This window comes from Acanthochromis polyacanthus, chromosome 18 (genome assembly GCF_021347895.1).
Source record: "Acanthochromis polyacanthus isolate Apoly-LR-REF ecotype Palm Island chromosome 18, KAUST_Apoly_ChrSc, whole genome shotgun sequence".
NCBI lineage: Eukaryota > Metazoa > Chordata > Actinopteri > Pomacentridae > Acanthochromis > Acanthochromis polyacanthus.
The window spans coordinates 5,185,359-5,329,537 of record NC_067130.1 but is presented as its reverse complement, the minus strand read 5'-3'; the positions used below and the strand labels follow the sequence as shown (position 1 = coordinate 5,329,537).

Genomic DNA, 144,179 nt, shown 5'->3' with positions numbered 1-144,179 from the left:
AAAAATGGGGTTTTTCTCTGTTCGTCAAATGTAATGCTTTAATATCTGTCAGTCGATAAGAATTTATTTGATTTGTTTTGAGAGGTCCCATGAAGAAAGAGGATGATTTCGATACTCCCATGAATGGGTACTAGAACATAAAATATTTTACTTTACAGTATTTAAGGGCTACAGTGATTTCCTTTCAAGTTGTTTTTCCAGTTAATTTAAATTGTTTACTTTAATATTCTTTATTTTGTTACTTTAATTGAAAATACCAGTAGAAGGGGCGTCTACACCTTTAGATTCGTATTTGCACAACACAGTTAAAATGGAAATCAGTGCAGCAGTGGTCACAAAACGTGCTGTGTGGCATTTGTCATGGATGGGGCTGAAAGAAGACAATATATGAAAAGTGAAAACTGCAAGCAGCCTGAACAAACCGCTTTATTTATTCCATTTTGCCACTCTAAAATAATGCATACACGCAACCCAACGACATATTATTTAAAAGGAGACATTCCCGCAGGTGAAAACGGTCCGCGATGTCTAGGGGGGATGTGGTGGAAAAATGTCAGCGCTGAAATGGCTTTAATGTGTCGTGTAATCGCAACAAGTGTGAAATCAAGCGGGTTTTGATGCGCTAACTGTTGAAGTGCTCTCCACTCACACGTCAGGAGTGATATTACACTTGGCAGTCTTGTCACATTTTTCGTAAAAGCCTTTGCTGACAAAAAGGTGCTCTTGAGTTCCTTACATCCATTTCCTTTTCCCTTCCAGTGTCAGGGAGGAGGCTTCAGCCAAGCCAACCATTCAAACACAACCTGCATTGATGATGGGATGGGGATCAATTGTAAAGCAAGGAGAATTCCTTCCCTGGTTTTTGCAGACTTCCTCTTCATTTGAGCCAATCCTTTCCAAAACGCTGACAAACACTCTTCTGCCACCACGTCTTGTGTCCATGTGTAAGTTTTCACACACATTTTTGATTGTGCGCCGTTTGCAGTGTGTTCGGAGCCCAGAATCCTCTTAATCAGACTTGACACCAGACCAGAGGCCCCTTATGCTGCTCGCTAATTTCAACCTCAACGGCAACCTCTTTCCACTATCCCTCTGCCAGGCTGACAGGGGCCAGACTGGGGCTCCAATCAATAGACTCTGATGGTAAATAGCTTCCAGAGCTGTACCAGGCCTATTATTTCCCACCCAGAATCTGGGCAGACTCAGGTGAAATTGGCCAAGCTGAAAAAGCAGGATAGGGGTCATCCTGGGGCTAACTCGTTTTTTTTTTATACCCACGCTCTCGTAAACGCACAGCCTTCAAAGCAATCAACGCAACATTTACTGAGAGTCTGACAGCATAAGTGTGGTAATAACCATATGCTATCATATGTATTTGCGTTTGCAGATACACTAGGAGGAAGTGAGGGTGCTGACCTAAATAAACTTAGGATGCCAGTGAGCGTGGGTCTTAAAACACACTTCCACAGGGGATTAGGTGACTTCTGATGAGCGCTAGTTAAAATCTTGGATATCCGCCTCAAGTGTATCCACATTGTCGAGAAAATTATGTAGAGAACTCAAACCAGACATGGAGGGAAATATGTCACTTCCTGAGACTGATAACAGCGAACAAAAGAGCAAATTCACTTTAAAATGCAGTTATATTTACTATTCATGAATGATTAATTCAAATTTGCAGTATTGCCATATTATCTGGTCCAGTGAGGTTGCCATAACTCATCATCAAACACATGACCAGCTCTCCTTTGAACGTTCGCTACTGAACTTCAGTGATTCTGAAAGAGCACAGCTAAAAATGCAATAACTCAATTTGCTCTCCCACTTCTGAAGTGTCAACTTTCTTGACTTTTTACAGCATTTGCCAAAAACCCGCACTCCAAACTGATCCAGGTCCTGTATGTCTTCTTCCCTAAATCATCCTAAATCCGCTCCCTTGTCATGAAAGAATGGCGTGTTTACAGAAAGAGTGAGTGAACTTGTTCTTTAGCTGCCTGTGGGGCTCTAAATTATTTTGAACACTGACACATACAGATGGGTGTCAAATTAAAGGAAAAACCTGAACCTATGACCCCTGCAGTTAGAGGATCTGCTGGTTCTGTTTTGCTGGGGTGGAGGGGCATTTTGCTGGTGTGGCTTGGGTCCAGTTGTCCCCTCAATGGGCAGGATCACAGCAAATCAATGCAAAGTAGCGCTTAGTGATCACCTTTATCCATTTATCCGATGGTAGTGGTCTCCTCCACAATAGCAATATCGCATTCAAAGGGCACAAGGGGTCATTGAATGGTCTGATGAGTTTGAAAATGACGTAATTCATATTCTATGGTTTTTACAATCAGCAGATCTCAACATCTATGGAAAATTTTGAACCAAAGCTCTCTAACAGCATCATAAAAAATAGAATATGTTTTGGAATAATGATGATCCATCCCTCCAGTAGATTTCCAGACACTTGGAGAGGCTGTTCTGATGTCACAAGGTGTTCCAACACCTTACTAAGACTTTTTATGTTGGTTTTTCCTTCAATTTGTCAACTGTCTGTAGCAAACACCTACAATGATTCTCCCAAATGGCCCTATGATTGCAAACTGCGGCTGTTCCCTGTGCGAACACTTTACCTGTATTTTCGCTGCCTTGTCCAGCATGTTGGAGAAGATGCTGATGAAGAATTATGCTTTGTTTGTTTTACTTGGAGGTGAGAACATATTTCACGGTGTTGAGGGTCATAAGGCAAGTCAAATTCTATGTGGCGGGGAGAGGAAATGTGAGCCTTTAGGGCTCTTTAAGCGATTCCCTCACTGTCCCTCACCTTGGGGCGAGGCTGGACTTGTTTCAACACACCCAAACTGAACAAGGCCCAGAGCTATACATCGACAGGGAGGTGATTTGTGAGTGGTTGTTAGAGGCAATATGTGGTCATAAACGGAAGACGGACATGAAATTATCATAGGGCTTTTTATAGGAGATCAAACGATGCAAGTGTATGAGGGACTCAAAGATTTACACACCCACAATCACCTACTTAAGCCAAATTGTTTGGATATGAGCACTGCACCTACTCAGTAGGTCATAGCTACACAAGACTGTTGCCAAGTACAGGATGCTCCTTCTGGGTTGAACTTTACTTCTGAATAGCCCTCTTTCTTTTTGCTGATACAGAGTTCATTTCAGGGCCATGAGCCTCTTAGTGATAAACCACCGCTATCACCATACAAATAAAAAAATAAAAGAAACATCTGGGAAAGCACAGTTGGGGTTTTCCTGCTGCAGGAGTCAGAGTAGCACAAAAATACTGATTGGTTGGGCCAGAGCGAAAGAAAAAGGCACCCAGGGACTTAATAAACTGCGAATAAATGACTGTAGTGTAGTGACTGTATTGTGTGTACGTGCCGAATCCCTTGTGCCCGCTTTGGCCGTCCTCCAGTTCAACTCAGCTGAGTTCTCAGACAAGGAGGAGATAATTGCTCCAGTGATCACAGTATGAGAGAGATTTAGTGTTAGTAAGAACGAGCAAATGTCAAAACAGCCCCGATCCTTACAACCCATCAGTTGTTCCTCTTCGGCACTCAGCTGAGAGCCTTGTGGTCAGCTCATTAAGGGATTTCACACATGTGATTATATTGTATATGTATGAGTATTTTGGGGCCATGCGAGGGAATCTCTTCTGAGCGTAAAGAACTATTGCTCTCTTTGTTGCTCTCTTTCTCTCTGGCTCTCTTTCCCCGCCGTCTCTGCGCTCTGTCTCCTGCACCTCATCACCTCACAGTGTCTCACCACTGTAAGGAAAGGAAACCATGAAGAGCATCACAGCCTGATTTGTTTAACGGGCCAAGTTTGTATATGAGGTGCGTGCGTGCACATGTGGGAGACAATGAATCAGTCAAAGGGGGAAGGAGAAGCGAGATGAGACGAGATACTGTATATTTAATGGCATGGCGTATTTGACATAAGCCCTGGATGAAGAGGCAGCCCAGATGAGACTCATTGCAGACACATTGTGCACAAAAATATGTATGCGCACACTCATCCGTGGAGTGTGCTTTTCCTTGTCAGCCAAGTGGTGCTATACGCTTTGATCTTGACACAGTGGGTCAACACAAGCCCCCATCTCTCTTTCTTTTCTTACACTTTCTCTCTCCCTCGCTCTCTCTCTCTGGTTCTGTCTCCCTCCCTCCAGCCGTCTGGATGGCTGGCCCGGCAGCCTTGGGGTGTTTAGGTTCTGGAGGGATCCCAATTTCCTCTTCTAATCATGACATCATCCTGCCTCGATAGGTTAAAGATGTGGCCAGGATATTCCCCGCTTCCTTGTTCTGCAGCCTCCCATCAAATTACATACATTATACGCTGCCAGCCGCACCAACAGACTCGATTAATTTCTTGAGAGGCATCAGGAGCAGGAAACGAATGTGGGGGGAAAAAAAAAAACTCCTGCAGATGCTGTTAAAATCATATGCCTCTGCATGCTAACAAGTATTTGTGAATCTGTGTCATGGTATACATAAGTTTCAATGCAGCTCATATGCAGGTCATGAGGTAATCCAATAGTCCATCCGTTCATCAGTAGTTTGAAGATTGTGTCCCGACCTCAGACTTGATTAAAGGCTAAGGCTGATTAGAGGTGAAGAGTAGCCGAGGTCTGCCGAGCCTGTCAATAGCTGTTAGCTTCACCTCCAGCAGCTCGACTAATCACACCCAGAGGAAATCATCTTTCTCTTCTCTTCTCTTCTCTTCTCTTCTCTTCTCTTCTCTTCTCTTCTCTTCTCTTCTCTTCTCTTCTCTTCTCTTCTCTTCTCTTCTCTTCTCTTCTCTTCTCTTCCTATGTTTTGTTTCACCTCTTTGCTACAACACTTTACTGCATTAAGTGAGTAATGAGAGAAGCTCAGATTACAATCAAACTCTTCATTTTCTGCCAAGCCAACATCTGTGCTCAGCCATCAAGCCCATAATGAAGCAATGTTGCTGGAAAAATTCAGGCCAATATTAGCGCTGCCGTCAGAGGGGTAGTTCCAGCCGTAGCAAATATTCCGACTTTTTTTTTATAAATATATCTCTGTGAGAACAACAACTTGATTTATTGTAATATTAGAAGATAGCACACCATGATCACTACAGAACTGAGTGCTTCATGAGTTACACTCAGCTCAAAGTGTTTTGTGTTTAAGGCCTTTATCTGCTTATCACTGAGGAACTGTGCCCAGTGCATCTCTTTTGATAGATCATGTCTGACGAATGCATTTGTGCTTCAGCTTTGGGATCACTTATAAATAAGAGTTTATGTGCATGTTTATAATATATCAAATTTCCCATCCTTTATTGCTTTTCTGGCATATGCTCTTAAATGCCCATATCTGTTTATACTGGGGAGGCAGAAATAGCAAACAGACCCCGTCTTTTGATGAGAGGTTCAGTGGCATGAATAATTTTATTACGGCGTAGGAAACGCTGCTGGGGAAAGTGAACCCACTGCTATTCTTTGTTTGCATAAATCCCAAGGCATCTAAAGGGTAAATGTGAATTTTGCCCGGCTGAATAAAAACCACTGCTGCTCTCTTGTGTTTGTATTCCAACTTATATCCGTGTTGCAGTTTCGGCCACATGTCGGCCAATGATGTCACAGCAGGTGTCTGGCTTTGAACAGCTGATGGGGTTCGCTCCAAAACCACATCAATGAGAGTTCAAGCCGGCAGGGCGTGGCTTTCACCCTATTTGAATTCACTTGAATGGCACATCCCAAATATGTTGACCTGAATAGCTGGTTTTGTGCAGCACATAAACACAATACCACATGTACCGACAGCATTACAAACAACAGCGTTCACAGGGTTTGTCATGGTCGAAGTCCATTGCTAAAAAGGTTCTGTATGTGTCTCACAACATCGCTACCACCTGCTGCTGTCTGACTATCAGCTCATGCAGACTCATCGTCATACTTAGTACCTCATTTGCCCTTTCCGCTGCACTATGTAAACAGCACAACTCAATGGAGCACAGCCATGGAAAACACCTGTGGTGGCAGCACAGGTTTGGATGTGGCCCAGAGGCGTGAGATGCTTGAATGTCTGAACTCACTGACAGAAGCTTTGACATTTATTGAAATTTATTGTAGTTTTGCTTGTAAAAAATTCCACTAGGAATATAACTGAATATGTGTAACTGGCACTACCGGAAATGACAGGGGTGATAGGGTGAAACAGATGGAACCGCTTCTCAAGATATAGTAACTGCCCAAGGGAGCTATAATGTAAGCTTTCTTACAGTATCATTATTTTGAGTCTTCTAACTAGGAATTGAAAGAGTAGGGTTGCTTATGAATATGAACGCTACTGTTTAAAAAAAGCATTACTATGTTAAAAGAAAATAAATAATTGAGGTCACATCAGCTTTTCCTCTTTTGTAAGTGAAGTCATATTGTTCAAGTTTGCTTTGATGTTGTCCTTCTAAAGTTACTGTGGCTTAGTTAAATGAAAACACCACCCAGATCTTAAAAGAATGTAGTGGACTAATATCCAGAAGTTGACTTCTCTCCTCCTGGTTGCCTTTTGCTATTTCATTATTAATCTAAAAATGCTGGATTCAGGGGTCGTGTTTCATTTGTTAATGAAGTTAAAGACGTTCAACAATCCTTATCCCTTAACCGCAGCTGCGACCATGCAAGCATCTTGGCAGCAAATTTCCTTCCTGTATCTCAAAACCAACTTTTAATGAAATGGCTCCATCACGGCAAGCAGTTAACATTCCCATCCACCTGTTTTTGCATCCGCTAATGACCGAGGTCTCATGGGTTCAACTTAGGGAAAGGTTCATTCCATACTCCTTGTTCAGAAACCTGAGCTCTGAATTTTGCTCCACAGAGGACAGCTTTCAGCCTAAAGGAGCTGAAAATGAGCTCTTTAGATTTCAGCTTCATAAGAGGCCCTAACATCCTCACCAAGCCTAAACACTTCCACTTCTGTCTTGCATCCATCATGCCACACTATTCAGTTTCTTCCCAAAGGCCTTTAATAAACTATAGATCTTGAAAATTTAACAACATATAATGACCAAAAATGAGAAAGAGAGAATCTATCACACATGTCCTGGTAAGTGACTGATTTGCAAAGGAACTGAAGACTCTAATATGATGGCATGATGGTGTCTTTTCATCAGAGATTCATACAATACACACACGAACATCCATTGTATTCAATATTTTATGATTTCCACTTTGTTTTGTGATTTTCCCTGTTATTACTGCTTCTATTCATTTAACATTATTTTGTGTATTGTGTAGCTGTGAAAATGTTCCCATTGAATTTGGAGCAGAAACTCTTTTAAACTGTACCAATATGACACCTTTTTATTTGCATTTTGGCAATAAAGACTTTATAGCTCTTAACAGCACGCAATTTGCAAAATCACCCTGGAATTATTTTCAGGCCATCATCCATATTTTTAATCTAATTAGTTTAGCTTCATTGGTAATTACTGTGAGAGTGCTGTACTCGACATGTGATTGAAACATTTATGCTTTCGTTATCAATGTTGTTTAAATCAACACCTCTAAGATATACAACAAGCAATATTCAGCCAACCAGAGGAAACGCAATCTCCTGACAGTTATGAAGATTTCTTGAGAAAGTCTGTGTGTTTAAAGTCAGCACTGTGACGTGTTCTAGGATGGAGCAGCGCACCGAACACGGAGTGTGTTTTACATTAGAGAAAAAGAGAGTGACACTGTGCTTGAACCTGGCATGTAGTAACCTTTATGGTGGTATGAGAGGCGGTTAAAGTCAAACTCACACAGCCGTTTTTCATTCTTTTAACTTTTTCATCTTTCAGTCAAACCTGCTCTGTGGAGATTATGCTTTTCTCATGGCTGTAGAGAGGGAAATTGTTCCTTGATGCCTCAGTAACACCTCTTGGATCTACTGAAAAAGCACAGATACTGGAAAAAAACAAATTCTTATCTACCAAAAAGGCTTACCCGACATTTGTAAAGGTGCATTACACTGTCTGTTTTCTGAACACGTTTCAGCTGAACAAACATGCCTCGAGTCTGATGACCAGTTAGCATGCGTATTCACGCACTTACGAGCATATCTCCTCTTTTATTTGCAAAATGAGAAAGGTGGGAGAGGTGGGGAATTGGATTCCTCCAAGCCTGCTGTTCCTAGTCAGTACGGCTGTAGACAGCTGGGCGCCCACTACAGTTAAGATCAGAGGCCTTGATAACCTGGGCCCTGATTTATGGAGAGCAAGCGGCCTCTGCAATCACCTAATGAGGTAGAGAACGCAGAGTGTTTACATGTTTATTAGATAGCCAAAACCAGCTGGGGACACTATTTTCCACCACCTCCCTTTTTCTAGCTCTCTCTCTCTATCTTAGTATGTAGTTGAAGCAACTGTTTGGATATCTGTCTGTCTGTCTGTCTGTCTGTCTGTCTGTCTGTCTGTCTGTCTGTCTGTCTGTCTGTCTATCTGTCTGTCCGTCTATCCGTGTGTCAATAAAATACATTTGACATTTTCAGGATCACCTGACTCTCACTTAGATTTCAATATATAACGCTGGCCAAGACCAAAAGAAAAGGTCACCACATGTCAGAATTAATGGAAAACAAACACCACTTTTTATATTGTTGCCAGTAAATAGTGGTCTGTTAATGGAGATACACCCATGAGTAAATATTTGCTTTCTTCCGAGTCGGACTGCCACAGGTATTTTATGATCCCCAGCAGACCCTATTGTCTGCTTCCACAACCAAACTGCACCACATACTTTGCTGTTCTCATTATAGGAGGTCATGGAAAGTGTCCACAGTAAGGACTTGTTTACCTGAGGGGCCCTTCCTCAGCCAGGGGAGACTGCAGCTTACATGGCACTGTGGTTTTCTTGTCTTGTAACTTCGACATTTAACAGCGTAACATCCATAAACAAACAACTTATCACGCGCCTTTGTGTATTTCATTTGGTGAATTGTGTTTACGCATGCAAACTTTCTTGACTCCACAAATAGACATATTCAGTAACTAGTGTTCCCTGGAAATTAGAGCTTGTAATCCCTGCTGCTGGCTAGATTCTAAACACTAAAAGGATGAACAACTGGTGGTAAAGGCAATGGTGGGTGTTTTTTGAAAGTCATGCAAATGTATTTTATGTGTATGCACAAACCGATGACTTTTCTGTCAATAATATCCTTTAGATTATGGAAATAAATGATAACATATGTGCACACGCAAAAGTGCAAACTAACACACTTTCCCATCAGCATCTCTGGAATCCCTCAGCACCTGGGAAAAAGTCATTGCTGTCCAAAAATGTTAATGCACAACAGATCGTTTTCTCTCTCCTTAACCCTCTATTTCTGCGTTTGGCCTTGTAAAACCCCTGCAAATCAACTCCGCTTTCCATCACAGTGTTGTAATTGTTGTTTTTGTTAGAGGAACACGATTCTAAGGGATTTCATAGCTTGTCTTTCAACTAGAAATGATCTCTCCCGCTGCTCCTTGACTGTTGTTATTCGCTGCTGTGTGCTGGTGGTGAGTGTAGTGGTGTGGTGTGGCGAGCAGTTTATGTCAAATACAAAGGAGGTCCACGGGTCTGTGGACAGTCCATGAAAAATGGGCGACCTGTAAGATTACAGTGTCAACTTCCTACTGTTTAGGCTTTTGTCAAAGTGGAACATGCAATCAGCTCTTTTTCATCATTCATCCAGTTTCCTATTAAAGAGCGGAGCATAGTTAAACACACAATGGCTTTAAAATGAGTCTGCTCAAGTTTAAATGTTTATCTACTGCTGCCTGCTGCATCAAAGGCACTGTATTATTCCTGACATTCAATATTCTCACAACATTCCTGTGAGAATTGCCCTTGCTTAAGGCTGTGTTTGGTTCTGGACCTGTACCTACAGTAGTAGTCACATGTTTGGACTCAATCAAAGGTTTTTCTTTATTTTTACTGTTTTCTGTATTGTAGAACAAGGCTGAATACAATGAAACTATAAAATTACACATATAGAATTATAATAAACAAAAACGTGTAAACAAAGGAAGGGGTGTTTCATATTTTATCTCCCTTAAAGTGTCCACTGTCAGTCTCAATAACAGCTTTGTAAACTGGTTGTTTTCATTGATCCGATTTGCTTTGTCGGAAGCAAATGGGTATAATTTCTCACCTTTATACGTTTATGACCACTGGTTGTGTTGTGCAAAGGTTGTGTTGGTGTACAGTCCTGATTACAGTAGAAATCCATATTGGGACTAGAACTGCTCATCTAAGAGAGAAACAACAGTCCATTGTTTCTTTAAGATGTGACAGTCAGTATGGAAAATTTCAGAAACTTTCTTCAAGTGAATTTTTAAAAATTAAATTCTGTGATGAAACAGGGTCTCATGAGGACAAGTATGCAAAGTCAAGAATTCCCACTGCTGCAGGGAATACATTCATTAGAGTCCACACCAATGCTTCCCAGAGGTCAAGAAGCAGACAAATCTCAGCAGCTGTTCAGATGAAACTGTGCATCAGGCTTTTATTGTCAAATTGCTGCAACGATACCAGAACTGCAGTGTCCCAAGGGCCGAATGGTAAAATGTCTTCAGCATCAGGGCCCTCAGCATGTCATTTACCTGCACTTTTTGACTCCAATTGCTGCGTTTTGTTGAATTCAGCAAAGGTGAAGAAATGGCATCTGCATTTATGGTTCCTATTGGGAAGCTGTAATGACTTGGTAGTGCTTTGCTGTTGGCAGTTTATTCAGAATTCAAGGCTCACTTAAACCAGCACGGCTACCACAACACCCTGCAGTGTCACTCCATCCCATCAGGTTCACTTTAGTCAGACCATCATTTGTTTTTCAACAGGACAGTGACCCAGACCACCTCCCCAGGCTCTGTGAGGTCTATTGCACTAAGAAGGGCAGAGATGGAGCGTTGCTTCGCATGATCTGACCTCCACAATCACCTGACCTACACCCATTTCGGAATGAATTGGACTGCAGAGTGAAGAAAAAGCAGCCAACAAGTGCTCAGCATATGTGAAAATTCCTGATGGAAAAACACTTCACCTCATGAAAGCTTGCTGAAGGAACGCCAAGAGTGTGCAAAGCTGTTATGAAAGACAAAGGTGGCTACTGTGAAGAATCTAAAATGTAAGACAGTTGTGTCCAATATTTTGACTGGTACTGAGAAGTACCAGTATACAATATGAAACACACTAAAGTCTTTGTACAAGTTAATGTTGTTGTTGACAGACAAAAAATTATACGCCTTCAGGAGACTAAACCAACACCTACGCATAACAGCTGCGTTCATCTGGGCATTCAAAAATGCCTCAAACTGCAATAGACCTACATTCCTGCTGGTTTTCCATAGTTACAGTAACATGCAGACAAAGTTAGAGGAGCCTTTTCATCAAAGTCCGTTGTCTCAACTTCTATCTTCCCTCTCCTCCTTTTCTCTTAGATGCCGACCGACCGGCGCTCCAAACCAGCCCCAACCCCTACAAATCACTCATTTTTATACAATTACCTCCCGCTCCCTTCCTGCGCATGGCTGGGTGCAAGTTTCGCCCGTCTGCCTGCCATTGTGTGCTAATTTTAGGCCCATTATTTGCTGTAACAAATGTGCAATGGGCAGAGTCACTTTCACATTAATAGTTTGCACCCAGAGGGGAAGCCTTCCCCCTCATCATGGATCAAAGGTCTTCTCTATTGTATCTAACGTCCTGTTTCCCTTTTTAGCCACTGTGTGTTGTTTTTTCTCACTCTCTCAACCTGGACCAAAAGACTCAGGCACTTTAGGGCTTCAAGCTGGACACTACTGTGAGTGACAAGCATGAGGAGATGCCCTTTAACCCTGTTGGTGATTTGTGAAACGAGGAAGAAATGAGAGGAGATCAGACAGCGAAAGTTCACTCTATCCCCTAGATAAGGAGAGAAATCTGGATTCTATTGTTGTCTTGTCAGCAGAGGTGTCCGCATTTGATGAAATACCTCGTCTCTTCTCTCTGGTTCAGCCCCCGCAGAACCAGCAAATGTGAGCTCTTCATAATCTTTTAATAAACGCGCCGCATCACAATGTGAGGTTAATGTCAACTGCACTTCATTTATTGCGCAAAAGATTTCGGCCCTATATATTTAGCCTGCAACGAGTTACTGCTGTGGATGAGTGATGCAACTGTGTGTCACAGGAAGCTGTACAGTGCAGCCGACTGGGAAAAGCTTTATGTCACAGAGCAAAGCAAATTCCATGTTGCTGTGAACAACTGACCCAACACATGGCTCCTATGAATCACATGGACACGTTTGTAGAGAAGATAAAGGGCAATGAATAATCAGGGAGGGAAAAACCACCATTAGTGTCAAAGTGAAGAAATATACTTACACATAAAAGATAATCCCAGTCTGCTGCATCTTTGGTCATATTTATGTAGTTTTGGCCATCATTTTATTTTACTCGTAACTCACTAAGATGGTGGACCAGGTTTTTAAAAGGGATCAGCCAAATGTTTAGTTACCAAGTTATCAACTTACGGTCATTTGCGGCAACATTATTACTATCCAAATTCATCTGCACTAAACAAGCCCAAAGAGACAGAAATGTACATTTGTTGCAGAAGTGAATTATATTTTTCATAATGAGCCAAAAATTCTAGTGATCTGTTAACGGCATAGTCTTTCCAGTGTGTCTCTTGTCCCTCTTTTTGTTTGATGAGTGGATATTAACAGGTAAGGATATTGTACGATTGCCAAATGAATGATCTCAGGAGACCCATATTCCTATCTGGACTCATTAATATACTAGCTAATCCTCCAATAGACCCTCTCTTATACACTAAAACCATGGATGCACACGAGAAATATTACAAGAGTCTGCAAACGTTTCACACATATGGTCATCTACATTGACATACTCAATACAGCACATGGCAGAGCGGTCATGCTGTCTGATCTTGTGCTAAACAAATATCTAAGCACGAGGAGGACCGAGTGGTTTCAACGTGGCTCCGTGAGGAAGCATTTCTCTCAACCCAGATATCCTGTAATTAGGGCCACACAGAGGGTGAAAGTGATTGCTGATTGCTAAGAGGATGACCTCTTAGGTGATGGGGGATGGAAGGATGTGCAAACTGCCGCCAGTGCTGCGGCTATGGGAGTTCGTCATCCTCCATCATGTGACGTGTCCATGTTAATGCAAAATGTCCCCTGAGGGACGGGGAAGGGACTGAGCCCCGCAGACTTACAAAATCAGCAGTTTGCTCATGATACTATCCGTCAAATATTCTCCTCACAACAGTCGAGGCTGAAGATTTCACGGAATCTGTGCAGAGAGCCACAGCTAAATCTTGGCTTGTGGAAATAAAGGAAATGTACTTTATATTAAACAATAAAAACTACAGATTCATCTCATTTGTGCATATATCATGGGTGATTCTCTGCATTGAGGGTTCTGTCCATCACTATGTGTCTCTATTGCCAAGTCAGTCCACTTATTTTAAAGACAAACATTTCTGACCAGACCACCCTTTATCAAATTGGCAAAATCAGTGGATGTTTGGTATGACACTTGAGACAGGTAAAAAATTTCACTTAGAGAGAAAACATAAGTTTGAGTAAGGTCAAGAAATGATTTGTTAGTTTAGATTGTGCAACCTGCTCCCTACCAGAAACTAGAGCCAAGATTATACTTCCTCGCGGATGTTCACATGTACAGCTGCAGACTCTTAAACTCCCAACAGGTGCAGCTGTTCTTACTGTATTTGAAATGAGAATTCAGAATTTCAAGTTCCCAGATGGAAAATTTCAACTGGAACAGACCCGGAAGTGAAATTTCCTAGCGGGAAAGTTTGAAGAACCTCGTCAACTCCAATCTTAAAAATCCAAGATGGCTGCACAGCACATCAACAGTAGTAAAAGCTGTAGTTGTTTATTAGCACTTTTGTCATGTTTGTGTGTCAATATATAAGTTGCACACACAGTACTATCTAATCTTTAAAGGTGGACATGCTGCTACTTGTTTTTTATGTGAAAAATTGATTGCATTGTTATCAAGTGTCAATAGCGAACAATGGACAACCTGAAAACACAGGTTTCCTGGATGCATCCATCTTGATTTTCCAACTTATTGTACGGAACTGTGGCTTGCTCATTTGGCAAGTCATTCCCAACTCCATCTTTCAATGTAAATGGAACACAACATTGCTATGCTATTTCCTTGTACACTTATTGCACTTCGAAGACATGTTCCACATCCATACACGTTCAATAGATTAGTATCTTGGTGGTCAGTGCATAGACACTACTAAAGCACATGCACACTTGCATAGTGGCAATAAATTGGAGAGTATGTTGACATCTGCACAGAACATTGAATACACCCTCTGAGGATGAAATTTTAGTCACATGGGTTCAAGCAGACCCACGCCTATTCATTTTCTATAATCCTTTAAAATGAGTCACTCTGCTTTTAATCTAGGGTCAAAATATAGGCTAGTTACAAGTTGGTAAACCATGAGTAATGGCAGAAGGGATCACTTCTTCTGAGGAAATAAATGCTTTTGATGTGATCATTCTGTATTAATTATTCCATTTTCTACTACCGATGTTCTGCTGTTCTGCCATAATCAAACCAAACCCCTGAATTTTAACCGGTTGATTTTCAGTTTCAGCTGATTTCCCACTTTGCTGGGTAACACATATGCTTGTTCGGAAGAGAACGGACAGAATTCAACCAAAAGCAGCAAGCTAAATAGTGTAGTCAACTGGAATGCAGAGATGACTCAATTTTGCTCCTAATTTTTATATAATCTGTTATTTAAAAGCTCTCTAACATCACAAATGTCGCTGCCACGTTGGTGTCATTTTGTATTTGAGGTCGTGCATACGGCATAGCTCGTGTTTGACAACAAAAACCTAGAGTTGGAGTGTGAGGAGGCAACATAAACAAGTATCTTTAACCCTTTGATGCATAACGTGGGGCAAAAGTGACCCAAATCCAAAGGAAAATGGTATCTCCTGATGCAGTCCAGGCATAGTTTAGCCTTTCCTGTAGCATCTCCAGTGTCTGTGATTGGTTTGCTAAGTATGACAGACAATCTGACTTTATGCTGGAATGTAATACTATTAATAAGTAATCTAAGTAATCAGATTTGCTGTGTTGTATTTTGTCGTCCAGTATAAGACAGCTGTTTAATGTAGCCTGATAAAGATTTTGTAACATAAACACAACTTCTAAGACTTCTAATCTGATGTGACTACTGCATTATGGCTCTGTATCACATATTTTCCATCACTGTGAGCAGCTCCTGACTCATTTTCGTCTATTTATTTCAGAGAGAAGTACATTTTACACAGGCATGTGAGGATCTACGGTCCTTACCTATACCTCTATACCACAGAAAATGTAGATAAAGACAAAACAAGTAGCATTAAATACCTTCAATTTGTTATTTAACTATAGTTAAATCACCTGGATCTGAATTTCCTCGACACATCCCTGCACTGCATCACGTTTCTGTGCCGGACGCTGCCTCCTTCTGTAGCCTCAGTGCCAAAGTCAGCATGTCTTTCTCTGTTACCCCTCAAATGATAAGTTGTTACAGCCACACTGGGTCATGCCTGGAACGAGCGCAGACAAATTGACTTTATCCTTTTTGCAAAGTTCAAGGGTCTGACAAAGCGACAGGCACACGCGGACGGGGAGGAATATCTCTGAGCATCTGTATGTCACGGAGTCATGGGGCATGTTTAGAAAGTATAGAGCAGGGTTGAGAGGCGGTGGGGGGTTAGTGCTGTGCTGGACTGGAGCAGACTGAAGGGGGGCAGGTCATTGTGCCTTCAGGCAGGTGGGGGTGGGCTCAGGAGTTAATTGGTAGTTTGGGGTTTGATGATGAATAGTGGTGACAAGTCTGCGTGGCCAGACCCAGCGAGCCCCTGCTGCATATTCACTGTGTCGCAGGGCATCGCGGCAACTGTCACAGCTCACCAAAGCCGGGGAGATAGAAGCAGTGAAAGGGGCAGTAAGGGGAGGAAAGAGCGAGGTGGGTGGAAGGAAGAAGAAAAGGAAAACAAACACAGTGGAGACTGAGTGAAATATCTTTCTCTTTGGTTGTGCGTGGCTCAGTGCATGAGTACGCTGTCCTCTTGCCCAGCGAGAATGTGAGATATGACAGTTTCAAGCCAGCTAATAAGTGGGGGTGGGAGTCGGGGGGGGAGCTGGAGCCAGAATGAGCCTCCGTGGCAGCGTGACACGGGGGTGACTCAGTGAAGCCCTGGTCCTAATTGTGGCCCAGGGAAACTATTGTAGCCAGGGCGCAGGTCACCCTATTCCCCAGGAAGGTTACACTGGCCCTCTTAAACCTGTTGTTGCCTGGCACTCACATAAAAGTTACACCTCGTAAATATGGACAGCGAGGGAGTGTGTGAGGCAGGACAGGGTCGGTTACTTTTCTGAACCCTGCCCTTTAAACTCGCAGTCACCTTGGTCCTGCTGCCTGTTAGGTTGTTCGCTCGCAAGCCTGCGTGGCAGAACAGGAGACGAGCAGCTGCGTGTTTACCGGAGTTTAGCTGAACAGCGAAGCATTGTGTCCGCTGTATGTGAATTTCTGCTTCTCTGACTTGTTTTGTTAGGTTTTTCACTAAGAAGCAACATCCCTTTTTTTTGACCATTAGCTCTTTTTGTTGTACATATTCATAAATATTCTCTCATAAGTGTTCAGTGTTGTGTTCATTGTCAGGTAACTGTGGTTCAGATTCTTTGCCAGCGTCTAATGTTGAATTTATTTTATTCAATTCAATATATTCCATTGCTAATATGATGGTATCCAAATGGAGACGTGCAAAGTTAATCTTTATTTTTTCAGTGATTAATAGTCAATGTTTGCCTTCTTGCAACCAAAACCACGACACTTCATTAACTTTAACCAAGTGATTTCTAATTATAAATAGATAAATTAATAATTTTAACACAAACTATACCCTTTCCCCAATCATATCCAAGTTTTTAAAAAGATTTTTCAGATAAGATCAGTTAACCACATTTTATTATGCTGATTTTCTTCACACTAACACAACAGGTTAATGTAAAATGAAACAGCCAGACTTTATCAAAGCTCAGCATTCTCACCAAGTCTCTTTTTCAGTGCACACGAACAGACAGTGATGGTTAATTTCTTATTCTGGTCAGAATTTAGTCACATTCTTACAGCACTTGGCATCTTTTGTTGCTGTCACTTAGCCTCTTATTAATGTATGCATGAGGTATACATTTGTATTGTGTCACATGCAGTGGTGGAACAAATATTTTGATCCTTATCCGAAATAGAAATATCACACTACGAAAATATTCCTCTTCAAGTAAAAGCCCTGCATTCAAAATCTTAGTTAAGTGAAAATATGCATGTATCATCAGTATGTATCAACAATAGTAACTGTGTTGAAATAAATGGTTGCTGTTAGTGTTTTACTGTTGTATATGTTGCATTCTTTAATTAATTTTACAGCAGCATTAATGGATATGCTGCATTTTATGGCTGCTGATGTTTAAGTCTAAGCTCATTTTAATTACTTTATAGACTGTTTGTTCATTTAATTACAGCAATGGACCATATTCTATAAGTATCTATGGACATTATTTGTTGTATCTCTAGAAAATCAGTTCATCATGAGCTTAAACGAACAGTCTTGTCTTCATCTTTTTGCATTTCCCAGCTAATCCAAGAAGGTAATTAAATAATTTATTTGGTTTAGAAAGTAGGACATTTTCCAAACCCACAAAGGAACACTTTATCCATCAGTTTATCAAAAACCTTTAACACCATCACATTTGGAGACACGCATTCTCTTTCGGACAGGAGATTTATAGTCGGAAAAGTAGCAAGTAGCTAAAACCTTCAGGCAAATGCAGCGGAGTAAAAAGTGCAACATTTGCCTCTATGATGTAGTGGGTTATATATAAAGGGTCATAAAATCAACATACTCAAGTAAACCTACTTAGTTACATTCCACCACTGATCATGTAGAGTACATCTGTTCTAATGAGGCCTGTTTTATCATTAAGGTGATTAATTATGTCACAGGCCGTAGTTAACCCAGAGGCATCACAACCTTTGTCAGTTTGATATTATTTTTGGACATTTTTTAAAAAAAGATTTAGCCTCATTTTTCTCTTTCTCTCTCTGTATGTGTGTCTGCTCATTTTCTCCTTCTTTGGTTTCCCAGGAACCTATGTGGGAACAATAGATGTACAATTAACGTGAACCAGGCACAAGAGAGCAAGCGTTTGATGTTCCTGTTGAGTGGCCTCCTCGCTGACAGTAGGAAAGCACTGCTTGCCCGTGCTCAGGCTTCACTGTGTGTTTTCCTTCTTTCTGAAGCATATTAGCTCCTACATTATTAAAATCAGGCCATAAATAATAGCTGATTGCTAGTGCAATATGCCAGAAATAATGTTTACAAAGCCAAGGCCCTCATTATCTCCCCAAAGCCTAAAGTAGGAAGACAAGGAGCGGGAGAAAAAAGAAGCATGCTTTTAGCCTCCTGCGTGCTCACTTTTGCTCTGCTCTTCTTCACTCTCATTTCCTCGTGTTCCGCTTTCTCTTCAGAGTAGTGGGAGGAGACAGTCAGGGCGAGTTAATAGAGATTCGTCCCTCTCATTGTGACGAAAACAGAACTTTAATCTTTTCATATACTGCAGTGTTTGTGCTGTGAAACTACACTGCCAGAACACAAATGACCTTTTCTAATTGTAACATTGGCAGTGGCAGTAGGAATATTATTGTTTCTTCCCTGCATAAAATGATAAAATAATAATCAGTAGTACATTTTCTTTGATTTTATGCTGCCTCACATTGATCAGTGTGTGATGATGATGTGCTACTCAATCACCAGTTTTCCATACCGAAAATTAGAGGGTATCCCAATTTGCACTGGAGACAAGGCAAGAAAACACACAGGATACATTATAATAAACTACCAATGCTGGCCAGTCCTGCACCTCATAATTCAGGTCAAGTTCTAGCAGGCTTGTAGCGTGTGGGACTTTCATGCAGAGTTAGAGTTTTTCTACTGACCTGCAGTATGTACCATTTCAGACACAACCGTAACCGTTCCCAAACCGTAGCTACCATTAAAAGTGTTTGATATTGTAGAATCATCTGAAATTAGCATTCTTATGTGAAAACAGGATGGAATGTACAGAGAAACTGTTTTACCACAGTTGCATATTTTTAAGACTGGTGGCAGAAAACTCGTGATAATATTGTAAGTAAGCAACAGTAGCCACTGGGCCATTATACGTCCATCCATTTGTACCCCTGTAAGCTTATTTCAGGGTCATAGTTAGCTGGAGGTAATTGCAACATTTACTGAACAAGAGACAGGATACATAGGATATTTGAGGTTCACATCTATGGATTACTTTTTCCCCATTGTACTTGATTATTAAATCCATTAGTGGGAGAACACTTGCTGTAAGGTTAATCACTGAGTGAAACAGTGTACAGAACCAGACCATGAAATTCAACTAAAGTCACATCTGTCAACATCATTGTCTGTAATAGTAGTAGGAATACAAAGGCATTGAGATTAACATCAACTCCAGCAAAAGATACTTTTGCACTGGATGGGTCGAACAATTATTCACGTTTTACTAAAAAGTGTACTCCTGTTTTCATTTGGAAAGCCAAACAGCCTACCTGCACCCGACTTGTCCTCATTTTCTGTTGTCAGTCCTGTTCATGCTGGCCTCAGATGGTTGGAGGTTCTCCAGAAACATCATTGCAAAAGAGCAACACAGTAAAACAGCAAAAGGAGACCTTCATCCAGTGGAGTGGTTCAGCCAAATAAAACCCATGGACATGAGGAGTACAGCCAATTCATCTTTAAATGTGGTCATGATGAGAAAGGACATTCAATTGCATGCATGCTTTGTGATCACACAATGGGCATTCTGGGGGGAAAAAAATATTGGGGAGCTATGAATTGGTTTCGGTTGGCTGCCCTGGCAACCCAAGAAATGAGCAGTAGCATTTACATGGCAGTGGAGGCCAAGTTCATAGGACCTCTGCCATGAAAAGTTACACACGTTCATGAACACGCCTTTGTAACATTCATGTATTTTATTCAAGTCATTCTAATGAAAGATAGTGGTGATAAACACTAGCTATTTATTGTCTAATTCACAACTTTCTTTTAGTCGCAGTAATATAAAACCAGCTGCAGAAATACAGCTAAAATATCACAGAATATGTAAGAGGTGAAGGTAGAGTTTGGGCCACACAGAAAGCACAGGACCTGTGTGCAAGTGTCCACTGTTGGAGGAAGCACAAATTCAAACATACACCGTGCACACACACTGACAAATTCGTGGCAAACACACCCGCATACACTTTCACATACACAAACACACGAACAAAGGTAATGCACACACTTTCAGCACAGTGGTGGCAGGTGCTTGTTCCACATTTAGTTGAAATGCCAGTTTCTTTGATCAGTGGGGCTGCTGATGGAGTGTGGTGAGGGTCAGAGTGTGTTTTCCTACAAGATGAGGGAAGAAGACAGACAGTGTCATATAAAAGCCTGTTCCTTTGTTGGGAGAGCAGATTGGAGCGAGTGCATGGTGAAGTGTCAAGTAATGAGGAGGATGTGGGATCTTTGTAGGGACAACATTGACGAATGTGAATCAGACGCTCATGATGTCATATGCTCCACAAAAACACGCTCGACAGTTGCAATAAATGTAAAACTTCTTAGAGGAATCATAATTGTTGCCTTGACTATCTTTCCATTTTTTCCAGCAGCACTCCTATAAAAGGTCTACTAATAAAATCCGCACAGATGATTGGGTATAAAACCCAGGGCACAGAAGGTTTGCCTCCCTTTTAGGAATGAAAACAACTTGGTGAGGAATAAAGCTTTCCTTAAAATATCTACTTGGAACAAGGGAAAATTGTTAAGACAACAGGGAACTTTGTCATCCCGTTGCAATGAAAAGCTCTTGGTTAAGAGTTGGATGATTGTGGTCATGGTTTGAAGAAACCAATGTTGACTGGATGTAGAAAATGATACGTAAGGAGTCATAATTTATTCACCCACTACAGGCCGCTGTCACTTGAACACTCAACTATTACTGATTCTCTCATTTTTCTTGGGAAGACAGTTCCACCAAAGATCTACTCTTCAACGAAGAACAAAATTCTCCCCTAACCATAAACAAATGCTACGAGTTTCCTAAATATAACTATTAAAAACATTAGTCATGCTTAAGTTCCTACAAGTAGATGTAATGGGAGAATAAATTAAATACATTGAAAATCACAGTTCTAGAATTTTCAGTATAAGGTTTGGTTTTGTCGGGGAACATTTTGCAAATACGATTAAACTGCAGAGGAGTGACAAATTAAAGGAGAAAAACTCGAATGAAAGGAAAGCAAAGAAAGCAGTGGCTTCCACACAGATACATTGCATGTCAAAATTAAGCAGACAACATCCTGTCATGTTCTGTGGCAGGTGTAAAAATGCTGAGCAGGCCCAATTGACTCTGATTTTGTATCAAGATGACAGGACTTTAAATGAGCGTTCATTGTTGTGGCACAGATGGCATGAGCTTCAGTTACAGAGACTGTTCATCTGGGTAGTGTTTCAATAGAGACACTCACTGAAGGGACACCTGCATGCAGATCTATGGAAAAAATATCAGCATATAGGGTTGGAAATTGTGGTAGACAGAGCACATTTGATGACTGTCATGCTCGTGCATTAGTCATGCAGATTTCTTCAACAAGAACAGGCCATTGACAATTGCGGATACTATAGTAGGGATATTCCAATGGGGGTTTCAGTGCACAAACCCCCCATTACTAAGAAGAATGAACATTTGAAGGTTCAGTGGTGCAAAAACCATTGGAAAAACTGTAATAATCAGATGAGTCATCTTTACTGTATTCTCAACAACTGGGCCAGTGCATGCGTGGCGTTCGCTAACTTTCTAAAATGAAGCCTGCATGCTTGACCCCTTTGGTGAGGAGATGTGGTGGTTCTGTTATATTGTTTGCTGCCATGGTTTGGGTTCACATGCATCCATAAATCAATACAAAGCCGATCTATGCTATATGATAAAACATTTTTATCCGTATGGGCCACACCCATACGGATAAAAAGAAGAGTCACTTACTTGCATGATGATTATGAAAGTGGTGTAAATTCTATGATATGGCTTTCATTGTCATAGATTTCATCACAACTGGACACCTATAGGAGATTTTGGACTAGAAAGTTGAAAACCATGATCATAAAAACATTAAATGAGGGAATATCTTTTGGAGGAATGATGTTCGAGGGATTTATCTCAAACAGACCAATGCAACCGATCGCATTCCCTAAGTGACTCACTTACTTTGATACATTGAAGTAAAACTGAAATTTCATGAGACTTCGTTGTGTGCAACATAAAGGATGCTATTTATTCATTAGTACTCTTTTTCACATTCCATGTAAATATATCCCTGCAGGTTCTTCTGCATGTAGCTCTTGCAAGATTTGGAGGATTTCTGTGTTGTTGTTTTTTTTTAGATTGCAGCTGGGTGATTGTTTTCTTTTAAGCATTCACATCATAGTATTTAAATATTTATTTGTTCCAAAACTTTTGCGGTACATTCAAGATTTTGTTTTCTAATGTTCTGGAAGTGACTGAAAAATTGTCATTCTGTAGAACAGTGCTTTGGGATTTGACACTGAGGGAATATGATCAGTTGCAGAGTTACAACCACTTCCTATTTAGAGTGGCTTCTCTTTAAAACAAACCGTTACCCGATGAAGACCTAGTACGGAAACATTTTCAAAAAAATCATTTTTGAAAGTAAGATATTGTACAGAAGGCTGTTTGAAACTCTTGTATATGCCTGCTCTCCTATGCAACTGCCTCATGAAATAGATATTAGAAGTTTCTTTATCTCAAATCACAATAGAGACTTGTACAATCAGTGCTGAGGTGCACTAAAGCTGTTCTGACAGCACTTAGTGGCCCAACATCTTTACTAAGATACCCTTATGTTTCCTTTTCCTTTAGTTTATCATGTATCTGTAACTCAAAGTTGAGACTTTTCTATACACTATGCTTCTTTTTTGAGAGACAGGGCTATAAACCCAGCTCTATCCTTGGTCACCCATCCAGAAATACACTTTACAGTGCCAATCAGCGCCGACAAAGAGGAGAGGGACAACTTAAAAATATCCAAACCAAAAAAGAATGGAGGTTCACAGAAACATGTGGAGGGAGTAACTTTTTTTTTCTCTTTGCTGTTTTTTATTTCTTTTCTTCGCCTTGGTCCGTCTCTTTAAGTGTGTCCAAGGCTTTCCATTTGGCTGTCGCTTTAGATCTGCTTCTTATCTCCTAAGAACTCATCTACTCCACTTGGCAGCTAATGGAAGTGGTGTGGAGGTGTGGCACTCAGATGACATAGGGTGGCTGTGGTGACAGAATGGAGGAATACCTTGAAATGATGGCTTTCAGGACCACAAGCAAAAAAAAAAAGGGGGAAGATTGAGGTGGTGAAAAACAACAACAATATGTCTAGGTCACAGTGTAATGAAGTTGCTGAAGTCTTTGCAGAAGGATTAGAACTAGTTTGCTCATGTAAGGCCAACTTAATAAACAGGTTTGTGAAAGTGACAGTAGTACCCAAAGAGTGCTGAAAACACAACAAATGAATGAAACGAATACTATTCACGCAGCCGCTGCCAGCTGCAACGTTGCACTTGCAGGTGAGAGGGAGAGAGAATAAATCAGGAGTCAAATGCCAATACGCCATCGGCCAAATCTGTCAACCTGGTGAAACCCAAGAATAATCAGATTTGGAGACACTTCTCAGGAGCGCAAGTTGAGGGAGAAATGGAAGCTTTGGGTGATGATATGAGCCGAACAGACAGAACAAGGAGCACTTTTTCCTGGCTGACAGGCAGCTCCAAACAAGGCTGTTCTCTGAGGGGTGTGGGGGTGGTGGTGGGTGGAGGAGGGAGAGCGGGTCTAGTCCCCAGACGTGATCCCATGCAGCAGCTTGGAGGAAAAATAAAGCTCTTTGTGGAGGATTGTGGATGCGTTGTCTGATTTGTGAGTCAGATAAGGGCTGTAAAAGGGAAAGGGTGACAGATGAATTAGTCTTGGCAATTTTTGTGCTGTATTGGTGTTTGTTTGTTGTACATAAAGTCAACTGAATGTGCGTTTGCTCACGTACATAGTTGAGCTGAAGTTCGAAGAAAGTGCGTCACCCCTTAACGTTCGAAGTGTGATTCAAATAGCCCGACTAAATGACAGTTTTTCCTCACACATTGCATGGGATCATATTGACACACATGGTGGATGATGTCATAAGAAATCAGCTGTTACTTTCAGCTCCACAAACACATTGTGTAAGAGCTGCAGTCTCTGTTTGCTTGTGTCAGGATGGCGCCTGGTGAACTGTTAATCTTGTTTTTAGTTTATCATGATAAACTGATGCCACTTGAGGTCTTGTGATGAAATTTTAACCATAAATGTTGAGTTTACTGTGGTATAAAATGTTGCAAAATTTCATTTTGGGACAATATAAGAACACCAGCCAGAAAAATTTGCCTAAACTGTCATCAGTGTGACACATCGTCATGAAAAAGAGCTAGAAAAGTAAAATTCTTGTGTGTGTATGCTGTATTTTCCTGGTTATGAAGGTTCATGGTGACAAATGTGAGTATCTCGTGCAGGTATTTCTATCTCCCGGTTTCTCAGTTGGCACAGACACAGGCAGAGAGCTCTGTAAATAACAGAAACATAGCTGCCTCTCTGTCAACCTGAACATGACTCAACTCAGCTGTCATTACATTTGCACAGCGCCGGGCCGCAGCCTACACGCTGCACTTGCCATCACTTGGTCCACCGCAGACTATTTGCATACAATGACATGCATTTATCTGTAAGGCCTTAATGAAAAGTGAAACTCCTCCTCAATGGGTTATGCAACAGTTGAGGGTTTGATTCATCCATCACAGGCAGAGCTTGTCTGGACGGGAGAGTTGCTTAAAGCAGACAGACTGACTTTTACAGCGGAGTAAAAGTAACCTGTAAAGTTATGCAAATTGCCCTGTCATGTGTGCTATAATTGTCCAGCAGAAATTATATAACACAAAGAAAGGCAAGCTGACACAAAAGCATTAGTCATATACAGTATGTCTATGATTGTGTGTGTATCAGAAATCACTTTATCTTACTGTTGCCTTAAAATACTGCAAACCTGTGTTTATTTTTTTTTGTTGCTATTTTTCCTTTCACATACTTTTTTTAAAATTAAAGCACATAAAGCTTAGAAGCTGCATTAAATAATCTTAGAAAAACTGCCAAAATTGTTTTCACTTTCCAACAAAGTATTTTATTTCTAGCAAAGAGGGGACACTGCACTAATAGAAAGCCATTACAAGTTTTTTTAAAATATGAAGTCTATTCTTGACAAGTTTTAGTTTCTTCTTCACATGTTTACCTCTTCTTTTCTGTGTTCTCCTCTTTTATTTTGCTGTAGCTGAATGAAGGCTGGAAATGAGCCCGCCATCTAAAACTGCGATCATGCAAACACGCTGCCCCCACGGTGACAAAGTCAGACCGAGAGGGAAGGCTTTCAGATGATGTCAACCGGGCCAGCTGTTTGTGTGACTCCTACTGATCCATACTATTCATGAGCAGCGGTGGAAAGAGGAGGGCGGAGGACGGCGGGCTACCGTAATGTGGAAAACACCATGCATTTGCAAATAAGGGACGTCAGTTTGCTGGCCATGAATTCCCTGTCTTTCAGCCTCAAAAGTCGCAGCAGCACTTTGATGTCTGTATATTTTGTTCTGCTGTTTGGAGCTGCAATAAAATATGGCGCGCTCACGTGTGGACTGGGGAGTGTGTGTGGGTGTGTGTGCGCGCATGCCAGCCGTACAGAGCAGCAGCAGGCAGGTAGCAGGAAGCTCACAGCGTGGAGCAAAAGACTGAGAGACAGCAGGCCTGAATCCGATGAACTGAACTAACCCTCTGCCACCTAAAGTTTAATGAAGACAAGACAGCAGGCATGTATTTTTATTTCAATTTTTACGCATTTGGTTTTTACGCATAGAAACACTAACCTAAAAAGTAGCCTGTTTATGTCATAAGGTAGCGTTCAGTAGCTGCATGTGACCGAAAACGGGCCCTGTTTGCCTTAGTGAAACTTTAAACGTATTCTTCAGTGCAGTAATGGCATTTAGAGCCTTTTTTTAGTCATGATTGTAAAGCACACATTTGGCATTTTTGCTTGTTTTCTTTTGGATCTTGCAAGTTAACATGATAGGTTTTCAATTAGGGAATCTAAATCTTCACAGAATATCACCTACTTTTCCTGATTATTTCAATTAGACTGCAAAAATGTGCACTGCTAAACAGAAAGGATTTTATTCACAATAAATCAAAAGTAGAGAAAACAATAAAAGTGTTATTTCTTACTCATACAGCTTCACAAATGTTCACTTTTGCTATTAAAAATGATCCAGAAGACTGTTATTATTGAGAAAAAAATATATCTTTTGGAATTAATATTTGTAGTGTTTTTAGTTTACTATTGTACTATAAATATTTTTATTGATATTACTGCGATTTTACACTGTGTCCTGTCAAAATGTGACTGAAGCTGCCGTGCCTCCTGCGGTTCCGTAGCGCCATGCAGTGGCAGGAAAATGTGTTCAATGCGCTTTGATTTAGGTCCCCAAGCAGCCCAGGAGTGATTTATGTTCACCGAGTGTGTCTTTTTCTGAGTTTCTTGTAATTTTTAGCCACTGCAGCTCCAATCCATTCGATCCTAGGTCATACAAAATTATATTTTTTCACTTTTCTGATGGCGCATTCAGACTGTTAAGCAATGCCCGAAACAAGCGATTATCCCCCGACTTTAAAAGTCTGGATGTATTTTGTCAAAACCGAAATAAGCTTTTATTTTACTCAACTTTGATGTCAAGAGTAAAGAGGGAAAAAAACACCGTATTGGCGCAAAAAACCATTTCAGGAGGAAGACTCTAACAGCCTAATTGGGTCTATCAAGTCAAATTGATCCAATAACTTCCCCTCGTTCGGTTCAAAGAATTCCAAAAGAAAACTGTGACACTTTTTTTCTTCTTTTTTGTTTTTCTTTTCTTCGTCTAATGACCCCTGCAATTTTCTTCCACCCAGACTCATTTGCCGGCAAGAGGAGGAAATATTACATGGGACCATTTGAGGAGATGGTTTTTCTTTGAAACACTTGGTGCAGGTCGCTCCTGTGGGAAGTTTGAAAACATGTCGAGTCTAATTAGCGCTTCAGACATCACACACGAGAGTCCAGCAGTTTCTCCTGCTTCGGATTTTGGAACCAGAATAGTCTTTAAAAAATCTAAATTTCCTTGAGAAAGAACCCGATATGAACACCGAGTAATTTCTGTCTGTTTTCTATCGTAATTGTACGAGGTAGAATTTATCTTAGCGTCAGTTTTATCCTTATTTTTCCACGATTTAAAGAAGGTTTTGTTGAATTAATACGTGTTTGTGTTTGTTTAGTATCAGCGACAGTACGCTATTCATTTTGAGAGATGTATTAAAATACAAAAATCTGCCGTGAATTTCACTTTTCAAATATTGAATCAATTTATTTTAATATAGAAAGCAGAATTTAAAAAAATATATAAAGCAGAACGTTGCATAAAACATTTCATTTAGTGACTGCAATATGGTGAAAGGAGAAAGAAAAACAATGAGCAACATGCAGTGATAAACTATAAAATAAAGGAATTCACCCTTAAATATTCACTACTCTTTCTTTCTTTCTTTCTTTCTTTCTTTCTTTTCTAATTACCATTGCACAAATATGCACAAATATCCAATTTCATCAGCTTTGATTAATATTATATTAATTTAACTTTCTTTTTTTTAAAAAAAGTCTCCAGTTTTTATATAAAAATAGTTTTCCGATTGATAAAAACATATCTTCCACATTAATTCAATCCCCAAAACACACTCCTTTATAACAATTGCTGCACCATCTCTGTTGAAAATAAATAAATTAAAATCAGATTTTTTTTTTGCACTATTTTGCCTGTGATCACCACGGTGCCAAATTAAATAAGAAGGTGGGCTGTGATTATGCATGATGGCCGCTTCAATCACCCCGCATCAGCGTTGATACAAGTATCATAGCAATCATTTACCCCAGTTGCCAATTAATCACCTTCCATTAGTGTCTTCTGCCAGGCTTTCAGAAAGGATCCCAGCCTATGTTTCAGGATAAATTAGTCATCGAGCCAAACACACACGCACAAAATAATACAATGACTGACTGCCTTTTACTCCTGTGTGTCACTACCCAGCACACTTTCATTTGGTGGGGGGTTGGAACACAAAACGCAGGCATCGATTCAAATATGTTTTCCCACTATCAGGACTGGACATGTGACGGTGTCTCGGGGGATCACAAAGGTTGGTGTTGGGGGGGAAGGAGAGAAGGGGGGACTCATGTGCAACACTTTAAGAGAGGAGGGTTCTCCATCTTGCTTTGTCAGGGGGCCTGCTGACATGGGGAAACATCTGCTGCGTAGAAATAGAGACTGATGACTCGAATTATGTGCAGCAAGGGGGGCTGCCGGCTTACAGTAGATAGGGATTGAAATGGCGGAGAATATGGACACACAGCGTCCGTTCAGGATTGAGCAGAAGTGTGTGTGTGTGTGTGTGTGTGTGTGTGTGTGTGTGTGTGTGTGTGTGTGTGTGTGTGTGTGTGTGTGTGCAGATGAAGCCTCAAACAATAGTGCGGCCTGTTCACCCCGAGTGGATCCACATATGTCGAAGTGCGCCTCACCTTGCGTGCCTGAGAGAGACGACCACACCACAACACACATCGGCAAGAGCTGTTTGTTGTCTGCCTCTAATAATGAACCTGTCTGCCATTTGATCTGGCAGCTGAGAAGTCTGTCTCTGTCTACTGCATGTTCCTTGTTGTGTTGGTCCACTTGAGTGAAAATGGAATTTTTAGGGGCACGTTTCACCTCTTGGTTTACTCCGCAACAGCAGCTCGCTGATGCTTTTATGATTAGGACGACTAAATTAGAACCAGAGAAAGCAAAAGCAGGAGAAAAAAGGACAGAAAGCAGGAGAGAAACTGCTGGAAGGATCCCCTCTGAATGCTTACCTTGCTAGTATTGACACAAAGAGTCAATTATCTTTTGTTTCAAAGAGATGAATGTTGTTATTGTAGTGATAATCGACGCACACTGTTCCTTAAAAGCCCGTCACTTGTTGGGATGATCATTGCAGACCGACAGCAGATTGCGTCTAAGAATGTTTCTCCACCATAATAGTGTTGATTTACATGCAATTGTGAATCCTCCACGTGAATAACAAAAGGAAGCTGAAAAGCAGGGAAGCAGGGAACATGCGCTTATGCTCTCGGTTTCAGCCATGCTAGTAAGCTCATTTATCTTTGCATAAGAGGCAGATCTGGAGAATATGCAAGTAGAGAAAGCTAATGGATCATTATTATGTGTTCCTCACTCCCTATCTTTCTAATGACTAGAAAGGGCTTTGCAATTCTGGCTTTGATTTGGACTCTTTTCTCCGATGTGACTTAAGTGGAGTAGCTGAGCTAAGATACGATTTCCAGAAGATTGCAGTGTAAGTGCCTCTGGCAAGACGTTTTTATTTGCTTGGCACATGACTTTATCCCCCTCTCCTGCTTGGGAGACGGACAGCAAGAGAAGGAGAGAAAAACATTTGCTTTGACTGTTACTGATTTGGTTTTAAAGGATAAAAATCACTGCGAGATGAACGTCACAACAAATATTAATAGTCAAAGTAGTTTTCTTCAGTGATGCTCTGAAAGAAGGTGGTTTATATTTAGTCTGGTCTTGTCCAAGCTTGTGAATCCTCCTGTATGGAGTGCTGCTTGAGATGTGGTGGCAGGAAATAAAATGTATGACAGAAGGACGAGGTCGGGGAATATTAGCGAGCAAGGAGACTTAAAGATATTCCTACCAGAAACTGTTCATGCACATACAACACAGCAGCCCTCCATGTGAAGGGCTTCCAGAGGTCTGATGGTTTTTGTTTTAGTGTACGTTGGGATACTAAACTGGAAGTTGGAGATGTCATTCTCCTGAGCGTGTCTGATCCTGGCTCGACATTCATCCATCGCCTCTCCCACACATTCACTATGCTTTACCTCAGTCCTTGCGTCTGGCTGATTCAGTCGACTCTTTTAAAGTCAGCTGAAAACACCGCTATTCAGCCAAGCTTTTGGTTGACTGAATGGTCGGTGACTGTATTTTAGTGTCATGTTGTCATGTGTATTGATGTGTTGTTTTATATTCTTGTCATTTTGCATTCTTTTGTGAAGCACTTTGTGAGTCTTTCTGTGAAAAGTGCTGTAGATATGAAGTTTACTTACTTACTTCCTCACAAAAGCTCACTTATGGATGTCTGACAATCCACGTAAACCCCAGACACAGGACAATACCCTGAAAATCTCCACCGAACTGGTGAAAAGTTTGTGTTTTTCTGTCAAAAAAAAGACTCAGCATTCACTAAAATCTGCAGTTGGGATAGTTGCCTCTGGTGTGATTTGCTACCTTTGATTTTACCTCTAATATCTTTCTCTGTGTAGCCTCAAGAGTGTTGTAATTAATTTGGTCAAATATTCCGAGAGTTCTAAAATGAATGTTACCTTGAACCTGCATCCGCTTGTGTAGAATTATAAGCGATGTTATATGCAAATGTACAGTTCATCTGCTGACTAACAACCCTCCCTTGTGGGCATGGAAGACATTGCATGAGAGTCATGACAAAGTTTGAACACCCCCTTGCCCTTTTACTTTAAAATGTATCGATTCTGTCTTCTAAAAAGTTCCATCGCAGTTTTCGACCCTTTAAAACCGAATGTTTTTGTGTTTTTTCACTGCACACTTTAAAATCTCTGCTGCAGATCAGATATTCTGTGAACAATTCAGATATGCACTGATGACTTAGAAGTTTCTTGTAATAAATTAACATAAATGTTTCAGAAATGCATCTTAGCACAGTTGAATAAATAGTAATTTCATGCGTCACTCATAGACAAACTGTGGGACTAATAAGTATAGATCAGCAGCTGTTCACTAAATATATATCGACACACTTTGGTATTTAGTTATATAATGATTAAAAAGTATATATAGCTCAATAGGCTACAACCAGCAAAACAATACAGTCTAACAATGGGCTGTTGCAAAAGAATACACTGCAGTTGCCAGGCAACACAAATAGGAGTGTATAATTACAAGTGTTAGTCGCAGTTTTCCATTAGCAACGTTGAGATTCACTATGATCCAGTCACAGGTGTGCCGCTGCCACGTGTTTTACAGCAGCTTCAAACATGTTTCCGCCAATCATAGCCGCTGAGTGGGACCTCCTCCTAATAATTAGGTCAAAAAATGAATGAAATAATGAAACAATGAGCCTGGAGAGGCCATGTTTTACATCTCAGAGGCGTTGATAGGCCTCATCATGATGCCAAGTGGGGCTTGAAGTATCCGATGGCTTATTGGTTTCAAGAATTAGCAGAAAACACTCGTATTCCCTTTTGTGCTCAAAAAAGAAAACAAGAAAAATGTTTAGTAGATGCTGTGTGAATCAATATTTGTATTTTGTGCTGAAAATAACAGGCGATGTCATGACAAGCTGCAGCCCTGCTTTGAATGTTTGTGATGTAATGATCAACGACAAACATCTGTTACAAGCTAACAGTTATGATCGATGACTGACGACTTTGTAAAATGTGGAAAATGTGATGCCGCCAAATCGTGTGGCCAAATATGCAAAAGCCACACCGCCACACATAATCTGAGAGCTGTTTTTACCATCATTCAATTAGTCTACTGCTGCGTTAGTTTATATATTACTATTTTTTTTACAGTAGCTAATATCTGAAAGAAGACCTCCTCGCTACAAAAAGAGGATTTTGCAAAGTTCGATACTGAGTATAAGAAATTCCTCTTCAGTAGACTGAGGTACCAAACTTCTTTTTTCTGCACAACTGCAGGTAAAGTATATGGAGTGAAACACATGATGAAATCCTTTATCCTTTACATTAATTTCATTAGTGGTCACCACTAAAGTAAGATAGTGGGGAAAATTTTGCAGCATTACAGCAGCAAAGGAGACAGTGCAGACATGAAGGGAACCTCTGTAGAAATAAAAATAAACAAAATATGTACAAGTACTGTTTTTTTCCTCATGTGAATATTCAGATATTGCACATGATGTCCTGGTTTTGGAAAATAACTGTATTACACATATCAGTTGTATTACACAGAGTCTTCCATGACTAGAAATGCTAAAATAACAATAGACAGCTACCAAGAAAAGCTTTTTTTCCTCTTTTTTTATGCACAGCTACAGGTAAAATATGTGCATTGAAACAAATCCTTTGCATTTAATCAGTTTAATTTATAGTCACTACTAAGATAAGATCTGCCTGTCTGTCTGTCAGTCATGTGGAAATAACAAGATTCCACAGATCAACTGTATTCTTCTATAAGTGCAAACTGTCATATAAGAATTACTGATATTGCACAGATTTTATCCATATTGCATATTGTTCCATAATAAAAAAAGTTCCCTATCACAATGTGCAAAATCTTTCACATCTGTGTTGTTTTTTCTTTGCTTTTATCTGTCTAAAACCCCAAACATTTACAGTCCTGTTTTATGTGCACCTTTACTAATTAAAGCTCCAATTAGAGTTTTTATGAGGAGAGGTAAGCATTCCTTAAACAATTAAGGAACAATGAAGAATCTGTGAGATCTTCTCTGTTTGCAAGCACCAGCAGGGTAACAAGGGTCAAATAAACACATCGGCTAAAATGGAACTTTCATACGTATCCAGCTAATATACGACAGGAAAATTCTTAAACCTTGAGCTCATCTTGTGCACTTTAGACCGGATCTGTGTCACTGATTACGATGCAGTATTTCCGCCTCATTAATACATAAAGCACATGTTTAGCCGCATTTTTAAAAAAAGAAAGAAAGAAAAGAAGTTCAGTGATTCACAAAATACGAGCAAAATTCCACTCCTCATTCTTGGTTTTCCTCTCATGCTACATTCCCCACTCAGCCTGCCTGCATTGCTTGTGGCATCCAGTCATCAAGGGGATTAATGTCGCTCAAACTTTTATATCCGACATAAATGACAAATTGTTTTTCTCTCTGGCGTTTTGATGTGTGTGTGTGTGTGAGAGAGAGAGAGAGAGGCACAGAGACTGCTTTGAAGTCCACAGAGCTTTTATCTTTCCTCTATTTACATTGGCTAAAGTGTTAAGTGGAGTTCTCCTTTGGCTTGAAGGATGTAATACCCTGCAACGAGAGATTTACAGGAAGGGAAATTGCAAACTCTGTGTGCTCCTTTTTGGAGGCCCCTTCTAACAAAAACTATTTATGCAAATGCAAAGGCTGGAGATGGAAAGCACTGCCAGACAAAATCAGATGTTTTCTAACAGGCTGCCGTGCTGAGCTGGCAGATGTTCTGTCGCTTCAGCAGGGACCCTTTAAACAAAAGCCGTCGATGGCTCTCTGCATCGAGTGTGAGCTGTGCCAAGAGCTGAGTTTCCTTGGAGCCATCTGGAAGATGGCTGAGGAGTTGCTTGGCTGGAGCTGGCCGAGCACAGGAGCACGGGGGAAGTGAGGGCACTAATTGAAATGAATACTGATGGCCCAATAATAGAAACCGAGGTCCTCTGTTGACATTGGGGGGGAGGAATATTGATATTTGTGCATTTCCTCCCATTATTAAAATGTAGATGGATAACAGCTCAATTAGAGCAAATTTAAAATGGAAACACAATGTCTGAAGGCCAAATCACTCGATTATTGCAATTATATGCACGAACAAGGGCATTTTTCTGGAAAGACATCATCATCTGTTGAGCTTTATTATATTTTTTGTTGCTTTGCACATTAAAAAAAAATGTTTCACCCTCATTGTATTAGGCTGGAGGCAAAAATCAGTCATCAAAGCAGGTCTTAGAACTTCACATAAGTGAAATATAATGTATCAACATGTGTAGAGGTACTGGTGTTAGTGCCAACACATGTGCGTCACTTTTTCTAACCGTTTTTCCATGATGTTACATTAATGACTAGCATCATAACTACAAAAATAAACCAATTATTTAATAAAATTAGAGAGATTAAGCAAAGCTAACTAATATTTGGCTGGTGCTCTCCAAAATCTACAAAATGAGCAGTTACAGACGTTATTCAACAGTCTAGCTAACTAATATAAAAAAATAAGAAAAAATTAAATATTTACCTGGTGCCACCAAGACACAAGCAGGGGATGACTACAACTCCTGCAGAGCAAACTTATACAGCTGAAAGTGAAAGCTGATGCAGTTTTTTTTCCATAACCTGCTCATGGCAGTCTGATGTAGTCTGTAAGAAATAATGTGATAGACAGCACTTATCTGGACAACAATTTTCTTTCAAATTGTTGAAAATCAATATGTAAATTGGCACTATAAATAATAATGAAAATAATAAAATTAATAATTTAGGACGTGGATAAAATCAAAAGTTCACAGATTTAGAAATGTAAAATTCTAAAAAAAAAAAAAAAAAGAAAGAAAAGAAAGAAAAAGGATTTTCACTTCCTACCAACATTTCTACCAGAGGAACAAGTCTATACATAGCTTGAACAGTGGCGGATCTTCTGTGGGGGCTCGAGGGGGCAGTGCCCCCCCCCGTGATCTGATTGGCCACCCCTTGTGCCCCACAAAAGATACTGTGTGCTGCACATATAAGCAGTACGTCTGCAAAGTCCATGCACACACACTTTTTACTGTCCGACATGAGATAATTAGAGTTTAAAATTTTCTTCATACTTTTGTTTTGCATCTATTATTTTATTTTATTCTTATTATTGTTCTAGGTTATGCACCTTGTGGGTGAGAACAATGATTCAAAAGATGTGAGAAGACGAGTATTTTGTAGTTGAGTTTTGTAATTCTCCATTCCATTGTACAGTATACAGGGCGCTGTTGTTTCCCTTCAAAAATGCATTTCAAGCTACTTTCTGCACATTTCTGGTACTTTCTTAGAGATAGAAGTACTATTTCTTGCAAAACAAATAATGTTTACACCTATGCAGCACCTTTAGCAGCAGTGATAGTGATAAAAATCCTCTACTTTAGTAATGTGTGATGCACATAGCTCAGTGGGTAGAGTGGCCATCTCACAACTGGAGGGTTGTGGTTCAATCCCCTGGCCTGTTGTGTTCATGTTGAGGTGTCCCTGAGCAAGACACCTAACACCAAATTGCTCCTGATGAGCTGTGGTTAGTACCTTGCATGGCAGCTTCCCCCATCAGTATGTGATTTGCAATTTTGATGTACTTGTTGCTATGACAAATAAAGATCTATCTATTAAATACAGTCCTTCGCCCTCTGAAGAGAGAAAGGTTGTTTCTTCATGTAAAATTGATTTTCTTGTTGAAAATTCAATTAAGCTGCTCTATTTTAGAGGTTTAATGGAGGCAGGTCATTTTTGACCCTGAGGACAAGGGGAGTGCACAGGCTCTGAAGACAACACAAGGGTTAAAACCCAAGAACAAACCACAGTAGCACCCTAAACTAAAACTACCAGTGGGTTCTTGTTTTCCTTTCTGAACAATTCAGAGGTCCTTCTCTATCTCCCCACACATCCACCAACCACTGGAACACATCTCCAAAGTTCTGCTGAAGCTCAGATTCCCCTCAGAAGAAGTGCCACCAGATGAAGGAGCCTTTCGAGAGGCAGCTGGCATCGTGATTGGATGGTACTTTGGTCTGATCCAATCCAGCTTCAGCTCCAGAGACGGCAGGCGGAATGAAGGTATGCAGCTGAGTACAATCCAGAAAACAACAGAGGAGGAGTGAGATAATAAATCCATTTAAAAATGGTGCTACTTTGGCTCTGAACCTTTATCTACCTGTGGTTGCTCTGTCTTCTGGAGTGATTTGATTGGTTATACGTCACAAATAAAACTCCTTTAACTTAACATCTGTAAACAAAGAAACGTATCAAAAAAGTTTTCTGTTGGAGTTTGTGTTCTTCTAAGTTCAACTCCAAAATTTTAAATACTTTCATTTACTGAAAATTAATATCTCCTCCAAATGTCTCACTAATAATCATTATCAGCCTTAAAAACCCACAAAACACCCCTCTATACTCGACCACACTTAGTACAGTCCGGTTCCCCCTTCTATAAATCTGTTTGGAATCTTCCACTTCCTGTTTGTCAAAGTGGCCTTCTACATGGACGGATTTTGTTCGAGCTCATGCAACAAACATTTTGGGTAACTGCACTAATATGGATGGATGACACTGAATTAGAGTCTGTTTTAATGAGACTGAGTTCAGCTGTGTAGCTCTGTCAAAAAATAGGAAATCATTTCTCAGAATTCACCGAGAAAAGTCTGAAATGTTTGCTAGGTTAGCGTCCCACATGTTCTTTGGCTCAGCTAAAGCTAACTCTCTCCAACTTCTGGATCTCTGGAGTTGCTTGTTGTTCAAACATCTTGCTAGAGGTGCTGAAGCTCAGAAAGTCTGAGATGTTTGTTCAAAATAAGCTCATTCTCAAGTCTGATCTGAACTGTCCTCTTTTGTTTGAACTTTCCCTAAACTTAGGAGTTGATGACAGAGCAGCACATCCAGACTCAGTCTCATTTATGTAGAGATTAAACTTCAGTGTCATTCATTGATGGTAAAGTGCAGTTTTTAAGATGTTTGTAGAACATGCTCCCGACCAAACCAGTCCAGGTGGAAGACGATGTGAAGAGAAGCTCCAGAGGATGAATATCACACATTTACGTTGGAAATAAATGCCCTTTAATTAGACATTGTCATGCAAAAGTTGGATTTCTGTTTAATGATGTTCAAATCTTTGTTGAGTGTTTTGTTGATATTGGTTTCTAAATGTTTTCTGACACTCAGCCCCAAAGATTAAAACTTTCTACGGCTCACAAGCTGCAACAGTTCACACATTATCAACTATCTTTCTGACTAAACTAAGATAAAATGTGAAAAACTGCCTGATTCCTGCATCATGAATGTAAATCTTTTTGGTTTTTATGACAGTAAACTGAATATATTTGTGTTTGACATTTTATAAACCAAAACAAGAAATGAATTACTGGAGAAAACAACAGATAAATGGACAAAGAAAATGTGTTTTCCAACATATATGGCATTTTAAATTCAATTTTATTTATATAACGCCAATTACAGGTCAAATTGTCTCAAGACGCTTTATTTTTATATTTTTTGTCATATTTATTATATGACAAAGTAAGAAATGTAAACCTCTTGACTAATCCATTTTTATTTGGTTTATTAGAGACTAATCAACAAAATAACTTTCTCCACTAAAACTAATAAACATGAAGTCAAATAGAACAGTTTTAAATACTGCAGTCCTTGATCACAACGACGAAAATAAAGTTTGTCAACAAAAACTAAATCTGCTGGTGGATTCCATGAGTCCTAATAGATGATAATTAAGTCTGATACTAAAGGTTTGTGGTGCTAAAAATCTCAAAGTAAAGATATCAAGTTGAACCTCTGGATGGAGGCTGATAAAAGTTGACCTTCCTTCATTTCTCTGGAGCGGACTCCATGGATTTTAGGGATGCTGGTTAAAGACCTGCTCTTCTAGTCGTCTTCCTTCTAGTCACTGTAAAAAGTCACTCCATCCTTGTCAACTTCAACAACTCTTCATGACAACTTCTGCCTCTGACCTGGTGGAAACTCCAGAAACTCAGGAAAACTAGTCGAGACTCGGATTTTCGAAAAACTCGTCGGGTGGGGGAAGGTTTGGTGGGAGGCCGCCACCCACCTCCCCTCCTACTCTCCGCCCTGACTCCGCCTTGGCTCCACCCATGTGGTCACTTTATTAGGTACAGAAACTACGATGTCAAAGGGACAACAAGTTTAGTTCTTTTTATCTGATCTGTAGCTCAGTGAGTTAAGGATGTGCCTAATGAGCTATAGGTTGCTGGTTCAAGACCAGATTTTCCTTAAATTTTTGAAAAACTTAAGACAAAGACAAATGCTGGTGGTAGGACTTGATCCTGCTACCTTCCACTCAGTAGTCTCTCTTCTTATCCCCCTGAGCTACTTGCTCAGATAGAAATTCTTCTTTTTTGAGCATTTATCATCTATTTTTTGTTGTTTTCGAGTTTTTTTTAAACTCGAGTCTTGACTCGACCGTTTTTCTCAGGAGGTTGGACTTCAGCCTTTGTGCTGGAGGGTTGAACCCTCAGTTCCAAGACTTTCCAAAGCCTCCACACCTCCCGAGTCCTCAGGACCTGAGCTTTCACACAGTCTGAGGGCTGAAATTTTCTAAGTCCCACAGTAGATCTCTGTTAGATTGAACCTTTAGACAGTTTGAGGACTGAAATTTTCTAAGTCTCACAGTAGATTTCTGTTAGTTTGAACCTTTAGACAGTCTAAGGACTGAAATCTTCTAAGTTCCTGAGTAGTTTATTGTTAGTTTGAACCTTTCGACAGTCTAAGGACTGAAGTTTTAAATGTTTGTCAGTATTCTCTGTTAGTTTGAACTGTCTGGTTAGAAGCCTTAAAACTTGTGGCCATGAGTCTTGATTTCACATTTAGACCTATCGATCTGAGTTCTTCTCAGACCTTTACCTGTGGATTCTTTAGAAATCCTGAACAAACTTTGATTCTCTTCATTGAACAGTAAAGTTTGTGGAGATCAGAAGGTAACATTAGTTTGATCGATGCCTTCAACTACTGTAGACTTTATCTGGAAAGCAGTTTTCTGAAATGAGCTCTTAGTAAATCTGTCCACAGTCAAACCAAGAACATAGAAAGAGGAAATGTTTGAAGAAACAACTTGATGTTGTCATTTGAGACTAGAAAACACTTTAAGACCTTTATCTCTTTTTGCTCTTTTTGATCGTTTTATCGTCTCTTCTGTTTAATTTGATCTTCTAAAGTCTAACTGGTGTCTTTTCAAATGTTTTGTCTTTAGTTTGATTCTTCTTAAATGTTTAGTTTTGATCTTTTCTCACCTTTTATTCTTTTCTAATGTCTGATTTGATTTTGAAATGCTTTGTTTTTTTAATATTTAATTGTTGTTTTTTTTCAAATGTTTTATCAGCTTGTTTGAAAATTTTCCTTTTCTTTCCCAGTGTTTAATTTTTAAATTAAATCTTTGTTAAGGTTTTGCTCTTTAAATGTTTTACCACCTTTTAATGTTTAATTTTCTTTTAAGCGCTTCATTGTATTTTTTGTATAATTCCTATTTAAAGTTTTATTGTCTTTAAGATTTACTTTTCTAATTAAACATTCAAGTTTTTAAGTAAATGCTTTTTCTTTTTAAAGGTTTAATAATCTAATTAAATGTTCTGCATTTTTAAAATGTCTAATATTCTTGTTTAATTGTATTTTTAAATGTTTAATTATCTAAAATATTTTATCTTTAATGTTTAATATTGTTTGAAAAGTTTTGTTTAATTATCTAATTACATATTTTGTCTATTTAATTTAATGATAAAATTTTCTATTTAAGAGTTTTATTGTGTTAAATGTTTTTTTCTTTGATTTAATTGCTCTATTTTTAATGTAGTTTATTTCTTTATTTTTTTTCCTGTCAAGGATTCTTATTCGGAATAGTTGAGAATAATAAACCTTGAAAATGAAACAAACCCTTAAATCACAATAAAAATACTTGTGTTGTCACAATCATGAGTTAGTCAATTATTCAGTTTATCAATTCAACTTTATTTAGAACCTTTCACACAGATGACAAAACTACACAAGCAAAGAGAAAGAACTGCTAAAACTATGATTGAAACTCAAACATTTTTAAAAAAAGAAAACATGATAATAAAATCTGTTGTGTCCAGGGGATGGAGGGAGTTTATTGAAGTCTTCTTGGGCTCACACGGTAAATCATTTAAAATAGAAACTTGATATTCAGTCCAAGGAAACTGCAGAGTGACAGAAGAACCAACAATATCTCCCGTTTTCTCCTTTATGGAGTCGACTCTTCTGGTGCTTTCAGACCAAAGAACTACAGACTCTTCGCAACCTGCTCAAACTCTTGGTACAGGACCTCACCACACGGATCAAGAAGGTTTCCTTCTCATTTCTACTCTGAAGCTCATCTTCTCCTGCTCAAACTGCTGTCAAATGTTTCTGCTGCTCTAAAGTCTGGTCTCCAGAACTTCCTAAAAACTAAGTCTCTTCTGCTGCAGGTTGCTTTGTAGAACTGTTACAGAAAACCTCACTAAACCACATGGAGGGGCCTCAAGATAGTCGTCCAAATGAAACCGTACAAAAACCAAACTAGCACAACCCAAACGCTAAAGTCTCCTGCAGCCTACCAAAGAACCTCTTTAAACAGACAATCAGGACAGGAACTCTTTCCTTCTGGACAACCAACATTGGTTCACAAACAAGAATACAGAACGTGTCTGAAAAAATGTGATTTTTTCAACATGTGGTAAAAACATGCCATATGATGAAATAATGTAAAGTTGGCCATGAAAAACACTATAGAGCAGTTTTCTTTGAAAAAAAATCAGCATGAATTTTGTTCAAAAAAAGCGCCATAGTATAGTATGTCGAAAAAAATATGATTTTTTCAACATGTGGTAAAAACATGCCATATGATGAAATAATGTTAAGTAGGCCGTGAAAAACACTATAGAGCAGTTTTCTTTGAAAAAAAGAACATCATGAATTTTGTCCAGAAGAATGCCATAGTATAGTATGTCGAAAAAAATGCGCTTTTTTCAACATGTGGTAAGCATGTGACAAGCAGCCACCTGGACAGCCAATAGGAACACAGCTTACTGGAAGTCCAGAGGGCTGGCTTAGTGAAGGAAATTTAGTTAAAAGTTGAAGCGGAAAGTTAACAAAGAAAGTTGAAAACCTTCTGACACCTGAAATCGCCTGAACATGTCGAACTGATGAAATCATGTAAATAAATGTGATTTTTTAAACATGTGGTAAAAACATGCCATATGATGAAATAATGTTAAGTAGGCCATGAAAAACACTATAGAGCAGTTTTCTTTGAAAAAAAATCATCATGAATTTTGTCCAAAAAAAGCGCCATAGTATACTATGTCGAAAAAAATATGATTTTTTCAACATGTGGTAAAAACATGCCATATGATGAAATAATGTAAAGTAGGCCATGAAAAACACTATAGAGCAGTTTTCTTTGAAAAAAAATCATCATGAATTTTGTCCAAAAAAAGCGCCATAGTATACTATGTCGAAAAAAATATGATTTTTTCAACATGTGGTAAAAACATGCCATATGATGAAATAATGTTAAGTAGGCCGTGAAAAACACTATAGAGCAGTTTTCTTTGAAAAAAAAAAATCAGCATGAATTTTGTCAAAAAAAAAAAAACGCCATAGTATACTATGTGGAAAAAATATGATTTTTTCAACATGTGGTAAAAACATGCCATATGATGAAATAATGTTCAGTAGGCCATGAAAAACACTATAGAGCAGTTTTCTTTGAAAAAAAATCATCATGAATTTCGTCCAAAAAAAAGTCATAGTATATACTATGGCGAACAAAATGTGATCAACAACAACTGACATGGAACAGTCCAGGAGACTTTACGGCGATGGCCCAGCAGTGAAGTCTGATCTTTCCACAGAGGGCAGTATTTGAGACAGTCTCACTTTTGATATATCAGTGGACTAAGCTGTTTGTTCTTCACAATAACAGCTGATTCTACTTTCATCCAGTACATATTGCCAGGATGTTAGTTCTTGGGAAATCAAAGTTCCTGGAAGTCTTGATGGAAAAGCATTTTTGCAGGATCTGCCCTGAACCACCCACAGCTCTCACACAGCCCTGAACCCTCCCTGACCTGGCTGGCACATCAGGAGGTCAGACACACATGAGACCCACCACGTTGTCCATCCCCCACATGACCACTGGCTAAAGGCTGCCATGACAGACAGCAGACAGACAGCAGGGTATCCAAACGTGTGTGCCTCCCTCTTCAACCTCAGAAACATCAGCAGCGATACAAGCATCTACAAAGCGGTGTGAAGCTACAACCCACAGCTGCCTCCACTTTAGAGAAGAGAGAGGGCATGTCAAAACAGCACACGGCTCTGCCCTGCCAAAGTCACGCCTGCAAGTGAAGCACTCTCACGGGTCATCTGGAGTGACAGACTGACTGCAGCGCTGCCCCTCCATGCACCTCTGTTCTGTTTGGGTTGTTTTTGCTCCGGACTGGGATACAGAACAGTCAATTCTGTTAAGATACGCATTCACAGGAGCATTTGAATTACACTAGATACGCCAACTGTGTTCTGTGAAGTCCTTGAAGATTGCATAATGAGCAGCCATTTTGGTGAACTCTGAGGTGCACCTATCGTTCCTCTCTTATTATGAAATATTAAGCATTGTCTTCCAGCTGGTGCAACTGCGGGTCAGGCAGCAACATGGCCCTTTTGAACTCCATTAAAATCTTCCATTATGTTTCCTTGAACCCACTGATGGGTGTTTATGTGTGTTTTAGTATATCTCTACCTTAGTTATTGCAATTAAAGTAGTGGTTATCACATTGTAAAAACACAGTGGACTCTGTTGATTTCAGAAACTTAAATACATTTTCACTACATGTAAGTTTAGAGTAAAATGCTACATTATTTTACATTCTGCTTCATGCCAAAAAGCCAGAATTTTAGGGCTTTTTCCCCCGAACAACCTTGTCATCTCATGTGGTGCACTGTTGGCAGAAAAGCGACATAAAATGTAATTGACTTCTAATTGTGTTTGCACTAATGCTATGTCAAACCAGACCCTGGCCTCCTTTGTCCAGTCTGTGGGCCATTTGGCTGCAAAAAAGCACTTGGCAAGCCAGCTAACAGGTGAATGGCCATGGTCTAATAGGCCATCTGTGGAAAACACATTGCAGTCAATTAAGAGTCCACTTCCTCCAGTTGTGATGGCCATTAGACAGCCCCACCACGACAAGTGACTCTTCAGTGGCTTTTACTCTTCAGCTACCCACTCCTTTTCATTCATGGTGTCCTCGAGCTGCCCGTTCCCTCAAAGACTGACTTTTTGTCTAGTTTTGTTGTCCACTAGGCTTTTCTGGGTTCTTTTGAAATGCCGTTTTCCACTCAACGATTTTATGTGACCCTGATGGTCAAATAGAACCTCCTTCACAACCTCTTTTTCTCTCTTTCCCCTCCTACATCACACAAAAGGGGGCATAGCTCTTATCTCCATTCAAGAGGGCATCCTTTAGAACCAGTACATACATGCAATGAACTAATTTAAAAGTCCTTAGTGTTTGTTTGACAAATGCATTTACTATTTTTCATATGGAGCCCTTCACAATTCCACTAAACTGAGGCAGACCTGAAAGCATGCCTGTGGGCTCCCAAAATCTTTCAGCTCCCTGCAGTCTTCATGGTGAGTATAGTTCTGGTTTAATGTGGCACTTGTTCCTTCACGGCCATTGCATTTCCTTTGTCAGTGAATAAGTATATTTAACACTGGACACATGCCAGCTGAGACAGGTAAGGTAGGATAAAGCACTTATTTAATATGACAAAAAAAATATTTACTTTATTGCTCTTTTCTCTGTCCTTTCTGAAGGAATTTAATCAGCTTTTTATGTTTGAAGGCGGGAGCTCAACACACATTAAAAACTGAACTATCTTGTCGAACAGGAAGCGCAAAATCCGAGTGAGAGTCACTCACCTGTATCATTATTTTCATCTGCTCAGTAAACATTGTTCTTCTTCAAAGGTCAGGTATAATTTTTCCCCCACATTCAGTTTTATTCACAATGCAGGCTGCAGTGCTTATTATTAGATGTAATCTCCATGTTGAAAAATGAATGATTTATGGCTTCTGAGTGCTGTGTGATAAAAGGCTTAACCTCCTTGTCATCCAGCTGTCATCCAGAGCTATTAGGACTGTTCGTACCGCACACTTTCTTCCCACTAATTCACCTTTGAGATGTTGCTCAAACTGCAGGAACAACATTCAGCATTTATGTCTCCAAAAAAAAAAAAAAAAGATATAAATTATCATATACCTCATTGACAGTAGCAAGGGAAATTGTTACTCTACTAAATATTTGTCATCCGGCTCAAACTTCAATCTGAATCCCGTATTTAGCAAAGCACAGACAGATTTTCTAACCTTAATGCTGAAAGCTTTTAGACTTTTTATTAGCTCTGTTATGTTACTTAAGTAAAAATAAAGAATTATTATATTTTTATTGTAAAAAAAAACACATATGAATGCAAATTAAGAATGTCTAATCTGAAAGTTTAGCACAAACTATAATTCCTTTATCCCCAAATGCACTTATGTGTTAAGTGCAGTACCTCAGTATATTTATTTCCATTCTAGCAAACATTGGACCACGGGAATAAAGTGACTAAATTGGATGAAAAATATCGACCAGTCAGTGGTTCACAGTTTTTTGTATTAAAAGCAGGACACTGAATACAAAATCATTTTCAAGAGTTTTAATAATTTACTAAAAAAAAGTGTAAAAGTAACAGATCTCTCCCACTAAAGCGGATCTGTTTGATATTCAAAGTGATGACAGATGTAACAAATTTTTGCAAACTTGCCCTTGTCTGTACATTTGTGTATACTCACTTGGCAATTTAAACCTCTTGGCTGTAATTAAATGAGTTCTGCACGGTATACTGTATATCAAAAAGCTCAAAACAACGACGACGACGAAAAAAATACTTTGATATGAATTACTTGAAAATAAACCAACCAGCATGAAATGTACAGCTTGAAGAAACTCCAAAAAACACAGCTGAAAAGTGTATATACAAACATGCTCGGAATCTAACGAAGAGCAGACTGAGGGAAGCTGAGGAGACAGGCCTTTCTGATGGTTTGCTTGACATCATTTAGGAGAGCCAATGAAATAAAGCATCGTTCTTAAATATTTAATAACCTCGCAATACCATGGTCTTTTATTGCCCATTTCAAGTTTGTTTGTTTAGGAGAATAGGAACACTTTATAAATATACAGTATACTGTATCTCCTGCATCAATTTAATTTAACTCATTAAATAAAAAGGTAAAATGTTCAATATCTGTAGAAAATAAAAAGGAGCTAAAATGCATCTTCTTTGATAAATGTTCATAATGTGTCCACTTCTAAAGAGACGGCGCTGGCGACCATCCCCCTTATCATTAAGTGCCTGCTTGGAGAGGTAATATATATTTATGTATATACATATATATATATTCATTTATATATCAAATTCTATGACATGATATAATTTGTATAAATATGGCATCTTTACAATTGCATTAAAATGACAAATTTTATTTCAGATCCCAAGACAATTCATAGTCAATTGGGGGAAAAAAAGGCCTTGTTTAAGTTTCTCGTTTTTCTCGTTTTAAATATTAAAAATAAGTCTCAGTTCTTTGTAAATGTTTGCCTTACATTATAAACAACACTTCTGTCGTGACTGGTAAAACGCTTTCCATTGTGTTCATATCTACAACACTTTGGAAGATGAGGAAAAAAAGTGCCATTATCAAACACGCCCCCCCCCCCCCCCCTTTTTTTTGGGGTGGGTGGGAGGGAGGACGGTTGCCCCTCTCGGAGTAAAGGTAAAAGTTTCAGCAACCGACCGCAAAGTCCCAAGAAGCTAAACAGTGCAGTTCTATACAAAAAAATGTAAAAACATCATCGATGTAACAAAGCCGCGTCATGCCATTTTGCTGGTTGTACAGTATGGAGTTATGTGGCCCGGCACAGATGTCCCTTTAGAGAGTGTCAGAAGAACCACACAGAGCTTCCCCGTAAATGCCATCTACAGACGCTTCAAATGCCACTAAGAAATGCTGCCCATGTGGGACGTAATGCTATTCTGACGGGCGTGGTTGGATAGATACGTCCGTTTCCTTCCATGGAAGCACCAGAACGGGCACAGAACCAGTTGTTGAAGGGGTCATAACTGCGCTGGGTTTTCACGGCTGGCCGACATCATTGTTCCGAGCATTTCACTCTTCTTATTCATTACATTCCAGACATGGGATAGTCTGACTTGCCCTGTCCTTTATTTGCCACTAAATCCATGTCTACCCAAAACAACAGAAGAGCTCTGGTGCTCTCTGGTGGTCAGAAAGAGACGTAGGCACAGAAGAAAAGAAGGGAACCATCAGTCCTTCACTGGAGCTGTCCTCAAAGTCTCACACGGCTAAAGCATGTTCAGGATGGCATTGTACATCTGGATCAGTACAGCCAGGTGGACCGGCAGGCAAGACTGGCGGTCTTGGGTGGCAGGGGTGCACGTCAGCCAAGAGAGGGCATTGTACTGCTCCAATACAAACCTGTGTGTGGAAAAAACACAATAGTATCACAAATGTCTTGATTTTAGAAACATTTAAATGCATTGAATTCCACCGGTTTATCCTTTGAAAAACCCAACTTGATTTCTTTAATCACAGTAGCGTGATTCAGCGGCATTGTTTATTTTAGTATTTTACCTGAGCACATCAGAGGTGGTCTTTGAGTCTAAGGGGTGAGGGGTCCTCTTAGTCTTTTCTGACACCATCTCATCTGACTGTGCTATGGAGATGTGGTGGTGGAGAGAGGCCTGCAGTGAAGAAACACAGGGCACAGTGTAAAAGATCGAAAAGGCTTTTATGCTTCTTAGAAGTTTAACCAAAGTTTCGCTCTCCATCTTCCATCACACAAGCTTGAGATCCATTCTGACCCGTGCATGCAGTGTGTTTTGCGTACCTTGAGGAAGAGTGGACACTGGCTCTCCGCCTGAGGGCAGGAGGCCCAGAACCAGTGAGGAAGTCCGTTCGCTTGAGCAGTGGAGACGTAGTAGCCCAGAGCCAGCGGCTGCTGCTTAAGCTCCTCTGGGGGATTGTCTCTGGACAACAAGCGCTCTCCCTGGCTCTACAGATGCAGGAGAAGGCCAGAAAATAATTACACACTGTATTGTTATGGCTTGTATCATTTATTCATCCATCTACAGCCTGTGTTTCCAAGGATTTACACCAGCGACTATACAGCCATGGCCATAAGTTTGGACACAAGTATCATGACGCTTGTGAATCTTAGAAAATACCACAAAATTGTCACTTACAATACAGTACACAACTCCTGAGAACTATATTAAGTTTCATATTTAAAGAAAACATCAAAAGAGTTTGGTGTCATTTTGTTATTCTTACCAAATTCGGTTGTGAAAGTACTGCTTTTTTTTTGTTATTTTCTTCTAATATTATGTTTTGGGAACAAAGTTGTTCCAATTGTTGGAATTTATTGATAATATTATATCCCTTGTTGATTTGTTGACTAATTAAACTGGTGCTGTCAAAAAATATTAGTTATGTTCTGTAATAGACATCAAAACAGACATAGTAAGTCATGCTGTGTCCAAACTTATGGCCATGGCTGTAGCTGTCTTTTATAAGCAATATTCTATTAATCTTTAACGTTCATGGTCCTGCATGAAAAGCTTGAAAATAACACAGATTAAAGTAGTTATTGAAATTAATAATATTGCATACTTATATCATTTTAGAGGGCCGTTTCTCTCCACTGTTGCAAACATAATATGGAACAATAAAATTTAAAAAAAAGCTTGCTTAGAAAGGATCTGGATAAACCTTGGATTTGTTAGGTTTCATGTATATATTTGTTTCGTCATAACGTATGCTAAATTAAGCTAAATTAGCCGTTTTAATCTCGAGAATCAACTAAACACTGTAGGGCCTTAGCCTTAGGTAAAGTTGTATTTTCTATACGTTTTTGGTAAGATTTTGATTCGTATTATCAAAATACTCAGGCATATTCAATCTACCAACCCTTATTTTCCACTGAAGAACACTTTTTTATTGCTTTAAATGTGCTATATGAATGACTTTACTTGTCTAGATATATTAAAAGAAATCTCTTGCACATACACTGTAGTTTAGCGATTGCCACAGCAGATCTGTTTTTCATTTGTCATCCCCAGTTTAGAGTTCTTGAACACAGAACTACTTCATGTCAAATCAGGCGTTTCTAGGTTTGATTATGTAATATTTGACCATAATCTTTTACTATAGTAACATCATGCTTAAAGCTCCAACAACCCCATTTGAATGGGAAAAATACTGGTGTTAACCAACAAATGTTCCAGTGTTTTTCTTCAGTGTCAAGCTATAGAAGAACAACTAATGCATCTTCATGTTTCCATACAGGTCAGTGTAGCAGTGATGTATGCAGTACAAGCAGCTAACATGAGTTCTCCTGTACAGTCATACTTTACCTTAATTGTTCCCACAGTTTGTCAGCAAGTTGTCAGTACTATCTGAAATGTGGCGCAACATTGCTTGTCATCACGTCTGTTCTCTTGCCTTCGAGACAAATTCCTTTACATCATTTATACCTGGCAAATGTACAATTCTGTAACTAAAGGCTGCAGAGGAGGAGTTCCCATGCTTCTAAGTACGAAGTCAAACCTGACCTGAAGAGGTACCATTTTCCTTCCATCAAAATACCACTGTAATAATTAGGTACCTATAGCAGAAAAATGATTGTGGTCTATCGGTGTTCATAGCTTCTCAGTTCCGATAACGAGCTTATTGATGGGTGGAAGTGCAGCAAGTTCTGCGAGGGCATGTCAGTGTTCTCCTTTTAGTTTCAGGATGTCTTTTGTTTTGAGCCACTGTATGATTACTTCTTTCCACTGACGCCTGACTCACCCGGGTGTGCTGGAAATGCGATCCCATTCCCATCCCGGATGGAGAGCCAGGCGAGGGCACAGGAGAGGTGTTGGGGGAGGGGTGAAGGTTCCCTGTGATCAGCATCATGTCATGGCCAATGTCATTCTCCAGTTCATCAGGAAAGGGAAGATCGAACATGTCGTCTAAGGGAAGTAACAGAGAAATTTGATTTAAGGGGATTTTGAAAGCAATCTTCTAGTACAAAGATGCCACCTGTTGGTACAAAATTATATTACATTTATACAAGTTTATCTACAGTACGTCTCAAGGCACGTTACCATTATTGTCCTCTGTAGGGTAGGAGCTGGGTGCCAGCTGGGTAGTGGCAGAAGTTGGGAAGACTAGAATGTGTGTACAGGAAGCATCCTGAGGTGTGTTGAGCTGTGAAGTCTGCAGGTTTAAAGCAGTACTGCGGCCAAACACTGAGCCCATCGTCACTGCATCTGCAAACACAGGGACAGAAAAGTTGAGGTTGTGTATTTACACACTACAAATGCGTTAATGTTCATTCAAATTAACTGTAAAATTGAAATTGGTCAACACATCAACTGGAATTTACCACGACTCTTTACAATTTTGTGTGTAACATATTTGACACCATTTATCAGAGCAAGTAACTGTTAAAAACAGGAAGATGCGTCAGATTTTGCACATGTGACTTTTGGCTTTGTCTGGAAAACTACTTAACTTTAAGCTTAAAATCGCTGTTCTGCATGTTTGATCTGTCAAAAACAAACTATTCTTTGCTCCTTGCCACCAACAAGACTCTATGACTGACTCAGCTGTGGCTAATTCTGGGACTTTTTGGCTAAACTTGGTTGAACTGCAGGGTGTGCTCACACAGAGCTGATAGGACACACGTATAGAACGCAAAATAAAAATCTGAGCAGTAAAATACCTGCAGTGTCTAGAGTTCGTTCTAGTAATGGTTACACCTGTGGGCACTTGGTAAAATGTTGTACATGCTGATTCTAGGTTTATACAAATTTTGTAAAATATTGAAAGAAATTCAGTTGTTTTTTTATATTCTATGATTTTATTGATGGTTTACAGTTTTCTTTACTCCTGGCAATGGTTGTTTTCATAGATGTGCACAACTTTATATTGCAGTTAAAAATGTGCCCACAGTGGGTAAAAATGTGACAGAAGCAGAAACACAGAGGCTTGATTTAAGTCTCAATTCTATCACTGTTATGTAATTTTGAAGCAAAACAACATGACGCCTTTGCATTCCAAAACCCAGCTTTGTGAATATTACTTATAAAGACAGACATCCCCACTGTCAGTGCTATTATGTTACTGCTGTCCTCTAAGAGCCAAACTGGAAGTGGAACTTACCAGGCATGATCACAAAGGAACCCTGTGGCTCCATGGCAACCAGGCAGGCACTGAGGATGCTGGGAGAGTCAGCAGCTGAGATCCCACACATACGACAAGCCTCCCTCAGCTGGCGTCCTATTGAATGGAGGGAATGCTCCCCGAGGAGGGAGCTCCAGTCTAGATGAGAGAAGACAGAGGGTGGGAGGAGAGTGTGTGAGAGGTTGAACAAAATATATTTTAAGAAAGAGAGTTGGATAATGAATCACTTCACAGTTCATTTTATCTCTTAACAAAATTAAATACATGCACCTGTCTGTGCTCAGGATAGTAAGTAATACAAGGGCATATTAGAGAACTAGAAATAAAATATGATGGGCTAAGTGCAAAGAAGAGTTCATTAAATCTGTGCTAAATGAATGGCCCCACTTATCTGTCTTTTCTTAAAGCAAGATAACGAGTGAATAAGAAAGTGCCGTGCCACTTTTTAAAAGAATTGCAGGAGTCACAGCATCCTTTGAATAGATGATTACATGCACAGATGTTTAAGGACCGAAGGACAAGGAGCTAACGTTGTACTCAATGCACGCTCACTACTTTTGAGTTTTTCCACAAATGCACTTGGGAGAACAAAGTGATGACAAAGATCCACAGGAAGAGTACATATCATTAGAAAGTACAGGGTGTTCCAAAAAAATCTGACATCATTTGATCACCTAATAATCTGTTTAAAATATGTTTGCCCTTTTTGCTCAAAAATTTTTTTATTTTTCTGCCTTCACGAATAGACATGCCGTTTACAGCAACAGAAAAGGTGTTCTGTGTATTAAAGTAAGCCAAAACTCAGTCAAATGTGAATGTGCAATGTGAATTTGTCAGAAAATTTCATAAACAAGCGCCAACAGCAAAGCAGGTTTAGACGTGGCATTTACCAATGACGTGGACAAATTACCATCAAAGTACCATCCCCCCGGAATTTTACATTTGAAATTTGTAGAATAAAACATTTTATTTCAAAAATAAATCCTATTAAGTATAATTTCTACTGACCGTGTAGTCACTCCAATATGGACATCTCAAGTGATGTCAATTTTTTTGTTACACCCTGTTTATTTTACTCAACAAAACAGGCAAAGTTTCTTGAATATTTCTCTCACTTACCTTTCAACTCCCCATGCCCCAGTCTGCCTAATCGACCAATAACAATCCTCCACGGCAGTGAGGTCATCTGAATGATGCCAATACACCACTCCCACAGCTTCTGTAGTCCCATCTTCCTGGCCGATACTTTGGGACGCCGTGCTCTGAAGTGCCAAAAAGCAGCGAGAAAATAAAGAGATCAGATCATTATCTCAAACAAAACTGAGATTTTTACAGAAAGTAACACTTTGAAGTACAGCTCTTCACACAAACTACAATTTCTCACCTGTTGGGTACATCAATGTTGATGATGCAGGTCTCCAGGAGCTCTCCCTGCTGGTCAGTGCAGGACACCAAGATCCAGCGCTGGTCATGTGACAGGCAATATCCTACAAAGAGCACGTTGTATTTGGGAGGGAGCTCGGCCCATATCTCTCCCGGTTCTGGCTGCTTGGGACGAGTCGGACCGAGGATAAACGGTGGGGAGTACAGCTGCAGTGGGCTGGGATGCTGAAGGACACATGATACAGGAATGAGAGAGTATATAGCAGTTATTTCATATTTAAGAACATGTGAAAACTTGCTGACAATCTAACACATCTGTGAATTTGCATGCCCACCTCTGGACTCTTAAGTACCGAATTGACAGTGGACACGGGGCCAAAGCCAGTCAGGGATTTGATGTGTGTTTGCTGGGGTAGCAGACGTCTGCACTGGGAGTAACAAGAGAAAGCCAGGGAGCGAAGGTGTTGCAGGTACAAATGGCTCTCTCCACTAGCTGGCTGGAGAAGATACTGGCATGGCACCACCTAAAATAAAGACAAATGGCAGAAAGAAATGATGCTGATGATGACAAATGAGTTGTGTTTAATCATGCCAGTATAACTCAAAGTACTTTTCCTACCTGTAGCACCAGTGCAGGTCTCATTGTCTCAGGCAAAGTCTGTAGCATCTCTGTGTAGCAGCGGAGAAGTCCCAGTAGCCAAACAGTACCCGACTCTACCTCGTCGCCCTCTTCCTCCTCTCCCCCTTCATTTCTCGCTCCACTCGAGCTCAGAAAAGCATCCACAATGTAAATAACAACAGCTGGTGGGTTAGCGTGGCTGTCCATCGAGTCGGCTACAGTGGGGATGCCAATTCTGGATTGCTCGGCCAGGCTGAAAAAAAAGAGCAAAAGAAAAAAGAAGTTGCGCTAATCGTTTTGGTTCAAATGTGTGGAGCAATCTGTAGTGAGGTCATTTCTTAGTCGGCCTTACAGCTCAGGGTTTTCTGCTGGTGTGTTGGCTGGTGGTGTAGCACTAGGAGGCCCTTTAGAATCGCTGGTTCCTCCCTGGGCGGTCTCCCCTGTCTGGCCCGAGGATGCACCAGTCGGGGTCGAAGCATTTGCTGCACTGACAGCAGCTGAAGATTGTTCTCCATCAGCAGCCCAAGCTTGAGGCTGCCCAGAGGAGGCAGAGGCTGAGGAAGTGTTGTTTACTGGAGGCTGGACTTTGGGAGGCAACAGGAGACTGCTATCCAAAGGCAGGGCTGAGAGCTGGGGGCCTGGGGGAGAGAAAATTTTGTCTTATTAATATTTTGTTAACCTTTTATCAATTTCCACACTGCTAATTAACAACACAGAGATTAGATTAGATTAGATTAGATTAGTCGGTTCATTTGTCCTCACCTAGCTGCTGCCTGCAGGCATAAGCATAGAGTTTAAGCTTGCTGAGGTTATCAGTGTGCTGCTGTCCTGCCCAGGGTCCAGTCAACCACTGGTCAACATCCAGCTCCTCCAGCTTTTCTGGCTCCACTTCTTCCCCCACACGCACAAAGCCATCTCTGGACACCTTGGCCAGAGGGCGATGCTTCCCAAGGCGGCACGTCTGGAAAATTTACATTCAAATTCAGAATCTGTACAGAGTTTCAGTGTCGCTTCATCCAAATGTAACTTTGACCATGCCTCCTACCTCATAAACAGCGCTGAGCTCCTGGAAGAAGGCCCGGGCTGCAGCCAGTAGAGAGGGGCTATTAGGGCAGACCACCACATAGGCGACATCCCGCTGCCCCCCATAAGGTTCCAGCAGCAACTTCTCCCAGAAAGGCAACGCCAAGGGAGACAGTGCCAAGAAGTCCCGCTCCCGGTCATAACCCAGTAATACTGTAGGGATGGGCAGGGGCTCTGGTGACTCCTCTGAACCTGAGAAAAAAACAGATTGTGGCATTGTTATTCTGTGCATCATTTTAAAGACATTTACAGTACTTCAAGTACATTCTAAGACAGGCTCATTTGTCTGTTTACAAAGAGCGTATCGGCTCACCGTAGGAGCCTCTTCCAGCCATCTTGTGAAACTGCTGCCAGGTGAGCGGACCCTGAACGTGCTGTATGTTTTCCCAGGTCCGCCCTGTTCTCTTCTTTTGGATGGCATCCTGCAGGAAAGGCTGCAAAGACAGCAGCATACGAACCATATCCTGTGATGACAACATGCTCATATCCACCACTTTGGAGACACAGACACACACACACACACACACACACACACACACACACACAAAAGAAGGAACACATGTTAGCAAGATTCTATGTCCCGAAAACACAAATTTTTCACCAAAAATCAAATCAGATTTTTGTTCTCGTACAGCTGTAACTTAGCACAATCACACTTCTTACCATTAGTGTGAGGCCAGGAATGAAGCGCCGTACTTCTGACAACAGCTAGATCGACTTTCCCTCCTGTGGGGTTGTCCACATACTGCAGCCCCTGCTCCAAAGCGTTGTAACACTCCACACAGGCATCGCTCCCATCTGCCCACTGCTTTTCAGACATCCAGCTTTGGAGGAGTGCCCCCTTGCGGCCGTGACAGGAACAGCTGAGGGGGACATGAAGCGATGCCAGGGACGAGATAGGCTGAGAGCATTGCTCCTGCAGAACGACCATGACCGGTGGAGAGGCTGGGGCAGCATCCTGCGGACGCTTGGCCCTGGAATCCCCCATAGTCGGGTCCCGTCGGCAAAGAGCCAACCGCCTCTCAGCCGCTCTGCCTACTTCTGAAGTCCGACCGTATATATCCAGCTCGTCCTCCAGAAACAGACCTGTGCCGTGGGCCAGCCGCCTGTTCACAATGGCACTGAAGCCACACATACAGCGGTACTGGTCTTCACAAGTGGAATCTGGGATGTAAACCCCCACATCTGCTCCTTTGACATTCATATTGCAGGCACAGATGCAGCAGCTGTCAAAGTTGCGATCCTTGAAGACACTCAGGACGGAGTCTGAGAGCAGAAGGATAGCGTACAGGCTGTGGGCCTCTGGCAGGGACGGTCCTGGCCGAGCCATGGGCTCTACAGAGCTAAGAGGCAAGCTGGTGGAGGGCGTAGAGACCGGTGAGCTAAGCTCAGTACCATCCTGCTTCACTGAACCTTGCCCAGAGCTTGCAGCGTTAATGCCCCGTGGCGTACGTGGGGTCCGTGGGGTGGGCACAGAGAAGCGTGGCGTGGCAGGAGATGGGAGGATGCCAATAGTGGTACTGACAGATGCAGTGGTGGCGCTCATCTGGCCATACTCCTGGTCTGTGAGGGTGTTGACACTGGGAACGTTTCTGGAAAATCCACACATCGAAGAAAGAGAAAACAAATTGTCAGACCAACAAACAAGATTAGCCTAAGGGAGCATCTCTTAAAGGTCATGTAGCTCCTCACACCCAAACAGAGGAAAAACCTTTGACCAACTGACAGTTCCATCCTCAAAGCACTGCGCTCCTTCTAGAGAGAAACCACATGCTCCAACAAACTTTCCTCAAAAATTTTAATAAAACCATTAAAAGGCAACAGCATGATAAAGTTTTACGACTATTTGGTTGCAAAAGCACATAACAGCTGACTACTTACGTGTATCCATCCTTGGCGAAAGCGGTATTCTGGGGATGCATGACCGTAGGGAAATGCTCCATTTTGGGCATGAGGGCCCAGGAAGGGCGGTAGTAACACTGTTCAGGAATCTTAAGGGGTGGTAGACTCTGGCTGGGCAGGCAGGACAGTGGAGCAAACATGGAGGAGCTGATCTGTGGCTGGACAGAGAGGAAAATAGATGATAAGGAGGATTCTCTCAAATGTATCAATGCTACCACAAAACATCTCTCTACTAAGCATTCAATGAGTAACAAAAGACATCAGAAAGCAGGTTTAGAATGAGGTCAATCCAGAATCAGAACCACAAGGTTTTATTGCCAGGTAGGTTTAGTGTTTTAATGCAGTAAAGTGAAGTCTGAGAGATTATTATTGTTTTTGACCAACATATAGTAAACAAACTAGAAGAATCCCATCTGTTTCTGAAAGTGTAACTAATCTGCTGCACATCCTCAGACTATACAGAGCATCTGAATAAAAGACAGTAAACTAAAATCAGTAACATGTTCTTAAATTACAATGCTGCCAATCCCATCAACCCTCTGAAGGTTCTTCTTGTTTCGGGCTCATTTTTCACAGCAACTAAAAGTTCAATGGAAACAGCAAAACCATGGCCAGGAGTAAAGACAACTGCCAATTTCTTTTGAGTGGCATTAAAGCTATAAAGTCATAAATAAATAAAAACAACAGCTACATTTCTTGATTGTTTTCTTGTCTTAATGGAAACAGAATTCATAACACTTTCTAAATGCCAAATAGTCTATATTTTTCTAAAGTATGTTTCAATGCTCTGGAAAAACGGTGACTTTACATAACATTTATATTCTTCTATTTACATTTTTTATTAGTTTCTTTACTTGTCTCCTATTTGTTCTGTGTAAACAAGGCTTGCAGTTAAGCCAAAAAGTCAGAATTTTTGTTACGAGTGTAGGTTGAAGCTCAGTCACTAATGACTTTCAGCTGCACTGAGGAGTGCAAACGTTTCTGTTTTATAATCTCGTCAGTGTAATTTATATTTATCAAAACAAGTAAAATGAAGCACTTTCGATGAAATAGCATGAGTTTCAGCTTAGACTTAGAGAGATTTGTTGGCAGAATGAGGGTTAGGGATAGCAGTTAGGGAGTAATTTAGAGACCATGAAAAAGTTGAAAATCTGACAGTTGAAAATCTCTGTTCTTATTCTGATAATAGTGTAATTTTTTGCATTTTTATGGTGTTGACAGACTTCTCACGAATTTGTACTCCTAGTATTTTCTAACTTCACATGCATGCAAATCCAGTCATCAGTATGCATTTAATTTTTCTAAGGATAAATAATTTCCTGTAAGAGTCCAGCACTTTACATTGTCGTAAACATCTTTCACATTTGGAGCTCTTGTGAGTATTTCCAGCACGAAGATTGTTTAGTGAGATTAACTCAAAATAAACTGCGGTGTCTAAGTCCATTTTAATGTAATAACACGACGGTCCCTGTGGCTCACTGATGTGTGTTTAACTGGAGCTCGACCGCACAGTAGAATAAACTCTGCTTTGACGTGTTATGTTGACGCGCTGTGTTTGGCAGTTTTGACAACTCATCTATCATGACGTTACTTAGAAGCAGTTAACTGATATCAGACTGAACATTTTAGTCCTGCTTGTATGTGTTCAGACATTGAGTTGTTTAGAGCAACTTGTTTGTGTTAACAAGCAAATGCACCTCAAAGTGACTGAGTGCATTCTACTATAATTACCATTTCCCAGCTCACAAAGCCTGCAGTCAGTGCAGATGTTTGACTCGCAGCACAGAGAGCTAATTAGCAAACTAAAGGTATTAGAGAAACAATTCCAACATGTGGGAGCCTGACCAGCTGCTCAGTATCTAGCTGCCAGTCAGCTAACAAGTCCATGCATCAACTTCCTCTAAATGTCAAAATGTTTAGTGGATTTAAGCAATTTATGAAAGTATCATTCCCTTGCTTTCATGCATTTTTTTTGCTTTCTCCTTCAATGCATGTTACACAAAGTTAGACATCCTGATATATATTCTACTGTTCCTCACCTTGATGTCATCCTGCCTGGGACTGACCATCCCCTCCTCCATCTCCATCCTGTATTCAGTGAGCTGGTTGGAGGCGAATGACGGCAGGTGGTCAGCCGTTCCGCTGGGTGCAGGGGGCTCCTGACTCGGGGTGTCACGATACGTCATGATGGGAGAGAAGGCTGGGTGCTGCTCTAGAGAAGGCGGGGTGGGAAACATCCGCTGGAGATCTGCTACTGCTGAAAGGAGACAGGAACAGAGGAAGAGATAAAGGAGAGGAGGAGCAGAGTAGTTACAGATGTTTAATGGATTTCAATTATAAAGGCACATACATGTTAATTACATCACCTATACATAAAACTGCATTTAGATACCACTTGTGTATATTTCAGGGAGATTTGAGGACTAAATGCTCATCACTCACTCGATGGATATGGTACTGCAACTCTCCCTTCTTTCCCAAGAGGGCGATCTTCTGCTGACACTGGTACCTTGGTTGAGTGCTGGTTTGGATAAACAGTCTACAAAATATTCCACAAAGGATCAGGGGGTCAGTTTTATTTATTCATTATGCAATATTTTGTGCTCCATAACAGTGGAACATAACACATTATGCATAATGAGAATTACACCTGATATTGGTGTCACTGAAATGGTGCGTTCAAATTTTTAACCCTCTGAACCCTGCTATCAGATTTGAAAGGCATATAATGTTATTTGTTTGTTTTTAATCGCCCAAATTACACCATTTATGGGAACCAGAAACAGTAAAAAGTAAAAAATTATTGAATTTTCAACTTTGCAAAAGTACCTGAAATGATCCAAATCCAAGCTAAAAATTGGAACATTTCATCAATCTCAGTTTAATCAACATGCCTCATTTATTAAAAAGAATTGCCAAAAATAAAAGGTTTGATCTGGCCAGATTCTTTGAAAACAAATATTTTGCATTCCTCAGTGCAATTTAGTGTCAAAACATGTCTGACTTTTTGACTGAACTGCAGGCTGTGTCTACACAAAGCAGAGATTGGGCAAGTATGGAAACAAATTATAATCGTATATAGTAAAATATTTATACTCTACAGATTCATCATTTTATTTTTCCAGTATTGGTAACATCTGTGGGCACTTCAAAAAATGTTCTACATATTGATTTCTCTTTTTTTTTAATGAAACAATGAATCAGGAAATTCAGTTTCATGTTTTTTTTTTCTTTTCTATGACTCATGGCATTTTACCTGTGTCATACTGCACAAAAGACATTTTTTGAGCTCTGTCTACTTTTATCTATGTCTCCATTGTTACAGTAGAAGTGCAGGACTTTATACTGTTGTGAAAAAATGAGTCCACAGTGAGTAAAAACGAGACAGGGGCAAAAATGCAGTAAAATTACCTGCGGTTCAGAGGGTTAACTGAAAAATGGTTAATTTTCTAATGTGCTAATTGTAGTATGTTTGCAGGATTGGCCATGTATCTTACAGTCAACAACACATATGCAGTAATATAATATGTCTATACTGATGCCTTACCCCCAACTCTTCTTCATCTTCATCAAATATGTTGTCTAGATCAGAGATGTTAACCACTAGATCTTTCTCTCTGGTCAGAGAGGGGTTGGCTTTTGCAGCTCCGTCATCTTGACCTGATTCATCTAAAAACAACAAATCAATCAATAACGTCAGACCACTGGCTCAGAAATGCTCATGACTCTGAACCGTGAACTGCACACAGTCTGCTGCATGTGTGTGATGTCAATGCTGACGGCGGTTATGTCCTCACCTGATTTTGGAGCCGAGTTAAAAATGGACATAGCATCTTTTCCATCAGGCAGTGCACCGTTACTGGTGATTTCTTCTCCCTGGTGGATGAATTGGAACAAAAGAGAGAAAATTGTCTGTTCCAGTTTCATTCGATATCAACAAAATGAAAACACAACAGCCTGTCTTTAATGAATATGATCTGCTACATATAGCGTTTGTCCCTAACAAACATATGCAAAATACATAACTGTCATTTTCACTGAAGTTTGTACAAAAATGTCGTGTATTTTAGGCCCTTTTGTCCAAATATGTGTGTACTAATTTGTATTTATTTGTTGCATCAGATTTTTTGGCCACAAGGGGGAAACAGAAACAAATATGAATATGGAAACATGGATATGACTTGCTGATATATTACCTTGAATTTGAAATGTAAATTCGAAAAACCTGCTGATTTACACATCCAGCAGAGTCAGAGCATCGTTATTATTCATTTGATGGTCACATGGTGAATTACAGTACACCATTCACTCTCTATTAGTTCTCCACAACCTCCTCAGGGAAATTTCTGGCTGTTTAGCTGATAAATTCTGCAATATGTTTACCAGCCACTCACTCACTTTGTCTATTTGCTATTTGGTGCAGGACAGGTTGGATACAAAGGGTTTATCAGAGCTTTTTTTTTTTTTTACTTGAAAACAACTGCCTGCTGCTACAACACTGATGACAGCTGTGAAACTAAATCAAACAGCAAAGCTCCCGGCAGAAAAACAATAACACTGAACTAGAAGACAGGAGGGTAGAGGTGAGAAGAACAACATATGATTCTTAGTTAAAATAATAATGTTTTTTATAGCATTTCCCCCAATCTTAACTCATTACTGCTTTGTGTTTTTAAACTGCCTGTTGTCCTACCTTGGCCTTCTTGCTGGGCTCTCTCCCTTGACCCTTTAATCTCTTGGAAGTGGAGAAGGTGTACTCAATGTCTCCCTCCTTAAAGTCGTAGGGATCATCCCCACTCTCACGTAGCGCCTCCACACCCGGCTGCTGGAACAGACCTAAAGTGTGGATGTGGTCTCTCATCCTCTCTTCTGAGATCTTAAATCTCTTGAGAGTCTGTGTGTAGAGTCTGGAGAAGGCAAAGACACAAATGCATCAGTAGTTCATTCTTTTTCTCTTGCTTGCCATTTTTTGTGTCCTCATATTTCCAACAAAAGATGCTTTTATAGGATGTGTCACATACAGTAGCTCAAGTACTGCTTGAAAATAAATCCCTAATTTTTATTGTTTATGTTTTATATCCAGTCTGGCTCAGGAACCTTTGTCCGATATAAAAAAAATCTCTTTATTTGTATTCTACCCTTTGTCCTTGCCTTTGTAAATGCAGCTAACAGTTTGCAAAACACTGTTACTGTGCATCTCTCCTACCTCTTTAGAGGAGCTCCCTCAGTGGTTATCTCGGTCTTTACTTCCTCGAGTTTATCAGCGGGGAGGTCAGGAGGTCTGAAGTCAGTCTTATCAGTCCTGGGAGTCCTGAAGCCTCTCCACCAGCCAGCCCCATTCTCCCTCTGCCTCAGCAGAGCTGTATACACAGCGGTCTCACTGGTAATCATCCCCAGCCCTGAAGCGCCATCTGGACAAACAGGCATGTCCACGGGTCCATCCAGAACCTCCGGATCCTGTACCCGAGGATGTGGGCTGAGAGTGGGTGGAAGTGGAGACATGGGTGAATGGAGGAGGGACTCAGGGGCTTTTCTGCCATTGGAAAGGGTTTTGGAGTACTTGCAGGGTGGCAGAGCAGCCAAAGGCTCCATGGGTGGCTCCAGTGCCACAAGGCCGCCAAGCTGTGGCCCTCCTGGTGAATCCTGTTCCAGAGGCGTCTCCTGTGTGAGTGATAGACGATGATGGAAGGGAATCACAGCTGGCCTCTTGGATTGTTTGTCAGCCTTTTCTGTCTTCTCACTGGTCTTGTGTTTGGGCAGGGAGGGAGGGTACAATGATGGACCAGATGACTGAGTGGGGTTGGCACTAGTCTGGGGGTTTACGGTGGATGTGGTGGTTAGGTTCAGCTTCTGCTGTTTTAACCTGCAACAAATAAAAGATAATCTATTTAAAACTCTTTGAAGAACCTGTTTAAAAGAAAGATATCCTCTGCATTGCTATGAAATCTGGTGTTCAAACATGTTGTTATGACAAGACATTACAACAGCATTAATTATGTTACAGTTGTGAAGTGGAACTCTACAAATGTAAAGAGTCGCAACATTCAGATTTTATTGAAGACCACATGGTCTTCCTGTGCTCACTGGTCACACTGGCTGCAGGCTAAGCAGGACATTCCAGGAACCCTTCTTTCTCGACAGCAATGCTTTCCAGTTCCTCATGGGGGACCCCAAGGCGTTCCCAGTCCAGATTAGATATGCAATCCCTCCAGCAAGTTCTGGGTCTACCCTGGGGTTTCTTCCCACTTGAACAAGCCTGGAAAACCTCCAAAAGAAGACGCCCGGGAGACATCCTAATCAGATGCCCGAACCACCTGAACTGGATCCTTTTAGTGACTTTTCCCCTGAGCTCCCTCCAGAGGTCCAAACTCCTCACTCTATAAGGCTGAGCCCAACCAACCATCTCAGCCACTTCTATTCACAACCTCATCCTTTTCGTTATTACTCAGAACTCCTGACCAGAGGTGATGGTCTTGGTCATGCCACTGATCTTGTTTTAAGGTATTTGTGAGCAGGTGAGGAAGGTGTCTGGTTTGGAATCCTTACAGTCACATTTCTGCCTTTTGGTGAGGTTATGTTGGTTTCATCAAGCGTGACTTTTAGAACACAATGCAGTCAGTAATGACAGTCAGCACCTCCAAATCTTCAACCATAATAAGCTGGGATTAGAGACGCCGCTCCCTTGCGTCAAAAGCAGCCAGCTGAAGAGGTTTTCTGTGTACGACCAACTGGGAGGAGACTAAGCACTCCCGGGAGGAATTACATATCTCATCCGGCCTGGGAACACCTTGGGGTCCCCCAGGATCAGCTGAAGAGCGATGCTACAGAATAAAATCTGTAATGACCTGCTTAGCCTGCTGCTACTCTGGCCCGACCTCAGACAATGAGAAGAAAATGGAAGCATGTATAGTGTTTTGATTTTAATTTTTAAAAGTGTTTTTAAACATTCATGAGCAAAGTCTTTGTCAGAGCATCCATCAACATGAAGCTCAGGTACTTTACACATAAATACACCACTTATACTGAACAGCTTGGGCGCGGCTCGGTTGTACCTGGAGCAGCTGCAGGGCGCTCTCGCTCCCAGATCATTGAAGTCCCACGTGGTAACTCCATTTGGCACTTCCTTCCTGGGCGTCACATCAGTCGGCTGATTCGGTCTGCAGGGAATAAACAGATCCATGAGGGCGCCGCCTCAGCCGCATCACTGCACTTCAATATTAATCACAGCAAACAGAGGAAGCAAACTCCGGTTTAACTTACACATGCTGAGGCTGGTTTAGATAACACTCCCTCCAGGCTTGATGAACCACCTGACAAGTCAGTTTCTTCCCAGAATGCTTTGGGCTGATGCTGGTGATGCCCATGCTGCTGTCTGGTGTGGGAACGCTGGAAACCGAGGTCACAAAGCCGCTGTCCGCTGAAAAGAAGAAGGGTGGAAAAAATGTCAGAAGAACAGTTAGATTTGTAGCTGTTTCTAAACTTTTTACTTCTTCCATCTCCTTCCATCTTAGGAATATTTATGGGTTCATAAGAGATATTTTATGAAGTAAAAGAAACAGATTAAAATTCAGACTTAAGCTTTATATAAACGGATGAGTGTAATCTAACAAAATGCCAAGCAGCACCATCAGTTCTTATGGATTTTGCTATATTTTTGTAATTTTCTTTGTCTTTATATGAATTGAATGCTATTGTATTGGTTGCAGGTATGTTTAGAGAATGAAATGGAGTTCTTTTTATGTCAGCATTTAGCATGCATGCTACATGTTTTCTTTGAATGTTTCAGCATGTTTGAACAATTTAATGTCCTGCACGAAGATGCATATATGTGCATTTGTTACCAGAGCAGGGCTGCTCTGGTGACGTCGGCGGTGTCAGCGGCACACTGCAGTGGTTCGGCTCTTTGTTGAGGCCCTGAGCTGCAGGAACAGGTGGAGGCTGCTCCACTGGTAGGTCCCCTTGGGCGATCAGCACAAAAGCAGCTGGGTAGGTCATCCTTACTCCCCCTAACAACACAAAAAAAAGAGGATTCAGTGTTATGAAACAACAGGATGGCTGCTGCTCACATTTAGCTGCAGCATTTATTGAAACTGCCAAAAACGAGTAATTTCATCATCTTATCCAGCCTTTTATTCATAAATATTTTGCTGAAGAAAGTGATATATGTCTGAAACATTTCTGGTAACTGGCCACAAATATAGCAACGATAAATCATTTGATGTACCTGCTCCTTATCCATTAATGTAATCACACACTTTCTCACTCACTGCTCATATAAAACATAATCAAATCAAAACTCCCTTTACACTCCCTCCTTCAGTATTATTTCAGGCTTTCCTCTTAACATGTGAAAGCCACTGGTATCCAAAGGAGTTTTAATTGTAATCAGGTCAACCCAACGCTGTGGGATCAGACTGATTAGACGAAGCTGTTAGAGTAACTCCCTGGGGTTTTTACCTCAACTTCCCCATCGTTCCTTTCTGCCTGTCCTACTCTCGCCTCTCCTGCCTTCCAGTCATTTTGCCCTTTTCCACTCTCAGATGTGCTGACAGACTGTGAGGATCATTGCAGTCAAAGCACCCCATCTACTAATACCTCAGCTCAGACTGCCTGGGAGTCTACATGGAGACCAGAGGTAATCAATGCGATGTTGATCCCTCACTGTTTGCTTTAGTAGAGCAACATAGCTGCGGTTTAATGTGTTTAGTCACTGCTGTTCTCAGGCTGAAAGGATGAGTCCACAGCATAAAGCAGTAAACTCTGCTACCGGAGCTGACTTTTATTAACCTTGTACGGCACTTTATAGTCAACAAATATGTTCTGCACTCTTTTTTTTTAAATTCCTTTTTCCATACCTACGATGACCTCAACTGCCACGTGACAGTTGCGATCATAGGCTTGGCTTGCTTCTTCATTTTCCTTCTCTCCACTTCCCTCTTTCTGCTGAAGTACCATCGGGTAAAAGTAGCTCCACTCCTCCATGAGCTTCCGTGCTGCCGGGTCACTCATCTTGTAGGCCTGACCCGTGAGTGTGCCGCTCAGGCCGTATGGACTCAGTACCACTGCATAAAGGAATGACAGAAAAGAGTGGATTAAAAGATATGGACGATAAGAAAGCAAAAGCCAACACGTCAAGGAAAACCTTCAAACGTTTTATTAATTCTTCAACAGTTTATTTTTGCACAGCAAACATGCAGTAGCTGGATAGCTCATAGTTCAGATAAAGTTTATACTGTAAAAGCTTCTCTTAAATTTGGCCACCATTAATATAATATTGGCAGTATTTAGCCAATTAATAAGAGATAAGCTTTCATAATGTTAATAAAATCCAGTACTGCTGACTTTTAGTTGTGAAACATAGCTATGTGCAAAGTTGAAGTGCTTATTAATGGCACATGCTACATATGATTTAGACTTGCACTCCGCTACTGTTTGAAGGAAAATATTGTATTTTTTTCCACACAATAAAGTTAGTTTATTTATACAAAAATTATTTGTGGAAGCTATAGAAAGCAGTAAGGTAAGAAATATTGATTTTACATACAAAACACGTTTATGTGCTTAACTGTATGGATCCTTACAAACTTTTGCCACAGCTACACATACATATGTTAAGCAACTAAAAAAAGAGGTATTACTATAGATTAAACAAGAAGAACGGAAAATACTTTAATAATTAACTCAACAATGGCCAACAACAAAAGTAGACCTTTATCTATGTACTGGCACATCAGTAATTAATAAACAAGACAAAAAGTACAACAATAAATCGATTACTATTTTGAGATCAGTCTTATTGACCTGTGCAATAGAGCTTCACTGTTTTTCAAAAAATAGCAAAAACACAAAACTAAGCCACATATTTCTTAATTTTTGATAAAATATGGCCACTATAGTTTATCTAAAGACAGACTAGTAACTTTAATTTCTCTGTAAAGTGGTTTCTAGGAAGTGAAAGTGCAAGAGTTTACTACAGGGCAGAATACTTCCTCCATCACTGCTGATTTGAAAATTCAGTGTCAAGATCACACCCACATTCTAGTAAGAGCTTCATCATGGTCATTCAACAGACTCATTTCTATTGGGCAATAATCAACAGTGCTTCATTCAAGTTGCACTTCATTGACATCATAGGAAGCATACAGTACGTGATTTTTGTTTTGTTCTGTGCACAAAAGCACCAGAAAAAAAAACACAATGGGTTTGTGGTATTACCTTGCACCGGTGTGATGGAGGTCTGTGCGAGGCGGATGTGGTGTTCTGTGATGTGGTACGCAGGTTGGTGCTGGGCGATCTCCACGCTCGTGCACACGTTGCTCTCCCCGTGGAGGAAGAAGGAGAAGGAACATGATAGGTGTTCACTGGGGACAGGAGACAGCAAAGATTTAGATCATGAACCCCCAGCTAGACAGCAACAGTGCAGAAATGTGCTGTTGGTCTGTGTACAGTGAGCTGATCACTGTCTGACTGGCAATACGAGTTTGCATTGTAAAACAGATGCTGCTCTCCCTGTCTGTTTCAATTACATATAAATTCACCTACACAACTTAATTCATTTAGATTGAAATTGAGTTATAATTGCATTTAATGATGCTAAACTTCAGATTAAATAAACCCCTGCATCTGATCTATTGAAGAACAAATGCAAAACATGAGTATGTCTGGCTTTCAGGCCGCAGCATGACAGATGATGAGAGCTTTTCTCCAAACAGCAATTTGGAGAATGCAATCAGAATGTATCTCTGTAAAAGCCTTGCTGAGCTCTACCTTCATTGATCATCTTCATCAGTTCCCACATATGCTCCTTATTGCAGGTATAAATCCTCATTTGCTTATGATTGATTATAATGACTTCATGTTTACATATGCAGCAGCCTCTTTATTACACAGCCTGGGTATAGTCCATCACAGATTGTTCTTTTTTTAATCACAGAGGAGTAATTGTTGGGGCCTTATTGCAATCTATATAGCAGTGGGTGGGCTGGACATCATTAGCCACCTAGACAGCTTCACTGATGTATATTTTTAATCTATAAACCTCCTTAATACTTTGGTTTATATATATCAGACTGACAATAAAGTCAGCAGGTACTGTAATCTCCTTGTGATTACCCTGCTGCCTATGCAATATCTCCTTTGCCCTGAGGGAGCTGGACCTCCATTTGAGGCGTAATGGATCATCAAATTCAATAAAATGGCCAGTTCCATAGTCACTCATGGGCAAAAGTGAACACAGTCGTCAGGGAGCCAGACAATGTGGCTTTAACACAACGGCCCCCAGATGGCGCTAAACGCACCCAAAGAGAGGAGGAGGCCAATTCTTTTCTGCTTCACAAACATTCCTGATGCTCCCAAAGAAAACATACCCTCACAACAGCAGGTGGTTCGAACACAGGTCTGCACAATCACAGGAGGAACGGCAGAGCTAAGGGGCATACATATGCATGCACAAGGCTTCAGCAAACTGGCACACGAGCAAGTGTCGCCTTCACACCTACAGGCACTGTTCCTCTCACACACACACACACACACACAAACAGAGCACTAGTCCATCATCCCCGCAACTCACATCTCTACAACACATGAGTCAAAATGCTGTCAATGTCACTGCCCTCTAACCTTGTCCTCAGTGCATCATTCCACCATATGAAGGGCTATATATAGCTGCATGGGGGAGCTCAGGATAACAGCTGCAAGTCAAGAGTACCAGTGGAGCAAACTGCCATGCGCACGTACACAAACAGCCACAATTAACATTTAGGGATCTTTAACATCTCTATTGAATGCTTTAATTATCTGCTGGATGTGGTTCATTCTAAATAAAGTCATATGCAAACGCGGGGCTTCAGCAAGCAAGTATGCTTTGAATGTCTTTTTTTTTTAAGTGGCTGACTGACAAATTTGTTGACTGATTGATTTTCTACATTTCGTAATGTTTGTATCACTGCATGCTGCAAAACCGATTCCACGTTGGTCATTCTGGTGATAATTTCCACACTGTATGTACATATGAGCTGTGCTGATCAGGACACAAAGACGTGCCTCTCTGAACAGCCTGGGTCAAATAGGAAGGAATCACCGTTCTAAATCATTTCCACTCTCTTTGTATCTTCTCTTACACTCAGACTGTGATCCAGCAGATTTAAGGGCTGGATACTTTTGATGTTTCAGCTCAAATTATAGTGTGTTGATATTAAATCGTTCCTGTTGCTGCTGTCAATCAAGTCCACCTAATATGTAAATACAATTACAAAGCAAAGTCTCTCAAAGGCTACTGATGAAAAGGAGGTCATTTAATATCTTGGGAAGGGGCAGCATTTAGTAAATAATTAATTAACTTACAAAGCAATCAGTCACACTAATGCCTAATATGCAGCAATTTTAATAAAAGCGGTAGAGTAAGTGTGATTAGGCACGCAAATTTAGAGCAATTTCCTGAACTGATAGGTGGCAGCATTATTAATCAATAACTGATAATAATTGAACAGTATTCCATCTGCAAATGCAGCCCCATTTGAAAACAGAAACAGTATTTGCTGGTGATATTGACAGTAAATGCCCCTAGGCTGCAGGAACACTGTAAACTGTGAGACATCATAAATATGTGAGCTCTCACAGGGAGCCATTAACTGCCACAGAAGTCTTTGTCATGGTGGCCCATTGTTGGCTTAAACACCTCAATGCTCTCTGCTTGGCAACATGAAGCTGCCTGTAGTCCAAGTAACCCCCTCCTCGCGTCACGACATGAATTATCTGACACTACTGTGCTCCATCTTCTGCCTTATCTATGACTATATTTTTATTTTGTTAAATATTACCAATGAATTGATAAACTGCTAGTCATTACCATCCCTTGCTGCGATCAAGTGCAGTCACATGGAAGTCAGGGGAAAGCAGACCTACTAAAAGAGCATCAAACTGTAGGCTGACGCAGCTGGCAGATTGATGCTCCCTGTCCTTTTACAAAGGGCATTTTCCTGCACAGTAAGCGGGTGTGAGTGTGTGGACACACTGGGCTCTTTGCATCCTCTGGGGCATTTGTGCAGTTGGCAGGCATGTGTGTATGTGTGTGAAAACAGTCGACGGAGATGTGAGGCAGCTGTGTGTGCTGGGCTGTATGAGTACAGGTATTAATAAATGAAGAGGAGTGATGGCTGAGACTTGCCTAAGGGCTGACAGTACAAGAGAGAGATAGAGAGGAGAAAGAGAGAGAGAGAGAGGAGGAAGAAAGGAAAGACGGCAGGACAAGAAGATGGAGACGAAGAGAATTAAGCACATGCACAAATAAGATTGAAACAAAAAGGGGAAATAGGAGGACGGAGAGGAAATTAGGAGGACACGGAAAGAAAGATACAGTAAAAAATGAGGAGTGAGAGCAAAATGAGTGTGAGAGAAAGAGGAGGAAGTGAATAATTCAGTGCCACGCAGTGCAATTGCTGCACACATATCGATGAGATCAGAGTTTTAATGGGTGGCTACTGAGCATAATTTTATGGTGAAATCAATCAGGTAATGTAGAGCTGGAGAACACACAGACACACCACTTACTGTCTGTGTTCGTCACTTTCATTTGGCTTCACATGTTCAGTATGTGCCTATGCTTATGTGACAGAGTTAACGGCATGAATTTACATGAGTTGAGTGTATCATATGTGTGCAAATGTGAGTTGTGCATGCATAGGGTGACACAACGTGTGAACAAAGACCCACAGTTACAACGCCATGTGAGCGAGCGAGCACGCACGCTGTATGTGCCCTGCATGCATGCTTGAAAGCGACTGACAAAGAGGGAAAAGCAACTGTGTCGGGTTCTTGTGACAACATGTGTCTTTTCACCCCATCACAATGCTACTAACAGCCAGCAGCCAGCCAGCAGGGGAGCTGGTTAATGTCCGACATGCATCATGGACTTGACACACACGCATCTGTGTGTACAATCACATGCACACAAAATAACAACAGTTATCTCAGTTGTTGGGCTGCTCTCATGTCAAACCAAGTGAAAAAAAATAGATAAAGCAAGATTAAAGGAGACAGAGTACAATAAACAGTAAAACAACCTTGTGCAAGACACAAAGGGCTTCTATTTCCTCTCTCAGAGACATCTAAAGCCCATGATGTGATAACTGTGTTTAGATATCATTAACTATAGTCATATGCACTAAGCTGGCACGATAGCATTTTCCTAAAACTCTCCCAAATCTAAGGGATTAATCTTCTTAATCGGCACCTTAAATGTTCTGTGTGCCACCACAGCAGCATTATTATGAGTTATCTTTTCCCTTCTAGCTGCTTAACCCTTGCCACACAATCACATGTCCTGGAAACATAAGAGTGCAGACACTCCTCTGGTGTATGTGGACCGATGTAGAGGATGTCTACACTCTTGTAAGCTCTCGTGAGCAGCATGTATACACATGCTCCACAAGTCTTTCCACTGCACTGGCACATTGTTGAATTATGGAATTAAGTCCCTGCAAACAAATCCAGCCAAACCACCTAACGTACACAATATGCCCGGGCTTATGCAGGTGTGTGCAAACGCTGCCGCTTGTACGCTCGCCGCTATTAAAAGTAACATTAGATGGATGCAGTAAGTTTGATGTATTATTCACTGCCCCCCAGTGGGTGGCTTTAGCCAGTGTTGCTATCACAGTGTTGATGTTCAAACACCACTTATATGGAACCACAATGAAAAGGTGCCGTGCTCAAGGACACAAACCGTGCGTACTTACGCCTGAAGACAGAAAAAAATACCAGTCCCCTGAAAGTGAAATTAGATTTATTGTATTCCTGAAAAGCAGCAGAGAATGACTGTGAATACTTGTCAGTGGACTATTCCCACATAAATGCTGCCAAGTGGAAAAGCCTACATCGCAAACCTCAAGTAGAACATCAATGCTGGCTACCACAGGCTTTCACTTCATATCTGTGGTCCTAATTAAAAAAAAAAGAGAAAAAGGGTCTGGTGGAAGGTTGTTGCTGTGATGTATCACCATCCTCTCTATTGATCTCTGTGTTTTTTCTCTCTTCCTTCTCTATCTTTCTCGCATTCTCTCAGTGGTTTCTCACCTGATAATATGAGAAATAGGGGATAGTGAATCACATGTTCTCGGCTTTTTGTCTCTAGAGAGAACATGCTTCAAAGGCGAAAATGCAAATGACTCTGTAATCCAAATATTTAACAAGCGTTTGTATGATTGAAAGGATGCATCTTTTATCTTAAAAGGTGCAAAAAAATTTGACTGTAACCACGGATATAATTGTAAAAAAGATGTGATGAAATGCAGGGGGTGAACCCTTTTAACTACTGATAGAGAGAAGCACAATTATTGCTAAAGGTGTGTTAGAATTATTTTTTTGACATACATACATTATATTATGAAACCTCTTTACCATTAATTTATCCATCTACTCCTGCTGTCAATCCACAAGTATCCATCTAACAATTGGCTACTCAGCAGAGTATTTTTCTTGTCAGTCACCTTAATAATCTGTCAAAAAATCTGCTGGCCCCTAATTATACCATATCTGAGATCTTACACCTTTTATCCACTGGCAATTTTACATTTTTAACTTTATTTCCAAGATAAATTTGCTCTTTACTACTTAAGTCTGTATTTATGTAAGCCTCACAGGTCTTCAGTGTCTTTTAAATCTGCTAGAATTACGCATTCACATTATTGCAACTGGGATTTGTCGTGTTTTTAAGGACTAAGGGGGAAAGGAAAACACCAGTATGAACAAAATTAGGTCAATTGGAGGTTTTTCTATCTGCTCTTTATTTCTGTTGTTTCTTTTCTGTCTTATATGTATAAGTGAATATGGCTGAATTTAAGATATTTTTAATTCCTTCCTCTCCTGCACATATCAATTCATCATGATTTAGGTTGTGTGTACAAATAAAAACTATTTTGGCATCTGTAAATGTATCGTACAGGTATAATTAGGGATGCAGCCACAGTTTGCAACGGGGGGTGAGGAAAAAGAGGAATGTTTTTCACTTTTTTGTGTGTGTGTTTTATTTCTGGAGAATCTGTGACCTTGTGGTGTGGCCTAACACCAAATGCCTGTTGCCTAGGAGATGGCTAATATCTCAATGTCATTCGTCCCTGAGGAGAGGAAGAGGGAAGAGAAAGAGGAAGAGGAAAAAGAGAGGAGAGGAGAGGAGAGGAAAGGAGAGGCCAGGTGAGGATTTCTGAGATTTTTTTGTTTTTTGAAAAAGCAGGGGGTTTTTTTCAACAGACAATGTGGCTTGTTTCCGTTTGGTGCGCGAGGAAAGCTCTGTTACACTTTAAAATATGAACGATTATTTATGCATGAGTATATGGCCATTAGTGGAATGAAAGCAGGTGTATTAACAAACATACTGTGTGCTGCACTTGGCATGCATAGGATTGACTGAACTAATAAGAGCGACAGACTAATACATCCATTCAGCCGTCTATAGTAATGATTAATTTACGACCCCCCACCTCCTCTGATCCCCACCACGCCGCCACCACCAGAGCCAGAGCGTCCTCCACCCTGCCTCTTCCTCCTCTGTCTCTCTAACACTCTCTCACTCTCTCTCTCTCGCACGCTCCCCTCAGCGTCTGATGCAATGCGTTACCAACCCAGAGTGCTTTCCTCCCCATTCAGACACAAAGAAGAGCAGGAGTGTTGGGTTGAGAAAGAAGGGGTGGTGGGGGTGGATGAGCAGAGGAGGGGTGGTGGTGGTGGTGGTGGGCTGAGGGGTGTGTGGGGGGTGGGAGGTGGTGGCTGGTTTGGGAATCTTCTCCTTGATGTACCAATCCCCACCGTGCCCCGGGGACACGTACGAGATAAACACCAGATAAGCCCCGACAAAGGCGGCGGTGCCAAGGCGCAGGAGTTGGCACGAGTGAGGCGGCATGACACGGACTGTTAGCAGGCAAAAGCGCCCCCTGTTGGGGATAGAAAGGACACGAGGGGCGGAAGAGCAGGAGAGACAAAGGAGGTGGTTACAGCTGAGGCAGGAGGTCATTGTATGCCTAACTGAGCAATGTTTCCCTCGTGGCACGAAAACACTGATGGCCGGGGATCTGCAGGGGGCTCTTAAGGCTCACACTGTCAACTGTGGGGCAACACTGCAGTTGTTGGGAACAAGCAGAGAGTGAGCATGTGGGGGCGGGTGGGAGTGTGGGGGGGGGCAATTTAGGAACTCATGTGTGCTGGAATCAGGCAGTGGAGATGTGTGGAAAGCAAAGCCTGCAACGCTTCACTTACGCATCACGATACACGCAAAAGCAGCAGAGTGCAGGCACAGAATGTACAGACATCCATATAAGATTTGTGTTTGTTTGTGTGTGTGTGTGAGGCTTCTCTCTCTCCCACTCTCTCTCTCCCTGTCTTTCCCTTCAGGATGTTCAATAATTCACAGAAAGAACAACTCGAGATTGGCTCAGCAGGGGGCGTACCAGCTGACAACATGTTCAAACGGAGCTGTCGAAAAGAGGAATTGCATGATGTACAAAAAGTCGCGCGCACACAATCACACACACACATAAAGAACTGCACAACTGCCGGGCATAATTTCCAAAAGAGAAAATCTCAACATGTGTTTATATGTATCCGCATTCAGGGCGCAGCGTCTTCACACCTCCCTGCTTCCCACACAAAAGTTATTTAATCTCTGCTGCTTTTCCAGACTCATTCTTCTTTACCTCTATTCACTCCGCATCTCTCCTGTTTTTCCTCCTGATTTTTAATGAGCCTCTAATCATCTCCGCCTCACTCCCATCTGCTAATGTTGGAAATATTTAGTGACATTCGATTGTTTTTTTTCCCTCCAGTCTCCTCGAATTAAAGTGATAGCCTTTTCAATGTCAAACAGGATAATGTACACAACACAAGCAGACAAGGAAACACAGGTATCACAACCTCTTAAAAAAAAGAAAAGAAAAATCATCCGTGGTAATTAAAAGTGGGGTCACCTTGTGTGTCTAGTACAATGTGACAAGTTTGGCGTGCATGTGCGGAATATAAAGTGTTTGTGAGACACGCGCTCCATAGCCATGTCTACACTTACATTTACATAAGCTAATGGACAACCCATTAGAGGTTTTTGTTTGTGCAGGCAGTTGACAAATTAAATACAGAAACGACAGAAAGTGTCTTAATGTGCCAATGTGAGGTGCCAGAACAGCTCCTGTGCTCATTATGTTATGTTTTCTTCAAGATTCTGTTGGACGGATGAGCTGCTTTCTGCTAGAGGATATTACCTCATTTGCTACTTTGATGATGTTGGTGGAGAATGCGGGCAGATGAACAGTGACATAGATTATTGGTAGCGAAAGAGGCCGACAACTGATGTACATTTGGAATAAAAATTTAAAACAACACAAACTCCAATACAAGACTTCTCTGAAATGTCTTTGTTTATTTATGTAGTACATATCTTCTTTAAAAGAGATTGCAACATTCATCTGTCAGCGTTCATGTTACTCACGATGTACACAAGCAGTTATCCAATGCTTTTTATTTATTTATATTATTTCCTACTTTATAGATTAATACAGAAGATTAACACTTCTTTGTTTACAACTAAATTCCCTATGTATTCTTTCATAGTTTTCATGTCTTCAGTATTAATCTACAATGTAGAAACTAGTTATACAATAACCACTGAATGAGGTGTGTCAAAATTTTTGACATTTATTGTTAAAAAAACAGCAATTCCGCACCTTATTCTGAATACCGACCATTTTTGCACCTTTTTGGAAATACTAACATTTTTGACACCTTATATCTATTTATTCAGTGCTATGCTTTTTTTTGGGGGGGGGTTTAACTGCCTAGGGACTGTGAATGTAAATTAGCATTGCTATAATCCCGCATATTCACATCTATTGCTGTCTAAATAGGTGTTCATTTATGTGCACTGTCCCTGTCAAAAAAAAATGCATTTTTTTTTTTACCAGCAGGACATGCACAATCTATCTAGCTCTATTGCTTAAAATCACAGAGTGACTACAGAAAGAAACAGGTGGATGTATCATAGCCAAAACAGAACACTTTAAAATGTATTTAATTTATTGGGAATCTGTAAAAACCCTACGACACTAATAATCATAAAGATACTGAATATCGCATCAAATAATCAGCTGACCCCTGACTCTGTCATCTGTATTTATTATTATTCTATTCATCACCTGTATCTGCAGTATATTTTACCACGAGAGTAGATTCAACATACAAAGATGTCACAATCACATCAGGTTGCCTCACCCAGATAGCGTTTCCCAGATATATGCAGAACAAGCGACACACACCGTCTCTCGAGATGTGTCACGCCGTTTGCCTCACTGAGGGACTTCCACCTTCTCTGAACAGCCAAACTTAAGTTTGCTACAGCACATCGTAGCACACTGCACTTGTGTCAGCAACTTTCTAGAGCGAGAGCTTCCTGTGCGTCTCCTAATTTGCAGCGCATTTGAATGACAATGCAATTTGCAGGTTTCGAGTTAAAACAACCACAGAGTAAATACAAGTAAATGGGTGGTTTTTGTGTTTCTAAGTGATACATAAGAGATTTTTTTTTTTTTAAAGTGAGCCTTTTGACAGCTTAGCGCTTCGGTAAAAGCCACTTTTAAGCTTTCGAGCACCGCTATGCGAGACTTGTAAGGAATGCTGCATCCTCACCAGCAGGGAAAAAGCTGAAGTGGGCTGACTGTGAGAACTATAATGGCTGAAGCAACAAGTTGAACTGTCATCACACCCACCCCTCTTTTTACTCAGTTTCAGTCTCTCTGTCTGACTCCCACACTGCCTACACAGTTACACAGCGTGACACCCGCACACACACACACACCAACAACAATCCTCCCCCTCACCCAGGGAGAGAGAGAGAGAGAGAGGGAGCTGTGAGAGCTCAGTCATGCTCTCACCTCTCACCACCATTCACCGCTCTGGTTTTTAATAGTCTCACACCATGGACCAGCTGCTGGAACATCAAGGAGAGAAGACTCAACAAATGCTGAATCACATGAAAGCCATTCACGCTGCTGAGCCGTGTCACACTCGAACATGCACACGCATGGACACACAATTCTCATACATGAATGAGGCATAAAACATGCTAAAGAAGTCCTTTTGCAGCCTGTGAACGCGGCATGTGTGCGTGTTCGCGTCTCTACTCACCTGTTGCCCAAAGACTTTCCCTCCAGTTCGTGCGGCTTGAAGAACCATTTCCCGATCCGCACAAAGCCTTTATCCATCAGACATCTGCAGCATTGAAAAGAAGAAGGAAGAAAAGTCAGCAGGAGAGAAAGAGAGTCGTTCACGACACAACAGACATCTTCGAATGATCGGCTAAAAGCAACACCTGAGCGATGTTCTGCATTCCTGAAAAGAATCAAACAGCAATTAGTATTCTCGTGACGATCAAAGAGGTTTTGATTCATCTCACTGATGATTTTACAGACTGGAGCTTGTGCTGCAAACTGTTAATGACAGCTTCCATATTACCAATTTATGGCCTTGTTATGAATTTAACAGCTTTTATGAGAAGAAACAATTCAATGCATCTTCATATTTAGTTGGAAAAATTGATTCTGTCTCTGAAAAAATAATTTCTATCATGAGCAAAAATTGACATGAGACCTTGAAAATAAAATATTTTGCGTTGACTTTGGCTCTTTGCCTGCTAGACAGTTTTATGGTTTTATTTACTGCTATTAACCCCTCCAACAGAAAGGCATATTAGCTTTAACAAATTTCTAAAATTATTCAGAGCCTGAAATTGCAAAAACAGAAAACATCAAATTTTCAACCTTCCACAGCCCTCGACTTGGAATCCGTGACGTATGATTCCACCTGGAAAAAATGCCAAATCTGAGCTTAGTATTGTGATATTTCATCAAAATTACTATATTCAACTTGTCTCATTTACATATCTCACCAAAAATAAATGGTTGGCTCTAACCAGATTCTGTAAAAAAAGTAAAAAATAATAAAAATTGTTCCCTCCTCAGTGCAACTGTGAAACCACTTGTGACTCATCTGCAACCAACAGTCACATGGTGAAAATTCGGGGAATATTCACTGAAGTGTGTTCGTCTGCGGGCTGTGTTTACACTGAGCAGATATGAGACAAGTGGAAACAAAACAGGAAAAAAAAATGTAAACAGTCACATTTTTCCCATATTGGTAACACCTGTAGGCACATGTTGATTCCAGATTTTGTCAATTTTGGAAAATAAATAATCTAAAAAAAATGCAACTTTGATTTTTTTTTTTAAACAATTTATGGCATTATAATTTTGTTATTCTGCTCAGAAGACATTTTTTAGGTCTTTCTACTTCTAGCCCGGGCTGTGCTCTTTCCATAGAGGTACAGGTTTTTAGATTGCAGTGAAAAATGAACTCACAGAGGAAAAAATGTGACAGAAGCCAAGAAGCCGCTTAAGGCTGAGAGGGTTAAAATGCAGCAGCAGAGAGAGTCGCTCAGCTGGATGTGAAATACAACGTGAATGTAAGGCGAGATATACAGAGTTTATGACAAGTGCACAGGAAAAGTAAAGGTAATCTCCTGCTAATCTGCTTCCCCTAAAGTGGCTTGCACTTTCTACACATAGCTTTCCAAAAACTTTTCCTTTCATCACATCAAAATGTGATCATATCAAAGTTCATTTCAGTGATCATGCTCCTTGTTTGGCTATCCCGCCATCTGTGCGCCTCCCCACCTCATTTCAGACTCCTTTCACAGACAAAACAGAGCTCGCTCAGAAGTTTGACTCGTCTCTGTGTGCAGGTGCCAGTGAATTCCCCGCTGAATCCTCTGACCGGGGTCGAGGTATTACAGAATGATTTCATGGAGTCCTCCTCGCTCAGCCTGGCTCAGCTTTCCAAAGCTTCCAGTCCACGGCTCTTCCATCTTTGGTGCATTCTTACCGACGCATTTTCTTATCGGGACACGGCTGCTCATTGCATACAAGCAGTCTCTCTTAATTTTATAATAACATTAACCCTCCTGTTGTCTTCATTTACGGGCTCCAAAAAATATTGTCTCCTTGTCTGAAAAAAAATCCAAAAATTCAGCAAAAAAAATTCTACAAAACTCTAAAAATTTCCAATACCTTCAGGAAGAAAATTCCAATAATAAATTTCCCTCAGAAGTTATAATTTAAAAAAAAAAATCCCCCAAATTTGACAAGGAAATTCTTGGAAATATTTTCCAAAAAATGAGTAAAAATCTTCCCAAAGAATCCTAAAAATATCTAAAGTGATTACATATCAGTAAAACTTGTAATGTTTTCTTTAAGAACATTCACAAAAAATCAACCAAAATCCAGCGAAATTCGCTGGATTTTGGTTGATTTTTTTGTGAATGTTCTTAAAGAAACATTTGTTTAACTGTACTTTTTTCCGCCAAAAAATATTTAAAAATTTCCCAAAAATGCTGAAAATGTGGACATTAGAAGTTTCACTGTGAAAAAAATCTCTATTTCTACCGACATTTTCAAACTCTAGAATGGGTCAATTCGACCCGCAGGACAACACGAGGGTTAACAAGAAACAAAAACATTATTGGGTTGGTCACATTTTAGCCGATAGCCAGTACCTCCAATAAGCTCAGCATTATTAGGAGGCCAATTTGGACAATTTGGCATATCTTATCAGTGCTATCTCCAGCAGGGCTACTTCACTGGAGACCTTACAAGAACGTCTGTGAGGGAGTGAACAGTGTGCCATACCTGTGGAGCAATCACTGTGGGTAAATGCTGAAGCTAACGCTGAAAAGCCTCCAAATCCAGATCCTTTGATAGTTGCTAACCACTGGCTCAGAAAACACTCTTGTTGATATTAAAGTCAAACAGGATATAACTAACTTCAGCCTTGAAGTGCAGCTGGATAATGTAAAAATGTGTATGCACATCTATGCACAGAAAATATACAGGAGTAAACATGCAGTATGGATGCAATGTGGTATCATGACATGCTGCAAACACAACGCTGGCATGCTATCATCATGTACTGTGCTATCAGCATACGGCTGTCTATTAACACATCCGGCAGAAAGAAAGCAACATGTGGAGTTCTCTTCTCCTTTTAGCTCTGTCTTGGTTTCCACCAGCTCCTCGGGGAAATATCCATCTGTTTAGCTGCCTCACTGTTCATCAGCAGGTCATCAACTTTGTCTCTAGTCTATAGTGGTTGTAAGCTCTTTTTAATGAAAACAGCTGCACACATCTGGAAATGACGCTGATGGGAGCACACTTTGCGCCGCACAACCAAAAACAAGAATTAAAAGACACGGAGAGTAATAACATTCTCTGTGAGTTTGCTACTATCCGCTCACATTTTACGCCATCTGACTAATTGCTGGTATTGATTAACAGATGAAAGCAGCTTTGAAGAGAAGCACATTTGTGAGCACGTCTTCTCCAATGACAGGTGCATCTAAATATCACTGAGGTGTATTTCTCTCATCCCACCTCATCTCGGCAGGAAAAAAAAGTCACATTATTCTCACAGATATTGCAATATGAGTCACGATTTCTCTCACACTCATTTCTTTTCTTCTTTTCTGCTGAAAGAAAAAAAACACAAAAATGATGCTGTAATTTAGGCCTGAACCAAACAAGCATGCTCCCTTATGTCGGGAGAATATGATTTGTTGACTGGGGCATCGCTGCAGCAGCACAAAGCCTCATTTGTAATGATACTTTGTGACACACTTTGACTTTATCAGAAAAATTGCAGCTCCTGTGATTTGGATATTGGCCTTACTACATTTTCAAATGAACATTTTGACTAATTATTCGACCTAACTGCAGTAAACCCTTAACATCTATCCTTTTACACACTCTTTGCCATTACTTGGTATTACTTTGCCAGTTTGCCTCTTGTTCGTCTAAGATGATGATATGGTGAAAATATCTAATTACAATTTTTTGACAGATATTATGATTTTATTTGCAACGTGTTTTTTTAAAGTCCTGCTTCAGTTCAAATGTGATGGAGCATGACCACGTGAAATACTATCAAAACATGTGAAACTACGCTACAGAACAGTGTCATCTTTGGGTCAAATGCACTGTCAAACATATATCTTGAACTCTAACCTAGACATTTTATTAATAGCATTGTTTTAAATTCCAATTCTAATATGAAATGGAATCAATATTTAGCACTGCTTAGAGGACATTGATAATTTGACTAATACCGCGTGTACAATTTTGTAATTCTTCCCGTTCCAAGTCAACATATAAGAACCACAAATCACTTTATTCTTTTGTGTGTTTATCTCGGAGCAGACTGCGACTACAAGCATAATTTATATCCACGAAGAAATGAGAATAAAATCAAATCCATCCATTTTGTATTAAATCAACAGTACATCTATAAATGTAGCAACAGATGTGTCCCTTTATTAACGCAACAAACATCTGTATTGTCTGATTAGCCGATTTCTTTGAGGCTCTTCTTGCGTTGATGTTTCGACACCAAGTATTGCTCATCGTCGTTTCAGTTTATGACGCTATTATGTATATTAAGGACAAATTGAACTCCTCATAAATGCTTTATTTGTCAGCGATTCCTGTGCTAATTGTGAATAATAACAACAATAATAAAAAAGTTATTTGAATATCGCCCGCCTGTGACAGAGGTCAGCTTTATCGGCGCGACATGAAAGAGAAAGTGGAAGCGATCCCTCTAGTGTTGAAATAGTGATCTATAAAAGGAGTTAGCTTCAAGGTAATAGGAAGGTTAATTCAACCTGCCCCCTATGATGATCACTGATGCTTAACTTAATAGAGAGCAAATATGTGGTGCTTCATTTAACAGATGGCTCTGACTCAGAAAGGAGAGCTTTGGGTACTTGAGCAAGTGATTCAGCGCTCAGATTATAATTTCATTAAGGTGAGGCTCGTGAAAGAAAAACCAGAGCTGTCTGTCAGTGCAACTTCCACGTTTGCCGATTGTTAGAATGAAACTCAAAAGTCTTGTTCATTCAGAAATCACATCCATTGGTATAGTTTTGTGTCATGTAGGCAACAATTGTAATGAAATCTGTATTTATGAGCACCATGTAGCTATAAAAACATGCAGTAAATAATTTATAAGACAAGAGAAAAGGCGTTTAAGTGTTAATAATGGGCAGCATTTCTCAACAATCACAGCTTCTCCTTTGAATGTATGATATATATTTTTAATTTGTGTTATTTTTATATTGTAACTGCATGCCCAAAAGGTGTTCTAGTTGGCAAAATGCACACTTATTGCTATATACTGCTTAATAATGCAAATTATGAACCTCTATTTCTTCTATTTTGTGCATCTATGCCTGCTTTGGAACATGTTTTTCTATTTTATATTTGCGATTGCAGCTCTCACTGTGAAGTTGTTCTATAATGACGGTAGTTTTACCTTTCCAGCAGGTTGTGTATGGCCTTGAACAGGAGGGTCCTGCACTCGTAGGACAGCCCACACTCCCAAAGTCCCTCCTCAGCCACTGAAGGAAGAAGAGAAAACACATTTGTCAAGTTTATGTCATTAGATTACATCACATTACCGCTATTCTCAATAAGTAATCATATTTTCTATGACGGTAAAACATCTGCACACACCACCTCGGTTATAATAAACAACACATGGTTCAGCGTGAAGTACATGTGTTTACAGAAGGGTCTGTCAAAACACGTTGCATGTGCTGATGAGAGAATTTACACATCATATCAGGGATCGAGATGATGTCTGCGCATGTGTGCGTGTGTGTGCAGAGGCTGCTTGGCCGTACAGCTGTCACATTGGCTGCAGCGACAGTCCAGTCAAACCCCATGCAGTTGTCAGTCCCTGTTAGCCGGAGAGCGCGAGCGTGCCTGTATCTACGCAGGCTGACACACATGCTTGCGTGCTCAGGTTTTCACATGCACGCAGAGTTTTTTGCTCGCCTCTCCTTTGAAACGCCAGCGTCTGAAGACAAATGTGTTGAAATCAACTTTGCCCACGCCTCTGACATGTCAGCAGCCGATTTGCAAATGTGTCAAATATGTTGTGAACAATTCTGCTGCCTCCTGATTTCTTTAACCCCCCCGCTGCCACCACCACACCTCCTCCTCTTCCCCCCCCCCCCAAAAAAAAAAAAGTCTGGCACCAACCCCCATTACCTTCCTCCCAAAAAGAAGACGCACACTGACAAACGCACACACAGCGGCCAGTTAACAGTGTTTCTCTTTGTTCTTTGCCATATACCTGCAGGGCTGCTGGAAGAACTGGAGGATTGTGGGTGGGTGTTGTGTTTGCTTATAGGGTGGTGGCAAACAAACCAAGCATCACAGAAATACACAAGAAAAAAAAAAGAAAAAGGAATGAGAGACAGAGGCAGATCGCCTGGGGGATGGGTGGCAGAAACCCCAGTAGAGGTTTCCTCTTTCCTCCTCTTTCTCGTTTTTTTTTAATCTCCTCCCTGATTTTTTTCCTTTTTTTTTTGGTTGTGTATGCCGTTCTCCTCCTCTGTTGCTTTGTTGATATTTCCCTCCTGTTTCCCCCCCTCCCTCTTCTTCTTCTTCTTCTCCTTCTTCATACCACAGTGAATGAAATTTCCTTACTCGCCAGAATTACCCTGTAACCATGGAAACGCTGGCGGTGAGAACATGGCGCCCTGGCATTCAATTTCAACACTGGTCCCTCCCGCCCCTCACCCTCCTCCTTCTCCTCCTTCCCTCTGTTCACTTGCTTCCAACACCCCCCCACCTACACCACCTCCTCCTCTCTCCCCCCTCCCCACCCGTTTCCCCCCTCCCACCCACCCCTCATTTACTCCTGCTTCAGGGCTCAGACAGGAAGCTCGCTCTAGCCAGCTCTTCTACAGAGGAGAGAGATAGAGCGAGCACCATGAGCAGAATGCCAAGTCTCCAGAAAATCCAGCTCATTAGCTCTCACTGTCTCTATTTCTCCTTCTCTCTCTCCTGCTCTCTCTCCTGCTCTTAAAATCCACCCCCCACCCGCCTCCCCAACTTTTTTTTTCCCCTTCCCCAACTCTGCCAATCCTCTACAACCCATCTTCATTTGCTCTCCTCATGACCGACTCCACGGCAATGCTCCTGACCCCTATTACTCCAAAACTATGCCACACTGACTCCTCAGCCTTGCATCCTTTCCAGCACCTCCACCCCCGAAAAAGTCGACAAAACTGAACCACACGCACACAAACACACACCCCGGGGTGACTAAAAGGAAACGTTTCCTCATCTGCTCCCCTAATTCCTGCATGAGATTTCGTGGCGGCTAAATGAGAATGTGCAGCGTGTATAACAAATCCCAGCAGCGGCGCGGCGGCTTATACGTAGGTGCCCGAAAACACGCAATCCACATTAGACGCTCATGTTTGTAGTGTAGTTGTCAAAGAGCCAGCTCACTGCACCATATCAACACAAGGTGTGACAAATCACTGCAGCAAGAAAACAAGGTCAGGCATCGGCGCAGCATGTGCAAACAACTCCACGCAATCATTATAAATACAGAAAATGGAGTGTGAAATAAAACAATGATCTGATACATTGGAGCCGCGATATCCAAAAGGGACGTGAGAAGCATGTACGAGGGAGAAAACACCATGAAACTGTCATTTCACCAACCAGCCAGCCACCATGTTTGGAGTTTTTACTGCCTGTTAATCAAAGGAGGAACACAGATGGCCCAAGGGAGAAGTGCGCTGTAGACACTAAATGCACAGCTAAGTGCAATAGGGCTTTACAGCATCATGATCCATCATTCATCACAGCCTGAGCTACAGGGAACTGCATCATGCCTGAAAGACTTTAAAGGGACTGGATGTAATCAACCTCGGCCTCAATTAGATTAAACCGAAGGCTCATCATTTTTGGTTTTACTGAGTTACACTGATAAATAGTCGTTTTTTTTCTTTGTCTTTCTTTTTTTTTTTTTTTTTTTTTTTTTAAAGAAGCAGATCCATTTAAAAGCTATTTCCAGACAGATTTTAAGCCTCACGCTGACCCAAAAGTCATGTTGAATTAGCCAGAAAGTGAGGAAAAATTGGACAATTGATTTTGCGGAAAAAGAATCCCACTAAGTGAGTAAAAAGGTTGTCTTTTATAGGGTGATTGTTTTAATCATTTTCAATGAATCAATTAATCTTTTAATCTCTAAAATGTTGAATAGTGGAAGTAGGGCGGAAAAAAGCTCTTCCTCTAAACACACATCGACGTTGTTACGGGCTCTAATTAAAATGTCAAATTCCTCGAAAACACACAGCGAAAGTGGACAATCCAAACATAAAATACCTGAATGAACCTGCTGTAATTTATTCCAAGGCTTTACGATTCAGAGCTAATAACAATGTGAGAGTAACAACGAGAAATCATTCCATCAGAATGATTCAAGGTTGCAATTAATTAATGTTTTCTTGACCAATGACTGCTAACGATGAGTTGAAGGAGATCACTTACAATGTGGCATTTTGGCCAACCATGAAACTCAATTATTTAACACAAGAAAAGGTATTAAATTCTCACACTTTAGAAGCTTGAATCTTAAATACTAATTACCTGCATGATTAAGATAGTTGCAGCTCTAGAGTCAGTGTGAACGTGTCTACCTGCGCTCACTGTTGACGTGTGCATGTCCCTAAAGTGGCTGCACTCTGGGACACACTTCGCATGACGTCTGCGAGCATTTGTGCGTACAGCAAGGTGACGTCCTCACAAATGTATGTTTATTTCCCACAACCTTGCTTCCTCCGATCCTCGTGACACGATGCTCTTAGCCGCGCGTCGCCCCAAACACAAACAAGCAGTGATGGAACTGGGTCGCCACTACCACTCTGTCTTCATTTCCACCTCTCTTTCTCTCTTTTCCATCCTCTCTATCCAACCCTGGATTTCTGTCCCTCTTTCTTTGCCCTGTACTCATCTCCCTCTCCCTCGTTTTCTCTTCCGTCTTTAAACTCCCTCTCTTTCCCCTCCGACTGTGTTGGCCTCACACCACTAGAGGGACTGACCGCTCACCGCTACAATGCTGTGCTAACAAACACAAAGATGGTATTGATCTGAGCGGGGAGAGAAGGCGGGAGTTGAGCTGTGACAACACTCCGTCTCGCACATGATGACCCCTCTCCACACATTTCCTTCCTCTCCTCTCCCTCTCTCTCTCTCTCATTTGTTCATTTGTCTTGGATCAATAGCACCAGCAGTTCTGGCGTCCTGTGGTGTCTCTGCAGTGTGCACGCTATGAGCTCTCGCTGGGCAGTGTGTGTGTGTGTGTGGTTTCACACAAACCTCACTGCCACTTTACTAATTAGCTGCCCTGCTGCATGTCTGAGCAGAGGTTGGTCTCTGTTTGAGTGTGTGTGTGTGTGTGTGAGTGTGTGTGTGTGCATGTGCAGGCGTTCATGTGTATGAGTATGCAGTGTTTGCATATGCACGGTAACATAGCTCAGTGCGCCTATTTGCTTTTATTAATAGATGAAGAAACCTTACAAGGCTGCACAGATGGGTAGAAAGTGAAACAAAGAAATAATGGCACAAAGGGAATGAGAGATTAAGATGATAATGATGTGGCTTCAAAGTGGATGTTTTAAGCAAAGTGTTCGTCATGTTACGAAGGAGAGATGGAACAAATCTATTAGTGTAATCGTGCGTTTGTGCATCTGAAAGTGGGAAGTTCTAATGATTATTTGAATACAAGATGCGATCAAAAAGTTCCAAGACTCTGACTATGAAAATCAAAAATTACATCAATGTAAATTTTGTCATCAGCTCTGTCTAAATAAGTAGTCTTCTTGTGCAGCAAGACAGTGCTCCTAGGACTTCTGAAAGTGTGTAAATTTCCCTTAAAACCCTGCTGCACAAACAGGCCATTCATCATATCTGTAAACTCATCTGCACCTACTTATGTCATTTGCACATCTAAGCACACTCATTTGCACATTCGGTTCATTTACACATGTCTGTATCACTCTTGTATATTCTTTATATTATAATTTCTATATTCTTATTTTATTTTATGATACCTTCACTGTATACCTGGCCCTAATATTCTCTGTTGTCTTGTTGCTAACCCCCTGTAACAACAGAATTTCCCTCTACGGATTAACAAAGTCCGTCTAAGTCTCAGGCAAATTGCTATCTCTGACCAGCGCTGAATATTCTAAGCTGTGTCAAAATGGAAAGCCTTCTATCTAAAAATTCCAAGTGGGGAAGAGGAAAAAGTCACAGGAAGCCAGACCTAGAGAGTCTGGTGGGTGTGGAGTGACAATAGTGTTGTTGTGGCCAAAAAACCAGCACGCCAACACAGTTCAGGTCCCTTGTGCTGAATGTTCTCCGTCAAACTGCTCAGGACATAACAGCAGAATTCTGCTTTCATAGTCCAACCATGGAAGGATTAATCCCTGGTGCGCGGCCACACAGATGTTGAAGAAAACAACCAGCATGCTCCTGGTGCTCTGCGGACCTATTAGAACTCTTTTGGAAATTTCCACTATTATAACTGTGGTTTCTTCTCTTGATGGTAGCTGAAGATCCACCTCTCATAAAGGTTGGATCATCCTGAGCTGCTGATGGACACAGAATGTGACCAAATGATCACAGTAATGTGTGCAAAACAGCACCCGCAGCGAATAGCACCGCATTACATGGTCTCCTGACTCGTGACAGTTACTGTGCACACATATTGAATGTGTGTGATCATGATGCACTCTCCCAAAACTTTCTGATCTCACCTTGAATCACCTATATTTCAAAACATTACACGATTCACTGAGATATTTACTCTCTCACAAAATATTTTGGTAAAAGTTCATATTTTCAATTAGGCAAACTTTTAACCATAGCTCCTCATGACAGTTCCTGAAATACAATCAAAGGCTAAGACTATAAAAATATGAGGTTGGGAGAACTTCAGTATGCATATGTTCGAACCTGCAACACAGAAAACACGCACAGCCAGATGTAGAATTTAATACAAGCTCTGTAGGAGAAACTCTAGACACACACCTGTGAATGTGTTTGCCATGTAAAGCTCACACTGATTTTTTATGACACCACCTGACAGTCAAAGTGACATGAGGATAAGCAGTCTATGAACACCCTGAGGCATCAGACGTGGTCCAAAGATGCCACCAAGAAAACTAAAAGGCCATAAAAGCTGACTGCTTCAAATACGTACAACATGCCTGAGCTGAACGAACTGTTGGGATCAGCACAAACAAAACTGAGTCACTTGATCAGCACTGCTAAAAAAAAAACGTGTAGATTTCCCTTTTTTTTTTTTTAGCACTTTACTACTCTCAGCTTTAAAATGCCTCCGTTTTGTTTTGATTTTATTCGTGTATGGATCGTGACATTTGAAACCAGGGGCTCATTTACCTCTTTCAAATCTTTTTTTTTTTTTTTTTTTTTAATTTCTTGAGCAATTTACATTCTCCACGTGCACTAAGGGATATTTCAATCAGTAACAGGTGTGTTTGTGAAATGAGGCAGTTTCTAAATAGCAAACGTCCAGCAGCGCCAGGTTTTATATTTAACACTCATGTGGACATTGGAATAATAAAAGCAGCAGGGAGAAGCAAGAAGCCCAGAGGGGAGAACCTGTAGCCTTTAACCATACAGTAACAGCAGCTCACTGCCTTTCTGTTGGCTGTTAATAAGCCCTCAGTACAAAATGGAAAACAGGTACTGAACTGTACATCCTGAGTGTATTGATGTGAAGAAAGAGAAGAAAAACACTTGGCGGAATGACCAGTTTTCCAATACAGGAAGTTCTGCTACAAGCCTGGATGTTAAGAGAAATTTTCTAAGGAACTTATGGCAGCATTTTATAATAGAGCCCTTGATTGGTAATTCCATTATATTAATCAGGAATTAATAATATAGTGGCTGATTACAACTGAAATCTGTTAATGAAAATATGGTAACAGCTTAGGCTCTCCTTTCTTTAAAAAAGCCCAGTTACTACTCCATTATTCCACATACTTTTGCCTTCAGTTGAAAGTGGTCAGTATGTATTTCTTAACTGAGTGACACAGCTAAATTACCCACTAAATTTCAGATTTTAGTCTTTACTGTTGCTCAATGTATACTTCAGGAACTTCACATCTTTTCCATAAAAAAAAAAAAAAAAAAAATTGTGTTTCATTTTGTTTTCCCCCCCCCGCTGCAGCTCTAGTTTGAGGTACGGCAACCAAACATTAGCACATTAAATCTTTGTAATTCATACAGACCACAAACTCTGACTACAGAACAGAAGATTTTGATCCTTTAGGTCAGACTGGGTCCTATTTTTCACACAGATGAGCAAAGGTTTCGTAAAGAAGATGTCATATGAGGTCTTTCAAAAGAAAAACTGTCTTCTTTCTTGAGGTATTGGAGGATTCAGGTCCTCATTATCTCCGATTTAATGAACATTCATCACATCTGTGGAGTCTCACTCCCAAAGTATCTGTTGCTATCTCGATACTCACAATTGATCTCTAATTATAAAACTGAGATCTTAAACAAAAGTGAAATTAGATTAGCATAAAGCGCCGCTGATGCTGAAGCACATATCTGCAGCGGTATACTGACAAATTCAATCACTAATATGATTTTTTTTTAAAGACTTCACCTTCCAAAACCCTGCTACATGTTACAATTATATCCAGTCCTGGTTTGTGGGCAAAAACATGAATCATGCCATATGTAGGGATTAATAACAGGCTAGGTATTTCTTTCCATCTTGGACTCGCTCTCAAGTTCCATTGTTGATTACATTCAAACCACAACAGCACAGATTTTTATCCTCTGAGGTCAATCAAGGTCCCATGACTCAATAATTGCTGCCATAACCGAATATGAATGCTTCATCTGTGTTGAAAAACCGGCTCGTTTGACACCAGAGGTACCGCACACATCCACAGAGCCATCAGCCTCGCTCATTCTCCAAGAATTCAAACATCAAAGTGGCTTTTCACGTACAGCCATCTGATTTGTTCAACATGGTCCATTTTTGCTCTGCATCAATTTGACACACTATGGCTGTCTTATGTAACAGTACTGACTTTTGTGCTCTGCAACAGGAGCCAGTTCTTTGCTTGAGCCCACTCTTTCTGGTTGAAGCTGTGCAAATCGGTGGAGGAAAAAAAAAAGAAGAAAAAAAGACAAAACAGGTGTGGAGTAAAGGTAGAGAGAAAACCTTTGTGTCCGTCTGTGAAGTGCAGATTTCACTCCTGTTTTTGTCTGTTTTCAATCACGAGCCGGAGATTCGAACAAGATTAAGTTACAGGATCAGGCGAGGTCAGTTAAACAAGCAGCATCTGACATCAGTAGCATAAAGACTTGGCGTCAGACCCAACCTTTTATCCAGCGGTATGAAAATGTGCTGCATTTGTACAATCTCATATTGGCCATACTGTTTAAATTGTACATTAAGCAGTTAAGCACCGTCTGCATTCAGCCTTTACTGCCTCATTGCGAGCTTTACACATACAGTGGTAAAAATGTTTTTGACGAAGAAGTTATTATGTAATATGCTTGTTGGAACAGAAGCCTGAAATGTTGCAGTGGTTGCTGAGATGTGTGGCTGCGAGTGTAACAACGAATTTTGAAATTAAATGAAATCTAACCGGAGCCGAGACTCGTCGTCTCTGTGGCTGTTTGCTCCTACCTGTTTCCTAAGATACTGTGTGCTAGTCAGGGTGCTTTAAATATCCACCACTGAGGTAAATGTATACCATTAACTGAGAAAAACAAAGAAAAGGTTGCGTTTTTCTTTTTTCACACTCTCTCTGCACCCACCGCCTCTGTCCATGTGACAGTTACCCACACATTTGCACAACAGACTGTCTGCCATGTCTCTTAACACACCACTGGCATTGCAAAATTCACAGGGTGGTAAACAGGAAATGTTGTGGCTCTTTGAATTCAACAGACTACAAATTTTGACAACCTTTAAACTGCATGCACACTGACTTCTATTCATCAAGCCCAGTCATATTTTCATGAAATATGGACTTTTGGTGCCACATCTTTGCAGATAAAAGCAACTGGTCATGTATTAACCCTGTAAACCCCAGGCAGTTTTGTTCCCGTCACATTTTTTACTCACTGTGGGCATTTTTCATTGTGACATAAAGGTGAGTGTGGCAGCCGTCGTAGCTGCTCCAGCACCTTTACAATAAAAGTCTTGAATTTCTCCGGAAACGGCACAATTTCTACTTCTACTTCTGTAGGAAGAACTCACACACATCTTACATGTGATATGACACAGTTATGCTACCATAAATCTAAAAAAAAAAGAAAATATCTTAAGTTATTTTTCTTTTATCTACCCCAAAACGTACATAGTATAGATATTATACCATTTACATTTTTCATTTGTTTCAATACTTGTCTTCTATATGCTACGTGTAAACACTGTCTGCAGTTCAGCCTAGCACACGCAAAAAAACTCTAGAATTTTAGTCATATGATTTTCAGTCATGTGCGGAAGTGTGTAGAATTATTATGTTTTGTCACTTACGGAAGCTGGTTAAAGGAAAGGTTTGCTTTTGGCATTTAAAAAATACAATACATGTAGATTAAAGGGATTTTGAGGAAACATGATTTTATGATCGGAAGTGGTTAAAATGGCATAAATATGGTGTTTTCTTGTTAACCCTCGTGTAGTCCTTACTAGGCATGCCGCGATTTTTGAAAAACACGATTTAAATCAATTTTTTTTAATGATTCGAATCGATTTAATTAAACCATGAATCGCGATGTGGCCTCCACGCCAGCAGAGGGCGCACTTGAGCGAAACTACGTTCTCTATATGTGGCGCCGCTCCAGCTACAACAGGAAGTGGTGGAAGGAAAACGAAAAGCAATACCCACTGCTTTCTGCAGTAGCAAAAGCCTTCCTCTCCATACCAGCCACCTCTGTCTCTAGTGAAAGGGTCTTTTCAACAGCAGGGGATATCGTGAGTGCGCAGAGATCTCAGCTATTGCCTGAGAATGTAGATGTGCTGGTATTCCTTAAAAAGAACACGTAAAAAAGAAAGAAAAGGGAGAACAGGGGGGCGAGGGGGGCTAACTTGGCAAAGACTTGTTTATCTGAAAAGTTTTTATTTATTTAATGTGGGATGTTTTTCCATTCATTTTATTTTAAGAGAAAATATATTTTAAGTCATTCTTTATTTTTTTATTAGGAATTTATTTTAAATTGGTATTCAATTTTTGTTCAGACAAAAATAAATATGCCTTAGTTTGTGCCTGGCTTATCTACCTCAGGAATTAAAAAAATAAACATTCTCTAATGCAGTATTGATTTGAAAAGAATGTAAAAAAACACAAGTTTTGTTATGTTCGTATAATGTCTTAGTTTATGCCTGGCTTTAAATAGAGTTAACTTGATCAGAAATAAAGGGGAAAAATCTTGATACTGTACTGATTTATTGAAAAGAAGGCAGTAGGCCTATTGTAAAAAAAAAAAAAAAGACAGAAAAAAACTGGATTTGAGAGTTGATAAAACAGTTTCCACTTTCCAGTCATTTGCTATGCAGGTATAAAGAGGAGAAGAAAAAAACAGTATTGTTAAAAAAAAAAAAAGAAGAAGAGAACTGATACAATTTTTTTGTCATTCGCTGCTAGGTCTAATTCGTATTGTAAAGAGCATAAGAGAAAACACTACAGTATTGATAAAAAGAGAAATGATAATTAAAAAAAAATCAGTCATTTGCCTGTAAATTAATTTTGTGTTGTACATGATTCGAATCGTATCGTGAACCCTGAATCGTGATTCGAATCGTATCGTGAGTTGAGTGAATCGTGGCATGCCTAGTCCTTACCAAAAAATGTTGTTGCCTTGTCTGAAAAAGGTTCAAAAATTCAGAAAAAAATTTCCCCAAATTTATAAAAAAAATTCAAATTTTCAGGAAGAAAATTCCTGAAAAGTTTCCCTCAAAAATTTTATTTGTTTTATTTTTTTTAATAAAAAAATCCCCAAATTTGACAACGAAATTCACTGGATTTTGGTTGATTTTTTCTGAATGTTCTTAAACATTTTTTTAATTTGTTTTTTTCCACCAAAAAATTTTTAAAAATTTCCTAAAAAAATTTTGAAAACGTGGAAGTTTTCACTGTGAAAATATATATTTTTTCCCACATTTTTAAAACGGATCAATTTGACCCGAAGGACGACAGGAGGGTTAAAACATTATATGGGAGAAAATATGAAATATTGAAATTCAACAACATTATGAAACCTGCATAACATCTGTAAATATAAATCCATAACAGCTAATAAGGTAAATGCACACATGGCAGGCACTGAGACCCAGAAGGCCCAGAAAGATGGAGAGAACGAAGGGCAGCAGTGACAGCGAGGAGGAGGAGGAGGAGGCTGGAGAGAGTGAAGGGATGAGGGGGAAATCTGGAATCAATTAGGTGACTGAGCTGGAGTTGCTTGCATAGTTGTGGGGGTGAGTCAGGCAAAGAGGCAAGAGAAGGGACCAGGGTGTGAGTGTTGTGCCATGAGAGTATGTATTTCTATAAACACAGACTCACAAAAGTAAGTACAGTACATGCCAGCTCGCTAAGCCTTTGGCGACGTCTCTAATTGTCCGTGTGAGTCTTCTTTCTATCTACATGTATTGGGTCATCTCTTCCCCCCCGACGGCACTGCCTGGAACAGCGGCATCAAGTTGCAGGCACAAAAACCCCACCTCTCCTGAGCTAAGGTCAAAGTGGAGCAGAAGAACGGGCGGCTGGCACCGACCCAGGCCATGTCAACACAGCAGCTCTTGATATTCCCTTACACAACTTCCCCCTTCGTTGCTTCTTCGTGCACCAAATTCGCTGCAGTTTTCTATCACTGGCTCCGACGATGGGGGAATTTCACTTGGGGGGGGGGGGGGGGGTAGAAGAAAAACAGAATAAAGAACAAACAAGAACTTTGTGAGGATTGTGCGTGCAGCTGAGGCTTCGCCGAGCAAATGCGAATTGGCAGACATGTGCGCAGAATATATCAACTTTAAGTAATGCAGATGGTGGTTTATTCGCATGGGTTCCATTATTACTGCTACAAAGCATGTCAGCAATGACCTGGTGTGAACACCAGAAGCCTCGAGCATCTCTGCTGGCATGCAAAAGGCATACTGATGAGAAGAGGGAGAGGAGTAAATGAGAAGTGAAAACATATAAATTGTGTGTTCCTGTATGTACAACATGTCAAGACAGGGTTAGCAGGCGATAGAGAAGGAGTGACTGCTTCTCTGAGGAGTCACTCCAATGTGCAAACGCATTTTATAGACTCAAGAGGGGGGCAATCATCACGGGCATGCAGGGAAGGAAATGAATTATTGAAAACAACAAAGAACAATCACTAAATGCACAAGCCTGCACCACTATGCAAAGACGGGGAGAGCTCAAGATTTCCTCATCAAGTCAAGACAGACACGACATATCACTCACAGGCCTTTGTTCACAGTTAACTGGTAATTGGTTTCCTCCACAAACAGTATTTCTACATTCATCAGCTTTTATTTTACATTTATTTTTAATTCGGTAAACAAAATTGACACGTACGCGAGCTTTTTGATTTATTTGTCATCTCACCAGTCAGTCCAGCGCTAATTTGGAGTGATGCTGATTCCACAGCTCGTCATTAGGAAAGAGCATGTTGACAGCAGTAATTTATAATTTACAGGATATTTACTGTATTAATGTAGAGTCAGTGGCGTAATCACAGAGAATGGAGAGGATCTCGCCGGGGCTATTATGTCAACATCATGAGCAAAATGAGATTCTCTAAAATAAACCTGCTAGAAAAATGTTGTGTGTGAAGGTTTGTGCTGGAGTGGAAGGGAGCAGTTAGCGTGGAAGGGAGAGAAAGGCAAACATAGATGAGGAGAGAGACTAAAAAAGACGGCTACGACGGAGAAGGTAAAGAAATGAAAATGAGCTCTGTATGATGCTGAAAGTGAAAAGGGAGCGCTTGTGTGTGTTGGTGTTTCTGCGTGGATTGGCTTCTCGCCAACCCTGACAATCAAAAAAGAGCCAACTGTGCAGAGAAAAGCCAACAGAATTATCCCACACCCTTACGTAATTTGACAGTCACTTAGTTCATTCAACACAGCGCGCGCGCGCGCACACACACACACACACACACACACACACACACACACACACACACACACACACACACACACACACACACACACACACACACACACACACACACACACACACACACACACACACACACACACACACACACACACACACACACACACACACAAAGCAACGCCACACACAAATCTTTTGATGTCTGGGATGCTGCGGATGGATGGATGCTAAGTGCTAAGTGCCAAGTGTTCTCCCATAAGTCACTGGGAAATAAATGAATGAACGGGACGTGGTGTCTGAAACTGTTTTGCGCACACCGTCACGAGAACACATTTTGTCTCCGCGGACTCACATAATTGCAATTAGCCTTTTGCGTTTCAGCACAGAATTAAAAGTGAAAAATTGAATTGAAAGCGAATCAAAATAAAAATCTGTGAGCATCAGTTGCTCTGCTGAACCATGTTAAATGGATATTAATCAAGACGGGAATAAAAGAGCCTGTTTTCCCTCAAATCCTGGATTATTCCTTTTACTTCTATAAAGATTTTAACCTTGTATTCGTGTCTAACGTGTAGCGTCTTTCTCAACCTGTGCATTCAAATGGGCTCCAATGAGATCAATTGTATTATAATACTATATTACTAATGTGTATTTCCTCGTCATTTTGAGATTCATGGACAAACTGCGCCGTAAATAAACTGTCAAACATCTCATCTAGAATCTGCTTCAACACTGTCCCCTCACAATTGTTTGTCTGAATGCACAGGCGGCAGCAGAATCTGTTTATTTCAGCTTACATAACTGAACACAGTCAGGATGACTTGTATTTACAGGTTGCCATTTATTTAAGCAAATGTTTACAAGCAGCTCCACTGGTGGTCCGTATGATGGAATCACACGTGTGTCTTGGGTCCATTTACACCCGGATTTATGCTTTTGGGCTTTATCCAAATACGAGCATATAACCTTGGATGGATGGCGATGCCGGATATAAATAATCCATAAAGAGATTAAATGAAACACTGACTGCAGGGGTGGACAGAAGAGATTACTTGTATTTGAAAGGGGGTCGCCTAGAGTGATGAGAATTATAACCTGACTTTGCAGTTTTCCTCAGGTTTACGGAGCTATATGGGCTCTTTTTGTGAAGTGGGTGGGAATGTTGCATTGCGGGTTACAAAAATAGTTGGAGATGCCGCCTCAAGCACCCAACGCATTTCTGACAGAGTGTACTTTTAGCTTTCAGGTGTCCAAATGACAAGTTTTGATCAGTTATAAGAATCAAATAGACAGCAAGAAACCAGCAGCACTTATTAAAAATTAAACTTGAAAATATTCACCCCCAGTTTCTACTCTGTTTCTGCTCCCGTCTTGTTTCTCCTCGCTGTGGGCTCATTTTTTACTGCAGTATAAAGTCCTGCACTTCTATTAAAAAAATACAACTGTGGCTAGTATTAAAGATAACTCAAATCTCTACTGTACAGTATGACTCACTTAGAATGACATAAATCATACAAAAAACAAAAGCTGACTTTGATTTCATCATTTTTAAAAAATGGAAAAAACTGGAATCGTTATTGACAACATTTTTTAGTGTTACCATAACTTTAAAAATGTTGGCTCTATATACTACAGATGTCATCTATCTCTTTATTTACAGAGGCTGTAATTCAGCTGAAAAGTCCCAGCATTTTTGCCACATGACTCTCGGTTGCAGCTGAGTCAGTCACAGCTTCCCAATTGAGCCAAAGAAGGCCAAATTTTTGTCATAGAACCTGATTAATGCAAACAGTTTTTGGCAATTTTCTAAATGAGACAAGAAGAATAAAGAGATTTTGATTAAATATCCCTCGTTTAAGCCGAAAGTTGATTAATTTTCCTGATGGAACTGCAAGGGGACCCCTGGAAAGTTTAAAATTTGCCAATTTTTTTTCCATTTTACCAGTTTCTGGCTCTGATACATGGTGTAAACTTGGTGTTTTTTAAAGACAACATGCCTTTCAGAAGGTGAAATATCATCCAAAGGCAACCGATCTGAAACTCATTCCTCCTCTTCTTTTCAAAGTTTTTTCTTCTCCCTCTAACCAACCAACCAGTCTTCAACATCAACTTGACACTGAACGCTCCCTGGGCCTGTTCTTACTTGTCTAATCCATGCAATTAAAGGAAGCTGGACTCACTTGGAGCTCACGTTATTTTTACAGGTGGCTTCACAGACTGCATGCCACCACATCAGGGAAAGATACTGACAGACCATCAAATACAACTTGTCGTTCTAGAGGTTTGTGAGATCTGAGAGCGTCTGCAACTTAAGTGGCTTTTGTTAGCTGCCTGTAATGTCATCTGGAGTGCATGCGGTCTGTTGGACACCTTGATATTTTGAGTGTTGTTCAGGTTGAGAGAAACGATGCTTCCTTTTTACGCCCATTCATCCAGTGCACACCTGAAGATGTCAAAATAATATGTCAAGTGTCAAGCAGCTGGCTGTGCTGGGATATGCACGAGTCCGGCAAATCACAGCAGAAGAAAATAGTTCATCTTATTGTTTCGTTGGTGTGGATGGAAGCAAAATGTCATGTAAGCAAGCTCCAGAGAAAGGCAGTAAATATTTATAATGTCTCAGGCGAAGAAAATAAACTTTGACAAGCATTTTAACTGATGCATATTAAAATGAAACACCAGCAGATTAGAATATAACGGCATAATATGATTAATCACTTTAACATTTGCCAGAATGGCTGAGCTGGCCGTGTAAAAGGGACCATTTCTGTGTGTTGACCCTCATGTTAAGCCACAGACACTTGAGCACCTCATTAGAAGTGAATGGGCCTCGAGGTGGGAGGCAGGGCAGCTATTGAGAGGCTTAGCAGGACTCCACAGGGCTTCCTAACTGCCACTAGAGGGGAGACGAGGGAGAGGGGGGAGAGAGACTGACAACAGCGAGGCTCTCTCTCCCTCTCTCTCAAGGATGAGGCAGAGATGGATAGTTCTCCCCTCTCAGGCACACCGAGTGGCAGTTCATTCACGGCGGTGCCTCGGGTGTCTGTGTCGGTCCTTGTCTGGTCCTCAGAGCACTCAGAACACGAGGACACATTTTTCAGTGAAGTCTTGCAAAGTGCCGTGGCGATCAATAGTTAGTCAAAACAGCCAATCAGCAAATATGTCTGGCCTCTGACATCACCGCGTGGCTATTCATCATGCTGAATTTAATACACAGCAGCCACACATGGTTCAGATGCTGCAAGAACAACAACGTTCAAATGGCAGCCATCAGTCAACAGTAATGAGCATATCAGATAAAGTGGAATTGAATTTTGACTCAATTTTATCCATTTTTTACTTAACAGACAGTGGCGGCTGTTTGATGTAGGGCGCTGCTTCGTTGGCTTCTTTTATCCAGAAAAAAAGGGGCCACATAAACATTTTGCACCAAAATTGACTAGCAATAAGCATAACTACAGCCTGGTGGAAACAGCAGTTTTGTTACTAATACACTCTTACGCTGGTATCTTACAGGGTCAGTATATAATTGAGGGACTTTTGAAGTCGATATATCTTGCATGCATTTTTATTAAAAGTAAAGAAAAAAACTAATGTTCATCATGATCATATCTTTGCCAATTCCATAATTATTTATTACATAAAAAAATCACTTATTAATGAAAAATGAAGAGATATCCCAAAAATACCAACTAAATAACCACCCCAATTTAATAACAACCACCTTCTAATTAGCTGAACAATAATAAAATGAGCTTATTCAAAATTTCCACTTTCAACTAAGTTACCCATTACAAAAACACCTCTCAAGGAAGTGTGTTAATTCCAGATCACATGACCTGCTCCACATGATGTCATTTCCTCCTGAAGAAAAGACTGGAAGACTCCAAGGCTTTCTGACTTATTTAATATAAAGTAGTGTGTGAGTCAAATGTGCATTTATGGCATGTTAACAGGTTTACTACAATATCTTTAGAAATAAATTTCAATTTCATTCAATTGTATATATAATATTTAAAAGAATCCTTCTGTAAAACTACCATGTGGTGTTTGGTTATAGGCGGCCGTGTTGATTTTAGGCCTGAAAACAGCAAAAATGTCAACTACGTTACAAAAAGTCTCACAATTATATACTGACCCTACAGATTCCTGAGGTTTCTTTTTTAAATACACAAAAATACCCAAGGACGTTTACCAAAAAATGACTGCAAGTTTCCATGTCTACGTGTAAATATGTGCAGATGATTTTGTTTGGACAGCAACAGTCTGTTAAAATGCGTTCACACATTTATTGTAATTTCACAAATATTTTCTTTTAATTGAATAAATAAGATTACTAAATTCAAGTTTAACACTGGAAATATATTTCTAAGATTATAATTATTATATATTCAAGAAATATTTCTTGAAAGGGACGACATACTATTAGCGACAACTAAGTAACAAAACCAACTGGTTCTATAATTCTACATAAATGTGATTGTTAAAGGAGATATGTTTTGAATAAAGTTCCACAAAATTTGAATAAATGTGTTTTCATCAGTGTATAATAATAAGTATTGGCATACTGTCAAAAATAAGGTTAGAAAATATCTTTTTAAGTATGGAAATTGGAGAACAGTTGGGAATATATCTAACTGTGAGTTTTCTGACAGATGTTGCAATCCGCTAATTTGCAATTGCAAAGTTTCAAAACAATATTAATCAGGCACATGATACAGTATTGACAGTGGTACTGTCACACGTAGAGGATGGAAGGAATTTATAAAACCACTGACATGACAGTTTAAAGCGTGAGTGAGACGTGCTGCAAAAAGTGGTTACTAAACAATAACACTGAGCCTATGTGAGCCAAACCACAGAGTTCATTCCTGAACCACACAGTTTACACTGATCCATGGGTAAAAACACATGGAAGTTTCAGTTTGCTCAAAGCAAATGAAACCAAATTACAGCCTCATCATTATTTAATAGCTACATGTTATAAATAGTAATTGTAGCCTTTACGATTTCAGATTACACTGTTTTACATTGTGATTTGGATTTGAAATCAATTATTTGTTAAACCCAGATTTACACATTTATTTTTTCTTTACAGCTAAGGATTTTAATATGGAGTCAGTCTCAAGTGGCCATCCGAGGAACTGCAGTTTTGGACACATCTGTATTAGCTAAAAGGTATGTATGTATAAAGGATATACACATATACCTAGATATATTATGGGTCTGTCTGTACGTGTATATATATATATATATATATTTGTGTGTGTAAATAGGTGTATAAAAAGAGATATGAGTGTATGTTTGTATAGGTAGACAAGTATATAAGGTTGTATAAATAGATATGTGTAGATGTATATGTATAATTGTATATTTATATTTTTCCAATGCACAGAATGATAAAGTATCCGAGAAAAGACATATTGCATGCAGCTTGTAAATATTGGTGTAATGGGGGTGGGAGCTTAATAAGTTTTACTTCTCCCCACTCCATTTCGAGCTTTCTTGTTTTTTTTCTTTTTTGTGTGGTTTTTGTTTGACATGTTTATAAGGTTTGAACAAATTGTATCAAAACATCTTGGAAGAGCAGAAAAACTGCCAAAGTACTGTTCACAACATGTATGAACTTTACCTGGTATAAGCTCCAAATAAACTCATCATCATCATCATCATCATCATCACCTTTCAGACCATGAGGTTGCAGTTTGGTTTTGACAGGATTGTGAGTCAATCCTTCTAAAAAATTAAATACGAGCAGATACAGCTGATGGTCATTGTAACAGCCGTGTGGGAATTCATTTCAGAGGCTTCACCAAACAGCGTTGTTAATAACAATTGTTCTAACAGCGGACAGAAATGCACAGCAATAAAATTAGTCAAATAGCTATAAATTATTTCATTTATCATTCTGTTGACATTTCAGTAGGGTATCCCTGCTATGTATGACTAAACGCATTCCTGACAGAAAACGGAGGCTCCAAGACAGCACGTGGAGGTCTTCAGTAAACATGTAGTTCTCGTGATGGCTAATTGTTTCAGCAAACAGCTGTAGTCCCTATAGGAGAACAGCAGGCTATTGTGGAGACATTGATTGTCTGGTTACTGCAACAAAATCAGCATTTCTATGCTTGTGATAAAAACGCCAAGGGAAAAAAATCAATTTGGCCCGTTGCAGTCGCTTGATGCGGGCTGGGAGGCCTCACAAACTGCAGATACCAAAGGCAGCTGGCAGATCTTCACAAAGGAAGACGGAGGGAAACAACAATAGCATTCATTCCACTTAATCCTCCAGCATGTATTTTAAAACATAAGCATGTATAGCTTTACTTTCCAAGTCATTTTTTGCTGTTAAAAAATTCAGCTTAGCCTGTGCAGCATAATACTGATGTCCTTAAGCAAAATAAAACTAATCTTAAAGTCAGACTGAAAGCAGATTTGGAAGAGAGCGTTTGTATTTATTTACATACACAAAACATGATGTATTGGGTTTTCTTTTGCTGTTTGAACGATGACATATAGTCAGGTCAAAGAAAAGGGCTTTGCGATATGAATTATTGTTATTATAATCATTACACAGTCCTATTTCTAGACTCTGAATTGTCATGACACAAAAACATTTAACCCTCTTAACCCGCCGGTGGGTTTGCTATCTTAAAAAAAAATTACACAATTTACCAGAGAAATTGCAAAACAGGAAGAATCGCTGGAATTTTTCTTTCTAATTTTTCCTTGAGGTACCCATTTGTGATCTGCAATTCTGCCACGAAAAATGTACATGTCGCATTTAAAAATTCCCCAAACATATCAGCTTGCTTGAACCAGATTCTGTGAAAAAACTAAAAATTCTGCACTTCTCTGTATAACCGAAAAGCCACAAGTGACTCAGCTGCAACCACAAGTCTTATAACAAAACATTCAGGGACTTTTTGTCTGCATTGGAAACAAGTATGGAAACTAATTAAAAATGTAAGCAGTTATGTATCTGCAGTATGTAGAGACGTCACCATTTTTTTTTTTACAGCATTGCTAACACCTGTGGGAACAAAAATTCTGTTACATGCCGACTGTAGATTTTTCCATCTTTGTGAAATAAATATTATTTAACCCTCATGTCGTCCTGCGGGTCAAAATTGACTCGTTTTAAAGTCTGAAAATGTGGGAAAAATATATATTTTTTCAACATTTTTGGGAAATCTCTGAACATTTCTTGGTGGAAAAAAAAAGAAATGTTAAAAATGTTTCTTAAGAACATTCACATAAAAATCAACCAAAATCCAGCGAAATTCGCTGGATTTTGGTTGATTTTTATGTGATTGTTCGTAAGGAAAATATTAGAAGTTTTACTGATCTATATGTAATCACTTTAGATAATTTTAGGATTTTTTTGGAAGATTTTTACTCATTTTTTGAAAATATTTACAAGAATTTTCTTGCCAAATTTGGGTGATTTTTTAAAAAACACAAAATTTGAGGGAAACTTTGGAGGAATTATTGCAATTTTCTTCCTGAAGGTTTTGCAGATTTTCAGAAATTCGGGGAATTTTTTTGCTGAATTTTGGGATTTTTTTTTTCAGACAAGGAAACAATTTTTTTTGGTGCCTGTAAATGAGGACAAAAACATTTGAGATCCCTGTATTTCCAGTTATGGTTGTGCCGTTTCCACTGAGGTGCAGGACTTCCTATTGCAGTGAAAAATGAGCTCACAGTGAGTAAAAACCACTAGGGGTACAGAACATTAAGATAAGTATTTGCCCGTGTAGTGTAAGTTGTAGCGTTTCTCTTTCATTACCTTACTGTTATTACAGAAGACTGTCAGGGTGTTGTGTCGTGACCCGCTCTGAGCTCCTCGCTATCAGATGCTTTTAAGTTTTTATTGTAGGCAAGACTGTCAGATAAATAAAATAAATTGCTCTCGGAGTGGAAATGTGAAATGGAAGTATATCGTAGGTGCCAAGCTGTCAGCCTACGGCCGCATTAACATCAGCCCACGATCTATACGCCTGTGTCGAACATTAATCTTGCACGCATGCAGACACATCAAAAGTGGAGTCGAACAGCTCTTGTAAGTGCCACAGTCTGTTTATTGTGCTTCCAAATCATCACATAAAGGCCTGTTAAAGTTCAACAGCCTTCCTCAAGATTGAGGAACGTCTTTGCTTTTCTCAAACTTAATCAAGAGAAGCAGCTTCTTGACACAGCTGCCTTTGTAACAAGCGGCGCAGGCAACGCAGCGATGAAAAATACATAAGCAGCCTTGTTGTTTTTAGGGATTTCTATTAAGCCTATATGCCGCTAAATTGTTTGTCTTCCTGCATGCAAACAGAGAAGTCACACCGCCTCTCGTTTCCCCTCCTTCTTCCCCTCATACTTCCCTCTAACCCTCCATCTCACAGTTTGCCCCACCCCTCAACTCTGCTTCACACTTTTTCACCGTTTTACACCAATTCCCTCATGACCTCTCTACTTTCTCTTTCCACATCATATAAAACTCCTTCTTCCTGTCTGTTCTTCATTTTGTCTCTCTATCTCTTTTCCCTCTCAAAGGCACGCACACACTCATACATAAACACACACAAACATATACACACACATGCACAAAGCTCTCATTCTTTCAGTTTGTGGCTTTTCTTTCAAAACTGAAAGCTCGTGAAGGAAAGGCTCCCACCCCTTCCACCCGTGCAGCTGGGAAACTTCACCCCTGCCGTCGAGTCACTCTCTCGCTCTCACAAACACACACATTCGCGGTGTAGGGTCAGGAGGTCATGGACCACGCCCTGACAGCCCTCAAGGGGAGGAGAGAAGAAGAAGAGGAGGAGGGAAATCAGAGATTCTCCGTCCTTCCCCACAAATTTGCAGACAAGTAAACATGACTGAGGCAATTTTTTCCCTCGCTGTGCTTCGTTTCCTTGCTTCGTTTTCCCTCCTCGCTTCACATGTATCTGCCCCCTCCTTCTGTCAGGAGAAAGTCAGAGGATAAAGTTTCTCCCCCTCTACATAAGCACGTTTTTTTTCTTCTTCTTCTTCTTCTTCGCACTGTGATTTTGTAAGTAAATTTGTCCATCCTGTTCGACGCAGTCACAGCTGAAGAACAGACTGATCTCTTCTCGCAGATTTGAGATGAGAAAAGATGTGAACAGGAGGTGTGAATTGACCAATTTTCAAAAAAAGAAAAAGTGTATGTTGTTTTCGCTGGCTACACGGCCAAGAAGAAACTCAAAAAAAGAGAGAGGAAAAAAAAAAGCAGACGCATGTGCAGAACACCACACCAACTGCATATCTAACTGCCTAAAGAGAAATCGCAGATGTTCTCCTCTCCCTCCAAACAAGCCACTTCTTTTCTTCTTTTTGAAGCATGAATTCCCGTCACACACACTCCCTCCCTCACTACATGTATCTGTGCCTTGTCCTTTCTCTCCCTCTTCGTCTTCCCGCCCCTCCTCCTCCTCCTCCCTTCTTTTTCTTGCTTTTTTTTTTTTTTTTGCTATCATGGAATTGCTGCTTTCCACATGTGACTCACTTTTTCACCAGCCAATGCCAGACAGGGAAAAAAAATAAAGTCAAATGCATGCATCTTCTCTCTGCCTCTGTGAGAAGTCGCCTCTTCTCGGGAGGTGAAGCGGCAGCATTCCTTCAGGGGCCTCTTCTAAACTCCATAGGTCTCCCTCTTTCAGCGAGGTTGTTCTCCTATTGAGACATGCGTCAGCCGGCGACCTAGTTCCCGATTCAAGTAGGAAAAAAAAAAATTCGGGAAGGCTAATTATTCATTCCCTCTGTTTGAGTTTCTGCTTCTGAGAGTTGCTCCTAAGACAAACCCCGAAGATATAAAGAGAAGGAGTAGGCCTTGATTGGCAACCGTACACCCACACCTTTTATTTGCCAAGGAACTGAGCGTGCTTGCAGACATTCGCCACCCTGACATCACAGAGAGCAAACCCCGAAAAAAACAAGGGAGGAGGAAAAAAAAACATAAAGCACAACAAAGCCTGAAAAGAGGAGGAGTAGTGAGAGGAGAGAGGGGAGGCAGGGAGGGAGGGAGAGGATGGAGAGAGGAAAGAATGAACGCCAAGTAAAACTTAACATGGAAAAGGGGCTAAGGAGTCATTTTAGATCAAGGCTGGATTTAGGTTGATTTTTATCGAAGACTTTTCTCTACTAAGATTCAATAAAGGTTGGAACTTGTTCTTCACAGGAAACGGAAACATTTCAGTTCAAAAACACGTTACTGAATTTATGGAAATGGTCAGTGGTGGTGAATATATGCTTCCCAATCTATAAAAAAAATCTAAGCAGCCGGTTGCTTGTCTTACCATGAATATTTCTCTTTCAAACCACCCCATAAAAACGACCTTTTCACATTCGCAGAAGTGCCTCATACGTGCACTTTCACTGACTTTCTTTTATTCACTTCCTGCCTGTTTTATTTCACCCTAATTGACCCGTGTGGCCCTTATCTTGTTAATCTTTAACACCTTTCATCCAATTCCTATTTACCGATTTATGACTACAAGTCATAACCTTAAAGGCTCTCTAACAAAACCTGTGCGGAAAGCAATTTACCACTTTCACCCACATTATCGGGTCAGAAACGCACTCTTTCCTCTGCAGCAGCATTCGACGTGCATCCTGTGAGGATCAGTTCAACATGTTTGCACATGACTCACGCATTTTGCTGCGCATGGAAGGATCACACAAGCACAGCGCTGAGCAGAGAGAGCAACGCTGTGAACTAATGTACCGTTACCACTGACAACTTCTCCTCTTTGTTAGCTGAATAATGGTATTGTTATGATGGTTAATAACAATTAAACGACGTAGAGTTGACTGACACTGGCCTGCCACAGATGAATCAGTATCAGCATGTTACTCAAAATGAAAACTTTAGTTGATTGGGGTATTTTAGAAATCGTGTCATCACACGGTCAACCTAGTAACGACATCTTATTCAACTGAACTGCATTGTTAATTACACTGTAAAGGAAACAAATTTTCTGCCTGATTACATTTGTCTGTAATGTATCTCAATTGCGTTTCGAATCAACATATCTTTGTCACTTATTTTACAGCTTCACTGTCGCTCCCTTTCAGCCAACCAATCATACATCAGATGGGGCAGGATTTGTCACCCTGTTGACCCAGGAAATGGAGGACACTGTTCAAACATGTAGCATAAGGGTTGCATGTTAACCCCAACTATGACATTTTTCCTCACCATAACCAAGCAACCACATAACCTTAGCCAAGATTCTACCATGTAGAACTGCATGATATTTTCCTAAACCTAACCACGCCTGAATATAACCAGACAGGAAGTGAAAACCAAAAGTAAACAGTGAGAAAAAAAATGAAACTTAACTCTGACACTAATGGTTTCTTTTCCATCACAGGATGCAAGCTTTAGTCTTTTGGGTGAAAGTCCAGTTGCTGGTTTATTCCACCATCCATCCCTCCTGACTCTAAACTCACATCATGTGTCTTTCAAGCTGGGTGTCTTTTCCACCACATCACAGGTTGCAAACTGTGCTTCTTTCCCAACAAAACTAAGTTCCCTTCAAACCTACGCGAGAATGCAGTTTAGTTGTGCAGGACTGTAATTTTGTGGAGAGGTTTGTCCAGCAGAGCAGCTCTAACACCATTCACTGCAGCACATGCAGCAGAGCACGTATCACACAGCTGAGCAGAGGGTGGTGCGGAGTCAAGTGGTGTCTTCACATTAAGTAGCTGAGTAGTTTGTGAAATACATCGCTGGAAAGTTAACAAATAATGACCCCATCACTTTCCCTCCTTAATATTACTTCAGCATACACTCTATAATAATCTATATGAATATTTTGGCTTATATATCAATAGGAGAATTATTCAAAAATCTGCTTCGGGCTTAAAGAAACAGTATTGTTTGGGCACTAGATGACAGCTGACGAGAAACGGTGATAATTATACATGGCAGATCTTAAAATTTAATATTACTCTCTACAAAATAAGAGCGCACCCTTTAACCCCTTTAGCTTCAGTGTACCGCCGGCGGTACACCTACTAATTTGCATAGGAATTTCAAGAATGTCCGACGGCTGCAAACACGATTATACAAACACTATACTCCAATGGAAAGCTTAGATTCTCATGAATCCGCCGGTATAAACCACTTTCAGATGCGATTACCACAGCGGGTGAGAAAAACACATTTGTCCGACAAAAACAAATATTCATCCATCCGTTCTCTATACACGGCTTCAACGCACACAGCGCGACTCACATTTCCGGGTTTATTATTACACACACAAAAAAAGATTCCACAAAAAACGGCCATAATCCAACCTTTTACATCAGATGACACAAGCCAGTAAACTATTTTATCCAAAACATGTCCTGAAGTCGGTATAAAATCCCCGAATCGGTCATTTTCAAGGAAATGCACCTCGCGATGCACGTCCAATATTCCCTGTATTTTTCGTAATTTTTTTTATTTAAAAATAGAATATTAGCGATTTTTGTACTGAAAACGGCTGGAATTGACTGAAGCTTAAAGGGTTAACCAGTTTGAATCCCAGCCGCGATAATCAGGTAGATAAAATGGACACCATGGAGGTGCTCTTCAACAAAACTCTTGATTCGAGGACAGCCATAAGTAGAGGACTGGTGATACTGTACAGGATATAATAGTGTTTATTAGGTGGGCAGGTGTTAAATATCTGTCACTGTATTTGGAAGTTTCTATAAATTGCACGTCTACTTGACAGTTCTGCCAAAAAAAAAATGACAAAAGCAACAAAACAACAGCAAACTAGAGAATAATTCGATATATTGGTGCAGCTTGACATAAACACTGCAGGGAAACACAACACAATCCACCTACCAGCTGAAGTGTTTGCTCATTCCATACAAAAACTGCAAATTTGAAATTTGTGGATGTATGTTGTGGGACTATTTCATCGCATATACCTCCCACCAAACCACTAATTGTTGTTTTTACGCTTCAGTGATTGCGTTTCCTAAAATATCAAACTCTTTCTTTAATTAGACAGACTTTAAATTTTAATTGAAGAGGATACGAATGTGTGAATATCTGTCCTGAATGAATTAATTTATCTTATCTGATGTAGTTCCAGCAGACGGTAAACTGGTTTGCACTCAGAGTAAAAAATAGTCCTTTGAAGCTCACATTTGCTTTCCTCTTTTCTTCTTTTGTAATGCAGGAGAAAAACAAGCGCAAATGTTTTGACTGATGCAGACTCGGTGACTGTCAAAGTCCATCTCTCTTAAACATGTGAGCAGTGTCAGGTGCGTATAATTAGAACAAATAAAAGCACCAGCACTTATCTGGTGTAGGCATAACACTTTCTCAATAAGATAGTACTTGAAATGCTCCTTGTGTCAGGAATTCATTCTGCTCCTGCACACACTGGAAAGTGCCCTCAATAAAACTATGAGCTTGCTCTACGTGTAAAATGCAAATCCAGAGGAGTCAGGCGGAGCCGCGGAATAAACAGGAAATTATGTACGGCGCTCTAATAACTGAGCATTCTCGCCAGCAGATCCATAACGGTAATAACCTCAATCTAACCTGTATTTCTGAAGCAGGTGGCAAGTGGTGAAGAGGGTTTGTCTCCACAGGCCAGATTATGAGTTCACAGCCAGACGTGGACAGATGGAGGCAGAGGTTAGCCCTCCCTCCTGTGCTCTGCTACACACACATACATTTGGCAAGCATTTTTTCACAGGACAATTACCTTGCGACCTCTGCCTGCCCACACACACATTCACACACACACAGAGACACACACACACTCTCTTGGCCAATTACGGACACACTAAAGGAATGATAACAGTCGCAGTCGAGCCGCACACAACCTGTCATGGTGTGTACATACACACTCCACAGCCCCTCTGGCTCCACAAAATATGGCAACCAGCTCGGTTTCTGAAGGGCACAGCACACAGCTGCAGCTTTCGAGCACAGCAGACAGGCGGACGATCAGACTCTCCCTACACATTTGGCAGAGACTTTTTCGTTTCACCTTGTTTAAACCCAGCGCCTGAAGTAATGTCCAATTCACACTCTCCCTTTCTGTTCTGTTAATTCCATTATCTCTTGATTATTTTCTCATAAGCAATGCCGCTGTAATCCACTTGTTGGTCGCATATCTTTGTTGCACCAGCCAACCACTGAGCCGATAATGGATATGCACAACCAGGGTTCTTAAATTCACTGCTACTGTATCTCGCCGGTAACTGCGGAAATGTGTTGAACGATGCTGAAAGACATGTGGAAGTAAGATAATGAGGAAATATGCTTTACAGGTGACTGATTTGTTAGTCAATTCTGCAAATAAACATTTGATGTATGGTGTAAAATTATCTCCCTAGCGCCTTGTATCCCTGTGCTGTTTAGTTTGCAGTCTTTAAGATAATTTTTGAATTAAATATGCACATAATTTCCTTGAGACAGTGTGGGTAAGACTCTCGTCTCTGGAACAACATTCACCCCCAGCTAGGATTGATTCCAGTCAGAATCTTTTTCTGCTGGATTTCCCCTACTTTGTATTCCTCTCAGCTTTACTACAGTTTCAAGACAGAAAAAGGGAAAACTCATGGTGGTGGAAGTCTTACCCTTGGTAAAAAGAAAAATACATATAGATATTAGGTGGATTCATTTCCAGAGGGAGCCGTAAAACAAGGGAATTACAAATATTTTAAATGGAGCTGATTGGGATGCACATGATGAATATTTCAGCTCGCTCAGATGGAATAATTCTGTCCATGCAGCATAGATTAAATCGCTAACACCTGCCACGCACGGTTAAGTGAATAGCCCTCTAACTCTTCCTCGTGCTCCTGCATTCACCTTGACCACATGCTGCTTTGGTGGCACACAGGAGCACCGCCTATGGTGTTATCAAAGTCGTCAGCCTTTAGTTTTGCGCTGTAGAGCAACTCCTAACTAGATAGCGCTACACCCACACCCTCTTCAGCAATCAATCCCATTACAGCATTCTTGTCCAATTGTTAATTGAGCACGTTTGTGGGCTGACAAACCAAACTGACATTTCCATTTTAGAGATCAAGCTGATGCTTTTTGTACGCGGCAACGCGCGAGTGCAACAGCAGAATAATTTGAAATTCATAAATCACCAACCCACTGTTAGGGCTGCAAGGTTCAGCGGCTGCACAGCACATGGAACGCTTATTGCTGAGTTCTTATTTAGAAGAGGGGGCTTCAGCAGATTAAATGACAGCTATGTTGGAGATTGTTAACACGTTTTTGGTGCTGTCGGAATGGAAAACAATTAAAAAAGTATGACAAAATCTCGCCACAAACTGAGAAACATTTTGGAACACGTTAGCGTCTAAGCATTACGAGCGCATATTTCACCTGCTCCGACACTGAACAGGCCTTCGGTTTTGACAATATACAGTATGAATCTTGGACAAGGCAATGGGTATTTTAAGAGGTATAATAAAACACAAGGAGAGAGACAGAGAGAGAGAGAGAGATGTGACTCAGATGTAAGTTTTGAAGTTGTGACGGAGGAGGGGTAATGACTCATCCAACTCAGGCGGGAAAGTCGTTCCACCACAGGAAAGAAAGGAGACTGCAAGGCCACTGCCGGCAAAAAGGGATAAATAATTAGACAATTGTAGCAGAACAGAGAGCAAGGTGTCTAGGGCATGACCTGACAGCATAAGTTTTGTTTTTAAAGTCAGTATGTGCAGCCATGGCCATAAATTTAGGGACAGCGAGGACAGCTCTGACCGCAGCTCTACAGAGGAGACGAAGAAGAAGGTTGGCGGAACATGATGGTGGAAGATTTGGGAGACGTGCCAGGTTGAGATCATTGCTGTGATGTGGGTCTCACAGGCTGGAACAGATGAACAGCGTTCAGCTGAGATGAAACTTTACTAGACTCCATGTGTCATATATTCTGCTGTCAGAGGAGGGAGCGTAAAGGTGGAGAGCTGCTGGTCTCTGAACAGCAGGAAAAGCCATACGGTGTGAACACGGACAAAAACTGACGGCCTGACAAGAGATGAATAATGTTGTGTCTCGGTGCCTCAAAACCTCACATTGAAAGCGTGACGAGAAACACACTTTGATTACGTCACTTTTTGTGGTGCAAAAAAATTTATCAAGATGGAGAGTTTTGCTGAAAGCACATCCAGTACTACATCCAGCCATGACCAATATTTAGTTGCATTTAGGATCTAGTTTTTGGTTCTTACTAGAGTTACCAACATCACATCAGATGTAACACAAGCCGGCAAATTTGATTGACTGTTCACTAATCGCCATCAATTGCTGCTAACATTCGACGCTAAAAGACAAAGTCTACATTTTGACATTCTAACATTAAACACACCCAACGCAGACAATCTCATTAGCTGCAGTAGATTTTATTTTATCCACAATTATATGTGATGAATGACACATGAGGTGGGAATGAGCCTTTAGTCTAAAAAGAGAAGAGCAGGAGGCCCAGAAGTGAACCCTGGGGAACCCCTCTGTCTAAAATCCAACCATGAAGTTAAATGAAATAGTATGCCAATCACACGGTACAAGATTACACTGTCAAACAGAGATAAAAGACACATATTCACTGGAAACCACAAAGCAAGTCGTGAGAAAATCCAGGCAGTCCAATGAAACCTCAGAATTCCCTGTAATGTTCTTGCATCATTTTGTACTTTGTAATGTGACATTGACTTGACTCCTTAGAAATAAAGCAAAACAAGTAACAGTAAAACTGACTTTTTTCACAGTAAAAACAGTTTCACTCAAGTACATTGTTAGAATATTCATGTTCATTCATACAGTTTCCATCCATTTTGTGTGTTACACTACAAATTATCCACAAAAGCCTTCTTGACATATTCATGCAGCATATACAAGCTCATCCTATTGAAGTGTTTTTGGGGCTTTCCGGAAAATATCTGCTGTATCTATATGATTTACTGGCAATTTCATCGACTCCATTCGTCATTTCTGCATTGTGCTATGTGTTCTGGCAGTAAAACTGTTACCACCATGTCATCACATTCCCACTCAGAGGAGCAGATTAACTACAGATTATGTACGAGCTGAAATGTCGCCCATATGTCCCTTTGTGTGCATCCGACTATTTTGCTACAAAAGCAGTAAATTACGTCCTTACTTTACTGGCTAAGTGGTTTATTATTTGAAATGACTGTGCCTGTCTTTGGTGGGTGAGTTGTGGCTGCTGACTGTGCCGCTGTATGCAGCCAGCTGTGACTAAAGCCATGTTTACACCGGACGCAACTCAGACACATTTTTTTAGCCATTCGTCTCTCCGAACAGATACACCTTCATTTAAAGCAGCGCCGCGGCTCTTTACAGGTTCATGCTCCGTCGCCTTCACACACACACACCACGCTGACCCAAAGCATCTGTTTAACACTTGATTACACGCTTAAATGTGTCATTTAAAACCTGCCTACCGACGAGACCTTTTAGCCATTTTAATTGGTCTTTTCTCACAGTGGATATTTAGACATGTCATAGCAGGACAAGCGCAGGTCTAACTAATCACGTTAATGACGGCTGCATTCCATTTAGGTGCATGGATGCCAGAGCTCTGCTATAAGACCTGTGGGCTCACTGGCTTACCGAGGCTTACATGGCAAAGGAACAAAGCCGTCAATAATGCTTCTGTTTGAACAAATATAATTATGTATTAAGAAGCCAATAAACCTGATAGATAACTCTTTGATTTAAATGTGGTTTCAGTATAGTTGATACTATCAATAATTAATCAAGGCATTATTTATATCGTGTTAGTAGGTCCAGGGACATTCATTCTTCCTGTTTAACCCCTCGTGTCGTCCTGTGGGTCAAAACTGACCCGGTTTAAAGTTTGAAAATGTGGAGAAAAAAAAAATATTTTCACCGTAAACTTCTGATGGCCACATTTTCAAAAATTTTGAGAAATCTTGAACACTTTTGGCAAAAAAAAAAAGAAATGTTAAAAATGTTTCTTAAGAACATTCACATAAAAATCAATCAAAATACAGTGAAATTCAGTGGATTTTGGTTGTTTTTTTTGTGAATGTTCCTAAAGAAAATATTAGCTGTTTTACTGATATATATGCAAGCACTTCAGACATTTTTAGGATTTTTTTTTAAATTTTACACATTTTTTTGAAAATATTTACAAGAATTTTCTTGTCAAATTTGGGGGATTTTTAAAAAATAAAACTTTAAAGGGAACTTTCTTCCTGAAGGTTTTGCAAATTGTCAGAAATTTGGGGAATTTTTTTGCTGAATTTTTGCAATTTTTTTCAGAAAAAGAAACAATATTTTTTGCTGACCATAAATCAGGACAACAGGAGGGTAAAATGGCTAAAGATCAGTTTTTTTATATACACTACCAGTCAGAAGTTTGGACACACCTTCTGATTTAATGTTTGTTCTTTATTTTCATGACTATTTACATTGTAGATTCTCACTGAAGGCATCAAAACTATGAATGAACACATTTGGAATTATGTCGCAAACATGTTCACAGCCTGCAGTTCGACCCAAAACGCTCACATTTTTTCTATCAAGTGACTGTTTTCCACAGATGAATCACTAATGGTTTCACAGTTGTGTCAAGGAGGGCATCATTTTTTTGTTTTGTTTGCAGTATTAGGTTTGTGTAAACATTCCGCATTGAACATCACCTCTGATATGTTCAAAGACCATATGAAAGTTGAAAATTGAAGTATTCTTTTGTTTCTATAGTTTCTGTCTCTGATAAATGGGGTCATTTTGGCAGTTTTTCTAATTAGAAACTAGAACACATTTAACTCATCTGTAAATTTATTGCGCTGGTGATTTTTTTATTCATAAAAATTTAAAAGCCTACAATTAATATGATCTTTTTTAGGTTCACTGAGAAATGTTCTAACTGGGAGAGACCCACCACTTAAAAAACCCTGAGCGGAAAACCATGGAAGAATTACGTAACATCAAGGATGAAGGTTGTATGACACTTCTCCCACCCCTTCCCAAAAAAGCCAATTGTTTCTTTTATAACTAAAACGGGAAACATCGGAAGGGGTGTTACCAAGATGGCTGCCAAACGGACAGACTTGCCTGTAAGGACGCTGGCTTACTGTACTTTGTAAACACTCATATAATTGCTGTCAATCAAGTTAGGCAACATTTCTACTTCTACAAAAGAGAAGTGTGTATTTGTGTGTAGATGTTGTGATGACACTTCACCACACAGCCTTCTTTGTGTCTCCGCATGTGCATGTAAATCTGCTGGATGGTAGGTGATGCTTCTGTTGGATAATCACAACGTCCAGATTGCGTGTTCAGTCACCACATTGAACCCTTGCGTGCGTCTCGTGTGCACGCGTGTGTGTCGGTACATGACAGCCTGCGTATGCGCTCCTGTGCGCGAGCGCGTTTGTGTGTGTGTGTACATTCATATTTATGACTCTGTGTCCAAAATATGTCACTCTCTCTCCGGCTGTGCTGGCAACATGCTGATGACTCAGCCCATTCAACACATTAATCCTGTTTTCTCGCAAACTGTACTCGGCCCACACTGCGCTTTAATATGCTGCATACATTACAGGAGCGATGCCATCTGATTTTAAGAACGAGAGTCACCATGAGTTGAGCCTGATGCCTTAATGCCTGTCATTGAAGCAAAGACAATATCAGAGAGTGCTGCAGCACAGCGAGGAGGAGGAGGAGGGAGGATCATAGCCGCACATGCTGCTGGCACTTTCTCAAAGCCATGATTAATTTAGATGTAACCACCGGTGAAAAATTCAACAGTTAGCCAAAAATAATCAGTAGATTTTTGTGTCAGACATTAAAACAAATGCACTTAACGCTCCTGTTGTCCTCATTTATGGACACCAAAAAATACTGTTTCCTTGTCTGAAAACAATCCAAAATTTCAGCAAAAAAAATTCCGGATATTTCTGAAAATTTGCAAAATCTTCAGGAAGAAAATTCCAAAACTTCCTTCAAATTTTCCCTTAAAAGTTTTATTTTTAAAAAATGCCCCAAATGTAGCAAGAAAATTCTTGAAAATATTTTTTAAAAATTTGTAAAAATCTTTCCAAAAATTCCTAAAAATAGCTAAAGTGATTACATATATCAGTAAAACTTCTAAAATTTTCATTAACATTCACACAAAAAATCAACCAAATCCAGCGAAATTCACTGGATTTTTTTGTAAATGTTCTTAAGAAACATTTTTTAACATTTCCGTTTTTCCTACCAAAAAATGTTCAAAAATTTTCCAAAAATGTTGAAAATGTGGCCATCAGAAGTTTCACTGTGAATATATATTTTTTTTCCACATTTTCAAACTTTAAAACAATTTGACCCGCAGGATGACACAAAGGTGAAGGAAATCAGTCAACTCTGCAAAATCTAACCATCAAAACTTGCCATTGGACAGTGTGAAATCTGCAATTCAGCTACAACAGAAGAGGTCAGATATGAGCCTCTTCTGGTCAGCAGCAGCCATGCCACAAACAATAGCAGTGGCTGAAACGCTTATCTTCCTTTCCTGTCTGTGTCAACCTGCCTGCGTTTGCCTGAGTAATAGCCAACCAAATATATCATCATCTGTGATGTTTTCATTCTCCAGTAGCGCTGATAGCCTTTAGTGCGTTACCTAATTGCACCTGATTTAAACAATATCTCCAAATTTGAATGACACATCGCTCTGATTGTTACACTTTGATTAAGTGGCTCGCTAAGTGTCCTCTTAAAGGCTGCAGTGTGTATCCATTCTGAACTGCTTTTGTGTGTTAGACAATGTACTTCATCATCTGGAAAAAAAAAAAACACCACGCTGACGAGCAAAGAATACTAAAGACAAAGAAATTGAAGACTCTGGACAGCTTTTACAGGGTAATATTTTGCGCTATCTTTTAAAATAGTGATGCAGAATGGTTAATAAATAAAGTCCCTCTGGACCGGACTAACCTTTCTATTGACAATAATCCTGGATTAATCACAGGATATGCCTTTGCCACGGAAAATGATGGTCAAGTTACTTATGCTAGAATATCTGATGTATCATTTCCAGAAAATGACAAAAAAAAAAAAAAAAGAATCTCTACATTTCTAGTTCCCAGATTCAGCTCTGATCGCTCTGTAACCTCTGTCCGAGCCGAGGATTCCTCTCAGTTTAAAAGGTCTCACCATGAACAAGTCACACATTCATATTGTTTACATTCTCCTCAAAGCTGCCAACAGGATACACTGAAAAATAGTGTAAATACGATTAGGCTCTATTTCTCCTGCATTATTTCACTTAAAAATGTAAACACCGGTTTAACGAGACGAGCTTCCTGCGATGATGTAATTGTTGAACCAAACTCCCCGTCCTGTTTCCAGTCAACCCTCACCGCATATTTTGCACTATTAAGGGGGTGAAGCAGCAGTTAAAGCAGCTCTTTTTCTTTTATGAATGTAAAATCGTACAGTCTGTCTTTTTTAACTCGTTGTGTAAGGAGTGTTAAGCAACATCCTCTTCGTAACCAGCGAACGCATCTTCTGAAAATTCACACAGGCAGATAACGCTCCTGAGCTGACCAGCCAGCTAATTTAAAACATGTCAATCCCTGCTGCTTTAATGTTTGTTGTATGACTCAAAAACATAAATAATCTGCTGAATATTCATGATATGACAGCTGTAGCTGGTCCATCAAATGTGTATCAAACTGAAAATCATTTCTGAATGGATACGTGTTTTCAGCATGAAATAAAAAGACGCCATTCGTTACACGGATCTGGTGTGTATTAGCAGAAACAGGCGATGAATTGTCACAACTGGCTTCTCGGTATATCAACCCCAACAACCTTCTGACTTCAACAATAAAAAGCAGCTTCTCACAAACTGTACTGTACTCTCTAAAATAGGACTGAGAGCAGCGAAGCTCTGACTGTGCATGCCTATTCGCTGTTCTTTTTCTGGGTTCATCACTTAGGTCAGATTAAAATAACTATCAGATAAAACAGCTGGATTGTTGTGTTTCTGAAAACAATTATGAAAAGAATTCTCTAACTCTTCCTTTAGCATCAACATGGAGCTGGCAGTTCTGGTTTTACACCTTGTCCACATTAATACTGATAATTTTCTAAAAGCAACATTTTCCTCCTTTTGAGCCTTTCAAATGTCATTTAAGGTTATTTAAACTGAAGATTTTCAAAATCCCTTCTTTGTGTGTATCTGTACAACCCTGTTTTCACAAAATGATACAAGAAAACTTCATTCACTGGTACATTTCAGGGAAACGTATTTTCTGCTGGTTGTTTCTGGCATGTCACATCAACATCTCTTTTATTTATCTTACTGTTGCGCTCTCACTCCATTTCAGCCAACCAATCATGTGTTAGATGGAACGTGTCACCCTGGAAAATGGAGTAAAAGCTTTAAACGTGGAGTCAAAGTGTTGCATTTTAACCCAAACCATGTTATTCTCCTCAACCTAATCATGTGCTTTAGGTGCCTGAAGTTACCAAGCTTCTAATGTGCACTTATCGTTGTGAAAGTGTCAACCGAAGAGTGATATTCCCCTAAATCTCACCGTGTAGTTTTGGTGTCACAACCAAACCAAAGAGCCAGTTCAAACCGACAGTAAACAACAAGGGCATGAGTTGAAGTCCCGTGTTCTCCCCTTCTTCCTCATTGCTCAGACTTTGAGTCTTTCTTTCAAACTGGAAGCCTTTTTGGCTTTCTTACAACGTCATACAGTGAGAAAATATCTCTAAATAAAATTCAGTTTCTTTCAAAACCTAAATAAGAACGAAGTTTATTTGTATAGGGACTTCATTTTGTGGGTTGATCTGTTGTCTTTGTGTAATGAACGTGTGTCTGCAGCAACAACTACTGCAGATTTACACCAGTTCCTTTACATTTGATTAGCACCAGCAGTTACAGGTTTACAACTTCACATGGCTGCACTGCTTCAACAGAAACGCCTGTTTGCTGTGGCCAATATTATCTGGTTCACAGCATCTGTGGTTTTAAGCTTGTAGGGGTGACGAAATGAAAGTCTTCTCTATTTGATGTATTGTTGATGTAGACCAGCCCGGCATGCGTGGTAGTCGTGTTCATGTTCTTGTAGGTACAAGAGATAATTTGAAAAACGACAGTAATTCATTTACATAGATTTCTTCTTTCTAAATGTAGGGATAAAATATCTGTCTAGAAAAATGTCCATATTAGCAAGTACAAGGCCTGAGTCACAACAACTATTGGATGGATTCTAATAAAAAGTGATACAGACGTTAATGGTACCCATTAGCTTTTATCTAGTGATGTTCTCTTTGGCTTATGGCTAAATATCTAAAAAAAACCTTTGCCATCAGCCTCTTTTGGTCATTTAATTTAGTGCCAAACACTAATCTAAAATGCTACATATGCCATGACTAATACCGTCATTGTGAACATATTTAAAGCCTGATGTTGGCATTTAACTCAAAGCAACATGTATGTAGACTCCTGAAGTCCTGTTTTAAATAAAATGCAGTCTGACTCCAACACTATGTACAATGTGGTGAGTTTACTATGGCAGGTATTTAGGGGACTTTTTGATGTCAATGCTGGAAATTTTCAACCGTCTTACAGTGAATGGGCAAGATATTTGCCTCTCTCCTGTAGTTATTTAGAATCTCTGTTCCAATAGCACATGAAGCGATCCGTTTTCCCTTTTTATATTCTGTTGTAGCCTATATCTGCTTTTATATGCTGTATCTAAAGCTAGGGTTGCTCTTGATGTGTTCAGAACAACAATTCAGCACATCACGCATCACATCAATAGATATTTTATGTCATGGCCCGGTCAGCGGAGGAACAAAGAGAGCGAAGAACAGAAGGAGAACTGAGGAAGAAATCACACGAAGAACAGACAGGTGAAGGAGACGAGAGAAAGTCGAGGCGGGACGCGGGAGATAGAGTGAAAAAAAGCTGCAGGAGAGAGAAGCCTGGCATCAAAGATTTCCACAATGAATAAAAATTAAGGTGTGTAGCTTTTTAAGACTCAGTAAAACACTGATATTCCCCGTGTTACAACCGATTCTAATTTGGAAGAAATCCAGCTTCACTAATTAACAATTATCAACTCCTTTTCACACCCCAAGTGCTATTTTCAGTGCTTAATAGGAATTGTACAGGGAGACCGGTGAGATTTTTCAAGAGAAGTAACGGAGTCTTATCATCATAATTGTATGCAGAAAGTGTTTGTGTGTGTGTGTGCGTGTAGGTGTGTGTGTCCGTACATCTGTTGTGTTGTAGAATAATCCTCCTCAAAAGTCCCTCCGCACTAACAAGCTCTCCATAACTGGCCAGTATGAGAAAAATTAGTGGAAATACTGACGCCAAAAGACCAGCAGCCTTTGGCTTCACAGACGGGGGTGTTGCACTTTAAACCCAACCATTTTCACTTCAATTAAAATTTTACAGAAACTGTCCAGTTCAGGGAAAATGACAAGCAAATGGCACTAAATACAATTAAAACGGTGTCCATTTTCAAATGAAGGCACTGCGAGGTCGTGCTAACTAATGAGAGGGTTATGGAGACTGCAGCTAGTATAGCTAAATGTTATTGTTAAAAAAAAATATCCTTTATGTAATTCAACAGCAAGTATTTGATGGACACAGCCTCTCAAATGTGAAAATCTCCTGCCTTTCCTTATTTTATTATTATAGCAAACTGTGTTAGACATCTGTTAACATCACTCAGGACTCATGGAGTTTGCTGTGATGGCCATTGCTCACAGTTTTTCCTTTTTTACAAGCCAATGATTAACAGCAGATTACCTTACCATGAAATCAATGATTGGTAAGAAGCCATAAAGGGGACAGATAAGAAATCCAAACAGCAGAAGATGCAATAAAATAGCCTGAACCAACATGTTCAGCCACTATTTTTTTTTCTTTTTATACCTGTCTACTTCCAAAAAATGCTGTTTCTTGTGTTAAATGTATTAAACTGAGGCATGAATACACATATGTGATAAGTATTCATTTGCAGAGTATATCTAATGGAGGAATTGCAAGAAAAATCTTGGACTGGTAATTGCAATAGAAATCAATAGCCGTAAAACGTAATTAAATAGACTAAGATTATTGTCAAGTTTATTGGGCCTCAGTGTGCTACTCCAAGAGAGTTATAATCAATGTTTTTAGGCTGCCATTAGCTTCTAGTAAATTGGTGAGGTAATGCTAAAATTCTGCTCAGCTACATGCTTATTTTACGGCTTGGCAGAATGACGTTTTCGCTCCGAAAGCTTAATTGCTGCCACGGCTCTCGCCAGATTGCGTCGGTGTGTTTTTGTGATCGTTACTGGCCTCCATAGATCTTTCAAAAATCAATGAGTGCTAAAAAAAAAATGTTTTCAGAAAGACCTCATGATATCAGAGTGCAGTTTGTACGTTGGCGGTTTAGGAGAGGCAACGCATGTTAGCAATTAAAATGTACAACATATTCTGTTACACATATTTGTGCAGAGTAAAGGATTCTTCTTCCCAGCAGCAGCAAGAGCATCTGTCAAATACCTACTGCAGCGTCTGAAAGCCCTTTTCACATCAAGTCAGCTTTAATAGGCAACTGAAGACTGAAATTCTCACTAGTGCTTCAACCTCTCCATCCAATATTCCTGTTTCCCCCCCCCCCCCCCTTCCTGACTGTTGTTCTGCTAAACCAAACCCAATATAATCCCTCTCCTGTTTCCTCTTCTCCCTGTCTTCCCGAGGCTTAGTCGATACGTTAGACTTCCACGCACGTGCGCGGCGAGATAATGCAAATGTTTCTATAAATAGGGACAATAGTGCTGACAGTAGCACTCTCTCAAAGTGAGATATCGCGGTGTAATTTTCAACCACACACATTTACATGCAGTAAATACCGGCGAGAAAAACCTACTCCATCGCCATGTGCTTCATCATAGTGATAGTCCTGAAGCAGCACATAAACACTTGAGTTGCAAAGCAAACACATTTCAGATATGCGCTACATGAGGGTCAAAAATAGGACCGCTCCACACAAAACAGATCAATGTGCCCTACACATCTTAAACAAACAGCACTCCGCTCAAATGTGCAGCCGACTAAACAGCTTGAATCTACATAATGCTGCTCACCAGCACAGCTCATGTATAAGGCATTACGCTGCACTGTAAAACTCACATTTATCTGCCACTTGTGCACCTCAGATTCAAGCTGTACATCTACGAGCGCATCTCCAACGCAAATCTCTCCAATTCTCAGTCAGTTTTTCATAAAATCCACTAAAACCACAAGATGACTGCAATAATTCCTCAGTCTATATAATCCAAAGCAACATAATAAAACGCAACCATAAAACGACACAGTCTGTGCAAGCCTCTAACCCAAACTTTCAGAGCAAAGACCGATGGGATGAAAAAATAATTGAGACGGATAGAACGGAGGAGCGGGCCTCATCCTTCATCTCTTTCATCGTCTTTCTCTCTTTCTCACCTTCCAGCTCGTGATGAATGACATCAGAGAGGTTGGGCTCTTCACCCCACCAGAAGATCCACAGCTCCTTGGCGTCGGGCTTGATTTTGCGGCGCCATACGCACAGCAGGTTGGCCTGCACGCAGCGCATGAAGCTGCGCAGAACCGGGTCGTCCTGAGCCGGGGCTGAGATCACAGGCCCGTACTCACCGCCGCCGCGGAAGCTGTAGCAACGCCATTTAATGCCCGTCAACTCGGCCTGGAAGAGGAGAGGAAAACACTGATTAAAGCATTGCAGCAGCAGCAGACAGCCCATTAAACAGGCTTAAAATTAGCACTTGTTCAGCATTGTTATTATGTGTAGTGAGTAATAAAGCCATCCCACTATGTGTTCAGTCCAAACATGGCTATAAATGCAGAGTAAACGCTGAAAAAATGGGTTGATTCACAGCAGAAATTTAACCTACAATCGCTTAACGGCTTGAGTCATTTTTCAAGCACCAAATACTCTCTAGTTGTAGCTTCACCAAGGCAGGGATGGGCTATTTGAAACAAGACACAATCCTGAAATCTGACAAACTGAGATTTCCATTTAAGACCAAACAATTAATTAAATGAAATGAACTGATTGGAAAAATGGCAGATCACTTCACTTTAACGTAGACACTGAAAAATAGTGTGGCAAACACTCTCAGCAGATCCTGATCAGACCACCGCTGCAGCATTGATTTTGGAAAATAAAATAAAAATCTATCTGACATGGAGAAAATGAAATAAAACAACCACCATGCATAAAGTCCATTATGTGATTGCGGCGCTAAGCATGGTTTTCACAGCGCAAACAGATATTGGGTTTCACATGAAAGAGCACATCAGACAATGCTGATTTAATCAATAACTGCACAGACGCGGTCCAATTATGATATATTTTCACCGGCTTCCTGTTTACACAGCTATGATCTTTGTGTAAATGTTTAAGTTCATTTAATGTCTCCCTGTTGTGCTGTTACAATCGCATTTAAACGACACCTTCACTGGCTGCTGCAGCCGTTGTAAAGACGGAATAAAGTGTGTAACTGTTGCAGACAGGGGAGCTGGAGAGTGACAGCAAGACATAAAGGACGGCCTTGAGAGAACTACATGAATGAACTACTACAGGAGAGACAGTATTGAAATACAGAGCGAGCCAAAAGTGAGAGAGACATGAGAGGAGGAAATAACGTCTGGGTGAATGTCTGGAGTCCAGCCCAGCGACCGGCTTCTTCTCCATTTAATCTAATGATTTGGTTGTGAACAGTTGAATATTTAGCGACGAGCCGTTGAAAGAGCGAAACTTCCAGAGCCAGAAAAACCTAAATTTTTGGAACTGGGAAGAAAAAAAAAACACACGAGTGACCCGACGGTGCTCATGTGTGCTTTGGAAACTTTTTGATGTTTGTTTGTGTCTTTGTGTTTGCATTTGTGCTTGAATGAGCCGAGAGCACAACGGCATTGTTGAACAGGACAGAGATTTGGCAGGCAGGGGGGAAATCTCTCAGTGTGCTGCGCTGCCCTCCTTCTCCTCCCCTGTGTTCACCCAGCTGTGAGGATCATGTTTGGCACACTGGCCCAGGCGCCAAGCCATCCAAGACCGACTGCGAGGAGGAAAATACTGACCCATTTTAACACAGGGACAGGTAGAAAGAGCAGCTCAAAGCAAATTAAAGCCTGCAGTGTTTTTGAGTGGATGAAGAAAAGGAGGCTCCACTGCTTTGATGGCTGCAGAGAGAAGCACAGAGGAGGCTCGATACTGGGTGCAAATGTATTATGGAGGAAACGGATCTGATATTCAGCATTTTCCAGATTTGAGAGGAATAATTTTTAAATGTGCTCCTTTGGCTCTCATGCAGCTCCCTCTCTCTACCTGTAGCCACTTCACCGTGGTCTCCAGCTGTTTGATTGGTTACATGTCGCGAGTAATAGCCGATCAACTCAGAAGAACGAATGTTCAAAAGTTCTCTTTCAAGCGTCTCAGCCAGAGGCATGTTATCTTTACAAAATGACCAAAAAATTAGACCTTTTGCTAGCACCAGAAACTGTAAAAAGGGAGAGACTGGTTGGATTTTGAAGCTTCCAATAGTCTTTGAACCTTGGAACTGAACTACATATAAGCTTGACATTGTGAGATTTGTTTTTTAAAACATTATTTTACAGATCTTGTTTAAAAATGTTCAAAAAATAAAAGGTTTGTTCTGCACTCCTTGAGACAACTTTGAAGCTACTAGTGACTCAGCTGTGACCGAAAGTGATGTGACTCAAATTTAGGGACTTTTCAGCTAAACAACACTGAACTGCAGGCTGCATATATCTATAGCATGTAGAGTCACTACTTTTAATTTGTATTGTTTTTTATACTTGAGTCACTATGTTTAAGGTACTGGTGTGCACACAGTAATCAAAGGAATTCATAGTTTTTCCCTCTTATAATAATTAATGCCAACTGTGTCCTACTACATAGAAGACATTTTTCAGTTTCTATCTACTTCTAGTCATAGTTGAGCTGTTTCCACAGAGGCGAAAGGAGCAAAAAATGTGCAGAAACTGCTTGGGATTCACAGTCTTATTCTAAATTTTGGCCCTAAGCTTTTCAGTTTTACTATAAATGCAAATCAGTTCCAATATTAGCTATCTGTCTCCTTGGTTACTAATAATCAGTACCATGATTCTGATGGGAAAAATATTTCGGTCAATATCTTGTGTCATGCATGTGTCCAAATCTGAACATAGAATGAAGCCAGAATCATGACTGTGTTTGTCTACGTACTCAAAGGATATGCTCCAATCAACATATCAAATTACCGTTTGCCACAGATTTGTTCACAGCACACACGGCGGCGTCTTAAAAGTAAGCGTACACAGAGGTACGCACATGACATCCACGAACATCCTAACTGCAGAATGCACCCATAATTACAAGCGTGTCCCTCCTGTAATGACAGTGTGTGTAATGGAAGATATAAACATTGGCGCTGTGATAAGCCAAGCCCCTAAAATTAGCCATGACAAGGTCAAGGATGCTGTTTGTCCCAAAGCAAAGAGGAAGACATCTGCTTGCACTGCCTCGTCACTCCCAGTCAATGTCAAAAGTTCCTCCACTGTTTGGCACAGCTGTCTGCCGCGACTGAATCAGGAGCGAAGATGAGGAGAAGCAAAATGTCAGAAAATATATTCAGTTGTTTTGTAAAGCGAAACATGCTCTCTAGTGAACTCATTGTTGAATGGTTCCCCTCCAGACAGAAAATACTCAGGTTCCAACCTGAGTCTGATATGATTTTTTCCACAGAAAAGGCTCAATGATCCGTTGATGTCTAAAGCTGGTGCTTATGCACAGTGGTGTTTTCATCTAAATGCTAGCATAAGCGTGCTATCAAGGAAGTGTGTACAAAATTTCACAGCAATCCAGCTGATAGCTGCTGAGATATTTCAGGGAGTAAAATTAGAATCTCTCTTTTCACCCTCATTGTGCAGATGTTTTTAGTTTAATCTAATCAACTAAAATGTCTCCTTATAGTTTTTGCGAGTCTAAAATTTGCACATCACATACGCTGCCACTCAAAAGTTGGGGTCACCCAGGCAATTCCATGTTTTCCATGAAATCTCAGACTCAGTTATTCATGTGCTAACACAATTGCGCAAGGGTTTTTTTAATCATTAATTAGCCTTTTAACATCATTAGCTAACACAATGTAGCATTAGAACACAGGAGTGATGGTTGCTGGAAATGTTCCTCTGTACCCCTATGGAGATATTCCATTAAAAATCAGCTAGAAGAGTCACTTACCACATTAACAATGTCTAGACTGTATTTCTGATTGTTATCTTCATTGAAAAAAAGCACTTTTATTTCATGAAGTGGCCAAATGAGGACATTTCTAAATGACCCCAAACTTTTGAACGGCAGTGTAAGTAGCAAACTGGACCATGACTGGCTTTAAAACTACTTGTGACTTCACAGAATGTATCTCTCACATTTAAAATGAGCACAGAGAAACTTTCAATGGACAAATGTGAAACCAGCCTTCTAGTATAAATTTTCTTCTGCACAGTGCAGGAAAACATGAAATAACAATAAGCAAAACCCATTTTTGAGACGAGGGCAGGCTTCAAGGCAAAATCTCTCCACTTTATAAGTGCAAAAATGCGGCTTACGCTGTAATTTCTCAGATAATTTGTATTTTCTGGTGAAATAAGTGGCCAGAGGCTGCACAAACACAGGTGCTGCGTATTTTGCTGGCCATGTGGAAAGCACTAACCCAACACCCTGCTGAACTCCTGTGGAGGATTAGCTGTGGCACAGTTGCAGGAAGAAGAACAGAGCTGCAGTTACATGCTCGCAGGCAGATCCAAACACATGCCTGCACACAAACACTGGCACGCACGCACAGCGCACACAGCAGCTGCGATGATGTGCAGACCAGAAGTGCTCAAAAACATTGACATGCATCAGGAGGCAGACATATTTTCCGGCTGATGTCCAGTTATTTTTCTGCGGTGACAGCTATGATCTGCCCGTCTCTCTGTGTTTGTTTGTTTTAGCGGGTTTCTGTTCTGTATGTGCACATACATCTATGCGACTGTGGGCTTTTATTGCACTGCATGTGGGCATGTGTATCAGCCAGGGCTACACTTTCACTTTCTGTATGATTTCTTGCAACACTCCACCTTCGCTATCAGACCTTAGAAGTCAGCGATAGCAGCGCTAACAATCATCCAATTCTCATCGTCGTGTGAATAAATTACCACTTGTAACACATAGGAGAAAACCTGTCAAGCATGTGAATTTAGCTGATATCACAACTGAGTCTGCAGACAAAGTGAAAGCAGAGCTATTATCTCTGGAAGTTCAGTGACAAAGCAGTGCTGTGAACAAAATCCTCTTATGCAAATAAAAGCAACCTTTACTGATTTATGCTATAATTCCAACACTGGTAGCTTTTAAAGGAAACAGGGTAGCGTTGCTGGAATGCAGATTCAATCTTAGATTAGATTGATCAATCTCATGATGAATTAGAACAGTGCCATGGCGGTAAAAGCAGTATTTTAGGTGCTAAATGAGGCGATCTTGCAAAAAAATATGTTTCAATGACAAGGATCTGCCAATTTACTGTCGAAAAAAATAACTTGACAGAAGCCTCCTGATGTGGTAATTATGGTTTGTCTGGTTGTACTGTCAGTCTGTCTGTACGTTCGTCAAGATGTGGAAACGCGCAGATATGCAAAGCAGCGAAGTCCTCGTCATCCTTCAGAGTGCAAAACAGCAAATCAGAGATTATTCTAGGCAGCAGTCTCTGTCTCGTTTAAACACAAGCACAGAGGTAAAAAGGGAAAGGGGTCAAGGGAAAGAAAGATGCAGGATTTTGTTCCACTGTCAATAAAACCGGCGCTGCTCCAAGCCCCTTGTTCTGTAGGTTGGCTGGTTCAATTTCTGATTGAGTGCAGGACCAAAAACAAGAGCTTTCCCTTCAATTGCTAAGACGGACCAAAGCTTTGACCTTACTCTCACCTCTATTATCTTTCCCGTCCTCACTCTCCCTCTCATCTCTCAGCGCTCTCTCTCACTGTCACGGATGCCTTTTGAATACACCCAGGAGTCTCTCACGCTCTCTTTATGTCTTTTTTGTGCCGTAAACAGAGAAAAGACAACAACTAACCATATGTTTCCAGAATATTTTTACGATACTCTATTGGTAGTATTTCATTGAAATCCCACTCTTTAGCCTGTCTTTTTTATTGATTCTCTGTTCTTCTGCACGCTTTTGTGTGTTAGAAAAGTGGTTTCTAATAGGAATCTGAACTTTAAAGTAGAGAGTTTAAAAAGCATTTCCTGAAAATAAAGTGAACTGAGCCCAGGCTTGGAAAACATAATCCATATCTCAACTAGAGGTCAACCTCAGTGCAGCAGGCATGTGCTTGTAATCAGAAGAGAAACATGGAAGTCAGTACTTTAATCTTTGGCATACATTGCTCAAACAGAGCTGTGAAAACCGTGTGACTTAGAGAAGAGGCCACTATTTGCAGAGATTGAAAATGTTTGTCAAACTGGAGGTATTTTTCAAAGCTGGAACATGCATACAGTTTATACAGCATATTGTTTCGAGCCCAGCAGCTTCACAATGACGAGGAAACTTGAACAGAGAAGCTGAGAGGGAAACACTCTTGACATGCATTTTTCAGGAATGCCTCTGCAGTCTGAAAATATTTTTGCTCCTCTTGTTTTTCTGTCAAAAACTGGTGCGACCTTTTGAATGGACCTCCTGAACTTCCCAACATGCAGCTAAATGTATGTTTGGTTAGTACTTCCAACGTAGGAAAACACACACACACAAGACAGAGAGAGGCTTGACCTGGACTCTGCAGAACACTTCCTTTCACTCTCATGACAAATGGCTGTTAATATAAGAATAGAGCGCATAAAGTTAACTACCAGCACGTCATTAAAAATGCATGCACTTGCAGAAAAAGTTAAAAACTATATTTACTCTGCTGAGCTTTACTAGATATATTTTTCTGAGAAGAAAGCAGCTAATGTGATCATTTACATCTAAGAAGGACAGGTGAATAATGCTCCATCACAGCTGACAGAAAGCATATAGAAATATGCTGTCTAAGAGGGATGCCACTTCTTCAAGACTCTCACAACAGTGTAAGAGCCTCACAATCTGATCGTCTGACAAAGAAGACACTTAAAGCAATTGAGGGACATCTTGTATCAGCAGTTTTACTTACTCTGGCACATGCAAAACACTCACTCTGTCAGAGTGGCATAGCTTTCTCATCAACGTCAAATCTGTTTAGGCACTTGACAAGCTGCCAATATTTGGGGTGTGTTCAGATCTCTTGTGATGCCTCTGAGTCTTTAGATAAGTTTATCTGACACACACAACCGCATCCGTCTCTCTTTGATTCAATGTCAAAGGACAGTGGAAATGGAATTATTTCTAACAGACGTTTCATTCTTTTGAGAAATCAAACAATATTTTTAAACTGTTTACGTTTTAAGTTTTTTTCCACCAGTACACAGTGAATATATTTACACGCTCTGTAATTCCTAATCTAATCATTTTCATTGTTAGAGTGTCCACCATTGCCGCAATTCAAACTATTTACTTTATCAGCCTCACTGTTTACTGTCCATTATGTCTCATATCAGAGAAAGTTCGCAGGAAATTTTATAATGAAGTAAGATGTTGTCACTGATTTTAGCATTGATTGCGATCCTGTCTCAAAAAATCATTTACATAACAGGAAACTAGTCATTTTAAGCTTTGTTGACAGCTGGTCGGTTAATAGTGGAGCTAAAAACCGAGATAACTCCTTTTACAGTGCACTGCTGTTGTGTGAAAAACTACCTGCAGGATTTACAAAGGAAAATCAAATCGCAGCTGCCTGTGGCATGATGAAAAAGGCGAAATATTGACTGTTTATTAAAACTTGATTTAGTTTAGCTGTATTTCAAACAGACACAGCAGTCGCTCTTCTATTGTGTTTCTGACAAAGTAGCTGCTCAGTGACTGTTCGCAGCCGTATTAAACCACACGGGCTGTTACCACAGTAACTACAATGGCACATACACACAAAAAGAGACTAAAATATTACAGCTTTAATGGCACAATTTTACTCAAACGCATTAGAGCAGGCACGCTAAAGCGCTAAAATGAAAACTCAAGAGTGGAAAATAAATATGAACAAAGACGGTGTAAGCTGGGTGGCTGTGATACTAAGTCAACACTGAGAAGTCACCAGTTAGAGGAGCCAGTGGCAGAAATCAGAACAGCCAACGACTCCCCCTTCATCAATTAACCCGCTGAAATCAAATTAACCCACAAGGAGTCGTACTCCCCTCTGGCATTTTACAACACAAATGAAGAGCGATGCACATTACTGCACTTGTGAGGGAGCGAGAGCGACACAAAAGCACCAAACAGGTGAAGAAAGCGGGCCTCTGGGGCTGCAGACACTAAACAGATGCCTTTCCTCTGCCTTCTGCCACCACCTTTACAAGTCCCTACAAAACAAGGGACCGTCATTTGATCTGTGTTCTGCTCCAGCATCCAGCCCTGGGAGGTGAGCAAGCCAAGCGACCTAATTAGAGCAGCGAGCGTCCCCAGGGCTGAGTGACGGATAGACCTGCCAATCACGCCACGGAAAGCCTCCATCAAGCCGTGGCTTCTCACCTGACACAAAGGAAAGCAGGAGGTAGGAGGAACAAAAGTGGAAGACCAATAAGGACAGCGAAACATTGTGTACAGAGGCGCCGCCACATCTAAAAGACAAGATCCCCAGCCATTTGGCAAATAAAACAACACAAAGCTGCAGCGTCAGGCCGCTTTTAGAGCACTAAGGGACAGGCTAAAGCACTGGTCCTGCTTCATCTAAATTATTAACATCCAAATAAATAAACCAGTGTCTGCTTTACTAGCGTCTCTGGTGTAACTTAATTAACTGTGACAAGCCACAGGGAGGGAGAAATGAGCGAAAGACACACACAAAGACAAAAATATTGAGAATCACAAAGAAGGAAAGCAGAAGACAGAAAGAGAGAGAAGTAAAAACAGTTGCTAGGCAACATACAACATCTGTAAGAATTCAGCAAGGTATTCAAGTTTTGAGATTTCTGTCTCCAGGGTTACAGTGGATATATAACATTTCATGCACTTTGGTGGTTCCTTACAGTACTCTAAAAAAAAGTCTGTGTATGTTTTCTCTCCCGAGCAGAACTACGCCTCCATTTGTTCCCTTTGCAGCTGGAATTCATAAGCTCATATTTGGCTGAAGATTACTGCTGTAGGATTACTCACTGAGTTTCTGTAGCGAGAGAATGATTTAAGTTGTATTAAAAAATTATCCAGCGCAGTAATTGTACAATTAGCACTGCATGGAGGCTTCTGAAAAGGCTACAAGTAGTTAATAGTCTGATTGTTCCTGAAATTGAGCAAATGGAGCATAAGCAGTATGAAAAATATCTCATTTGGCTTGTAATTTCCTGCATTGATTTTTTTCCACAGGGATGCTATTTCAGATAAAATGACACAACTGCGTAAGTCAGCGTGACTTTTCCTTGTTTCATTACACACCAGATAAACAAAATATAAAGAGGAGTGAGTGTGAAAGGAAGACAGTGTGCGTGTGTGTGTGCAGGAAGTAGCCAGGGCCGGGCCATTAACTTTACACCTGAACAGGCTTCAACCCAGAACTCACCTGGCTGCTAATCTGCTGTTTGTTTATGATGTGGGAGTGGCAGCCAATCAGAGGTTTAACAGTACAAGCCCACATGCACGCACTCACAACCTTATGTAATCCTGCTCAAGTCCTCCTCTCGAGTCCATTCACTCTTTTTCAGCAGATTCAATGCTACCATGGCATATTCACATCTTCACAGAGCCCACCCTGCACAAACACTCAGCCCCACGGCTCCTAGCTGCACTCAGTCACGTCTGGTAAATACTCTATCAAACCTTTTGTGGCTCGCTATTGTGCCGCGATGTCCATTTATTCTATGAAGCGAGCCAGAACTGAAATTGAGCTGTACAAATTTTCATTAGCATCTGAAAAATCATGAGTGTCTGCCTAATTCAAGATGAGAGAGAGCGCCGTTTGGCAGAGCAGGGAGAATCAATGCACCACAAACGGCTGTGAATCAACAGTCTGCACATAATGTGTTTGTTCTCATCAAGTACCAGTCTGATTGGTCGCAGATAATCTCTCAATGGAACATGAACACATGATAATTAGAATCTGCAACAGCGCAGCAGACAACATTAATGTTTTCTCTCTCCCTCCCCTTGTTTTGCAGCTCAAAGAGACACCCTTTAACCTAAGTGTGCTCTAACTGCAATTGAATCCCAGCCAACCATGATATTGGCAAAGCTGTCTGGCTTGCAGAAAATATTTGCCCAGTTACAAGCAGGGCAATATCTCCCTTTAAAGAAATTCTCTTTGTCAATGTGCCTGCAGTCAGGTGAAGAGACTGCAAACAGACAAAGCCCACAACTCCCGTGTGATGCCACAGAGACTCCACAGCACCATAAAGCACAGGTTTCTCTGGAATTTAGCTTCCAATCGGGCAACAGGCTGCGGAATCTGGGTTCAATCCAGAGGCAGTGCAGCAACACACATTCAGAGTCTAACAGGTTGGACTAAAGCAGCAGTAATCTGTGGGGAAAAGCACCAGAGCGAGGCAGGTGGAGTGTCTCTGCTCAGGATAAACCACAACACTGCCAGATTCAACAGCGGTGGAAAGTAACTAAGTACATTTACTGAAGCACTAAAATGAAGCGCAATTTTATATTAGTTTCAAGAAAATACAATTTAAGCTGTGATACCAGATATTTTTTTCATTTTGAACAAAAGACTTTGAGGACTTAGCAAGTAAAAAACACATCCTCATAAGACTTTTGATTTTTGCAGTACGAAACATAAATTAGAAACAAAAATGCTCCATCATAACACTACATTTAAAGGCATTAGAGGAGATTTAATTTCCTACGACTTTGAACGTAGCATGCGCATGTGCACATACAACCTCTCCCTCACCCCCCTCTAACCTCCCCCCTCTTAACATTTACGAAGAAACGCCCCCCTCCAGAAACTTGCGTAGCACTCGTGAAGTTGTCTTTTACGGCTTTGTCCCCCTGGATCTTTATCTGTCATTATGTAAAAAAAGATGCGCAAAACAAGTCGCCAGCTAACTACGAAGCTATACCAAAGCAACACATACAGAAAACACGTAAGTCCAAGGCGTACGTAATCTACGTAACTCGGCCTGAGCCGGAAGATTTTTGATTGACAGGAAAGGGAGCAAACCAAACGCCTCGGTCCGAGCGCGTTGATTGGCTGATGTTTTTCAGGTCCTGCCATGTCCACAGTTATTTTTTTTATTATTCTTTTAGAGACCATACATACAAGTTCACTAAAGGTCAGTATATTCATTTTATGTGAATCAGACAAATTAAACAAAAAAAACATCCTCCATAATGCCTTTAACATTAAAAATTATATATAGTGCATAATGAGTGTTTTCACTCAGTGTAAACAACACAGCAGCAATGATGAGGTGAAGCCTTGAAAACCTGCTGGTGGGTTTGAAAGGCTTGATATCTTTAAAAACGAGGCAAAGATTAAACTAAAAATGGAAAGAATCATTGGATTTTATGTATTCAAACAATCATTTAACTGCTCCTCTTGGACCTACATTTCAATTATTAAAAATTGTAGATTAATAGTGAAGACATCAAAACTATAAAATAATACGTCTGGAATTATGTTGTAAACAAAAAAAGCGTTCATCCTCAGCATTAATCTACAATGCAGAAAATAATACAAATAAATAAAAAGCATTGGAGGAGAAGATGTGTCCAAACTTTTGACTGGTAGTGTATATACATTATGCATTTCAGCAATATCCCTTTATCCTGCATTTCATGTTTAAAATTTCGCTAAGAATTATGTGTCTGCAAGAACAGAACGTTCTCTGCTCTCTGCTGCAACAATAAAGCTTTTAGTTCACTCGTGACCGGGATGTTTTGGAACAGCTGGGTTGAACGGCAGGCCGTGTTTACACCGAGCAGACAGGTGACAAGGATATTAAAAATAAGAATTTGTAAATAATAAAATATTATAGTATGTGGAATCATTTTTTGGTCAGTATTGGTAACACGTGATTGCACGTGAAAAAAAAATGTTGCGATGATGATTCTGGGTAATTCCTACTTTTGTAAAATAAACAAAGAAATTCAACTTTTGTATTTTCTTTAATTATTCATAACTCAATCATACTGAAGAAGACAGTTGAGTTCTCTCTACTTCTAACCATAATGGTGCTGTTTCCATAGAGGTGCAGGACTGTGCATTGCAGTGAAAAATGAGCCTAAAGTGACAAAAAAAAAAAAAAACAACACACACACACTCAGAAATTGCTCATGGTTCAGAGGGTTAATCAACATCTCTCTGAAGTCTATCAGTCTGTTTGCCAGTTAACTAACTAACTTTCCAGCTATCACAGGCTCTTGATGGCACCAGCTACTGCCCATTCCTGCCAATCCTCCGTTCCCACTCAGCCTTCTGTCGCCCTGCACACACGCAGGAACAACAGCGGGCGCTAAGAATAGAACACAGCTGGCACTGCGGGGCTTACATATTTCACACTCAAGCCACCGTGCTCCAAAATACTCCTGCCTATCCTGTCCCACTTCCAGCTCCGGGACCAGCGGTGGTTCCCTCCCTCCCTCCCTCCGCTGTCCGTCTTTGAACCGTTCTTCACCTCTGTGGCAGGTTCCTGACAAGCCTGCTGCTCAGATAAGATCCATGACTACACTCGGGAGAATTTACTAGAGAGGAGATGTGTAGTAAAAACAGCGGTACGAGTGAGGGGATCCCTGTCTTCCCGTTTCCAGCTCACGCTCCAACCTTTTTCCCGTAAGTAGCTAACCCAAAGCTCGTTCACATGTCATGCGGTTATGGTGGCAAACCTGTACATCTGTGTTTCTGGCATGCAGAATGTCATGTTCTCGTGGGTGGGCCACTGTCGGGATGAGCCCTATTGCGATGACAAGGGATTCCCACAGCAGTGACAGGGGCAGATTAGTGGGAGGTGCCTCATACAGACGGGAGGTGAAGCCACGAAGAGCTGTCTAAACTGCAAGCGAGCAGAGCCAAAAGCACAGGTTGGGCACAGGGATAGGGGGTGGATTTTTTTTTTTTTTTTTTTTAGTGAGAAGCAACCAGATGGAGGTGCTCCATAGGGCATGCAGCAGAAGACTGAGATGCTGCCTTGGAAACCTGGACTGATCCGTCTCCTTGAGGCTGCCGCCGTTTCAATGTCACCCTTAAATGTCTTCATATAAACAACCGTATAGATTTTACAGTTAAACACGACTAAAAGACAGTCAGGCACCAGCAGCTGACATTGAACATTTGTACTCATTTGCTGCTTATCTCATCTATCCTGATTTAAAAAGAGTCTATTTATTCAATGTACTATTACAGCACTGCATATGTAAGCAAAGCCTGGATAAAACAGCCCCTTTTGAGTTCCGTTGTTGTCAAAAAAAAAAAAAAAACATATCTCAAAAGCGCATCAGTGCGCCACACCCTCTACCTGGGTCCTGTTTCCTCTTCGAACATCAGCACTGTCATTTGAGACAAAACGTGTACAAATCTGCAGCTGTCAAACACTCTCAGACAATTTTAATCTGCTATGCTTAATGTCTGCTAAATACTACAGTGCAAGTCTTCTCTATGAAATTGCACATGAAATGGATTACTGTATTCTTTCAAAGTAAATTTGCTAATTAGCTCGGCTCATTTATTCTCACACAAAAATTCCATTATAGCATGACAAGGGCTGGACTGTGGAGGCCGATGCTCATATTTAAACTTCAAAGTTTTGATATTTGATTAGACTCATTCATTTAGTTGATAAAGAATTGTGACAGTAGGGGGGGAAAAGTGCATTGCTAGCACTATGTCTTCATTACTTCATACATTCTGCTGCTATTTTGGAACACAAATGTCTTGTTACTAGTTAAAATCCCTCTGTGGTCGTTTATTAAACCCACAAAAACTGTCCTCCATGAGTCAAAACTACAAATTCATGAAAGAATCCACAATATTAAAAGAAAAATCATCCCTTTTTTGCCTTAAAATGGCTTGGATGTAACTATATATATATACTATCCTGTCTATTTCTCTCCAGTAACTCCAACCACTCGCTGCAGCTCAGCACACCAGCTCACCCACAACAATGTGAAACTACTACACAATGCCAAGTTGTAATACCGGAGAAAATAGTCGCACAAATAGACTCTGAAGATAAATAATGATGTAGAAAGTCGCATCCTGCAAGCTGACATCATTGGTTCCATAAATTTATTCCATATGAAACCCCATAATTCTGAATTTGTGATTTAAAGACGGCTTTTTCATGGTGGAAACGCTGTTGGTTGCTTATTTTGCTCGTGATATGCTATAAAAACAAACATATTGACATGTTAATAATGTAAAAGAAAAACAACTGATTGTCACTTTGGGTTTATATATTGAAAATGCAACAAATCTCCTGTATATTTGACAATATTTCTTTAATATTAAGCAATCATTCAGTCTGGGGCAGAACAATATGCAGAAAATAACTAAAACAAAAACATATTGTCATTATTTTTGACAGATACTGCAATAGAGTCACAATTTTACGAGACATAATAATTTTTGCAATTCTTTTTAGTGGAACTTAAATAAGAATGATGATGTTTTCCTGCAGTCTGTTTATGAGTAAAGATCTGTCTGAGTAGCACCCCAATGCTTCACATTTAATGGAATATTTTGTCACATTTTACCTTTATCAATAAAATTAACTGCTCTGCCCTCATTCAGACCCTAATGTACAAACATTGCAGGATTCCACTTAAAACTTGGCTTCATTTAAAAACCTAAAGCCAAGGATTTTGTAATAGTTCCAAGTGTAAGGTATCAAAAATACTGATTCTTGGGTTTTGACCCCTTAGTAATGCATTTGCACTAATAAAACAAAATTTAAAATGACTCCTAGCTGGGCATAAACTCTAAACGATTGTTTGGCTCAGCGGACCGTGACACACACTCGATCCTGCCGTTGCCTTCTACTCTCATCCCTAAGCATCCCTGCAATATCCAGCACCATTAATAACGAGGAAATGCAAACAGTCTGTATTAAAAAGGCACCACTCCTGATTACCGGCGTCTTCTTACAAGCCATGGCCACTCACCTGCCATAAATCAAGACACTGCTGTTAATGGTATTCCCTGAGCCTCATCTCTTAGCACTCTACTTCCACACCAGACGGTAGCATCATCATTATACATGCAAGATCTCTATTGGAATACAGTTTGGCTAATGAGCACCTCTTAGTTGATCACATTAGACCTCTACTTGAGGACACTTAATTACCAGTGGTACACTCCACGCGCCTCCGTCGAGGGGACAGCAGAAGTCCTTTAATTAAGGTCTCCGCATTCTACCTGTGTTTGTTCACGCCGGCATCCTTGGGATATAGGGTGTGATCGCGGGGCCGAGTAAAAAGACACGCGGTGTGTATGTGCATGCGAATGTGGGTGGAAGATTTCATGTGTGTTGTGATGAATATGTCTGTGTGGGTGTTTGCTTTTTTTTTTTTTTTTTTTAGTGCCTCTCTTTGTGTCGGTGCTCTTGTTTGTGAATGCATCTGCGCGTGTGTGTGTGTATTTGTCTGTGTGTATAATATGATGGGTGTTTGAAGTTTGTCTCCTGAGTCTGCCTGGTTTACAATATGCCCAGTACAAACACACACACACACATGCGCACACACTGAGGCTTCCTGTGTTGCGAGGCTCTTAACTGTCTCCTCCTTGCATTTCATATTCAGCCTGGGACTCGGTGCTTTAAGAACCTGCCCAGTCCACAGAAAGATGACTGTTTTCTCTCTCATTACGTTCTCCCTCTTTAATTTTCTCCCTCGTGCCGTCTCACTCCTTCACTCTCCGTTTCTCTCTCAAACAGGCTGAGGCTAGCAGTCAGGAAATGCACATCAGTCATAATACTTTCCTAAAACGAAAACAGATTCTGCTGCAGTCCTTCAGCCACGCTTTCCTCTCTCTCTCTTCTCTCTCTCTGCCTCAGCTGAAAACATTCCTCTGTTTCTCCCCTCCGTCCTCCACCCTTCCCTCCGTCGTTGCCACTTCAACTTAGCTCACCAGCTCGGCTCCTATTCTCCCACTTACAAGGGTCTCGTTTGCTTTCTGTCACAGATGGATGATCACCAGCACACGAGACAGTTGTTTTGTGGGTTTGTGTGATTGCGGCGATCTCGCCAGAGTGCATGACAGTAATCTGCCGTGCCCCCATCAAAGTCCCACAGTATGGCCACTTATGCTTGCTAAAAGGCACTTTTTTCTTTACTGCTGCAGGTTGCAATAACAGCCAGCAAATCAGCGCGAGGGACGAGGTTAATGCATGCTGGAATGCTGTTTAACAGGCTGTCAGACGAGCGGGCTAACCAGTTAACCACAAGACCTTTATCCGAGAATACAGCCAATACAACCTGGAGGGAATGGTTAGGGAATATCCCACCTTAAAGGCTGTCTTCTTGTCATTTATGGAGCTTTAAATGGCAAATTTTAGCCTTTTTTTCCCCCTCCTATAAAAGCAAAGATTAACACTCTACTGCCTAATCGATTATGTGACATGCCACATGGAAAAATGCCTACAGGAAATAATAGCTGCAATTATTCAGAAGAATTTTATCATTTTTTGATTCAATTCATCCACTTTCAGTGTTACTAAAGGCTGCTTCGACCTCCACCTCCAGAGCTTTTTGTGCACATCTGTCTCAAAGTCCGTCCTCTTTGTTTCTCTCGTAGCCTCTAACCAGGACACTCTGTGTGTCATTAGCGTTTTTGTCCTGTCTTGGACTTTCCCTGTAGGAGCCCTGCCAGTGAGTAACCGCCAAGGCACTAACCAGTCATAAATATTCTCAACAAGCCAGCTGATGGATGGTCTCTTTCTCCCTCGGTTTGAATGGGATGTTCACGACAGCCAATAATGCCACGGAGAGTGAATAAAAGCTTTTTTTCTTTTTTCATCCACAAGACAGTAGCCTCGTATGAGACGGCGACAGCGACGCAATCACCGTTTTCTTTTGTGTCAGGCGGAGAAAATTTAGCACGTCTGATACTGGACAGCATGTTTCTCGGTGTCAAGCATAGCATAAGGTGCCACTTTGCGTCCCTGCTTGTTGCCTTTACAGTCGGAAGTATTACAGGAATGCACGAGAAAGGAGAAGTGGCAGTAAAATGTCAGCGATTTCTGCAAGTTTATCTGCAGATCATCCAAATTCAAACCGTGTCACGTGTGTTTACGTAGCTCTGACGAGACACGTGGAGTGGAAGAGTGGTCGACAACCTGCAGGATCACCTGAAAAGCCCTCAGGACCCCTATGTCGTTGTGGTTTCTCAGCAGCCTGCGCCTGAGCTCAGTCTACCGCATGCCTTTCCACTTGGCTGCCTGTTGTAGTAAGACAGCTAACTCGCTGATTGCAGGATGAAAACTGTGAAAACACACTGCTCCGTCTTAAGAAAAAAAAAAACAGTGAGTTTTGCAAAAATGATACCGCCTGTAGCGCCGAAAAACCCACCTTTTTTCAGATACTCCGAGTGTGAGAGCAAGTGTTTCCGTTGTGTGCCTGATGCATGTTGTTGTCTGTTTAAATCCTGACCTCCTGTGAGACATGATTATATTATCAATGTTCTCCTGAAAATCTGCTCCCTTTGTGCTCACATCCACTTCCAATATTTGACCTGGTGAGTATTACGCTTTTAAACTATTATTTGCTCAAGATAAGAACATCTTTTTTTCTCTTTCTGAATTCTCTGGCAGCGGACGTTCCAAGTTAGTTGCTTGGCAATGCAACAAGAGTTCCTGCAACATTTCCAGTGAGATGATTATTTAAAGAGGGGAGGAGGATAACGACCAGGGGAACTGATGAGGGGGGGAAAAAAAGAGTGTTTATGTATTGTTTATCTACTAAAAAAAATAAAAAATCATCATGCCAAAGCCGCAAATGCATGCCAGAAACACTTGGAAGCGTTTGAAATGTGTATTTTAAAGCATTATGTGATTTGGATTGGAATCAGATAGCCTAATAAAGTAGAGTTATTCTTGTAGATTGGTGGTTTTTTAAGCTTCCTGGAGTGGAGATGGTGGAGTATGGTGTTTCTTCCCGGCCCGCTAACCCGTGTTAATGATTGCCTAATAACATCATCAGCAAATTGGTTCACCTTTGTACAGCAGACACACATTTACGCGTGCCTCCCACGGTCTTATGACTTGTCGATCAGCACTTGACTGGCCTGTCTGTGGCGAGACATGATTTATTCATACTGTACCAGAGAGAAGATGTTGGAGTGGCAGTCCTCAAGGCTTGCCCCGTTAGCCACCCAATTCGCCGTTGCAGTCATAATCGTCCGCCTTTGGGGTCGTCAGCGCAGGGCATGTCGAAATCCTACATCGGGGTATCAAACACCGGAGCAGGGAGGGCTGACAAATGTGTTCCAAAAACAAGCGGGCTTTCTAACCTCCACCAGAGGTCCGGAGAACAGACTAGAGAGAATGGGCGTATTCAGAAAGAATATGCATCCATAAAAGCTGGATATGTTGCTGCCGTAGAGAGAAAAAAAGGAGAGAGAATCCGTGCGTGTGGATCACAACATTGTTCCAATCCAGGTCAATCCAAATCTGATCACTGCACAGAAATCCATTTCAATCCGGTGGAAGATCCAACACACAGTTTCAACATTAAATCCATGAGAAACACCCCCCAAAACGGAACGACTCCCCCCGCCTTCCTCTCCAAACAGAAATGTGCAATTAAGTGTCCAAACTTTTTTTTTGTTTTTGAAAATACGTGCGGAAAAAACAAATAAATGAACTCGGAGCCGAGAGACGCGCAGGGTATCTGATGATTCCGTCTGCTCCACAAGCTGATGCACCACTTGTGATAGTTTTCGAGAATTGCATGCGCTATTTATAGCCTTTTCTTTCTTGCCACAACCGTTCCTCTCACAATGTAACCCAGTCTGTCTCGCACAAACAGGCGCTGCGAGCAGGAATGTTTAATCCCTCTGTTGCTCTTGAATTAAACGGACCGCAGACGAGGGGGTCGCTGCATGAAAAAATAAAGACAGAAAAGAAGAAAAAAATAATAATAAATTTAAAAAACGAAAGAGCCCACCGGTGCTCCTCCGTGGCAGGGCGGACAAAGTCGAGCTGGGTTCCCACTATAACCCCGAATCATGAGTCAAAAGACAAGCAAAAAAAAAAAAATTCTCACACTCCACCACCAGGAACACGACAAGCAGGCGACTGTAGACGGAGGCTTGAAAAAATCCTTCCTTCCTTTCAGTTTTATATCATTACGAAACGTCCTCTCGCGGCCACAACATCCTCAATCTTTGCGCAGAACGTATCGGAAAGGCTTTTTCTCGCCAAACAAAACGCGCAGCTCAAGCAGAAGTCCTTGTCTGGCGCCGATTCCTGACATAAAGAATATGTTGCATGCTGCAGATCTGTGTTGTTTTTTTTTCCTTTCCTCCTCTGCCTCTAATAAACCAGCTCGGCATTTAAACGCATCTCCTCCTGCTGCTGCTGCTGCTGCTTGTCGAGAAATGATTGTGATTGTTGAATTAAATCCTCACACATGTGCATGATTCCCCTCCGCGGCGGCTTCCGTCGCTGTTTATCCCTCCGAGCGCGTTATTATGCTGCTAAATAAGTGAAGCCTGGATGTGTCATTCGCACCCTCCGTGTGTGTTTGTTTTACGCGTAGCGCTGTAGCATTTCTCCGCGCACGATCGTCCAGCCCACCACGCATTGTAATGTAATGGCGGTCGGAAGCGTACTACCGAGACTCGCCTTTCCATTTGGCCAAGTTTGCGCACACGTGATCAAAGTCTGGGATTACAGTACTGTTAAGTATCTTTGATATGAGACTGGATGCAGCCACGGAGGAGCCGTGCGCACTCACCGTTTATTGTTACATTCACAAAATATATCATGATGTATTTTTTATTATTGATTTTTTTGTGTGTGTGTATTAAAAATTTTGAAGGAGGATTATTTTTACATAATTTTTTTTTCATCCCTGCATGGTGTCATTCTGTGATGCACTGGTTACATAATGTAACTGTGTTCTCACAACAGAGGATGTGACAGAATAGAGGTCAGAATGACTTACTGAGCTCATGCTGCGTTTCATAAGAGATATTTATGTAGGTTATAGTCTTACACTCAGCAAATTTATCGGCAGATTATCTGGAGCATATTTAGGATTTTGAAAATAAAGCAGGAATCAAATCAAGCATTTGTAAAAGAGTTGTTCTGTTTGGTTTCATGCAGGGCCTGGATGAGATTTTAGAGGGGTACATAGAGGTGAAGGCCCCCCAGACTCCCCCCTGACCCCGAAGACACAGAAAACCATTAAGTTGGCTGTTTTTGTGCACATTTTACTTGGGCCAATATATAATTGTGCAACTTTTTGTATCATAGTTGACGTTTTTGCCGTTTTCAGACCTAAAATCAACATGGCCGCCTGTAACCAAACACCGCATGGCATTTTTACACAAAGATTCTTCTTAATATTAAATATACAATTGAGGAAAATTGGAAGTTATTTCTAAAGATATTGTAGTAAATCTGTTGACATAGCATAAATCCACACTTGACTCACACAATGCTTTATATTAAATAACTCAGAAAGCCTTGGAGTCTTTCAGTCTTTTCTTCAGGAGGAAATGACATCATGTGGAGCAGGTCATGTGATCTGGAATTAACACACTTCCTTGAGAGGTGTTTTTGTGATGAGGAACTTAGTGGAAAGTGATTTTTGGGGCACAGATACAATTTGTTATTTTCTATGAAAAATTTAATATATTCCCAAAAAATAAATATCTGTCATGATTATCTCAAAACAATTTTCAAATAAGCTCATTTTATTTTTGTTTATCTCATTAGAAGGTGGTTGTTGTTAAATTCAGAGTTATTTAGTTGACATTTTAGTGATACCCAGTCATTTTTATTGATAAATGATTGCTTCCAAAATAAATAATCATGGAATTTGTAAAGAAATTAGCATAATGAACATAAAAAAACATTCTTTTTTCATAAAAAGGTATGCAAGATACGTCCCATGGACTTCAAAAGTCCCTCAATTATATCTTGACCCACTTAATGCTGCACAAATCTAGGCCTGTCAGTATTTTTCATTCAAATATTTTGCAGATTTATTGTTTTTTAAATGACTATTTCATGCGAGTTGCATGTCACTGTACAAATCAGCACAGTAGGAAATGTAAGGAAATGTTTACATATTAAAATGAAAAACTGTAGGGTTGAGCAGGGAACTCTAACACGGTGAAAATAAATAAAATAAAAGGCCCATTATTTGGGTCAGTAGTGCAACTTCAAGTGAAATCCAAGTGTCTATGATATCCCTTAAAAAAGTGGAAAAAGTTACATATGTATATTAAACAAAGTGCAACATTTATATCTGCAACTAAAGCAAGTCATTTCTCCTTATTGTATAATTTTTCTATGATTTTGTTGTCGCTTTGAACTCTGCCAAAGGTCATGGGTGGATTTTGTAGAGTCTGCATGTTGAAAACTAAGATTTTATTGGTGCAGAGCAGCCAACTCTGACAACAGACACAGAGAAGTATGTAGACCAGAGCAGTTTTATTGGGAATTCTGAAGTATTTAAGGTCAGTATACGTGCGCAGAGAGAGCAGGAAGCAAGAAAACAAATGTAAAGTGCTTCAGTGAGTGTTTTTTCTTCAGGTGTTTGTGCTTTGTGCCCCACAGCTGTGGTCTGCCATCGAAACTATGTGCAGTTTACAAGCCACATTTTTCTCTTGTGGTATTTTGAAGAATTCTCATACTTTCAAAGCTTTGGGCCTTTGGAAGCTTTTTGTTCAACCACTGTCCAAAATTATGATTCTGACTGCAACTCAATACTGACAGGAGCCAAAAACAAACTAACATCATGAACATTTTTAGCAGTGACGTCGTAGATTATGTCGGTTCATTGTTGAAGTACAATTATTATTTTTATGTGAACTAATTGACAAAAAATGTTGCTAAATATGAAAGAGGTCATGCACGAATCATTACCAAGCTCTATGGCACATTTCAGAGTACTTGTTCTTGTTTCAGTTATCCAATTTGCTGCTTTATTCTTTTAATTGTCACTGATCTCATCAACCTTGTTTCCAGCAACAACTGGCAGCTCTTTTCAGATTAGAACTTCTATTAAATCTGCCGACTGTGCCTGTCTCGCACTTTACAGAAGCGCACAGTGGGTCACTGAGTGACTAACTGGTGATTATTATGGTGCATTTAGCAGCTAAAGAGACAGATAATTCCACTGAGAGTTGGTGGAGACCAAAAACTGAGCTAGAAGGAGGCTGAACTTTGACCTCTCATTAAGCAACACATGCAGTACAATCAGTGACACAATTACAGTCTGCCAGGTGAGCAACTAGGTAACTGTTAACACTGCTTCTACATAACATAAGAAGGTGAAATGTTTTAATAGGGAATTTATAAAACAGATGAAAAGGCTTGGTTAAAATGGATAAGCCGTATATATTTGATATGTTTTGGGTGCATAATAAACGATGCACATTTTAGGAAAAAATATTTAAAAGAAGAAAAAAAAGCACTATCTTTCCAAAACAACCAATTTGATTAATATTATCCATAATTTAAAAAATACATTTTACAATCAAAGTGTAGATAACTGTTTTTGCAAATGAGCACGAAATCAAGTAATGCACCTTTAAATACAACTTTTATTTTAGAAGAATCTCCTCTCAAAATCAACTGATTCTTATCGAGTCAGCTGCCTAAAGTGTGTCGTAAAGTTTTGTCCCAGAATGTTGTTTCTGCTCCCCCGTAATAAATACCAGACTGTGGAATGTTTTCCAGGAAATTATTCGAAAACTGTTGTAAATTCTAAACTGTAGAAGTTCACAGCACAGCATTTTTCTTTTATCGGTCATTTATTTTGTTGTGCCAAATGTAATCACATATTAAATATTCAGAGTCGAAGCATCAAAGGAAGCAGCATAAAAAGTGATGAGGCATGTAAACTCATCTTGAGTTTGTTAAATCCTGCGACACAAAAACGCTTCCCTGAAAACACATCAGAGACATGACCTCAGTGGCCTGAATGGAAGCTACAGCTCTGCTTCTAGCATCATTTCACCAGATTTGATTCACAATTTGTATCAGATATTACCATAATATGTCCTGTTTGCTATCCTGCCTTTGTAGCGCACACTGTTATATTTATACACTACGTCCATATTGTTGGAGGTTTTGTTTACACCAGATATAAACTCCAGGTCCTTCTGTTCTCCAGGATCGCAGGTGGTGCCCTTTGAGGCTGGAGAACAAAAGATGATTAATATAGCCTCACTTTCCGTCTGCGGAGGCCGGTCAGAAGTCAGTGCATCAAATATTTGTGTTATTAATCACTAATCAGATGTGCTCATTAGAGGCTGTAAATACTGCTTGCTTGGATTTCCTTTCTTTATGTTTGGATTACAAAGGTAACAGGATTTATTCTTTCTGGTTTTAAAGCCCGCTGAGCATTTACTGACTTCTGCTAATTTGATTTCCCTTTAACCAATAAGTGAATGTCTTCCCGGACTCATCTTGTAAACCAAGCTGCTGTAATTACCATGGTGAAAACTGCTTCATCTCAGAAAAAGAAAAAAAAAAGAATGCTGAGACTGTAGCACACGGATCCCTCCAGAGGTCTTTAAAGAGATTCAATAGGAGGTTTATTCAGCCAATAAGCCTTTATCTCTCAATGCCATTGTTCCTCACAGAAAACTAAAATACTCCACATTGCATTGAATAGATGGAATAGACTTTTTTTTTATTTGCAGCTGCACTATGATTTTAAAATGCCTACACTCAGTAAAAAAAAGTCATCTACCATTCATCCTGCTTGCTCTCTTGTGAGTCTTGTGAGTGAAGTGTTGTGTTTAAGGACACCAGCATGTCCAGAAGTTAATCACTGGAATTCACAGGAGAGGAAATTAAAAGCATTAAAACGTTTCTAGACTACAGTATTCACATGGTTGTTTTGCTGATAACCGGACTGTTTGGCTGAGTTGTTGTTCCCCTGACTAACAGCTTTCTGAAATAATCTAATAACATCAGCCACAAAGTGTCCGGGGAATACACAGCACGAGTCTTTTCCAGTTTCACAGGGAGGCATTTAAACCTCAAATGAACTGTGTAAACAAATGCACAGTGGCTGGTTTTTCTTTTTTTTTTTTTTTAAATAACTTCTAAGGTATTTTAAAGGCTCAATGCAAGATCGTTTACAGATGAAAGAGACATTACCTCTTATTCTAAACCAAAGAGAGCTTTTTATAGGTATCTGTATATTCCTTCTGCTGCCTTTTATCTCCAGAAATGATCATCATATACTGACATATTCAGTTCATAATGATGCAAATGCAATCCTCACATTAATCATTTGGTAATGCTTTATGTATTTGAGGAAAAACAACTTGTAGTTGGCACATACTGCCACAGAGGAGGAGCTTTTAGCCTTGTGATTCGCCTTATATCTGCAAAAAGCAGGGGGGGAAAAGATATGAATCAGATGGATGAGCAAGGGCTTAGCCTGGCGGTTATTGATCCCTTTGCTCCAGGAATGATCCAGAACTCATTTGGACACTTTCCCCCCCCTTTAGTTCAATACATCCTTAAAGGCTTTGAAAAGACTTGCACACAGTTTGACACACTTGGTGTGGAGCTGATAGGATGAGATGCTATCAGTTTGAATAAATCTATTTCAATATGCCACGCGCTTCCCCTCATCAGGCCCCCGCTGACTCGATCTGTGTGTGAGGAGAAAAGATGCATCACTGTTCTGATTAAAGATAATGTGTTTGTCCAGACGTTCTGTTTAGACATGTTGGGGA

General features: G+C 40.5%; 1 protein-coding gene across 2 annotated transcripts; it reads right to left on the bottom strand.

Moving 5' to 3' along the window:
- Positions 1–44,523: 44,523 nt before the first annotated feature.
- On the bottom strand, positions 44,524–139,075 carry LOC110966254 (mediator complex subunit 13L). Of its 2 annotated transcripts, none has more exons than XM_022215562.2 (31): positions 137,568–139,075; positions 119,655–119,892; positions 80,514–80,598; positions 75,282–75,365; positions 65,337–65,482; positions 63,977–64,183; positions 62,963–63,127; positions 62,382–62,538; positions 62,174–62,278; positions 60,328–60,984; positions 59,815–60,028; positions 58,919–58,997; positions 58,669–58,790; positions 57,564–57,660; positions 57,161–57,378; positions 55,101–55,279; positions 53,883–54,811; positions 53,533–53,712; positions 53,182–53,411; positions 52,899–53,097; positions 52,489–52,774; positions 52,137–52,389; positions 51,853–52,041; positions 51,519–51,742; positions 51,254–51,396; positions 50,114–50,272; positions 49,054–49,218; positions 48,755–48,918; positions 46,794–46,958; positions 46,538–46,647; positions 44,524–46,381 (listed from the first exon to the last, which is right to left on the bottom strand). In XM_022215562.2, the coding sequence occupies exons 1-31, from the start codon at positions 137,637–137,639 to the stop codon at positions 46,249–46,251; spliced, it is 6,354 nt and encodes a 2,117-aa protein (XP_022071254.2). In that variant the 5' UTR covers positions 137,640–139,075; the 3' UTR covers positions 44,524–46,248. The 2 variants fall into 2 exon arrangements, with proteins under 2 accessions (XP_022071254.2, XP_022071264.2); XM_022215572.2 differs by having other exon boundaries at positions 57,161–57,375.
- Positions 139,076–144,179: the final 5,104 nt, after the last annotated feature.

Coding starts and splice junctions, on each gene's coding strand:
- LOC110966254 (XM_022215562.2), bottom strand. CDS start 137,639: ATGACTGCAACGGCGAATTGGGTGGCTAACGGGGCAAGCCTTGAGGAC. Junction 60,029..60,327: donor GAGGGAGCTCCTCTAAAGAG/GTAGGAGAGATG, acceptor TGCCTTCTCCAG/ACTCTACACACAGACTCTCA. Junction 51,397..51,518: donor AACATTGATGTACCCAACAG/GTGAGAAATTGT, acceptor TTGGCACTTCAG/AGCACGGCGTCCCAAAGTAT.